Source organism: Lemur catta, chromosome 1 (assembly GCF_020740605.2).
Source record: "Lemur catta isolate mLemCat1 chromosome 1, mLemCat1.pri, whole genome shotgun sequence".
Taxonomy (NCBI): domain Eukaryota; kingdom Metazoa; phylum Chordata; class Mammalia; order Primates; family Lemuridae; genus Lemur; species Lemur catta.
This window is the reverse complement of record NC_059128.1, coordinates 125,479,773-125,623,091: the sequence shown is the minus strand read 5'-3', so window position 1 is coordinate 125,623,091 and position 143,319 is coordinate 125,479,773. Positions and strand designations below refer to the sequence as shown.

The following is a 143,319-nucleotide window of genomic DNA, read 5'->3' as shown; positions in this document are numbered from 1 at the left end:
GGTATAAATGTTTTTGTTACATGGATAGCTTTTGCAATGCTTCAGTCAGGGCTATAAGTGTGCCAACCACCGGAATAATGTTCATTGTACCCTTTAGATAAGTTTTTGCCTCTCCCTTCTTCCCTCCTTTCCCTGCTTGGTTTCTAATGACTTACTTCTTTCTGTGCACATGTGTGCCCCTCAGTTCCAATTTATTAGAAAGTACATGTGGTGTTTGTTTTGGCATTCTTGACATACTTCACTTAGGATAATGGTCTCCAATTCCATCCAAATTGCTGCCAAAAGCATTAATTCATCCTTTTTTATGGGAGTTAGATATCTTGAAAGCGGATCTTTTTGTAGCCCCAGTCAAGCCTTCAGATATATACCTCTCCAGCTGACAGCTGATGAAATCTCATGAGGAATTCTGAGATAGTACAACCCAGCAAAGCCACTGCCCAATTCCTTAACCACAGAAAGCATGAAAAACAATAAATTTAATTATTGTTTCATGCTACTAAGTTTTGGTGTAATTTGTTAAGGAGCAATAGAGAACTAATGTAAATATTGGTACTGCTGCCATAACAAAATCCAAAAAATGTGGGAGTGGCCTGGAGACTGGTGGTCCTTCAGGAGTCTATCAGTGAGGCCATAGAGTAAGTGAGAAAAAAAATTATTGGAAACTAGGAGAAAGAGAATACTTGTTATGTGGTGGCAAAAAGTTGAGAGGTACTGTCGCATGTGGCATCCTGGAAAGCAGAAAATGTATATCAGCCAAATGATAAACTAAGGAAATTTTCAGACACTACTGAAGGTGCTGTCTGACTTTTTTTTGCAGTTTATTACACAGTGTCAAAGGAGAGGGAGAGAGAGAGAAAGTTTAAAGAAAAAGTTGTTAAACATACAGATCCAAGAACTGCTAGATTTGAAAGTTCCCAACTTTCTAAAATGACAAACAATGCCCAAATTAAATAATATCTTCTGGGAAAAGATCAAACCCAGGGGGGAACTGTTAGGAAAAAATAGTCAAAAAATGAATTCAAGCATGCAACTATAAAATACTTTAAGACCTCAGAAAATAACTAAATTAGTGATTCAGAGGACTATTCAGTCAAAAAATAGGACCATTGTGTTGTCTTAGCTTGGGCTAGTACAACAGATCACCATAGACCAGTGGCTTAAACGACAAACATTTGTTATCACAGTTCTGGAGGCTGGGAAATCCAAGACCAAAGTGCTGGTGTCTGTGGAGGGTCTGCTTCCTGGCCTGTAGAAAGCCACCTTCTTGCTATGTCCTCACATGGGTGAAAGAGAAGAAGTAGACTCTCTGGTATTTCTACTTATAAGGACACTAGTCCCATCGTGAGGGCTCCACTCTCATGACTTAATTACCTCCCAAAAGCCATCCCTCCAAATGCCACCTCATGGGGATTAGAGTTTCAACATAGGAATTTTGAGGGGGCACAAATATGCAATTCATGACAGGTATTGTCAATTAGTAACATGAGTAGAATTCAAAGGTAGAGAAGGGATTATCTTAAAAATATTTGTGAGTGTGTCCTTTGTCTATTGGAGTAAACCATAATAAGATCCATGGGAGACCAATGAAATTTTTAAGATAGTTACTCTAGCAGAAGCACCTCCATGTTGGACTGAAAGGTACAGAGGCAGTATTAAAAAGAAGAGGCCCTTGGATCCCCAAACTACAGTCATGCAATAGTCTGGAAACACTAGCTAGTTCAAATATAGACTACCATTCATAGAAAAGAAAGGATGAATTAGAGGGCAAAACCAAGAACCATAGGGTGGATTCAAAAGCCAGAGAATCACTTCCAGGTATTGTATACTGTATTGGTTTGCCAGGACTGCTGTAACAAAGCACCACAAACCGAGTGGCCTTAAACAATGGAAATTTATTGTCTTACATTTCTTTAGAAGTTCAAAATCAAAGTGTTGGCAGGGCTGATCCCTTCTGAGGGCTGTGAGGGAAGAATCTACTCCAGGCTTCTATCCTAGGCTTATAGATGTCTGTCTCTTTTTTGTGTCTCTTCACATTGACTTCTTTCTATGTGTGTCTGTCTCTTTGTGCAAATTCTAAAGATAACAGTCATATTAGATTAAGATCTGTCCCCATGGCCTCATTTTAATCTAAGTAATTATAGTTGCAATGACCCTATTTCCAAATAAGGTCATATATGAGATACTGGGGATGAGGAATTCAAAATATGAGTTTTGGGAGGGCACAATTTAACCCATAACAAACACTAACCAAGCAACTGGAAAGTTCTTCCTTTTTAGGTTTTGGAATTATTACGGACCAGTGTCTCCTGTGGGCACTTAATTGTATCATTTTTTGAGTAGAAGGGTCTTTCTGTTATCCTATACAGTAAGTTGGGATTATAAATTAGAATAAAAATACCCAATTTTAAAAAAAGTAAAGGGAGAAAAAGAAACCAAAAGCAAATTAAACAAATGGGAACAGCAAAAATTCACAAAGCAAATATTGACAGAACTGAAAAGAGAAATAAACAACCTACAATTATAGTTGGAGCCTTTATCAGTAACTGATAGGAAAAGTAGACAGAAAATCAGTAAGGATATGGAAGACATGAACATTATTATCCAAATTGACTGAATAGGTATGTATAGGGTATTTCTCCTAACAGTAGAATACATATTTTTTTCAAGTGCACATGAAACATTCACCAAGATAGACCATCCATATTCTGGGTCATAAAACAAACCTTAACACATTTAAAATAAAGATCATACAAAATGTATTCTCAGATCATAATAGAGTTAATCTACTAATTAATAATAGAAAGCTATCTGGACAATCACTAGATATTTGGAAAATAAAAACACACTTCTAGGCTGGGCGCGGTGGCTCACGCCTGTAATCCTAGCACTCTGGGAGGCCCGAGGCAGGCAGATCGTTTGAGCTCAGGAGTTTGAGACCAGCCTGAGCAAGAGCGAGACCCTGTCTCTACTAAAAATAGAAAGAAATTATCTGGCCAACTAAAAATATATAGAAAAAATTAGCCAGGCATGGTGGTGCATGCCTGTGGTCCCAGCTACTTGGGAGGCTGAGGCAGTAGGATTGCTTGGCAGTAGGAGCCCAGGAGTTTGAGGTTGCTGTGAGCTAGGCTGATGCCATGGCACTGTAGCCTGGGCAACAGAGCGAGACTCTGTCTCAAAAACAAACAAAGAAACAAACAAAAAAAACACACTTCTAAATAATGCAAGTCAAAAAAGAAATCAGACAGCCAGGTGCAGTGGTGCATGCCTGTAATTCTAGCTACTCAGCATGCTGAGATGGGAGGATTGCTTGAGCCCAGGAGTTTGAGACAAGCCTGGGTAACATAGTGAGACCCCATATTTAAAAAAATAAAAAATAAAGGAAGTCAGAAAAGACAGTTGAAAGTATTTCCAACTGCATGAAAATGAAAACACAGTATTTCAAAATCTATAGCAGTAAATGCTTTATCAGCAAAGAAAGAAAAGGCCTCAAAGTGATGATCTAAGCTTCTACATTAAGAAAGCAGAAAAAGATGAACAAATTAAACTTGAAGTAAATAGAAGTAAGAAAAGTAAAGATCACAGCAGAAATGAAGAAAATAAAGAACCAAAAAATACAGAAAATAAATAAGACCAAAAACTAATTATTTGAAAAGATCAATAAAATTGATAAATATATAGCAAGGGTGACAAAGAAATATAGCAGACACAAATTATAAATAAGAGAAATGAAAAAGGGGACATTACTACAGACTCTATAGCTATTAAATGATAATAAGAGGATATTATACCAATAATATCAACAATTTAGATGAAATTGACAAATTTCTTAAAAGATACAAATGGCCAAAGTTCACCCAAGAAGAAATAGATAACTAGATGATAATAGATAATAGTAGATAATAGAATAGTTCTATATTTATGAAAGAAATAGAAACATTACCACAAAAAACACTATGCCCAGAGATGGCTTAAATGGTGAATTATACCATACATTTAAGAAATATTAGCAATTTTACACAGTCTCTTTTATAATATAAGGGGACAAGAACACTTCCCAGCTCATTGTACTAGGCCAGCATCACCCTTATAGCAAAATCATACATTACAAGAAAACTACAGACCAATATCCCTCAAGAACACAGACACAAGAATCTTTAACAAAATAATAGCAGATTGAATCCAGCAAAATACAAAATTGCCGATACATCATAACCACCTGGGTTCTTTCCACTGGGAATGCTGGTTCAATGTTCAAACATAAATCAATGTAATTTACCGTATCAGCAGACTAAAGAAAAAAAAACCTATGATCATCTCAATAGATGCAGAAAAAAACTTTGACCAAATTCAACATTCACTTAAGATAAAAATTCTCAGTAATTAAGACTAGAAGGGAACTTCTCCAATTAATAAGTAGCATCTACACAAAACCTACTGTGAACATTATACTTAATGGTGTATGACTGAATGCTTTCTACTTAAGATTAGGAACAAAATGTTCTTCTAGTCAAGATTGTATTAGAAGTCCTAGCCAGTGCAATAAAAAGAAAAAAAAAAGAAGCATACACATTGGAAAAGAAGAAATAAACAAGGTTGTCTACATAGAAAATCTAAAAGAATCTCCAAAAATCTAGTAGAATTAATAGATGAATTTAGCCACATTACAGGATACAAAGTTAAAATACAAAAAATCAATTATAGGCCGGGCGCGGTGGCTCACGCCTGTAATCCTAGCTCTGGGAGGCCGAGGCGGGTGGATCGCTCGAGGTCAGGAGTTCGAGACCAGCCTGAGCAAGAGTGAGACCCCGTCTCTACTAAAAATAGAAAGAAATTATCTGGCCAACTAAAAATATATATACAAAAAAATTAGCCGGGCATGGTGGCTCATGCCTGTAGTCCCAGCTACTCGGGAGGCTGAGGCAGTAGGATCGCTTAAGCCCAGGAGTCTGAGGTTGCTGTAAGCTAGGCTGACGCCACGGCACTCACTCTAGCCCGGGCAACAAAGTGAGACTCTGTCTCAAGAAAAAAAAAAAAAAAATCAATTATATATTTCTACATACTAGCAAGTAAAAATTAGACATAGAGATAAAAAAGAGTATCATTTACAACAGCCCCGCAAAAACATGAAATACTTAAGAATAACTCTAAAGAAAAGATGTGCAAGATCTGTGTGCTTTAAACTACAAAGTATCAGTGAAAGGAATGAAAGAAAACCAACTGACTGGAGAGAGATGCTGTTGTGTCTGTGGATTGGAAGACTCAATAATGTTAAGATGTCAATTCTTACCAATCTAGTTTAATTCTAGTAAAAAGCCCATCAAGATTGTCAAAATTGACAAGCTGGATGTAAAATGTGTATGAAAAGAAAAAGAATGTGCCAGACTAGCCAAACTAGCTACACTGTTGTCTAACTGTCTGAAACCATTAAAAGTGGTCCCCCCGCAAGGCCACTTCTGCCCAACAAGCGGGGAACTTTTTGCTCTCTCCGGAGCATGCAGAGTGGCAGTTAACAAGATTGCAACTGTCTATACTGATAGCCGCTATGCCTTTGGGGTGGCACGTGATTTTGTTATGCTCTGGAAACAAAGAGGTTTTCTGGCCTCTACTGGCCAAAAGACAAAAAAAAAAAAAAAAAAAAACAGCAGCAAACGACGTCCTGGAATTACTTGAAGTTATCAAAAAACCCAAGTCTTTACCAATAATTAAAATTCAAGGGGTTGGCCGGGCGCGGTGGCTCACGCCTGTAATCCTAGCACTCTGGGAGGCCGAGGCGGGTGGATCGCTCAAGGTCAGGAGTTCGAGACCAGCCTGAGCGAGACCCCGTCTCTACTAAAAATAGAAAAAAATTATCTGGCCAACTAAAAATATATATAGAAAAAAAATTAGCTGGGCATGGTGGCACATGCCTGTAGTCCCAGCTACTGGGGAGGCTGAGGCAGTAGGATCGCTTAAGCCCAGGAGTTTGAGGTTGCTGTGAGCTAGGCAGACGCCACGGCACTCTAGCCCGGGCAACAAAGTGAGACTCTGACTCAAAAAAAAAAAATAAATAAATAAATAAAATAAAATAAAATAAAATAAAATTCAACCAAAGGAAAGGATGGAGAAAGCCTGCGCCCGGAAGTCTCGGGGGCGGAGTCATGACGTACTTCCGGCCTGTAGCTGGCGGTCCCGGTTGCCGGTCTGTGTGTGGTGAGGGAGCGTGTTAACCGCCAACCTGAGCCTGGGAGACCCCCGGGGCCGTAGTAAGCATTGACAATGTCTTTCATCTTTGAGTGGATCTACAGTGGCTTCAGCAGTGTGCTCCAGTTCCTAGGACTCTACAAGAAATCTGGAAAACTTGTATTCTTGGGTTTGGACAATGCGGGCAAAACCACTCTTCTTCACATGCTCAAAGATGGCCGACTGGGCCAGCACGTTCCAACGCTGCGTCCGACGTCAGAAGAGCTGACAGTTGCCGGAATGACTTTTACAACTTCTGATCTTGGTGGGCATGAGCAAGCACGTCGGGTTTGGAAAAATTATCTCCCAGCAGTTAATGGGATTGTCTTTCTGGTGGACTGTGCAGATCGTTCCCGCCTCGTAGAATCCAAAGTTGAGCTTGATGCGTTAATGACTGATGAAACAATATCCAATGTGCCAATCCTTATCTTGGGGAACAAAATTGACAGAACAGATGCAGTCAGTGAAGAAAACCTCCGCGAGGTATTTGGGCTTTACGGACAGACGACAGGAAAGGGGAACCTGCCCCTGAAGGAGCTGAATGCCCGCCCCAGGGAAGTGTTCATGTGCAGTGTGCTCAACAGGCAAGGCTACGGCGCGGGTGTCCGCTGGCTCTCCCAGTACACTGACTGATGTTTGGACAGTGAAAATAAAAGAGCTTTGCTTCTCTGGTCTGATCCTATTCACAGCTTTCTCGTGAACTTTTCTAATAGAACAAGGAAAGCTCTCCGACCAAGTCTGGCTTAGAGAAGCCAAGAGTCTTAGTCAACTCTCTGATCACCCAGTGGTGACATGTGCTCTTCTCCACACTGTTGGGAGGCAGTGCTGCCCCCTGTGCAGGTGCAGGTCAGGATCCCCGGACTTGGAAGCTGGCAGAATTTGCCGGGTAAAACTGTGGGCCATTATGGGACACCTGAAAAGAAAAACACATCTCACCACTGTGGTTGATTTCAAAGAAAGTGATTCTGTTTTTTAAAGCAAGTGTTATTAAGGTAAGTGGTATCCCTTTTAACTTTTTGAGTTCACAATTTACTTGTCCAGAGTTTTCTATGCTTTTTTTTTTTTAAACTGATGAATGGCATTTAGATACTTCATAAAATTATGAGCAGATACACATTGGAGGCCATGGCTCAGGTGGGTGAACTGAACTGCTGAGTTAGCAGGTGGGGGAGAGAAGCTCCCCTGAGCTCACCTATCTCTGTGACTGCCTTGTCAGTGGCATCACCCTGTGCACAGAGAACTAAAAAGGGGCAGAACTCTGGCCTTGCAGTCGCGGCAGGTTTTCACTGTGGGGAGGTCATCTCAGAATGTGTAGTAGATTGTTCACTGTGGAGGAGTTCATTATAGAGTGGGTTATTGTTATTATTTTTACTTATAAAGATTAAATTTCAGCCAGAAAAAAAAATAAAATTCAAGGACACCGAAAAACTGATATTCGTGAGGGTAAAGGAGATTACTTGGCTGACACAGCCACAAAAGCTGCAGCTTCTGTGGATGAACCTCTAACAAGCTAAATACCCTCTTAAGCCCTCTGATGGCCAATTTGATACAATCAAAAACTGCATCCTTGATGCACACCACGTAGCCCCCCAAACTGAAAAAAGCAAATGGAAAACTCAAGGATGTTTTCATGACCCTAAAACCAACCCATGGTATGGGCCCTGTAAGAAACCAGTCTTTCCAGATGGCCTCCAAAATCAAATTTTAGATTATATTTGTCCCACTGGGGACTGATCAAATGATTTTTTTGGGGAAAACACTATTACTGGAAACATTCCCCAAAAAGGAGGGAGAATGTGTAGATTAACAGTCTTAAGACATACAACCATATAGCTTGTTTGGATTCTCATTTGAACAAAGGTATTTTTAAAAATTATGAGTTGAGAAATTTTTAAAATAGACTTTATATTTTGTTTAGAGAAATTTTACATTCACAGAAAAATTGAGCAGAAAAGCACAGAGAATTGCCGTATAGTCCCTGCCCGCCCCCCATGATCTCTCTCATTATTAACATCCCACGCTAAAGTGGTATGTTTGTTACAATTGATGAATTTACAATAACACATCATTATCATCCAAATTCCATAGTTTACATTAGGGTTCACTCCTGATGTTGTATATTCTATGGGTTTCGACATATGTAAAATGACATGTGTCTACCATACAGCATCATACAGAATAGTTTCACTGTCCTAAAAATCCTCTGTGCTCTGCCTATTCATCGCTTCCACTCCTCCAGCTCCCAGCAACAACTGATCTTTTTTACTGTCTCGAAAGTTTTAGAGGTAGAATATCATATAATTTTAATATTATAATAAAGTATGTAGCCTTTTCAGATTGGTTTCTTTAACATAGTGTATGCATTTAAATTTTCTTCATGTCTTTAGCATTTGTTTCTTTTTGCACTGAGTAATATTCCATTGATGTACCACAGTTTATTTATCCATTCACCTGTTGAAGGATGTCTTAGTGGCTTCCAAGCTTTAGAAATTATGAATGAAGCTGCTATAAACACCTGTGTTTAGGTTTTTGTGTGGACGTAAATTTTCAACTCATTTGGGTAAATACCAAGAAATGCAACTGCACAGAGATCATATGGTGAGACAATATGTACCCTTATGTATTCCCACCAGGAATGAATGAGAGTTCCTATTGCTCTATATCCTCTTTGGATTTTTGTCATTCTAATGGTTATGTAGAGGTGTTTCTTTTTTTTTTTTTTTTTTATTTCAGCTCATCATGGGGGTACATAAGTTCAGGTCATATACATTGTCTATGTCCCGCCCACCCCCCCGAGTCAGAGTCCCAGGCGTGTCCGTTCTCATTCTCCAGACAGTGCACCTGGCACTCATCATATAGTCATACCCCCATCCCCTCCCCCCCCACCTCCCTGGGTCTGCACCTTCAAGCATGACCATTCCCCAGAGGGTGCGCAACGCACTCGTCATGTAGGCATACACCCATCCCCTCTCCCCACCCCCCATCCCAGTCTGATATCCAATTGGTATCCTTCCCTGATGTACATTTAGGTGATGATCAGGGAAACCAGTTTTCTGATGAGTACATGTGATGCTTGTTTTTCCATTCTTTGGATACTTCACTTAATATAATGGGTTCCAGCTCTCTCCAGGAGAACCAAAGAGATGTCGTATCATCGTTATTTCTTATAGCTGAGTAGTACTCCATGGTATACATATACCACAGTTTACTAATCCATTCGTGGATTGATGGGCACTTGGGTTGTTTCCACATCTTTGCGATTGTGAATTGTGCTGCTATAAACGTTCGGGTACAGGTGTCTTTGTTAAAGAATGACTTTGGTTCTTCTGGGTGTATGCCCAATAATGGGATTGCTGGATCCAATGGTAGGTCTACTTGAATCTGTTTAAGGTATCTCCATATTGCTTTCTATAGGGCTTGCACTAGTTTGCATTCCCACCAGCAGTGTATGAGTGTTCCTGTCTCTCCGCATCCACGCCAACATGTGTTGTTTTGGGATTTTTTGATAAAGGCCATTCTCACCGGAGTTAAGTGGTATCTCATTGTGGTTTTGATTTGCATTTCCCTGATGATTAGGGATGTTGAGCATTTTTTGATACGTTTTTTTGGCCATTCTTATGTCTTCTTTTGAAAAATTTCTATTCATGTCCTTTGCCCATTTTTTGAGAGGATTGTTTGATTTTTTTCTTGCTGATTTTCCTGAGTTCTAAATAGATTCTAGTTATCAGTCTTTTATCTGATGTGTAGTATGCGAAAATTTTTTCCCATTCTGTAGGCTGTCTGTTTATTTTCGTGACTGTTTCTTTGGCTGTGCAGAAGCTTTTTAATTTAATCAGGTCCCATTCATCTATTTTTGTTGTTGCTGCGATTGCCTTAGGGGTTTTCTTCATAAATTCTTTGCCTAGACCAATGTCTGTAAGAGTCTTTCCTACATTTTCTTCTAGAGTTCTAATCGTTTCCCATTTAAGGTTTAAATCTGTTATCCACCGTGATTTGATTTTTGTGAGAGGTGAAATCTGTGGGTCCTGTTTCAGTCTTCTACATGTCGCTATCCAGTTTTCGCAGCACCATTTATTGAATAGGGACTCTTGTCCCGAGAGTATGTTTTTGTCTATTTTGTAAAAGATTAGATGGTTATATGAGGATGGTTTTATATTTGGGTTTTCTGTTCCGTTCCACTGGTCTGTGTCCCTGCCCTTGTGCCAATACCAGGCAGTTTTAAGAACCACAGCTTTGTAGTATAGTTTGAAGTCTGGCAAATCAATACCTCCCATTTTGTTTTTATTGCTTAAGATTGCTTTTGCTATACAGGGTCTTCTCTGATTCCATACAAAGTGTATAATTATTTTTTCTAAATCTGTGAAAAATGATGTTGGTAATTTAATAGGAATTGCATTGAATCTATAGATTACTTTGGGTAGTATAGACATTTTAACAATGTTAATTCTTCCAATCCATGATCATGGTATGGATTTCCACTTATTTACGTGTTTTGCAATTTCCTTCCTTAGTGTTTCATAGTTCTCTTTATAGAGGTCCTTTACCTCTTTAGTTAAATATATTCCTAGATATTTTATTTTCTTTGTTGCTATTTTGAAAGGTATTGAGTCCTTAATTTGGTTCTCCGACTGAATGGTATTGGCATATATGAATGCCTCTGATTTGTGTGTATTGACTTTGTAACCTGAGACATTACTGAATTCGTTAATTAATTCCAGGAGTCTCTTGGTTGAGTCCTTGGGGTTTTCCAGACACAACATCATGTCATCAGTGAAGAGTGAGAGTTTGATCTCTTCTGTCCCTATTTGGACACCTTTGATTCTGCTCTCTTGTCTGATAGCTCTCGCAAGGACTTCCAATACTATGTTGAAAAGTAATGGGGACAGTGGGCAGCCTTGTCTGGTTCCAGTTCTGAGTGGGAATGCTTTCAATTTTTCCCCGTTCAGTATGATGTTGGCTGTGGGTTTGTCATATATGGCTTGTATCATTTTTAGGTAGGTCCCATTTATGCCTATGTTGTTAAGTGTTTTTATCATAAACGGGTGTTGAATTTTGTCAAATGCTTTTTCTGCATCTATTGAGAGGATCATATGGTCTTTATTTTTGCTTCTATTTATGTGGTTAATTACATTTATAGATTTTTGTATGTTGAACCACCCCTGCATCTTTGCGATGAAGCCTACTTGGTCATGATGAATTATTTTTTTAATAAGCACTTGGATACGTTTTGCTAGGATTTTATTGAGAATTTTTGCATCTACGTTCATGAGAGAAATTGGTCTGTAGTTTTCTTTTTTTGTTGCATCCTTTCCTGGTTTTGGTATCAATGTTATATTGGCTTGGTAGAATGTGTTGGGGAGAATTCCATCCTTCTCAATATTGAAGAATAGTTTATGTAGGATGGGCACCAGTTCATCTTTGTATGTGTGGTAAAATTCAGGTGTGAACCTATCTGGACCAGGGCTTTTCTTTTTGGGAAGGTTTTTTATTGCTGTTTCAATTTCAGTTCTTGATATTGGTCTATTCAGGAATTCTAATTCTTCCTGATTGAGCTTGGGAAGGCTGTGTCTTTCAAAAAATTTGTCCATTTCCTCCTGATTTTCCAATTTGTGTGCATAAAGATTTTTGTAATATTCATAGATAATGTCATGTATCTCTGTGGCTTCGGTTGTGATTTCTCCTTTCATGTTCCTGATGGAAGTTATTAAAGATTTTTCTTTTCTGCTCTTGGTTAGTCTAGCCAGTGGTGTGTCTATTTTATTTATCTTTTCAAAGAACCAACTTTTTGTTTTATTAATTTCCCTTATAGTATTTTTGTTGTCCTTTTCATTTAATTCTGATTTGATCTTAATAATTTCTCACCTTCTGCTGGGTTTGGGGTCAGTCTGTTCTTCTTTCTCCAGCTCTTTGAGTCTATTCATTAAGTTGTCTATTTGTAAGTTGTCTGTCTTTTTGAAATAGGCATTTATGGAAATGAATTTGCCTCTCAGGACTGCTTTAGCTGCATCCCATAGATTTTGATAAGTTGTGTCACCTTTGTCATTTAATTCAAAGAATGTTTTGATTTCTGACTTAATTTCTTCCTTTACAAAATTGTTATTCAGGAGAAGGTTGTTTAGCTTCCATGACTTTGAGTAGGAATGAGAGTTCCTGTTAGGGTTCATTATTACTTTTATTCCATTGTGATCTGAGAAGATGCATGGTATGATTTCTATTTTTTTAATTTTTTTTAAGACTTGCTTTATGTCCTAGGATATGGTCAATCTTAGACAATGTCCCATGAGCTGATGAGAAGAATGTATATTCAGTGGATTTCGGGTAGAATGTCCTGTAGATGTCAGTCAGGTCCATTTGTTCTAGCATTCTGTTTAAGTCTACTATGTCTTTGCTTATTTTCTGCTTGGAGGATCTGTCCTGTGCTGTCAGTGGGGTGTTAAAGTCTCCAACTATTAAAGTGTTGTTATCTATCATTTGGTTTAGATCGAGTAGGATTTGCTTTATGAATCTGGGTGCGCCTAGATTGGGTGCATATATATTAAGTATGGTTATGTCTTCTTGTTGAATTGTGCCTTTCACCAGTATGTAGTAACCGTCTTTGTCTTTTATTACTTTTGTTGGTTTAAAGACTAAGTTATTGGAAATTAAAACTGCCACACCAGCTTTCTTTGGCTACCATTTGCTTCAAATATCAGTTTCCATCCTTTTATTTTCAGTCTAAATGCATCTTTGCCGGTTAAGTGAGTTTCCTGAAGGCAGCAGATACTTGGTTTGTGTTTTTTTATCCATTGGCCCAGTCTATGTCTCTTGAGTGGGGAATTCAGGCCATTGACATTTGGTGAGAGAATTGATAATTGGGACAGATTTCTGTTTATCTTATTGGGTAGAACTTCATTGCTATGTTTTCTCTCTTGAGCCATTGTGGTGGCAAGAATTTGATCTTTAGCTCTTGGGTGGTTTTACATTCGTGGGTCTTTGTTGTGATGATCCGTGTGTAACTCTCTTTTGAGTACTTCTTGGAGGGGTGGTCTTGTCTTGGTGAATTCCCTCAGTCCTTGTTTATCTGAGAATGTCTTAACTTCTCCTTCATATAGAAAGCTTAGCTTAGCTGGGTACAAGATTCTAGGCTGGGCATTATTCTGTTTCAGAAGAGTGAGAATGGGGCCCCAACTTCTTCTTGCTTGTAAAGTTTCAGTTGAGAAATCTGGCGTAATTCTAATGGGTCTCCCTTTGTATGTTACTTGTTTGTTTCTCCTTACAGCTCGAAGAAGGGTCTCTTTAGTGGATATTTTGGTCAGTCTGACGACTACGTGGCATGGTGTTTTCTTATTTGCTATGAATCTACCAGGGGTTCTTTGAGCTTCTTCAACCTGTATATCTACAGTTTTAGCAAGGCCTGGGAAATTTTCTTCTATTATGTCTTCAAATAGTTTATCCAGCCCTTGCTTATTATCTTCTTCACCTTCAGGGATGCCTATAACTCTCACATTAGGTTTCTTCACATAATCCCACATTTCTTGAAGACTCTGATCTTTTTTCTTATTTCTTTGCTCTATCTCTGTGACTGACTTATTTAATTGGAAAGAGTTATCTTCGATCTCTGAGATTCTGTCTTCTATTTGATCTACCCTGTTCTTGAGACTTTCCACTGTGTTTTGTAGCTCCCTGAATAAATCCCTCATTTCTAGGAGTTCAGTTTTGTTTTTCTTTAATATTTCTATTTCTTTAGTGAATTTTTCTTCCAAATCCTGGAATTTTTTTGTGGTTTCTTTGTGTTGGTTATCTATTTTTTCTTGTATATTATTCAGCTTATTTATAACCCAAGACTTAAATTCTTCTGGTAACATGTTGGTATTCTGAAACTGGCTTGTGCCAATTGGAGGAGAGCTGGTATTTCTCTTTGGGGGCGAGGTTTCTGTTTGGTTTTTTGTGCTCCCCATATTTTTCCGCTGAGCCCTTCCCATCTGGCTCTATCATTAGATCTTTTCTCACATCTTTAGTCTAGTTAACAGCACGTCTTATACTCTGTTCTTAGGCTGTGAAACAGTCTAGGTATGTTGCTTCCTTTGTCTAGAGGGGGAGACTGTTGTGTGTTGATTAGAGTTTTTTTCTATCTCAGTTGGGGGACTGCTTCTGATGGGTCCACCCCCAGAGGGTTGGCTTGACCTAAGACCAGTTTGGCAAGTTAAATCACTGTGTTGTGGACTTTCAGTTAGCAGGCAGGATTCACACTATTTGCAAGCAGAAAGCCTCTTCTCCCTCTCTTTTTCTTTTTTTTTTTTTTTTCTCCCTGTCTTTTGGTTCTTCCTCTGGATGTGTGGTTTCTGTCTCTTTCCGCAGGAAAGACACTGGCTAGGCGGAGGAGGCGGTGTCCTCACTCCCTCAGTGTCCCAGCTGCTGCAGCTCCCACGGGCAAAGGTCTACGGTGTCCCAGTGTTCCCAAGGTCCGGGCTCCACACTCTTGCGTCTGGGGAAGCACTCAGTGTTCACACCTGGGAAGGGGACCTGGAGAGGGTCTATGGATCAGGGGATGGAGCCTCCTGGGGAGCCGCCTGGCACCCTATGGCTCTGCAGCAGTTAGACCTTGGCCCGCACAATTGTTCCTGCCCACCCGCAGTTCACTGGCACTGGGGGGTAATTTTCAGGGTCCGATAGGAATCACAGCTGGGGGTCTGGAGCACTCAGGAGTATACAGTAGCTCCTGGGCTAGAGGGCCACCGAAAAGGAGAAAAGAAAAAGAAAGGGGAAAAAAAAAAAGAGAGAGAAACAATATGAATCACAAGAAGAAGAAAGAGAAAACAAGAAAGAAAAGAGAAAGAAACAAAGAAAGAAAGAGAGATAAAAAAAAAATCCCGCTTTAATATTTCACGCTCGCGGCCCCTCACCTCGGTGCAGGTCCATGTCTGTCCCTTTAAGAGATCGGGAACCGCGGAGACCCGCCAGAGTCCAAGCGCCTTTCCACTTAGCTGTGGGAACCGAGATGGCGACCGCGCGTCCGCTGGTCGCAGGCGCCGGGGGAGAGTGTTCAGAGCTCGGCAGGCGCCAGGGCCCACAGCGGCTCCCCGGCCGGAAAGCCGCCGTAGGGGAAGAAAAGAGCAAAAAAGTCCTGCTTTAATATTTTACGCTCCCGGCTCCTCGCCTCGGCGCAGGCCCGCGTCTGTCCCTTTAAGAGATAGGGCACCAAGGAGACCCGCCAGAGTCCAAGCTCTCGCCCGCCTATGTCACCTGTCCTCGGAGCTCCACGTCTCCCGCGGTGATTCTGCACCGATTTCAGTCAGATCCCTGACCGAGTGGATGTGGGGGTCAGTGGGGAGATCAAGCCGCTTTGCTGTGGGGCTGAACCCGCCCCACTGTCCGGTGAGGCAGGTACGGCCGTCCCGCACTCCGCTGTCTGTTTTCCGTCCCGCACTCTCCAAGTTATCTCGGTCTGATTTCCCACTCGCCTCTGTTTTTTCCTGTTCCCTGTGTCCGACGGTGATTCTCCGTGGGTTCACCCCACCGTTCCTGTGGAGGAGCAATCCTCTAGCATTGTGGCAGGTGGAGATCCACGCCTTCCTCTCCGGGAGCACAAATCCAGGAGGTCACCTCCACTCCGCCATCTTGCCCCTCCTGTAGAGATGTTTCATTGTTTTAGTTTACAACTCCTTTATGACATACGATGAGCATCTTTTCATATGCTTATTTGCCATCTGTGTATTTTCTTTGGTGAGGTGTCTGTTCAGATCTTTTGCCCATTATTCAGTTGGGTTGTTCATTTTCTTATTGTTTAGTTTTAATAGTTCTTTGTATATTTTGGATAACAGTCCTTTATCAGATATGTCTTTTGAAAATATTTTCTCTCAGTCTGTATCTTGTCTTCTCATTCTCTTGGTAGTGTCTTTCACAGAGTAGAACTTTCTAAGTTTAATGAAATTCAACTTAACAGTGATTTCTTTCATGGATGGTGCCTTTGATGTATCTAAAAAGTCATTGTCATATGTTTTGTATTCTTTCATTAGATGATTAGTCAAGTGCATCCACAGATGGGACATAGGAGAGGTGTAGAAAAATGAGGGGAGAGCCAAAAGCTCAGTCAAGCAGGTGGGAAGCCAGGAGAGAGAAAGCACAAGGACCCATGGGCCAAGTGCCCTTATTGGGGGACAGGGTGGAGAACACAAACAAATGACTTGAAGGGATTTCATTGGTGCATTTGAATGTCATTAAGTCACAGTCAGGGGAGAGCAAGAAGGGGAACTTATACAGGGGCCAACCTTATCACATTGATACACTTGCTCACCTAGATGGAGTAATTACAGCCGATTTGTGGGGATGTTGATGCAGCAGGAAAATATGAAGTTTTAAAACTTATACTACACCATATTCCAGGTCATTGATATGTCCTCCTAGTTATTTTCTAAGAGTTTTATAGTTTTATGTTTTACATTTAGGTCTATGATACATTTTTTTGTGAAGGGTATAAGGACTGTGTCTAGATTCATTTAAAAATTTTTTCATTTTACCTATGTTGCCCAGGCTGGCCTCAAACTCCTGGGCACAAGTGATGCTCCCACCTCAGCTTCCTGAATAGCTGGGACCACAGGCATGCTCCACGGTGTCTGGCTCTAGATTCACTTTGTGTGTGTGTGTGGATGTCCAGTTGTTCCAGCATCATTTCTTGAAAAGACTATCCTTTTTTCCATCATATTGTCTTTACTCCTTTGTCAAAGATCAGTTGATTACATTTATTTGGGTCTATTTCTGGGCTCTCTTTTCTGTTCCACTGATCAATTCGTCACTACATGGCTATCGTCATCACTACATCAACTACATGGAGTCTGGCCTGTCAAGGGGAACATGCGTGTCCAGTCTCAGACAAAGGATGGCCTGGTGGTGGACACAGCCCAATGGTCCCTGCCTGCTTTGAGTTTCCCAGAGTGTCAGTAAGTCCTGCCATACTGGCGGTAGGCATGTCTGTGAATCTTGGGCTCCAGGTAGCCACAGAGAAGCTGAAGCAGCCTCCAGGGGTTGCTTGGTCCCTTCTGGTAAGCTAGACATTTGTTCATGGATCCTACTGATCCCTTGGCAGCCCAGCTGGGCCCAATCTTGAACGTACCATTTCCATTTGATAATTGAGCTCTATTGGGCCTGTCCAATTTTATTGATGGGGTTTGTAAACACCCAGTAGAAATGGGCAGTTCATGTCATGGCGTCACATGTGGTGCTCTGGATGTAAGATGCTCAGTCTTCACCAGTGCCCAACAGCAAGCAAGGAGCTGCCATTCAAAAGGGGCATATCTGGTGGCTACCTGAGGCAACTTGCGTGTCCAAAATCTGAGAAGCTGGTGTACCCCAGTGGCAGTTTTCTGTTTCCACAGGCTGCAATCAGCATGCATGGAGGGTGCAACGCCTGTGATTCCATCAGTCTAGTAGGCTCTAAAGGCTTTGACAGCAGCGCCAAGGTCATGGCTTGTTGAATGGCCTCCAAGGCCTGCTGCTGCAAAGGGCCCTGTTCAAAGTTGGCCTTGATGATCATCTTCAGTAATGGGGCCAAAAGTACACCCCGGTAGGGCACGTTGTTTTCTCCAGTACCCAAAGAGGCCTGTCAGCTGTTGGGCCTCCTTTTCATTAGTGGGTACCTCCAGGGTTGCAATTTTTTGTTTGGCTACATCTGGATATTTCTTTGGCTTCCTGCCCAAGTGGCCATGGCATTCAGCCTGTGACAATCCATCGTTAGTTTCCATGCCCCAAAGGCCTTTTCGACCAGCCAGAGTGGGCTGTTAAATTGTGACAGGGTGGTCTGGAACATTTTCATCTGTAGCAAGTTCTGAATTCACACAGTAATGTCCCGTTCCCCACTTAGTACGTGGCACTGCTTTTGTTGAGTCTTCCACTGGGGCTTGGGTAGCACAGGTGGCAGGTGGTAGAGGGTTTGCCCCAGTGTTGGGGCTGGAATTCTTAGCTGTGAGGGGCCACACTCCCACAGGTGGTGATGGTTGTTCTGTGTCACAAGCAGCCAAAACATCAATGTGTATAATGCACCCAGTGGCGGGAACCATGGTCCCAGCACTCAAATGTCCCCAAAGGCCCCGCCTACAACCAGATAAGCTCCACAAGCAAACAAGCACCAGGGGTCACTGCATTCTCCCCCAAACCTCCCGATGTCATCCGTTCAATTTTTTCCCCTGAGGGAACATGGAAATATTGTCATGTGGGCTCTAATATCCAAGGACCCCAGAAATGTCTGAATTCCCCTTCTTTCCCCTTGTACCTTGACAGGACTGTAGGGCCCTTGGCCTCTGGTGGGAACCAGAGACCAGCCCGATTCCTAACTGCACCATTCAGACCAAGGCTTTTGAATCTGCGATGCCCCGTTATCAAACACACGCACCATCCGGGCTGCATAAGAATTCCCTGGTCTTTCTTTATGTCGTGTCCTTTATTTAGAGCAGCAGTCCCCAACCTTTTTGGCATCAGGGACCATTTTCATGGAAGACAATTTTTCCATGGACTGGGGTGGGGGCGGGGGGAGGATGGTTTTGGGATGATTCAAGCACATTACACTTACTGTGCGCTTTATTTCTGTTATTATTCCGTTGTAACATATAATGAAATAATATACAACTCACCATAGGTTGGGACCCCTGCTTTAGACTGAATCTCCCTGTCTGTGGAGGCCACGTCACCTGTGTTGGTGCCTGCTCAGATTCCTCGGGGACTGTCTGAGTGCCACTTCCTCGCTCTCAGATGTCTCAGGCTCCATGTGACCACCCACTTCCTGAGCTCTTCAGTCTTATAAATGAGTGGTCCCATCAGGGCCCAACAACCAGGGCTCGTGCTCCTCAGTCCCCTGTTTCTACATTCTTCTCTCTCTGCCTCTGTCCGTGCAGCCAGCTCCTTCCCATCTGGTGGGGAGGGGTGTCTTCTGTTCCACTTACCTTTCCTTCCCCTTAAAACCCCCAGCAGCGTGTCCATGCCCACTGCGCCAGTTTTGGGACACAGGTTCACTGTGTACTGGTCACCGACTTGTTTGAGTCCAGTGAGACAGAATGTGCTCACATGCAACAAGTTACGTTAAGTGGATTTATTCCTTAGACACAGGCAGCAGGGACAGCACAAGCCTAGGGTCCTCCAGGGCTCAGAAAGCTGCTGGGGAGTGATGGGGCCCTGACTGTGAGTCCTCCTGCATTTGCATTGCAGCTGAGGTGCTCCAGAAAGCAGCCCGCCCAGCGGGGCCGCATGGCAGAGCAGGCTAAAGCATTGAAGGCCTGGTTCTGGGGTAGGGGCCTGGAGCAGAGGCTGGGCTGCCCTGGCCACCTCCCGCTCACCTCAAGGTGTTGCATTCCGGCCGGGCGCGGTGGCTCACGCCTGTAATCCTAGCACTCTGGGAGGCCAAGGTGGGAGGATCACTCGAGGTCAGGAGTTTGAGACCAGCCTGAGCAAGAGCGAGACCCCATCTCTACTAAAAATAGAAAGAAAGGATTTGGACAGCTTAAAAAAAAATATGTATATATATATATAAAATTAGCCGGGCATGGTGGCACATGCCTGTGGTCCCAGCTACTTGGGAGGCTGAGGCAGGAGGATAGCTTGAGCCCAGGAGTTTGAGGTTGCTGTGAGCTAGGCTGATGCCACGGCACTCACTCTAGCCCAGGCAACAGAGTGAGACTCTGCCTCAAAAAAAAAAAAAAAAAGTGTTGCATTCCGAGCACATTCCACAGTTATTCTTGAGAACTACAAACGAGAAACGGGGGAGGACCGGGTTGGTTCCAGGCCACTTAAAGAACTATCCTCTATCCTGCAGTTGTCTACTTTTTCCAATAGAGCTTTTAGCATATTAGTCAGTTATTTTAAATTCCTGGTCTGATAATTCCAACCTCTCTGCCATACCTGGGTCTGGCTGTGATAACTCTGGCTTTTCAGACTGTGTTGTCTATTATTAATGAAGTGTATTATTTTGATTGATTTTCTAATGTTGATCCATCCTTGCATAGCTGGGATAAACTGACTTAGTTATAATTATTTAATGTGCTGTTGGATTTGGTTTGCTAGTATTTTTTGAGGAATTTTGAATTTATATTTGTAAATGATATAGTCTGAAGTTTTCCTTTTTTGTGGTATTAATATCTTTGTCTAGCTTTTCTATCAGGGTAATACTGGCTTTGTGGAGTAAGTTAGGAAGTGTGCCCTCCTATTTTTTGGAAGATTTCGTGGAGGTTTGGTGTTAATTCTCACTTAAGTGTTTGTTATAATTCTCCCACAAGGCCATCTGATCCTGGACTTCTCTTTGTTGAGAAGTTTTTGATTACTGATTCATCCTCTTTATTTGTGAAATGACTCTTCAGATTTTCTTTTTTGGTAGTTTGTGTGTTTCTAGAAATTTTGCATTTCATCAAGCTTATCTACTTTGTTGGTGTACAATTGTTCATAGTGCTCACTTATGATACTTTAAGGTCTGTAGTAATCACCCCATTTTCATTTCTGATTTTAGTGATTTGCATTTCTTTTTTTTTCAGGTTTGTTGATCAAAGAAACAACTTTTGGTTTTGTTGATTTCCTATTGTTTGTCTATTCTCTGTTTTGTTTATCTCTGCTCTGATTTTTACTATTTCATTTCTTCTAGTTATGGATTTACTTTCCTTTTCTATTTTTAGTTCTGAAAGGTATTCTGTTAGGTTATTGATTTGAGGTCTTTTATGTTCTTTTTTTAAAAATGTAAGCATTACTATTAATAATTTGCCTCTAAGAACTGATTTTGTTCTCATGGCTTATACTATGTTGTATTTTCATTTATCTTTAAGTATTTTCTAATTTCTCTTGTCATTTTTATTTTGCCCCATTGGTTATTTAAGAGTGTGTGCTCTTAAATTTCCACACATATGTGAATTTTCAAGTTTTCCTTCTATTAGTAAATTCTAGCTCATTGCATTGTGGCCATGGAAACTACATTGTATAATTACAAAGTTATTGAGACTTGTTTTGTGCCCTTACATATGGCCTATCCTGGAGAATGTTCCATGTACACTTAAGAAGAATGTGTAAGCTACTGTTGTGTTGATGGTTCTGTATGTGTCTGTTAGATCTCACGGATTTATTGTGTAGTTCACGCTCTCTACTTCTTTATTGGTTTTCTGTCTATGTGCTCTATCCACTATATCGATATTGAAGTCTCCGATTATTATTACAGAACAATTTTTTCCTTCAATGCTGTCAATGTTTGCTTCATGTATTTGTTGATTGGTGGGTATATGTTTATAATTACTATATTTTCTTGATGAATTGACCCTTTTATCATTATACAACGCTCTTCTTTATCTATTGTAATAGTTTTTGACTTAAAGTCTATTTGGTCTGTTCTTAATAAAGTCATTCCAGTTGTCGTTTGGTTACAATTTGTATTAAATATGGTTTTCAGTCTTCTCGCCTTTGAACTACAATCATGCATCACTTAATGACAGGGATATGTTCTGAGAAATGTGTCACTAGGACGTTTCTTTGCTTTACAAGTATCATAGAATGTACTTACACAAACCTAGATGGTATAGTCTACCACACATTTATGCTGTATGGTATAGCCTATTGCTCCTAGGCTATCATCCAGTATAACATGTTCCCATACTGAATACTGTAGGCTGTTATAACACAGTGGTATTTGTGCATATAAACATATATAAACATAGAAAAGTATGGTAAAAATATGCTATAAAAAATTTTAAAATGGTTCGCCTGTATAGAGCATTTACCATGAATGGAACTTCAAGGACTGGAAGTTGCTCTGGGTGAGTGAGTCAGTGAGTGGTGAGTGAGTCAGTGAGTGGTGAGTGACTGTGAAGGCCTAGAACAGTACTGTACACTATTGTAGACTTTATAAACACTGTACTCTTAGGCTACATGGAATTTAGTAAAGTTTTTTTCTTCAGTAATAAATACTGGATGACTATTGTCATGTGTGTGGTTCATGGTTCACCAAAACATTGTTATGCACCACATGACTGTATTTGTGTCTTTGGATCTAAAGTGACTACACCAGCATATTTAAAATAGGCAATTTACTAGGTCTAGTAATTCCAATGTGTGTGCTTCCTCAGGGCCAATAGCTGTTAATTTTCAGTGAATGGGCCATACTCAGTTTGTTTTGTTTTTGCATGCTTTATAATTTTTCATAGAGAACTGGACATCTTAAATATTATAATGTGATAAATCTGTAAATCAGATTCTCCTCCCTCATGAGGGTTCTTTTTCCTTATAGTTTATATCTGTTTTTTCAGTGACCCATCTATTTTATAAGTCTGTATTCTTCATCATGTGTGATCTCTGAAGGTGGTGTTAAGCTAGTTTTTGATGTCGATTTCCCTGAACAGTGGAAGCCAAAATAATAAACACAGCAACAAGTGGGGCAAGGGAAGAAAACTCAAGCTATTCAGGTCTTTGCAGACTGGCTCTGTCCCAGAGCACTCCTTCAGTGCCTAGCCCAGCCATTACAACTCTCCCTTAGTGTTCACTTCCTTAGGATTTTCTCAGTTCTTTTCTGAGTATGTGTCCTACCCTGAACATGTACATGGCTTCTAAATTACCAGGATAGAACGGTGCTTTTGAATGCCTTAATTTGACAAAGAAACTCTTTCCCTAACTTTTCCTCCCAGGCTTGTAGTGTACTATTGTATACCTCAGCAGTAATGTTTTGCCCCTGGTAGCTGTGGGTTGGACATTTACCTTACAATGTTTTTAAGGAATTCTTTCTGATTTTCCACCATGAGTGAGTTCTCATTTAGGTGAAGTAAGAACAAGGTCCTTGTGTCAGTCTTTTGATAGCTTTCAGACATGTTTGAACAGACAGACAAACAATTTGTGAATAAGGTCTGTTCTCCTTCTGGAACCAGGGACCAGGGTCCCACACCTGGTAGGAATGTAGGCTACCTTCTTTAGGACCACGGCCACCATCAAGACAGGGAGGGGGTGAAACAACAGCAAATTAAAATGCCACAGAGCTTTTCTACATTTTTAAGTTGACTTTTTCCTGACTCAGTGTCCACTTGGTTGATGTAAACCTGGTACTATTTTTCAGAGTTCTTTTAGAGTTTATTCTGAAAGTTTTTGCTTATTTTTTTGGTATTTATGTGGTGAAATAATGGGCTCTTGGAGCTACATTCTCCCCCATTTGTACTGACTTTACCCCAAATATTTTTCGTAAGGAAAACAAGCTAAGTTTGGAATTGAAGTCTAGGAGAGACAACTGAGGAACTGGAGCCACTGATTCCAAATAGAGGAACATGACTAAAGCGCTTTAGCAAAATCAAAATTTTTTTCCCTCCCCTCCCCCTCTCAAAATCAAATTTAAATAGATAAACTTTCTGATTATTAATAAAATTTCTATACTGTTGTATTTCACTTTTTCTTAATCTGCTAGTGTGATGACTTAAATTCAAGGCCTAAACCCAATAAATTGCAAAAGTAAATTGCTTTGTTACATTAAAATTTTATTCAATGAAGTCCTTCTTGAAACAACAATATTAGTTTACAGAGTTTAAGGAAGAAACAAAGATAAACTTTGAAATCGGAAAGATTAATGAGGATAAAAGTTACATGTGACATATTAATTCCCATTTCCTTTTTCAAGTTTCTAGATTTTTTGGTGAATTTTCATAGGTGGAAAGAATAAGATTATTATTGGCTATAATGGCTTTATTGTGAATAGTTGCTGTGTTGACTTTCTCTAAATGGTCTTTCCTTTAAAATTTAGTGATCAATGGAAGGAAAGATTTGAAAGTAGAACACTGTAGGAGTCTGACAAAAACACTTGCAGATATTCCAGTCCCCAAGAAGGACTTTGGTTTAAGCAGTTCATTAGAACCACCTAGGGAGAGTCTCAGACCTTTAGGTTTCCTGGGACTCAGCCCTGCAGATTCTGATTTAGTAAGTTGGTAGCAAAACTTCAGCACTGATACATTTAAGATTTTCCTCAGATTATTCCAAAAATATGGCAGATTTAAGAATCACTGGCAGCACAATTGTTATTCATAATTTTCTGAGTTTTCTTATCACTTAGCAAGGACTGGCTAAATTAAACACTGTTACTGTTATGGACTGAATGTTTGTGTACCCTCAAAATTCATATATTGGCCAGGTGTGGTGGCTCACGCCTGTAATCCTAGCACTCTGGGAGGCCGAGGCAGGTGGATCACTCGAGGTCAGGAGTTCAAGACTAGCCTGAGCAAGAGCGAGACCCCGTCTCTACTAAAAATAGAAAGAAATTAGCTGGCCAACTAAAACATATATAGAAAAAAAATTAGCCGGGCATGGTGGCGCATGCCTGTAGTCCCAGCTACTGGGGAGGCTGAGGCAGTAGGATCGCTTAAGCCCAGGAGTTTGAGGTGGCTGTGAGCTAGGCTGACGCCATGGCACTCACTCTAGCCAGGGCAACAAAGTGACACTCTGTTTCAAAAAAAAAAAAAAAAAACATATATTGAAATCATAACCCCCAATGTGATGGGATTAGGAAGTGGGACTTTTGGGGAGGTAATAATATCATAAGGGTGGAGCCCTGATGATTGAGATTAGTACTTTTATGAAAAAAGATTCCATCACGCTGTCTCACTCTTCCCTTCATATGAGACTACAACCAAAAGTTAATAGTCTGTAACCTGGAAGAGGATCCTCACCAGTACCTGACCTTACTGGCACCCTAACCTCAGACTTCTAGCCTCCAGCACTGTCAGAAATAAATGTCTGTTGTTTATAAGCTACTCAGTGTATGGTACTCTCTTACAGTAGCCTGGCTAAGATGCTTAGAAAACAGTGTATTAAATATATGCTTGGTGAGGGATCCATATTTTACTTGAAAGGCAATGGTTTCTATCATGAGTAAAGTTTACAGTGTTTTTGAGAAAGGAAAGCTGTCCAGATTTAATCGGAAACTGATCTAGTATTTGGTATAAGTTTTGTCATGTCTAGAAAATCAGATAATGTTGAAATACTAAAGATCAATATACCACTACTCGCTATAGAATGAAGTTCAATTTGGAGCATAAACTTCTGAGAGGACTTTACTGTTATTAAAATAAATTCTTCTCAAGACAATAAACATAAAACCTTAAAATGTGTTTGAATAAAGTTTCTGTAGAAGGTCAGTGCTTATATGCAGGACTTAACACATTCAGGTAAGTGTGAGTGAGAGGGGCAAAATGGGGAAGTCTTAGGGACTAAGCAGCTCTGGCCAGAATAAAGATAAGAGACCCTCAGTGATAACAGAAGGACGGAGGAGTTCCCAAGGTCCTACAAAAGCATCCACGAGAGAGAATCAGTTTTATATTCAAGCTCAGAGAAGGCATGTATTAGACCATCACTCTGCTTCTGTGACTTCAGAATTTTCCTGCTCCTTTTCCTCTTCTCCTTGATTATGTTCCAAACGCAGGAAACACCTTAGCAAGGTGGAGGAGGAGAAGTGATAGCAGAAGCCCAACAAGAACCGTTTTCTCCTGTAAGGGTTATACCCTGCAGCATGCTCCAGCTAAGAGACTAACTCTAAGTAGAGGACCCACTGGGGTCAAGTGCATTCACCTAAGGGAGCCTCATCTTTTCCTTCTCAGATCTATGACCAGACCCCACCAGTCGCAAGGAACTGGGTCTGACTCCGCGCTCGGCTCAGCTTGTGGCCTTGGTTCTGACGCCCAGAACACCTCAGGCTCCCACCCCAATGCAGGGCTTAAGTTATGACCTCTGCTCTGGGCCCAACGCACGGGTTGGCTCCAGCCCGCTTCCACCTTTTCTAGAGCGGTTCCAACCCTCGCCTTCGCAGTCCCAGCAGCTCTGACCTCCGCGCAGACACCCAATGGCAAGTCTTCTCTGGGCCCCGCCCCACCGCCCACTTCCGGCCTCTGGCCGCTGGCTTCCGGCTCCAGGCCCGGGGCTGGGTGAGGCGCTACCTGCAGCTGCGGGTCCGCCTGGGAAGTTGCTACAGGTTCGCGCTCAGCCTGCGGCGCCACCTGGGAATGACCGAGGCTCATTTCTGGGAAGAACAGGCGACGTTCTCACTCGGGCGCGTGGGAGGAAAAGTAACTGCTGGCCGGAGCTGCCATCGCTATGCGCCCCACAATTTCCTGGAGAAATTCTAAGGAAGTCTGTTTGAGCCGGGGCTGCTCGCGCCCGAGGCCCGAGGCATCGTTGGGGAGCACGTGGTTTGACCTGTCGCCTAACAGGTTAGCTAGCCTGAAATTTGTGGCCTGTCTCACCTCTCAGCAGTTCAATAAATACAAGAAACGCTTCTTTAGGCCATCAAATGTGAGAGCCTGGCCTACAGTACTCAAAATTTATTGAGAGAATTTGGCCTGGTCCCAGGCACACTCACAAATGGCGCCAGTCACATGTGACCTGAGTGACAGTCTTTACCTTTCCTGGGTTTGCCCAGTAGCAGTTTGAGGTAAGGCTTTTGTGAACCTGACACACTTGACTTGGTTATTATATTTTCATTTTCTGGCTACAGACGTAACATGGACATACGTTCTCCTTGTAAAAAGAAGTAAATATAATGGAGTGGGAAAAAACCTCTAACCTTTTTATCTCATTTCTCTCAACGGAAGTGTGCGAAAGTGGATCTTTATCCTTGCAAACCCTTTTCTATGCATTTACATGCATATCAAAGATACATGCAAATGTATCTTATAAATATTGCACTGTTTGTGTTACGCAGATTACGTTTTTCATCTCCTGTGGCAGAGGAATCTCACCATGTCAGTGCGTATAGATTCATCTTACGCTTTTAACTGCCCTCTACTTTCCCAATATATGGATGAAATATAAATTTAACCAGAGTCCTATTGAGGAACCCATGGGTTGTTTAGAGTCGTTTGTTCTTGTAAACAGTGCTCAGTGAATGAATGTCTTTTGTTTAATCCATATACCGGAACCATGTCTGAGATATTTGTTTTAGACTGGATGTAACAGACCAAAGGATAGGTCCTTTAAAATTTTTAGTTACACTTTCATGAGCAGTACGTGAATTGGCCACAGCTTATCCCACAATGTCAGCAAAATATTTGTTTTGTGTCATTGGTATCTTACTTTGGTTTAATTTTGACTTCACTGCTTCTTTTTGTTAATTTTCCTTTTGGGTGAATTATCATCTTGTATCTTTTTTCAATTTTCCTATTGGACTGTTGATGTTTTCTTCTTGATTTATAGGAACTATTAATAAAGAAATGAGCACTTTTCCTGTGACTGGAGTTAACAAAATTTTCCTCCCATTTTGCTGGTTGCCATGGCTTATTCTTGTAGTTGAATAAACTGATGCTTTTATTAGGTTTGAGTTTTTTGTCATAATAGACATTTTCCCTTTTTTGTGAATATAATTATATACTCTTTTTTTCATTAAAAATTGATCCATCTGGAATTTATTTTAGTGTAATGTAAGAGGTTAAGGATCAGTGACATCGAGTGCTTGCTCTCAAACCAAAAATTATGCAACCCTTTCCATCATAATATGGAATTGCAACTGAAATATGGCTGCTCCATCAAGGATTACCTTTCCTAGTTCCCTCTGTTTCCTTGTCTGGTCATGTAACCAGTAATCAGCTACAGATTATAAGTGGAAGTGATGTGTGTCACTTCCAGGCTAAGACCTTTGAGAAATTCTCTGTCCCATCCCATTACCTAGACATAGGAAAGAGAGGAGCCCCTTGGCATTGTGGTACATAAATTGGCAGAAACCAGGGTTCCTGAGTCATCATGGTCAAGATAGCTAGCTATTCACTGACCAGGAACATCTGTAGTGACTGTTACATGAGTGAGAAGTACATTCATATTGTTCTAAGCCACTAAAATGTTGAGGATTATTTATTGAAATGGCCAGTATGCCTTTACTAATAAAGAATCAAGGAAGGCATAGGTGTCCCCAACCACTGTGTCTGAGCACACTTCATTTTATTCAGTAAGTACTATGCCCACTGACATTGAAAGAGAGGTGTTAGTTATAATACATAGCACTTGTAAAGAATCTGGAAGAAAGGTGGTTTATCAGTGGGTGATTTCTAGAGTTAACCATTGTTAAAGTGAGAAATCTATTCTGTGTACTTGTGTCATCCATGTTACTAGACTAGACCATGGCAGAATCTGAAAGTAAAAAGCAGAGGTATAGCAAACCAATCTAGGCTTATTTTAATTCAACTATCAATAATAATACTTAATATAAAATAAGACATCCAGGAAAAATTAAAAATGGGTGGTTTGCCAGGACAACAGGATAAAAGTTTTGGCTGTAGGAAACAAGAGTTAACAATTACACAGGAAACTTATCAGTGACCTATATTAAGCAGAATAGCCCTTCATTTGTAAATATGAGTGGATAATGAAAGATTACATTGGAGGAATACATAAAGAAAGAGGAATATAAGTTTATAAAATAGCTGAAGAACAGAACTACAAATATTTGGTAATTAAGCTGATGTTGAATTAAAAAACATTCAAACATGGCAATATGCACTTTTTCTCTTTGCTGCCCAGCAATAATCAGATATTAGAAATGCTTGAGCCTTTAAAAAACTGTTTTGCAAATCAGTCGTATCTTAAAATGAATTTGAACTTTTTTGTTAATGAGTCTTCTATTGCTTTTTGTTGCAATTTGTTCAAAACCACTTTTGAATCTTTAATCAAAGTATTCAATGAAGGGAACACGAAAGAAACTAAAGTTTTGAAGCCTTTAGCCAATTGGAATTACTGAAAACAAAGTTGTTAAAAGAAAGCCATTGAAATTATCACTACAAAAACGAGGGAGAATGAACAAATTAAACAGAGCTCAAACAGTGTACATGATTTAGTTTTGAAATTTTATAATTGTGTTTTGTACATTCTCAATTTGTGAGAAAAATTTTTTGATGAGCTTCCATTTTTTGGCATAAATTTATATTCTGCACTGGAAGAAATGAAATAGAAAACCTATTATTTTGCAGTATCTCCATTTAGTTTGGCAAAATACTGAATATAATCAGAAAGAGACCACTTAGTTGATTATAAAATATTTGTCTAAAATGATAATCTCAATGAAATAAAAAAGACAGCAACGCTGAAAATATTTGGACTGAAACATTTAAACATTTCAATATAAAAAAAGCATAATTGATAAACCTTCACATAATAAAATTTTCCTAAGCTTATCTGGAATCTTACTATATGTAGAAAGTATTTTTTCAGTGAAATATGGGCTACACAAAGAGTCTATTTCAATAGAAGGTGTCAACTATTCAAATTCATTATAATGCAAACTTGTAGAATATTACAATTTTATTAACCAACTAAAACAACAAGAACATATTTGTAATTGAGTCCCAGAAGGAGAGGACAGAGAGAATGTGGCAGAAAAATATTGGAAGAAATAAAGGCTGAAATATTCCCAAATTTGATGGAAATTATCAAGCCACAGATCCTACAGCTCAAATATATTGAAGGTTACATAGAAAAAACATAATAGTCAAATTGCTGAAAACCAATAACAAAGTGGAAACATTAAAAGCAGCTAAAGAAAAAAAGGCATATTATATAGAGAGGAACAATGCAAGAATTAGCCTGAATTCTAATGAAAGCACTGCATCAGGAAGCCAGTGCAATGACATCTTTAAAGTGCTGAAAGAACAAAACCTTCTCCACCTAGAATTCTATATCCAGTTAAAGTATTCTTTAAAAACGAGAAAATAAAGGCATTGTTTGATCCATGGGTCAAAGAAGAAATGACAAGAGAAAGAGAAATTTGTTTTGAAATCAATGATAATGAGCACCCATACAGATGCTCCTTGACTTAACAATGGGGTTACGTCCCCAACGATAACCCCATTCAAAACTGAAAATATTCTAACTCGAAATGCATCTAATACACCTAACCTACTAAACATCAGAGGTTAGGTCAGCCTACTTTAAATGTGCTCAGGACACTTACATCAGCCTATAGTTGGGGAAAATCATCTAACACAAAGCCTATTTTAAAATAAAGTGTCAAATATCTCATGTAACTTGTGGAATACAATACACTGTAGAGTCTATTGTGTATGGTTCTTTACTCTTGTGATCCCATGGCTGACTAGAATCTGTGGCTTGCTGCCACTACCAGGTGTGGCGAGAGAATATCATACCACATGTCACTAGCCTGGAAAAGATCAAAATTCAACATTCGAAGTATGGTTTCTGCTGAATGAGTATCACTTTCATTCACACCATCATAAAGTCAAAAAACTGTAAGTTGAATCAACATGAGGCAGGGACCATCTGTATGTAAACATTTGTGGATGTGGGCCCAGTACAGAGGAAATTTATAGCATTAAATGCGTCCTTAGAAGAGAATCAAGGTTTAAAATCAATGACTTAAGCTACTACTTTTAAAAGCTAAAGTATGAGAAAACTAAACCCAAAGTTGGCAGCAAACAGGAAGGAATAAATAGCAAATATCAATGAATTAGTGAAGAGAAATAATACAGAAAACCAAAAAAGCCAAAAATTGTTTCTTTTAAAAATTTAATAAAATTTATGTTTTTGTTTTATAGATCAAGAAATAAAAGAGATATAAATTACCAGTATCAAAAATTCTACAGGGGCCAGGTGCAGTGGCTCATGCTTGTAATTCTAGCACTGTGGGAGGCCGATGTGGGAGGATCGCTTGAGGTCAGGAGTTCAAGACGAGCCTGAGCCTGAGCAAGAGCAAGAGCGAGACCCCATCTCTAAAAAAAATAGAAAAATTAGCTGGGTGTGGTGGTGCGTGCCCCTGTAGTCCCAGCTACTCAGGAGGCTGAGGCAGGAGGATCACTTGAGCCCAGGAGTTTGAGGTTGCAGTGAGCTATGATGTTGCCACTGCACTCTAGCCTGGGCAACAGAGCAAGACCCTGTCTCAAAAAAAAAAAAGAAAAAGAAAAAAACAAGAAAATTCTACAGGCACATCACTAGAGATATTAAAATGAGAGTGTGGAAATAATCAATTGACCACTTAGATCATATGGATAATTCCTTACAAGACAAAACATACCAAAACTGACCAAAGGAGAAATAGAACATCTGAATGATCTTGTATTTGTTAAAGAAAGTGAATTTGAAGTTTAAAAATATATATATAACCTTTTCAGAAAAACTGCAGGCCCAGATGACTTCACTGGAGAATTCTGCTAAACATTTAGGGGAAAAATGATGAAGAAGTAATATCAATCCTACATCACCTATTTCAGAAAATAGACAAGAACACTTACCGGCTCATTTCCTGAGGGCAGAATAACCCTGATATCAAAACTTGAGAAAGGCATTACAAGAAAAGGGAATTACAGACCAATAATCCCCATGATCATAGGAGCAGGTATCATTGACAAAATATTAACAAGTCAAAGACAGCAATATATGAAAAGAATAATATACCGTGACCAAATATGGGTCATCCTAGAAATGCAATGTTGGTGTAATAGTAAAAGAAATCATTCAACATAAATCATCACATTAACAGATTAAAAGAAAAAATGATGTAGTAGTTTTGATAGATGGACGAAAAGTATTTGACATAATTCAATACCCATTCATGGTATAAAATGTGAGCAAACTGGGGGCAGAAAGGAGCTTCCTTAATCTGATAGAAGACCTCTATGAAAAACTTCCTGATCATCATCATACGTAATGATGAAATAGTGGATATGTTCCCTGTAAAGTTGGGAACAGGCAATGATGTATGCTCTCACCTTTTTTTAAAACAGTATTTTATTGAATGTTTTAGCCGGTGTATTAACGCAAGTGTGAGAAAATTAAGAAATAAGATTGTAAAGAAAAATAAAATGTTCTTTATAAGCCATTACATAATTGTGTAGATAAAAAATACTAAAGAAACTATACAGAAATCTACAGGAACCAATAAATGAACATAATAGGGTTACACAATGTAATGTATACCAAAATTAATTGTATTTTTATGTACTAGTAAAAAAATTGAAAAGAAATTTAAAATTAATATTATTTACAATGTCATAAAAATTAAAATACTTAGTAAATAAATCTACTGAAAACCACAAGATATCCCTGAGAAAAATTACAGGAGACCTCCATAAATGGAGAAATAAATCATGGTCATGGACTGAAAGACCTAATATTGCTAAGATTTGTATGTTCCTCAAATTGATCTATAGATTCATCATAACCCAGTGAAGACCACTGAAGGCATTTCTGAGAAATTGACAAGTGACTCTAAAATTAACATGTAAATGCAAAGAACCTAGAATAGCCAGAACAATTTGGAAAAGAAGAAAAATATTGGACAACTCACACAACCTAATTTCAAGAATTAATATAAAGCTTCGGTAATCAAGGCAGTATGGTATTGGCCTTAACGTAGACAGAGACAGATCAATGGCACAGAGATAGAGCCAAACATAAATTGCCAATTGATTTTTTGACATAGGTAACAAGTTAATCCTATGCTGAAGTATAGTCTTTTCACAAATGATGCTGGGACAACTGGGTAGCTATTATGGGAAGGAAATCTTTATTCATACCTCCCAACAAATACAGGTCTATGGATCATAGACCTAAATGTAAAAAACTAAAACTACTACTTTTGAGAAGAAAACATAGATGGTTTCTTTGTAACCTTGGAGTAGTAAAAATATTCCATAGAACGTAGCACAAACCATAAAAAATGATAAATTGGATTTATAACTTTAAAACTATCTGTTCATCAAAATATACCATTAAGGAAATGCATAGAAAGCCTCTGGGAGAATATATAATAAGTTGCATTTTCACGTAATAATGCATGTAGGAAGTACAAGGAAAATAATATTCCATTTATAGTATGAATAATATATAAAATAGTTGAATCCTAGGCATAAACTTCTAATGATGAAATAAAAGGAAAAAAAAACTGGAAAGGTTTACTGTATACTTGATTGTAGAGACTATAATAAAAATGACAACACTTCCCAATTTTGTAAAGATGTTTTAATATAAGACTAATTTTTCTCAGGATACTTTAAATAACATTTTAAAATGAGATTTCCAAGTCAAGGAAACATGCCTTTGTTTTAAGTTTGTTGACTATTCTTAATAGTGCATTTTTTTTTATCAGATTGGATTGGGGCAATCAGGAATTCTATAATTAATCTTTGATTTGTTAGTGGATAGTCAAACAAACCTTCAAAGAAGGGTTAAGAATACTGGAATAAAAATTAGGCCATGAGCAGCCCCAAATAGCATAACAAGAAACATAATCTTAAAAAATGTCCTGAAGATGTATGCTTTGGCTGCAGATAAAACACACACCCCTATTATTGTTGAAACTGCACTCTGTAACATAGGGTAGCCCAGCTCATATAATGCCTCAATTGATTTTCCGTTTACTGAGGGCTGAGAACTGGAAACAAATGCATAGGAAATGTGTGCAGAAAAATCAAAAGAAAACCCTATACAAATGACGAGATTAATCATGGATATGGAATCAAGATTGACATTCCAGAATGCCATGAAACCCGTTACTCCCACAATCACAGAAGCAATAGCAAGAGTTACCCACAAGGAACACAATGGATGAGGAATTAACAATAAGGCAACAATGAACATAACTGCTGATGCAACAATGACATTTCGAACAGTATTTTCTAATACTGCGGCAAACTGATCAAAATATATGAATGCCGGGTTATACACTAGTAGGGGAATTTCACACTTTTTGGCTATGCTTCGTAATTGGAATAACATTGTCTTCTTAATGATTGAGGAAGAAACATGCACAGTCTGAATGAAGCCCCGGGAAGAAATGATTTCATTTGATGATGAAATATTAATATTATGAATAAAAGCTGGAAAATAGTTTTCAAAACCAGAAATACTGTTCATAAAAGCATTCTTATCATTAGGATCTTGTCCGCTACGTTTCATATATTGCACATACGCTTGTAACCAAAACTCCGTAAGATGTGCATCTACATAGTCATTTTTTTCAAAATCTTTTATACATTTTTCCAATTTTTGCCTAACTTCTTCATCCCAGTAGTCAATACTTTTAGTATTGACAACCATAACCCTGGGACCATAGTCTGAAAAATACTTTTCCTTTGTATTAAAATATGGTGTAATGTAGGAATCGTCACTTGCCAGATTTCGAAGGTCTATGCCTTCCTGCACTCGGAAACACCCGTATATACTACTGACAAGGTACAAAATGTATATCATCACCACAAAAAACTTGGACCGAGTATTTGTGAGAAAAGGACCAAAATAGTCTCTAAAGAATATATTCATTGGATGGACATCAGTTCCCTGTTCATCTACAACAGAACCAAATGGGAAACAGAACTTTTTTAATAAGGAACCTCTTTGGTCAGGAGTCTCTGGCTTTTTCAACCAGCGTAGGCAGACTACTTCTCTTTTACCATCCAGGGCCATAAATGCTCCAAAACAAGTGATGTTATAAATATAACAAAAGAACAGGGTTGTTCCTGTATAGATGCAAAAGTATTGTATGGACCTGAAAGAGCTCATAACCCCTGTATAGAAGGCCAGGATGTTGGTGACGGAGGTGATTGTAATGGACACTGCCACCTTTGAATAGACGTTGGACATCCGCCGTCCTATGCTTTCCACGAGGCTGGTCTTCTGCCAGGCAGAAATCATGATAAACATGTCATCGACTCCAACACCTGTGAAAAAGAAACAGAATCTTCATACATATTAATATCCATTAACAATTAAACAGATTGATTCAAACCATTTTCCTTTTCTATCTCTTAACGTCTTATTTATTTTGTCCAATCTCTGCTTAGATACTACCTTCTCTGTGATGCTTTCTCTGGTTGCCTCTGAATTCACAACAGAATTCATCACTCCTTCCTCTGCAGTAAGTCTTTGCTTTGTACATACTCCTGTTAATTCGCACATAGCACAGTGTACTCCTAGTCTTCACTTAGGGTGCCTTTAATGATGAAATCAGGAAACCTGGCTGACTGGGTGTTAGCTGAAGCAGCATTAACAATGTATCATTTGTTCCACTAGATTGGTGAGAGATCATTTTCTCTCATAAGACATTTCATGCTAATGTACAGACACATCCAGCCAACATTCTCTCACTTAAAATATAAGCTGGATTTCTGTGTTCCACAGTTAGCATCTGGCTATCTATGCGGTACACATAGTTTATGGACACACACATAGGCACATGCACAAATGTAGTTTTTCTGCTAGTCTGTTTTTGATACCTAGGATGCTATTATTCAAACTTCACTTGCCCAGGTTAAGGCGCTATCTCATTACAATTCAACCACTCCTAAGATCAGAAGTATGTACCAAAGTAAATCTTAAGAATTCTTTACATATCAGTGCCTACTAGGTAATTAATTCCTTTGCTCAATGACATTTCAGATTGCTGTGGAATAGAGAGAACGAGAAAAGATTTGAGGACTTTCAAGTCATCACTGAAGACTAGGAAAGGAGTATTACAAAGAAAGGGGACTAAAAAGAACAATATGAGCATGTTGCAGATAAATTTCACCTCCCTCATACTTTCTACTAGAGTTGACACTATTTCCATTCATATATGCCTTTGTTTCCATGTGTACTGATATGAAATTGGTACTTGGAACTGAAATGTTGATCTTAATTTCAATTTTTCCCCCACAGATTACATGCTTAAGTTAGGAGAATACTGGGAATTGCAACCTTGCCTCTAGTTCAGGTGTTCTATGGATATGATCAAGGGAGAAGGATCCAAATTGGTACAAGTCCACGTAGCCTGTCATAGACTACATAGACTGTGTATTGTGGCACCCGTCTGCTGCCAACTGTGAGGATTCCAGTTGTGTTCAGCACGACAAAAGGGAAGAATCAGAAGCGCTAAGAGACCAAGAATAAACTCATTGATACTTTTTTGGTATTTAAAAATTAATGTTAATATTTATAGAACTTTGTTCAGAAATTATCCTTACACATTCCTTGCTTAAAGTTGCTGAAATCACATACACACATACATACACACGTGTGTACATATGTGCACGTGCACATACTCCTGTGTATACATGAGCTATACAAAAATGACTTATATTAAATCAGTTATATATACCTTAACTCCATTTATGGCTGTGGGTCACTAATGATTAAGTGTGAATGTGTATGAGGAAAATGTGCCCTGAAAAGCTAGAATAAATAAGCTGATGTCCAGTACACAGCTCACCTACTGTTGCCTCCAGAAAACCAAATACTATTTCTTCCAAGGTGTTTACTTTCTAAAATAGAAACACCTTTATTTCCTGAGGCTTACTGTAAAATAAAAAGAAAAATTAAAAACAACTCTAATTCTACCCTTCAGGGATAATCCTTGCTAACATTTTAATACATATCCGTCCAGAATTTGTTCTGTGCAAATATACACATATAACTGTCTATTTCAAACATCTTATAACCAGAAATTTAATATTAAATATCTCCCTCTTTTAAAAGATTGAATATAATTCTCATGTTTTAATATGCTGTGTTTGATTTGACCAATCCCATATAGATATGGAATTAGGTTGTTTTTAATATTTTCCTATTCTAAATCACACCGAAATGAACATACTTATGCTACTTTTGAGCACTTGTCCAATTATTAGGACAAATTCCTGAAAATGGAATTGGTGGGTTAAAGGTATTCCCTTTTTAAGTCTTGATTTGTTCCAAACTTGGATGAAAAAAAGTGTGTACCAATTCCCATGTTCCCCCAGCAGACCATGAGCGTTCACGTGCACACAACCTTCCCAAAATCTTCAATCTTGCTAGTATTGATTAATCAAAAAAGATATCTCACTTTTGATTTAATTTACATCCCTTGATTAATTGAAAGGTCAATTTTTTTTCTTATACTGCCGTGTACCACATAACAATGTTTCGGTCAATAACAGACCACATATATGTTGGTAGTCCCATATAATGCAGCTGAAAAATTCCTATCGCCTATTGATGTCATAGCCTTCATAACATCATAGCACAACTGATTACTCATGTGTTTGTGGTGATGCTGGCCTAAACAGACATGTTTCTCTGCCAGTCATATAAAAGTATAGCACATACAATTATGTACAGTATACAATACTTGGTAATAAACAACTGTTACTGGTTTATGTATTTACTATACTATACTTTTGATCATTGAGTATATTCCTTCTACTTACGGAAAAAAAGGTTAGCCATAAAACAGCCTCAGGCGGTTCCTTCAGGAAGCATTCCAGAAGAGGCAATGGTTATCACAGGAGATGACAGCTCCACGTGTCACTGCCCCTGAAGCCGTACCAGTTGGACAAGATATGGATGATACTGATGATTCTGACCCTGGGGAGGCCTAGGCTCATGTGTGTGTTTGGGTCTTAGTTTTTCACAAAAAAGTTTTAAAAGTTTAAAAAAAACCATTAAAAATAGAGAAAAGCTTATAGATTAAGAATATAAAGAAAATATTTTTGTACAGCTATTCAGTGTGTGTTTTAAGCTAAGTGTTATTATAAAAGAGTCAAAAAGTTTAAAAAAATTTAAAAATTTAAAAAGTTATAGTAAGCTAAGGCTAATTTCTTAAGAAAGAAAAATATATTTTTTAAAAATAAATTTAATGTCACCTAAGTATAGAGAGTTTATAAAGTCTACAGTAGTGTACAGTATGGTCCTAGGCCTTCACATTCACTCACCACTCACTCACTGACTCACCCAGAGCAACTTCCAGTCCTGCACACTTCATTCATGTTGTACAGCATACAAGTGTGCTATGTTTTTTATTCTTTATACTGTTATTTTACTGCGCCTTTTCTGTGTTTAGATACAAAAATACTTACCATTGTGTTACGGTTGCCTACAGCATTCAGTATAGTAACATGCTGCACAGGTTTGTAGCCTGGGAGCAATAGGCTGTACCATATAGCCTAGGTGTGTAGTAGGTTATATTATACTGTCCAGGTTTGTGTAAGGACACTCTATGATGTTTGCACAAAGACGAAGTTGCCTAATTATGCGTTTCTCAGAACCCCTGACATTAAGTGATGCATGACTATATTTTCAGTGACTTGTATTTTGTTTTTCACATGAACTGCTATTTACATCCACTGTTTTTCCATTTGGGCTACTAGATCTTTCCACCTCTAAAGATACACAGTTAAATTTGATTTTCCAGTTTCCAGACAGCTCATTTTGGATCTGTAGAGCTACAATTCTTTCCCTCATCTTCCCCACACCCCCACATGCACAATGTTTTACTCACCTAGAATAAGAAATGGCGAATTTGCAACTGTGATCACAAATGGCACCCCGATGTGCAACAGCAGGTCAAAGCCACTCACCACTGCCAAGAAAGCAGAAATCACTCCAAAGACTGCAACCCACATTTTGTTTCGTACACAGTCCAACCTGTAAATTTGGAGGAAAAAATCATGGAATTTTTGGTGGTAGCATCTCCACTGAAATTCCATCCATTGATAGCATTCTTGCCTTGGACACCTATTCAAAAACCTCTGGGGCAATAATTTCCACACTTGTCTGCTAGAGACCTTTAATTCCCAGGTACTATCCCAGACCAACTGGGGAAAAAAAAAAAAAAAAGGGACAGAAAAGTTGAGAATCTTCCAAACTCTCCTAGGTAATTATTACGCAACTAGCCAAGCACTAATTCACCGACTACCATTTCAGAACCACAAAGAATTACTAAAACACTGCAGATGGTTAGTCGCACTCTGATCTTCAGAAGAGTGTGAATGGAATATAACAGGTAATGGAGGGCAGACTCTACCAGAGAAAGAGAACAGATCCAGATATCTTTTTACTCCCCCTGAACTGCAACTAGCCGTAAACATAATACTAAACAGTTCCCGTATCTCAAAACTAGTTCAATGCATGTTGTGGTTCACAAAGAGTGTGAAAGTCTTCTTTTAAATAATTTTCAGGATTCTTTTTTACTGGTGAAGTGGGCTCTGTGGAAAAACTGCTACTCATTTGGAAAAGGGAAAAAGGAAATGTGCTACAGTTTGAATGACCCAATGACCTATGACTGTTTCCTTGTCAGACCAACAGAAATGAGAATATGTACAAAACATTTTAAAGTATGATTCAGTGTTTTGCCTCTCCAACAACCGTGACATTACATTTTAAAATATTGGCAACAACCTCTAGTTTTAGATTTCACTTATTAGAAATTGCTTCGAACAAATGACTGGACACCTTAGTAGAGAAGAGAAACCAACTTTGGAATTGAAGTCTAGGAAAGACAACTGAAGAACTGGAGCCACTGATTTCAAAACAGCAGAAACACGACTAAGGACCTGCAGGCAACATATTTGAATAGATAAAATTTCTTATTATTAATAAAATTGTGGCTGAATTTCACTTTTTTTGAACCCACTAGTCCTATTTATTAAATCCAGGGCCCCAAATCAACACACAAACACATATTAATTCCAGGGAAAAAGTAAATTGCTTTGTTATAATATAATTTTATTGTAACACTTTCTTAAAACAACAGTACTGGTTCATAGGAGTTCAACCCAAGAAAGTAACAAAGATGAAATTTGAAGCCAGAATGATTAGTGAAGATAAAAATATGACATGTTCATTCCAATTCTTTCTTTGCAGTTTTTGGATTTTTTAGGTGTGAATTTTTCAGGGGATGGGGGAGTGAGGTATAGTATCGACTGTAGTAACTTTACTTTGACTAGCTGCTGTGTTGACTTTCTTTAAATGACCTTTCTTTTAATGCTCAATGGACAATGGAAGGAAAGACTTGAAAGTAGAGCACTGTAGGAGTTTGATGAACACGCTTGCAGATACCCAGTCCTCAGAAAGGATCTTGGTTTAAACGGTTCAGCAGAACCACTAGGGGGAGTCTTAGAACTTTAGCTTTCCTGGGACATTTTAATCCTGACTGGAGGACTGGTCTTACCTAAGAATAAGCACAAAAGTCACAGGGCCTGCCTGAGTTTTCATGGAGCAGAGGAAGAATTTGCTCTGCCTACAAAACTTAAAGGGAACAAAGGGAGACAAAAATAAAGTTGCTTTATGTTTAAACCTTATGCGTCCTGGTGTTCAATATGTTGGTTACATAAGCATAAAACAGTCTTCAAAGACAAATATAAATAATTTTCTACTTGCCTTTAATATAAGATTTTTCTGCATTATTGTCTGCAATCATTTGCAAAGATAAGCAAGAACTGACTATAAATTTGTATCTTCCAAATCAACTAGTAGAAAAGTTTTGTCAAACCAATTGTTGGTACCTTGTAGATTCCATACTAATTTTAAAAATGCTTTATCCTATTAACTTTAATAAGACTGCATTTTGTTTTATTTTTTCTGCTTCCTTTTTTTGTTTGTTTATTTTCTAAGGGATGTGGTCTTCCTATCCAGACTAACAAAAGTATGAGGTAGTTTATTGACTCTAAAGAGATTCCCATTGTGCTCAAGTCCCTTTACCTCTTCTTTTTCTTCCTTAAATCTAGATAGGTTAAATTATATCATTTGTTACTAAATCTACCTACACATGAGAATTAGCTAGAGAAATTTTTGAAATATAGATTCCTAGATTTAACCCCAGGGTATTCTGATTCAGTAGGGCAGGGCCTGAGAATATAAGGTTTAGGGCTCTCTGGGTGACTCTAATGTAGAATAATAATCTGTGGGATTCCTTCTACATCCAAGTTCTATTGTTTGTTGATATCTTTCGTATTTTCGTTTTCTGATCTCAAGAACTCAAACTATCCCTAATACCTAGATAACAATTGTTAAATGCTTAGCAAAGTAAACCTCACATCAGAATAATGGAGACATCCAATTAAATTAGAGCTTAATTTTTTATATATTAAAAGTACTATTTCAAATTCATAGTAGAAATAGGACTGCTTCTTAGTTCTAACAACTTATATGCCTTCAAAATAGAACAACTAATCATAACTGATGCAATACGTAAGGTTAAAAAAGATATGCAAAATCAAACAAAACTGGCCACAGTTTATTTTTACTATTCCATTTGATTATACACTATTACTGATGGGTAAAATTTTTTCAGTCACCAGGTTTATAAAATAACGGTTTAGCACTGGACGTCAGCAAAATGGCAGAGTTTTGCAAGCTCTTGTCCTCTTACAGAAACATCAAAAAACAAGTAGAAAACATAAGAACCAATTTTATGAACTCTGGAAAACAATGAAAAGTTACAGCAACCAAGTGAGTAATGAATCCAAAAAAAGGCACTCCAAGACAGGTTTTGTAGTAATTTTACGTGCCCTTCCTCCCTCCCTCCCTCCCTGGTGCAGTGGCAGTCTTGTTACAGATCTGTTGAGATTTTCTATCTCATCTTAAGCCAGTTTAAGTCATTGGTGTGTTTGTAGGAATTTGTGCGTTTCATCTAGGTTATCCAATTTGTTGGCATATAGTTATTCATAGTATTTTCTTATAATCTTTTCTATTTCTAGTAGTAGAATAGTCAGTAGTAATATCTCCACTTTCATATCTGATTAGTCATTTGTATCTTCTATCTTTTTTTCCTTTGTCTTCATAGATAAAATTTTCTCAATTTTGTTGATTGTTTTAAAGAACCAACTTTTGGTATTATTGTCTATGTAATTTTTATGTTTTATATTTTGTTTATCTCTGTTCTAATCTTTAATATTTCCTTCCTTCTTGCAATGGTCTGAACGTTGGTGTCCTCCCAAGATTCCTATGTTGAAACGTAACCCCCAGTGTGACAGTATTAAGAGCTGGCAAACATCATAACCAACCAGAATTAACCACCTTCAGATGCCTGGGGCAAAAGATTACAACCCAAATGTACAAAAGACTAAGGCAAAAGACAGGGAGCACTTCTCTGGCAATTTAAGACACTGAAAAGCAACCATGTATGCTGGGGAATTTGGAAAGTCACAGTAAACAGTAACTAACACTAATCCTTCTCAAACTCTTCCAAAAAATTGAAGGGGAGGGAACACTTCCTAACTAATTTTATGAGAACATCGTTACACCAATACCAATATCAAAGACATCACAAGAAAACTATAAACTAATATCTCTTATGAATATAGATGCAAAAGTCCTCAACAAATACCAGCAAACCCAATCCAATAGCATATTAAAAGGATTGTATACCATAGCCAAGTGGCATTTATCCCCGAAACACAACAAGGAAAATTCTGTGTTTCAACAGGGGAAAATCAATCAATACCACACTAACAGAACAAAGGACAATGAATAACCACATGACCATTTCAATAGATGCTGAAAAGACACTTGACAAAATCCAATGCTCTTTCATGATAAAAAACACTCAAAAACTAGAGATACAAGGGAAATTCCTCAAAATGATAAGGGCATTTATGAAAATCATGAAATCATCATCATACTCGAGTAAAAAAACAGAAAGCTTTTCCCTTAAGATCAGAAACAAGACAAAGATGCCTACTTTAACCAGTGATATTCAACATTATACTGAAAGTTCCAGCCAGAGCAATTAGATAAGAAACAGAAACAAAAGGCATTTAAATTTGAAAGGAAGAAATATATCACTATCCCTTTTCACAGATTACATGATCCTATATATGAAAATTCCAAAAAATCCACAAGAAAACTACCAGATTTAATAAACAAATTCAGCAAAGCTACAGGATACAAGACCAACACACAAAAATCAGTTGTGTTTCTATAGGAGTGCAGTGAACAACCCAAAAAGGAAATTAAGAAAGCAATTCCATTTAAATAGCTCTAAAAGAATAAAATATCTAGTAATAAATTTAACCAACCTGGTGAAAGACTGGCACACTGAAAATTACCAAACATTGGTAAAAGAAACTAAAGAAGACCTAAATAAATGGAAAGATGCTTAGTTCATGGGTAGAAAGACTCAATATTGCTAAAATGCCCAGTCCTACTCAAAACACTCCACAGATTTGACACAATCCCTGTCAAAATTCCAACAACCATTTCCTCCCCCCCAGAAATAGAGAAGCCAACCCTTAAATTCACATGGAATTGCAAGGAGTCCTGGATGACCAAAACAACTTTGAGAAAGAAAAACAAAGTTGGAAGACTCACTATTATGCAGCCATAAAAAGGAATGAAGTTCTGATACATGCTACAAGGCCTTGAAAACTTTACGCTAAGTGAAATAAGCCAGTCACAAAAAGACAAATGTATTACTCTACTTACATGAAATCTTTAGACTAGGCAGATTCATAGAGAAGTAGATTAAAGGTTAACTGGGACTGGAGGGGAGAGGGCCTTGGGGAGTTATTGTGACATGGTTACAGAGTTTCTGTTTGGGGTGATGGAAAATATTCAGAAACTCTTGTGATGGCTGTACAGCAGCGTGGATGTAATTAATGCCACCGAACTGTATACTTCAGAATGGCTATAATGGCATATTTTATGTTATATATTATATATATTTTACCACAATATTTCTTACAAAGTATGAGATTAAAAAACTAATCAAATCATTTTACCTGTAGCATGATGCGATTGAAAACAGTACGATTAGAATGTATGCCGAGTGAAACAAAGGGATCACTGTCTTAGAAGTTGCCGCAAATTCCAGCTGTCTAGAAAGTGATGTAAAGTGGACCACCTGCCACAAAAATATACTCAGGTAAATAACTTATAATTCCAGTAGTCATGTGTGAATTACAAAACACATTGAAACACTTTATCTTATTGAAACATGTTAAAATTCAGTAGGAGATCAAAATACATGGATTATGATTTTAGAATAGATAATGTAAATATGCTTCTTCCCACAAACGTATGGTGTACTTTCCAAAGTTTCTTTCAATATCCAAAGTTTAAAACTCCTGAATACATAGAATCTGAATTTTATACAAAACTATGAAATCTTGTCCTCATTAATAACTGTAGAAAGTGTAGCTTTCTCTAAATTTTTATTAGATTGGTATCTTTTACTGTTTTAATTGCATAAATATCATTTCAAGACGGCATGGTCTTCAAAGGCTCTTAACAGAAGCCATCTCACCTCTGCCAGGCATGTTTATAAGTATTAGTTGAGTCGTAGACCCAACAATTACTCAACATCTAGTATGTTCCTCACACTAAGCTAGGTGCGCTCTCTACAGCTCACTGGAAAAATGCTGAGCTAGTTACCTTCCTAACCATGGCACTTTTACTTAAAAGTTGTTTTTTATCCCAATGAACTCCAAACAAGTTTGAGGGGACTCTCCCAAACCAGTGAAGACTAACTAAAAGTAAGAATTTCAAAGTACTGGAATTTGATTAGAAAACCAAACCCCCAAATTAAATGTGAAGCTCAATGTCCGTACCGCACAGATCTACCTGGTGGATATAGGATGTGTGTTATGGGCTAGAATGTTACCAGGGATTTATGATTTGTGGCATCCTTTGGTGCTAATTTAAGAAAGTTGGCTTAAGTACCAAATACAGTAGAGAACACCCAGCTTTGAGGCAAGGACCCTATCACATAGGGAGTGCCATTGTTAGTGTTCTCGGAGCAAGTCTTCCTCATCCCTCCCATCTCCGGGCCTCCCTGTAAACTCTAACCGCCAGGTACCTTGATTTTCTTTAAGTTCAGACGGTTCTTAGTGTTGTTGAATTGGTTCAGGAAATGAGTCAGCCATTGCTTGCTCTGCAGCTTGTCCTGCAGTCGCTCGGTCTTCAGGTAGTACAGCAGCCGCAGGGCTTTGGTCCCCAGGAGCAACCGGTTCCTTCCCATCCTCTTCCCCAGGGTGTTTCCTCCGAAGAAGCCGGTCAGGTAGATGGGGTGGCCTTCGTGGTGGAAGATGGGGAAGGTTACGTTTCTCAGGTCGAGCCTCCTGTTCTTCTGCCAGGTGTACAGGAGCAGGTTGGGGGGCACGCAGAGGTCCTTGTACTTGGCGCACACCTGCGTGTACGGGATCTGGGTGCCGTTAACCTGTCCCACAGACAGAGACTGCACCGCGTCGTCCAGTCTACCCACTTCCGTAAAGGTGTCTTCCTCCAGCAGCGAGTGGGCCATGCCGACCACCAGGATGGAGGCGAAACTGGCCTCGGCGCTCCTCCTGGCGGCGGAGAAGTGGTAGGAGTCGTTGGTGGTGAAGTGAGCCTGCACGGAGCGCCGCTCGGCCTTGGCGGGGCCCCTGATCGGGGTGTACTGCTCCTCCAGGTCTTCCTTTTCGTCCCGGGCAGGTAGAGCAGGCCGCTGCCGAGCGCCACCGTCAGCAGCACGGGCACCAGCAGGAAGAGCCAGGGGTGCTCGCCCACCGCCCAGCCCAGCCGCCAGAAGGTGCGGGACAGTGGCGCCTCCAGGCAGGCGGTGCAGTAGCACCGGCCCGCGGCCCAGGGCGTCTGGATTTCCGGCTCCCCCAGGGACAGGTCTCTCGTCCCCGACTCCCGCGACGGCTCATCCTGCAGCGTCGGCTGGTTGTCCAGCTCGATCGATGGTCGTTGCTCCGAGGCCTGCCCCGAAGGCGAGCTCTCTGGCCATTCCTGTCCCTGAGCCGATGGCTCCCGGGACGCGGGGCTTGCGGTGTCCAGCGCCTCCGACTCGGCTCGGGGTCCGGCCCCACTTGGGAGCCACTGAGCCTCATTTCCGGGAAGCACAGGCGACCTTCTCACTGGGGCCAGTGGGAGGAAAAGTAACTGCTGGCCGGAGCTGCCAATCGCCACGCACCCAACGGTTTCCTGGAGATTCCAAGGAAGTCTGTTTTAGCCGGGGCTGCTCGCGCCAAGGCCCGAGGCATCGTTGGGGAGCACGTGGTTTGACCTGTCGCCTGACAGGTTAGTTAGCCTGAAAGTTGTGGCGCCTCTGACCTCTCAGGAGTTCAGGAAATAGCAGAACCGCTTCTTGGAGGCCATCAATTGCGAGCTTGGCCTACAGGAATCAAAATTTATTGAGAGAATTTGGCCGGGTCCCAGGCACACACACAGATGGCGCCAGTCACGTGTGACCTGAGTGGCAGCCTTTACCTTTCCTGGGTTCACCCAGTAGCAGTTTCAGGTAAGGCTTTTGTGAACCTGACACACTTGACTTGGTTATTATTTTCATTCTTTGGCTACACACACGGCATGGACATACATTCTCCTTGCAAAAAGAAGTAAATATGTTAGAATGGAAAAAAACCTCTCACCTTTTTATCTCATTCCTCTTCTCAAAGGAAGTGTGAAAAAGTGGGTCTTTATCCTTACAAACCCTTTTCTATGCATTTACATGCATATCAAAGATACATGCAAATGTATCTTTCATAAATCTTGTTGCACCGTTATGCAGATTACGTTTTTCATCTCCTGTGGCAGAGGAATCTCACCATGTCAGTGTGTATAAATTTATCTTATGCTTTTAACTGCCCTCTACTTTCCCAAAATTTAGCCAGAGTCCTATTGAGGAACCCTTGGGTTGTTTAGAGTCGTTTGTTCTTATAAACAGTGCTCAGTGAATGAATGTCTTTTGTTAATCCATATACAGGAACCATGTCTGAGATATTTGTTTTAGACTGGATGTACTAGGCCAAAGGATAGGTCCTTTAACATTTTTAGAGCTAGTAAGAAATTAATATCCATAGAAGTGGTATCAGTTACACTTTCATGAGCACTATGTGAATTGGCCACAGCCTATCCCACAACGTCAGCAAAATATTTGTTTTGTGTCATAGGTATCTTTGGTTTAATTTTGACTTTGTTACTTCTTATTGTTAACTTTCCTTTTTGGGTGAATTATCATCTTGTATCTTTTTGCAATTTTCCTATTGGACTGCTGATGTTTTCTTCTTGATTTATAGGAACCATGAATATATTAATGACCACTTTTCCTGTGATTTAAGTTACTAAATTTTCCCCCATTTTGCTGGTTGCCTTGGCTTATTTTTGTAGTTGAGTTAATTATTGCTTTTCTTTCATGAGTTCTAAGGCTTTTTTTTTAAATAATAAACAGACTTTTCCCCTTTTGTGATTATAATTGCTATATGATTTGAATGTATGTGTCCCTCCAAAGTTCATATGTTGGAACTTGAACTCCAATGTGACAGCATTTAGGTACGATTAAATCATGAGGGCAGAGCCCTCATGAAAGGGATTAGTGACTTTATAAGATGGCTGGAGGAAACCAGTTAGGCTCTTTTGCCTTTCCACTAGACTGCCATGTTCACAGTCTTCATTCTCTCCAGAGGATGCAGCAGCAAGGTGTCATCTTGGAAGCAGAAACCAGACCCGCACCAGACATTGAACCTGCTAATCCCCTGATCTTGGACTTCCAGCCTCTGGAACTGAGAGAAGTAAATTCCTGTTCTTTGTAAATTGCCTAGTCTCAAGTATTTTGATATAGCAACACTAACAGACTAAGACAATAATTATCCCCTTTTTTATTTAAATATTGATCCATCTGGAATTTATTTTAATGTAATGTAGACGGTTAAGAATCAATGACATGGATTGTTGTCAGCCAAAGATTGTGCAACCCTTTCTGTCGCAATATGGAATTGCACTTGAAACATGGCTGCCCAGTCAAGGATTATATTTTTTAGTCCCTTTTGTTTCCTCGTGTGGCCATTTAAACAGTAATCAGCTACAGATTATAAGTGGAAGTGCTGTGTGCCACTTCCAGGCCAAGACCTTTAAGAAATTTTCTGTCCTGGCCAGACGCTCACGCCTGTAATCCTAGCACTCTGGGAGGCCAAGGCGGGTGGATCGTTTGAGCTCAGGAGTTCAAGACCAGCCTGAGCAAGAGCAAGACCCTGTCTCTACTAAAAATAGAAAGAAACTATATGGACAACTAAAAATATATATATAAAAAATTAGCCGGGCATGGTGGCGCATGCCTGTAGTCCTAGCTACTTGGGAGGCTGAGACAGCAGGATGGCTTGAGCCCAGGAGTTTGAGGTTGCTCTGAGCTAGGCTGATGCCACGGCACTCTAGCCTGGGCAACAGAGTGAGATTCTGTCTCAAAAAAAAAAAAAAAAAATTGTTTCCCCAAAAATGTTTTAAGTCATCTTTATTACTTGGTCATAAAAATGAGCATATGATATTTTGTTTTTAGTACACTGATTCAGGGGTATTTAGTGATCAATGTTCCATTACTCTGAGGAGAAATACAACCCAACAATTTGTCTAAAAAAAAGGATGCACTGATTTTTTTTCATCAACTGAAATTAAATGGGGATGGCTCCATTCAAAACTGTGAAGAACTTTAATGGCCCTAAATTCTGCATCACACTTTTCCAAAGACATGCTTGAGTCTTCCTTCCACTCTAACATTGTTCCCTTTTATTTAGAGAATAAATGTATATATGCTAGATGCCAAGAATATAGCGATGGCCATAACAGACCCCTTATGGAAGGCAGATATTGAATAACTGGACAAATAACTATATAAGTCAAGTAATAAATACTATGAAGGGAAAGTATAGGATGCTACAAAAATAGTTAACAGAGACTCCTAATAATATGTGTGCAGGCAGGAGGCAATTCAGAAAAAAAAACTCAGGGAAAAACCACCCTTAAATAAAAGTTGGGTTAAGAACTAAAATATGCGTGGGAGTTACCTAGGTGAACCATGTGTCTTACAATATATGCCAAGACACTGACATGAGAGAAAGCATTTATCATCCCTGGAAGGTAAAAGTCCAAAAAGGGTTATGATGAGGCTGAATATAAAGCCAGGTGCCAGACTTCTAAATCAAAAATGACAAGAGGAAGGAGAGATTACAAACTTGGAAGAGAAAATCACAGAGAAGGTCACCTTGAGGGGAGTAGTGACCTGTCTGGGGACACAGCCAGCCCAAAATAATCTCACAGGAAAGAAACCAGGGAAATAAATAGTCTGAGCTTACTTTCCTCAATGCTTCTGATTGGCCTGTGTTGTACACTGGCTGAACGCGAAGCCCAACTCACAGAAGCTTGTTGACATAACCCATACAAGTAAGCCTGAGGGCGAAGACCAGGCGAGGCAGTAGAAAGTAGATCAGGAAGATCAAACAGAAGTTATCTGTCATGTAGAGGTACGGACAGAAGTACTAGGAAAGATCAAACTTAGCCTTCTGGGACCAAGGAAAAGGTTTCCATGAGGCAGAGACAATCAAGCTGAAGCATTAAGAATAAGCAGGACTTAGAAGAAACAGAGGAGACAGACACTCCAAACAAAGGGACAAGCCACTACAAAGGTAGACTGCTGGAACAGTAAATAAATCAGGATGTTTGAAACACAGAGTATAAGGCAAAAAAGGGAAAGGAATGAAGCTACAGAGGCCAGGGGAAATAAAATCAATCTCGCATCAATACTCTGCTTACTTTTACCTTTACTCTGAAGGCAAAGTTTAAGAATTGACATGACCTCCTCTGATAGGAGCGGGTGTGGGTTTTTAATAAAGATAAAAGGCACAGAGTTTTTTTTTTTAAATAAATGAAGTCAATTCAATCTACTATGTCTTGGTTGAACAGCTCCTGCCTGACCGTTCCACAAGAACTGCAGAGTGGGGATTAGGAGAACAACGCAAACACTGGTGATACTAAATTACAAATTCTAATCTACATCCTTTTTTTTTTTGATTTCCCATACTTTAGCTTTTCAGGGAACAGATAGGCAAAAGTACTTTTAGTGATCACATTAGTAATCTATTTAAGATTCTGAACCTAATAATTGATAATTCAAATTTTGCACTAGGCTGCATCCATTTTGCTTTGAAATGGAAAACCTTCTAAAAACAAAATTGACACCTATGCCCTATTCGTAAAGGAATATAGATTTTCTAAAATGCCATATTGATAATTCAAAGGCTTGAGGATTTCTAACAATGAAAGACTTAAAAGCAGGGGGAGGGGCTTGAGGGTCTACTCTTTGCTAGGCCCTATGGAAGACACTAGGGATATAGTGACACACAAAATAGATAATGCTCCTATCATTAAACTTACCTCTAAAGAAAGAACAGCCAATAAATAGCATAAAAATAAACGTAATTACAAATTTGTTATGTACTAGAAATAAAAAGATGAGGTTAAAAAATATGCTATTAAATCTAGAACAAAGATATCATTGATGACTCTGCAAAAGCAATGTCCAGGGAGCAAAAGGAACAAAGTCTAATCAATGGAGTGAGGCATACGTAGGTCTGGAGGAAGATGTTATGAGATAGTAAGTAGATTTAAGAACTTGAGGTGTGAACTGTCAAGAGAGAAATAGTATCACAAACAGCAGGGTTAGGAAAGCTTATTTTAAGATAGGAAAATATAAATATACTAAAATGTTGATTGGAAGTGGGAACACAAGAGAGGTTGAATGTAAGAAAAAAAAGGGATGACAGATATGACTAATAACGCCAACACTGTACATCCAGGTGCTATTCCTTCCTTAACCTCTAAGGTCAGCACTGTTGTCTTAATTTTGCATAAAGAAAACTAAACTCAAAGAGTAAGGTGATTTGGACAAATCACATAGTGACAGTCTTTATGACTCCAAAGCACTGCTTACTACATTGCCTTATTCATTCAACAAATACTTACCTAACTACTTAAGTGTCAGTTACTATGTACTGAGGATACAGAAGTGAATAAAACATGGTCCTTACCTTTTTTGAGAGAGGTAGGGGAGACAGTCTTGTATACAAAATCAATGACAGAAGTTAAGAATCAGAGGTGATTATAGCACAAAGAAAGAGCCAGTAACTCTATCCTGAGCTGATGAGTGAAGACTTCAGATGGTACTTGTGTTAAGCAGAACGGAAGGAGGACAAACTGAATTCCACGTAAGACAAATAGATTATGGAAAACAAACAGGCACAAATTTACATGCTATATTTGGAAAAATTCAAGAAGTTAAGCATGACAGAAGTAGGATGAGAACTGACCAGATCAAAGAACCTTTTATGCCATGCTAAGGAATCTGAACTTTAAACTATAGGAAGTAAAAAACTATTTCCAGACTTTAAAACAAGATTAGGTGATTGTGAGGACTCAGAGGGTTTGATCTACAGCCTGATGAATAGCTTACAGACAACCAAAAGAACATGAGATTTGGAAGAAGACGCTCAAACTAGCTGATTATAATCAGGCTGTAAGGAGAATGGTTCCAAAGTCCCTTTTTGAAAAAGGGTAGTGTTTACTCTGAGTGAGATGAGTGCAGTCCCGTTATAGTAATACCATTAAGTAAGACAACAAAGAATGGTTTGGTCCAAACTTCATAATCAACAGGGAGGGGACTGAAGGTTTGCTTCCTCAACCCCACAGATTATTTGAGGCAGACTGTGGGCTTCAGTGATTCATTTCTCCAAAAAGCATACTGAACAGAAGCAGGAGAGCCTGCTGTTTGTCTTGAAAGGCAAGAACAGAGCCTCCAATTTCCAAAAGATACTGTCTTTCCTTTGATTCAGGGTTTAATCACATCAGTTGCCATCTGATGGTTCAGGAAGACTGACATTTGCTTCCTAAGCATGTTGGTCTGACTCAAGAGCTATACAATTCCAGCACCAAGCAGACCTGAGAAGCAGAGGAACAGCAAAGGGATACCATCTACACCCCTGATACAACACAAGCTATCATTCAGCCTCATCAGTGAAACCATGCCCAGGGGAAATAAATTATAATTCAGATTTATTTTTCCAAACTAACCTCCAGGTATATTCCTCATTCCAAACATTACACCCCACATCCTAGTCACCCTGTAAAGCTATCCATGTCTTTGTCAAACGCTATTACTTCAGACTGAAATGCATTTGTACTTCATGTCAACAGGATAAATGCATAGGCTTCCTTAAAGACCCAACTGAAATGTCAGTCACTTCTATGTATGCTGTAAGACCAGCTAAATCAATCTTCATTCCACCCTCCCCAACCCACCCCAAGCGTACATTCTGGGGCTGCAGAAGCTAAAAAGCTAAAATCAACACTGTCCAACTGTTCTTACCACCATGCTTCTGGATACAATTTCTGGTCTATCAATGAAATACCTTCATAGGATTTCCCTTTACATTTTCTATTATCAAACAATTCAAGAAATAAGATAACTTCCCAAAGTGGTGCTCCAGTATACATTCTCAAATTCTTTGGATGTTGAAAGCTGTACTGGAGGCAACAGCTAGACTCTGTTTCAATGCCCAGTCACCAGCTTTGTGCGTGTCAAGAGGCAGTTCAGGCAGCAACAGTGGGAGAAGCTTTCTAAACCTTGGCCTGAAATCCCTGCCTCAGTTCTTTAACAATTCCAGTGGCACCATCAGTGGTTACAGCTTCCCCAGTGGATCAGTTCCTGAGGTCTGGGGCTTATTTGTGGGGACCTAATTTATATTTAAAATAGCTAGCACGGTTTCTGTTTCCTGGACCTTGGCTCATATATTATTATAACTAAACAAGTTAACACCTCACAGGGGAAGATGTACACCAAGGAGGAGAGAAAGTGAGTAAGATCTGCGTTAAGAGACTAACAAACTGTTATGTGTAGCTTAGACTTTAGATACATGAGAAAAACACTGAAGAATGAGACTAGAATCAGTATCTTGAAATTCCCTTTGACCATAAAAAGTTTTAAGTCCCTGAATCCAGGAATGGACAAAGAAATAGTTATCTGTCCAACAGGTATATTCTGTCAAGCTTGATCTCCATTGATTACCTTTTTTCTTGAGTTTTGGTCACGTTTTCCTGTTTTTTCGAAGGTCTGGTAATTTTAGATTACATCCTGTACATGGTAAATGATACCTTATAGAAATTCTAGATCCTGTTATAGTCCTTTGAAAAGTGTGTATTGTGAACTTAGCTTGACTTAAACTCCAAACTTTCTCCCCTAAGATAGGCAGCAGCTGAAATCTTTGTTTAGTTCTTGGCTGGGATGCAGGCAGTATGTTCCAAACATGGCTCAGCTTGTGATATAGTAAATTTGTAATGCAAAATTTGGGGCTCTTTCCCTTCAGGTCTCTTTTTTCCCCTCAGTTTCTAACTGTTGTAGTCACCATGAACCATGGACTCTGCTCTATGGGTCATCTACCTCTATGAAGTTTTCTATCAGAGTTTTAGCAGTCTCGCATGGTGCCAACTGGCTATCTATGTAGCAAACCCACCAGGGCTGTTTCATTTTTACAAGTGTAGACTAACACCCCCTTCTCCCCAGTTTCTGACTGCTATTAGTTGCTTTTCAGGTAGTCTTTGTCTCTTATAGTTTGTTCAGAGTTAGGGTTATCCGTGGGCAAACTATTCTGTCATTACCACAGGAAGATCATTTGGTTGGTTTACTGTGGAACAGAAAGTATTAATAAATTCATAGCTTTGCCCCTATTCTCTTTATCCTAAAAATAAATAATTTTCTGCTCCTCTAAGGTTGATGGTTCAAGTCTCTTTCATTCTTTGTTCATTATGAGGTGGATGGTGGGTTGCTGTGTATGCGTGTTAGCAGGTAACTGGGAGAGAGAACAGTTTGGGTTATTATAACTGTGGATTTCACAGATCAATAAATTATTTTAAAAGGACTTAAGAGAGAAGGAGGAGGAGGGAAGGGAAGAGGGAAGGGAAGAGGGAAGGGGAGGGGAGGAGGGGAAGGAGAGAGGAAAGAGAGAAGAGGAAGGAGGGAAGGAAAAGAGAAGGAGATGGAGAGAGTAGTGGGAGGGGGGAAGAGAGAGAAGGAAGCAGAAAGTATTGCTGCCAATTTTATTGACCAATAATATTTTATTTATTTATTTTTTTTTTTGAGACAAAGTCTCGCTTTGTTGCCCAGGCTAGAGTGAGTACCGTGGCATCAGCCTAGCTCACAGCAACCTCAAACTCCTGGGCTTAAGCGATCCTACTGCCTCAGCCTCCCGAGTAGCTGGGACTACAGGCATGCGCCACCATGCCCGGCTAATTTTTTCTATATATATTTTAGCTGGCCAGATAATTTCTTTCTATTTTTAGTAGAGACGAGGTCTCGCTCGTGCTCAGGCTGGTCTCGAACTCCTGACCTTGAGCGATCCGCCCGCCTCGGCCTCCCAGAGTGCTAGGATTACAGGCGTGAGCCACCGCGCCCGGCCTAATAATATTTTAAAAACAAACAAAAATACTACCAGCAACCATCACTCTTCTTTTTTTTTTTCTTTTTTTGAGACAGAGTCTCCCTCTGTTGCCCAGGCTAGAGTGCCATGGAGTCAGCCTAGCTCACAGCAACCTCCAACTCCTGGGTTCAAGCGATCTTCCTGCCTCAGCCTCCTGAGTAGCTGGGACTACAGGCACACGCCACCATGCCTGGCTAATTTTTTCCATTTTTAGTTGTCCAGCTAATTTCTTTCTATTTTTAGGAGAGACAGGGTCTCGCTCTTGCTCAGGCTGGTCTCAAACTCCTGAGCCCAAGCAATCGTCCCGCCTTGGCCTCCCAGAGTGCTAAGATTATAGGCATGAGCCACCGCACCCGGCCCATCGTTCTAACACCAAAAGGGGGAAATCTTAGAATCAATGTAAGCCTTACCTGACATTTCATCAACTTATGATATATATAAACACTACATTTACCTTACTTACTTTCTGCATAAACCAGAAACAACTGAGAGTGAACAGCACTAGCCCTGGAACTACATAATAAAACCAATAAAAACTCTAGACAGTGAAGCTTGGTGGAGCTTCTTGGATGGTGAACACACAAACGTGCCAGAAGGGTGATATGCCATGATTCCACGTGGAGAGGGCATGGAAGCTGTGTGTGTGGAACCCTCAGGCCCTGCTCTATGTCTTTTAATTTGGTCCTGATATGTACCCTTTAAATAAAACTATAATCATAAAGATAGTGCTTTCCTGGATTCTGAGTCATTTTAGTAAATTATTAATGCTGGGAACCTCTCCCACCCTCAGCCCAGACTTGTAGCCAGTTGGTTAGAAGTGTGGGCTTGCTGTGGGTGCCTGAACTGTGAGCCCTTACCTTGTGGGGTCCACACCAACTCTGGGTGGTCAGTATCAGATTAGTAATGCAGTACTCAAGCAGGTGTCAGAATAATACCATGGCCAGGCACAGTGGCTCACGCCTATAATCCTAGAGCTTTGGGAGGCCAGGGTGGGAGGAGGATCACCTGGGGCCAGGAGTTCCAGACCAGCCTGAACAATATAGCAAGACCCTGTCTCCACAAAAAAATAGCTGAGGCAGGAAGGTTGCTTGAGCTCCGGAGTTTGAGGTTACAGTGAGCCATGCTACCCCATGCAACAAAGTGAGACCCTGGCTCTAAAACAAACAAACAAAAAGTAATAGCAAACCCCTAACAGAATGTATTCCATCATATCTTACACACACTAACCCAATGCCTATATTCTAAGGATGTAGGAGGAATAAAGCCATAAATATGCACAATTTGTATCATCACACAATATGTACTAGTCCCATTCCTCACAATTTCCGGCTCCTTCAGAAATTTCACCAAATCAACCTCCAGAAAAATTACTTTTAAAAAAAAGTTACTTACTATAAGTAGTTGGAGAAACTGGTTTTAAATCCCAAGAACATTTTCTAAATTTTCTGAAGTAAATGTTCGTATAACACCACATCAGGGGTCAGCAAACATTGTCTGGGCACAGCCAGAGAGTAAATCTTTTAGGCTTCGCAAGCCATACGGTTTCTGCCATAAATACTCAACTTTGCCACTGCAGCAGCAAAAGCAGCCATGGCAATATGTAAACAAAGAAATACAAGTATGTTCCAATAAAACTTTATTTACAAAAATGGGGTCTGGACAAGATTTAGCCCATGGATCACAGTTTTCTGACCCCTACACATTAGATTACTTATTCGAATAAATATGATGTAACTCTTCTTAGGGCACGAAGGTCTGGTTACCATACTAATATTAATAACTGATAGCTCAACAAATAAGTTTAGTATACCTGTTCTTTAAAAAAAAGAAAAACCCTGAACTTAAAGTAAATATATATATATCAATACTTATCAACACTATAATTAAGTGAATTTTATATTAGATAATGCTGAAATAAAGTTTGATGCCAAGAAAAGGTTTAGTCCCTCTATCCGCCAAATAAACATTTATATGCTCTGTAGCATGTATTCACATTCCGAGAAGAATCTATAATCTATATTAGTGTACCTCCATTAAAGCTTGTTCCTCTACAAACTTACTTTGTTGATGACTACAATTAAAGCAAGAATGCTTAATTAATCTGAATTATAAAAGGCGTCCTCCCTCCCAAGAAGAAGGTGAAGAAATTTGCTCTAAATCATTTTACTGCTGGTCCTCAATATTTACAAGAAAAACAGGAAAGGAAAGTTAGTAATTGTTTAGGTTAGATATTAGTCTTAAACTTAAAGATAAAAAATACTATTTCATAATAGGAATTTATCAGGAAACTTCAGGAATTTTTCATGTTTTCCTTATGATTTTAAGACTTATATAATTTTATAATATCCTTCTAAAATTATAATTTTAATCCATTTCATGAAGATGATAAGAACCAATCTCTATGAAAGATTTGTACAAACATAAAGTCATACCACATTTAGAACTTATTTATTATAGCATGTATTAACATAGCATAGTTCATCTCAGAAATATTAGATGTATATACAAACCCATTGGAGTACTGAATATTGCAGCTAATACATTTTTTTCACAGTAAGTCAGCCAATCAAGTGAGTGCTACTGAATGATCCTATCCATTAGGCACTGACTCATGCTTTTCTCATTTAAATGACACTCATCAATCTAATTATATCTTTCTGCCATTAGTGAAAGTTCTGGTGAAAAGTTTATATCCATAATAGCTGACAAAAAGTATAAAAGTGATAGTGCTAAAGATGACATAAGAGTGTTGTATTCATGTGCTAGGGCTGCCATAACGAAGTACCACAAATGCAGTGGCTTAAACAACAGAAATTTATTTTCTCACAACTCTGGAGGCCAGAAGTCCAGGATTAACATGTTACCAGTACTGAATTCTTCTAACGGCCTCTCTCCTCGGCTTTAAATGGCCATCCTCTCTTTGTGTCTTCACAAGGTCTTCTCTCTGTATGTATCTGTGTCCTTATCTCCTCTTCTTATAAGGACACCACTCTTATTGGATTAGGGTCCGCCCTAGTGGCCTCATTTTAACTTAATTACCTCTTTAAAGACCCTATCTCCAAATTTAGTCATATTCTGGGGTACTGGGAGTTGGGACCTCAACATATAAATGGGGGCGGGGAAGCCACTGGTAACAAGTGCCAAAGAAGAGTATCATGCTCAATGTTAAAATTCATGAAACATCTTTAAGAAACTGACTGAGAAAGCCCAAGAAAAATATCGACAAGCCATTAGGGATTAGCATAAATCCCTTGATATTATGCATAAGGGCACCAAAAATATCCTTAAAGTCAGTAATGAACGAAGACTTGTATGACAAAGAAGAATTGTATAACAAAGAGTCAAAAGAAACAGTAGGTGGGGACATATTATCAATTTGGGAGAGGTTTAAAAATGGAAGCATGATGGCAAATATATAATATTGGGAATACATATTCATAGGGACTAAACAGTAATATAACCACATAAAGCAATGGTTCTCCAACTGATGTTCCCAGGATCCTGGTTTTTCTAACTATGTATTGTATGAAGCCAGACTTTCCTCATATACTTCAATCAAAACAACAAATCACAACAGATTGAATGCAGGAGACATGAGAATCCATTACCTCCTATTAAACATTAAAGAGATTTGCTGAAATGTAAAACATTGTCACTCTTCTCACAAACTTATTTGTTTTGGATAAGTTTTTTTCATCAAAATGTTATTTGTATTAACTTACAGTGGGTTTATTTTACTGTTCAATGAGTTAACAAATATTTTCAAATTTCTGTTTTAATTTCTGATATGACAAATACTAGAAGATCTACCCATATAATCCATAGCCCTTTGGATCCTCAAGAATTTAAGATGTAAAACCATCCTAAGAACAAAACATCTGAGAATCCAGAACATTGATTCAGTTAGCACTTCCATTCCAGGAACCCCTCCCCAGTTCCTGTACTAACTAGGTTCACCTATAAAACTAAATGTTCCACTGAGAGATGCAGTTACTTTGAGGGTTTGTTATATAAAGTTTAGCTAGCCCACTAGAGAAATAGACAGGGGATGGAATGATTCATCTAATTACTAAATTTTAGAGACCCTAATTTATAAACAGGAGTCATCGTGGTACAGAAGAGAAAACCAATGGATCATCTATGAGCCAAGATGCTCAGCTTTTGATTTGTAATGATATCCTAGCTATCTACAACTTCAGGCAAATCATTTATTTCTCTGGGTTGATTAGTGTCATGAACTATAAAATCACAGGATAAACAAAATAACCTCATGTCCCTTACAGTTCAAAATTCCATAATTTCAGGAAAATCCAAAATTAACAATGGAAGAGGAAATCATAATGGGCATTGTTAAGCACTCTACAAAGCAAAGATTTTAATCATGAAAAAGTTAAGTCAGTGATTTGGAAGATTATTAACAGCTGGAGACTTTTTCCTAATATAACTTTCTATATTTTCCAGAAAAAGTGATTGGCACCTTTAGATGACTACTGTGTCACAAGAAATATCAAGTAAGAATCTACCTTTTTTTTAAAAAACCTATAAAATAAGAAGTAAATATTGGTTACAGAAATGACTTGTTGGTGAGTACTTTACCAAAGAAAGCTATTAGTATTTGCTAACTATTAATCCAAGACAGGAAAAAAAAAAAAAAAGGTAAGGTTGTTAAAGTAGAAAACTTCATAAATATAAAACATCCCAACATATAAACAAAAAGTTAAAAACTCCACACTGAAAGGAAAGGAATTCTTCCTGGCAATAATTAAAGATTTATTTTATCCAAGTACTGACAGATTTGGAAAAGATTTTTTTCTAGTTTAAAAATGTTTTGAAACTGAAAACTCAGAACAGCTCTGAATTCTAAATTATGAGATTATGTCCTAATTGGCACATAATCTATGCTACATTAAGAGATTACAGAGCAGAATTGTAACTAAAAACATACCACCCAGTTGGCAAGATAAGACAGAAATACATCCCTCATAAAGCTCGGAGAGTTTCAAAAGAAATTTCTTTTACTACCTTAAGTTTACTCAAGTAATGTCTGAAGAACAATTTGAAATAGCAAGGAAATATTCTTTTTACTTCTCTAATTAAGAATACATGCCCCTCCCAAAAGTTTATTTCTAAGTGAATTTAGCAAAATAGATTTCTAAAGTTAGGTTTAAGAATTCTAAATAATTCAGTATAATTTGCTGATGAAAAGCTTCATTCTATTTGTCACCTTAAACTCTTTTTTCCACGATAAGAGCTTTATTTTTAAATCTATTAAAATAACTCTATATCTGTATGAATTAAAATATCTTCCACAGAACAAGAACTGAATTCAGTGAGCTTTAATAGACTCAGCAGAACACAAGGAATCTTCATAAAGAGGAAAAAATAATTTTGAAATATTATTGGAGAAATAAATAAATAAGGCAGTTTTGCTTTGCATAGTTTTGATATGCACGAATTTCAGTTACCACATTTTAGTTAAATAACACCAGTCCCCCCCAACATGATTTAACTTTCAGTTACCACAAGAACTATTAGTAATTACATAAAGTACAAACTCTGCTGCTAGCCCTTCAGTCCACAAATCACCACATAAATAACAGATGAACATTGTAACTGGTGACCAATCATATCAACGTTTCAAAGTTTATTGGTGAATGGTCACTGTACATATCTTATTCAGCTCATCCACAGAATGCAAAGTGTACAGTTGGCCTGCCTCCTTGTCCCCCAATGATAAATCATTTACAAACCATTTACAAAAATGGATTAAAAAAGAACTGGCCAATAAAGATGAAAGTTCAGTAAAGACGTGAAAAGTGACAACACTAGATGTGAAATTCAAATCGAACATAAATGGGTTTATTGAAGAAATAACTGAATGTAGGAATGGTGACATTGCCACCATTCATGAGATAAAACAGGAAGACAATATTACGGATAAAGTGATGTCCACAAGAGTCTCACATTAAAGAAGCTCTGGGAGACATTTCACAACATTGAAAACAGAAAGGATAAAATGTTGAGAGCTGATCCACACTTAGAAAGGAGTACGGCAATTCACCAAGGCATAGAAAAGATATTTGCTTTTTAACAACTTATCCAATGAGAAGGCAACAAGCAAACTATTTTAACAAAAAAAATGTTAAACCCTTTAATTCTCAATGCTTCTAACGTTTTATATTATGGTGTCTAAATATTAGCTTTAGTATTTTTCCATTTCTCTATTTATTTATAACAAAAAGTAAATTTTTAATGTTTTTGACAAAAAATATTAAAGAGCACAGAATAATTATAATTTTACCAATTAATTAGAAAGATTGCTTTGTATATTTTCAGCTTGCACAGTTATTTTTTACAATCTCCAACCACCACACAAAGTTAGCAACTACCTATACATTAAATTTACAGTGATCCTCTGGTTATAATCCATGTATAAGAATCAACTAAAACTAGGTTTTATTATACTTTTCCTAAAGTAACTTTTGCAGAAGAGATTTATTTTAATTCAGTAAACATTTGTTGCAGAAGAATCACTTGACAGGCATTATACAAGTCCTCAAGATTCAGGATAGATCACTTTTATACTAGATTCTGTTCTATAAGGAAAATTATTTTAGCAAAGTTCCAGTCTACATCAGTTTTGCTCTAAAATCTAAAATGGCAATAGAAAACCACAAAACATGAAAACAGTATGGTGATCACTCAAAGAATTAAACATAGAATTACCATATGATCCAGCAATTCCACTTCTGGGTATACACCCAAAGAATTAAAAGTTGGGTTTCCAAGAGATATTTGTATACCCCAGGGTCATAACAGCATTTTTCACAACAGCAAAAAAAGGTGGAAGCAACACAAGTGTCCATCAACACATGAATGGATAAACAAAATGTGGTATGTACATGCAATGGAATATTATTCATCCTTTAAAAGGAAGGAAATTCTGTCACATGCTACATGGATGAACCTTAAGTACATTATGCTAAGTGAAATAAGCCAGTCACAAAAGAACAAATACCGCATGATCCCTCTTATGTGAAGTACCTAGAATAGTCAAATTCATACAGACGGAAAGCAGAATTGTGGTTACCCAGGGTAGGTGGGGAGCAGTGGTGGACAGAGAGTCAACACTTAACAGATACAGAGTTATAATCTGGCCAGATGAAAAAGTTCTGAAGATGGATGGTGATGATGGTTGCACAACAGCATGAATGTACTTAATGCCACTGAACCATACACTTAAAATTAGTTAAAATGGTAAATTTTATGTGATGTCTATTTTACCACAAATAATAAAAGAGGAAAAAAAGCCAAAAGTCTCTTTCAGACATACAAAAGCTAAAAGAACTCATCACCAGCAGACTAGCACAACACTTCATGTCTAAGGGGACCAGAAGAATAAAGACCACCAGAACTCTAGGCTGTAAAACAATGCCCAATAAATGCGAAAGGGCTCAAATCATATAATGGATATTTTCTGATCAGAAATGGTAACTATGGATAAATATAAAGGAATTATGTTCCTCATATTAAATCTCATTAAAAGCTCGTTCTTTTAAAAACAAAAATAAAAACAAAGCATTGTGGGGTTTAAAACATACACAGAAAGAAAACATATGACACCAACAGCACATAAGCAAGAGATAAGTGGAATAAACTGTTGTAAGGTCTCAATACACTCATGAAGTAATATCATAGTCTACCTTGAAGTGATAAGTTGTTTACCAGAAGCCCTAAGGAAAACACAAAGGAACAAAAGAAAGAAAAAGAGAGAAAGAAAGAAAAACAGAACAGAGTTTTAGCTAATCAGCCAAAAAAAAGGTAAGAAGGAATCACAAAAAACCACTCAATCCATGAGGCAGAAAAAGAGAATAAACGTTAAGTTAGAATGGCTATATTCCTATTAGACAAAATAGATTTTTGAAGAAAGAATATTACGCAAGATAAAAGGAGTCTTTTTACAAAGATGAAGAGGTCAACTCATCAAGAGGACATAACAAGCCTAAGGATTTATGTATCTAATACTACCACTTCAAAATACAAAGACAAAAAAATGATAAAAATGCAAAGAAAAACAGACTAATCCAAAATTATATTTGGAAATTTCAATATACCTTCCTCAATAATTGATAAAACAAGTAGACAGAATCAGTAAAGACACGGATGAATTTAACAATATTATCAACCAACTTGACCTAATGAGATTTACAGACATTCCACCCAACCACAGCAAAATACACATTTTTTTCTCAAATGCACACAAAACATTTTCCAAGATAAAAAATATTCTGGGCTATACCATAATTCTTTATAAATATGAAAGGATTCAAATCATATAAAGTATTATCGACAATCGCCAAGACATGGACTCAACCTAGGTGTCCATCAACAGATAAAGAAAATACTGGGGGATGTACACATGCACCCACACATATATATTTTTTAATGGACTATTATTGAGCCTTAAAAAGGAGAGAACTTCTGTTATGCAACATAACACAATAGATGACCTGGAGGACATATGATAAGTGAAATAAGCCAGGCACAAAAACACTGAATGATCTCACTTTTTTAAATGTGGAAACTAAAAAAGTTAAGCTTATAGAAGCAGAAAATAGAATGGTGGTTGTCAGGAACTAGGGGTGGGGTGTAGGGGAATATGGGGCTGTTGGTCAAAGGGTACAAAGTGTCAATTATGCAGAATGAATAAGTTCTGGAGGTCTAATGTACTACAGTATGGTGACTACAGTTAATAATATAGTGCTGTATACTTCAAATTTGCTGAAAGAGTAGATCTTAAATGTTCTCGACACACAAAAAAGGTAGCTATGTGACGTGACAGATATGTTAGCTTGATAGTGGTAATCATTTCCAATGTACATGTATATCAAAACGTCACACTGTACATCTTAAATATATATATATGATTTTTGTCAATTATACCTCAACATATCTGGAAAAAAATAAAGCTATTATTCCATGTAAAAAATCATATAAAGTATATGTTTCTGACCACTATGAAATTAGGAATTAGTAGCAGAAATATCCTTGCAAAACTCCAAAATATTTGGAAACTAAATAACACATTTCCAAATAAACTCTGGGTTAGAAAGAAATCAAAAAGCAGAATTAGAGATTATTTTGAGCTGAATGAAAATGAAAGCACAACATATCTAAATTTATGAGATACAGCTAACACACTATTTAGAGGGAAATTTATAGACCTAAACACTTATGTTAGAAAAGATGAAGGGTCTCAAGTCAATGACCTTGGCTTTCACCATAATAAAGTATAAAATAAGAGCAAATTAATCCCCAAGTAAGCAAAAGAAAAAGAAATAATGATCAAAATGGAAATCAATGCAACAGATAACAGAAAAATACAGAAAATAAATAAAACCAAAAGCTGCTTTTAGAAAATCAGTAAAATTGATAAACTAGCCATAATAAGAAAAGATACCAATAATCAATATCAAGAATGAGTAATGTGAAATTACCACAAATTCTACAAATATTTTAGAAATTTGGGGTTATGAATACGTTTATGCAAATAAACCTGACAACTTAGGTGAAACAGCTAAATTCCTGGGAAGACAAAAAGCTCGTTCAAGGCTGAGAACAGTGGCTCATGTCTGTAATTCCAGAACTTTGGGAGGCCAAGGCAGGAGGACTGTTTGAGCCCAGGAGTTCAAGAATAACCTGGGCAGTATAGTAAGACCTCATCTCTACCAAAACCAAAAAAAAATTTTTTTTAATTAGCCGGGCATGATAGCACGTGCCTGTGTGCCTGTACGTACTAGCTACTCAGGAGGCTAAGGCAAGAGAAGGATTGCTTGGGCCTAAGAGTTCAAGGTTACAATGAGCTATGATCACGTCACTGTACTCCAGCCTGGGTGACAGAGCAAAACTCCATCTAGACCTGTATCTACTAAAGAAATTAAACATACGTAGCTAAATGCCTTTCCATCAATAAAAATGGAAAACTGTCCAATATATTCTATAAAACCACCGTTACACTGACACCAAAACCAGACAAAGACATTACAAGAAAAGAAAACTACAGACCAATAACGCTCAAGAGCACAGAAGCAAAAATTCTTAAAGTTCTAGCAAAGTAAGTCTAACAATCTAGGAAACTGATAATAAAACACGGTTAAGTGGGGTTTATGCCAGGAAAGCAAGGTCAGTTTAACACTCAAAAAAAAAAAAAAAAAAAAAAAAAAAGTAATTCATCATATTCACAGACTAAAAACAAACTATGATCATTTCAACAGATGCAGAAAAAGCATTTGACAAAATCCATCATCCATTCCCAATAAGAACTCTCAGAAAACTAAAACTAGATGATATAACCACTTTGGAAAACAATTTGGCAATTTTTTATAAAGTTAAACAGACACCTACCATGTTACCTATCCATTCCACTCAGAGGTATGTACCCAAATGAATGAGAAGTATATGACCATACAAAGATTTGTACACAAATGTTTGTATAAGCTTTATTTATTTATTTATTTATTTATTTTTAAGAATTTATTTTTTTAGAGATGGGATCTCACTGTGTTGCCCAGGCTGGTCTTGAACTCCTGGGCTCAAGAGATCCTCTCACCTCAGGCTCCCAAGTAGCCAGTACTGCACCCAGTCATAGAAGTTTTATTTGTAATAGCCAAAACTTGAAAACAATCCAGATTTCCATCAACATGTGAATGGATAAACAAAATGTTTAACAATGGAAACTACTCAGAATTAAAAAGGAGTGAACTATTTTTACATGCAACAACATGGATGAATCTCAAAATAATTATGCTGAGTGAATGAAGCCACACCAAAAAAATATATACTGTGTTATTCCATTTGTGTAAAATTCTAGAAAATGTAAACTAATCTATAGGGACAGAAAGCCTGAGGGCAGGGGATAGGAGGGAGGGATTATAAAGGAACGTGAAGACTTTGAAGGACAGCTTCACTGAAGATAAATAAGTTTTAAAAAGGAATTATGAAGAAATTTGGGGGGATGTTCATTATCTTGAATGGGTTGATGGTCTTATAGGTATACGAGTGTGTCAAAATTTATAAAAACTGTACGCTTTAATTATGTGCAATTAACTTTACCTCAAAAAAGCTCTTAGAAGAGTAGGGTAGTGGTGACAGTTGCAAAACAATAAGAATGTACTTAATGCCACTGAAATGTACACTTAAAAATGGTTAAAATGGTCAATTTTATGTTATGTTTATTTTATCACAATAAAAAATAGACTAAAAAACAGTAGGTCTACTGAACTCCAAACTGCAGCTAAAAGTGATTATGACCACAGTCAGTCAGTAAGGAGTAAGAAATCCATATACCCAGTCTATTAATACCTCTTTGACATATGCTGTCATTTGATTAAATTGAATTTAAAGCTGTTTACAAGCTGTTACCTGTGAGATATGATTGATGGAAGACTCCATTCTCCGAAGTTGAGAGGCTTGGATGTCCAGCAATTGGAGTACATTGTTGGCCAATGCATTTATTTGATAAGCAACACTAGCTAGAGATTGGTTTGTGTAGGCTTTGGTCTCTTCTAAAGCTTTTCTCTTGTCTGTAGCCTGAAATAAGAACAAACCCGTAGTTATTTAGGTTAACGTTCATTAAAAATATATTCTACAGAAAGGCAAAGTTATAATTATATTTTTTAATAGAAAAGCTCGATTCAATGAAAAAGTTTATTGCACCCATGTGACAATAGTCCCAGGACACTGGATTAAGCCATGGCAGAAATCGCTACCTGCCAGCTGGGAAGCACACCCTCCTGAGTAGCCCATCCACCGAGATCCACTAAAGTAGCCATCAGGCAACTGTAATCGCAGCATCAGAGACACACTGTACCAGCTGGTTCTCCTCACCCAAACCCTCTCCACCACCAATTCACTGCATTACATCTTTAGGACCTTACTGTCAGCTCAAAGCTCCCAACCCATCAACAACTAAATCCATTCCACCTTATACTCCTGTTGCCACTAATCACCATCAGAAATCCAACAGACCATTACCTATTATGATCAAGCCTATCATCCCCACAAAAACTACCATGAATCTTACTTCCCAGTCAGTCCCCACCCATCGCTCCTTCCCAAACTCCTGTACATAACTCAGTCAAGTGGTAAGAACTCCTCAAAGAGCACAGGTAAAAGAGAAATGATAAACTGATGTGGGTAAGAGGGGGAATCAGCAACTTGTATCACAAAGAGTAAATATCACTAATATATTACCTAAAAATGAAGAAAAAGGCCAAGAATACATGGAAAAAATGGAATAGAGATCTAATAGACAGTTCACAAAAAAGTAATGCAACCACTCTTAACCACATGAAGAGATGTTCAACCTCACTGATCAGAAAAAGATGCAAATGCAAACCAATATGAGATAACTATTTCTCACCTACCCAGCTACCAAATATAGAAAACAAAGTTGTAGGAAGACTCTCTGACACACTGCTAGTGACAGCCAGCAAAATTACATACAGATTTACTTTCTGACCCACTAAGCTCACTTTTAGGAATATATCTCAAAAAGAAAAAATCACTGGCAAAAATACAAAAAGATATGTACAAAATTACTCATTGCAGCACTATCTATAATAGCAGAAGACTAGAAACAACCAATACAACCATCAATAGGAGAATGGTTGAATAAATTGTGGTATCTCCACAAATGGACTACTACATTGTCATAATAAGGAATATTCAAGAAATATTTCTATTAGCACCATTCCATGATCTCCAGAATATTGCTAAGGTAAAAAAACAATGTGGGGGAAAATGTGTATAATATGCTATTTGACTAACAAAGGGAGTAATATGGAAATACATGCCTATACTTTTTTAAAAAGGAAGGAAACCACGAAATTAAAAAAAAAATAATTACATACAACGGGAGAGGGTAAATAGGTTCCAGGAAGCATGGATAGAAAATGGAATTCTTGGCCAGGCGCGGTGGCTCACACCTGTAATCCTAGCACTCTGGGAGGCCGAGGTGGGTGGATTGTTTGAGTTCAGGGGTTTGAGACCAGCCTGAGCACGAGCGAGACCCCGTCTCTACTAAAAATAGAAAGAAATTATCTGGACAGCTAAAATATATATAGAAAAAAAATTAGCTGGGCATGGTGGCACATGCCTGTAGTCCCAGCCACTCAGGAAGCTGAGGCAGAGGGATTGCTTAAGCCCAGGCGTTTGAGGTTGCTGTGTGCTAGGCTGACGCTACGGCACTCACTCTAGCCCGGGCAACAAAGCGAGACTTTGTCTCAAAAAAAAAAAAGAAAAAAGAAAATGGAATTCTTTAAACATATCTTGTTTCACAGATTTGCCTTTGGAACTAGGTACAGGCATTCCTCAGAAATATTACAGTTTTGATTTGAGACTACCATCATAAAGTGAACACTGCAATAAAGCAAATCACATGAATTTTTTGGTTCCCCAATGCATATAAAAGTTGTTTATACTATACTGTATTCTACTGGGCATGTAATAGCATTACATTTTTGAAAACTATGTACATGTCTTAATTTTAATACTATATTGTTTCCAATCCACTGAGCAGCTAATCTAAAAGATAATAAAGAAATGAAAGAAGGTTTTTTTACTTTTTAAAAAAAACAAAGAAACAAAATTTAATAAAAAAAACACTATATTGTTAAAAAATGCTATCAATCATCTGAGTCTTCAGTGAGTTGTAATCTTTTTGCTGTTAGTGGTCTTGCCTTCATGTTGATGACTGCTGAAGGTGGAAGTGGCTGAATAAGACAACCAAGTTGGCTGGGTGTGGTGGCTCACACCTGTAACCCTAGCACTCTGGGAGGCTGAGGCAGGAGGATCGCTTGAGGTCAGGAGTTCAAGACCAGCCTGAGCAAGAGTGAGACCCCATCTCTACAAAAAATAGAAAATTTAGCTGGGCATGGTAGCACACGCCTGTAGTCCCAGCTACCTGGGAAACTGAGGCATGAGGATCACTGGAGCCCAGGAGTTTTGAGATTGCAGTGAGCTATGATGACGCCACTGCACTCTAGCCAGGGTGACAGAGTGAGACTGTCTCAAAAAAAAAAAAAAGACAACAACAAAGTTTGCCGCATCAACTGACTCTTACTTTCAGAAAAGTTCTTTTGTAGAATGCAACCAGTTTTTTGTTCACCCATGAGAAGTAACACTTCATCCGTCCAAGTTTTCTCATGAAATTACAGCAATCCAGCCATATCTTCAGGCTCCACTTCTAATTCTATTAATAGTTCTCTTGCTATTTCTATCACATCTGCAGTTACTTTCTCTAATGAAGTCTTAAGTAGCCCTCAAAGTTATCCATGAGGGTTGGAATCAAGTTCTTCCAAAATCCAGTTAATGTTAATATTTTTACCTCCTCCCATGAATTGTGAATGTTCTTAATGGCATCTGGAATGGTGAATCCTTTCCAGGTTTTCAATTTATTTTTTCCAGCTCCATCAGAGGAATCATTATCTATGGCAGCTCTAGCCTTATGAAATGTGTTTCTTAAATAATAAGACTGGAAAGTTGAAATTAATTCATGATCCATGGGATATGTTATATTAGCAGGCATGAAAACAACATTAATCTCCTTGTACAATCTCTACCAGAGCTCTTGGGTGACTAGGAGCATTGTCAATGAATAGTAATCTTCTGAAAGGAATCTTTTTTTTCTGAGCAACAGGTCTCAATAGTGGGCTTACAATATTCAGTAAGTCATGCTGTAAATAGAAGTGATGTCATTCAGGCTTTGTTTTTCTATTTTTATAGCACAGGCATCATTGACTTGGCATAATTCTTAAGTGCCTTTGGATTTTTAGAATGGTGAATGAGCACTGGCTTCAACCTCAAGTCACCAGTTGCATTAGCCCCTAAGGAGACAGTCAGCCTGTCCTTTGAAGCTTTGAAGCCAGGCATTGACTTCTCCTCTGGAGCTATGAAAGTACTAGATGGCATCTTCTCCCAATATACAGGAGATGTCTCCAGTGAAAATCTGTTGTTTAGTGTTGCTTCCTTCATCAGTTATCTCAGCTAGACAACTTGCTGCAGCTTCCACATCAACCCTTACTGCTTTACCTTGCAATTTTAGGTTATGGAGACAGCTTCTTTCCTTAAGCCTCATGAACCAACTTTTGCTAGCTTCCAACTTTTCTTCTGCAGCTTCCTCACCTCTCTCAGAATGCACAGAATTGAGAAGAGTTAGACCCTTGTTCTGGATTAGGCTTCAGTTCAAGGGAATGTTGTGGCTGATCTGATCTTCTACTCAGACCACTCAAACTTTCTCCACATCAACAAATAAGGCTCTTTTGCTTTCTTATCATTTGTATGTTCAGTGGAGTAGCACTTATAATTTCCTTCAAGAATTTTTCCTTTGGGCTGCGCATAGTGGATCATGCCTATAATCCTAGCACGTTGGGAGGTGGAGGCAGGAGGATTGCTTGAGCCCAGGAGTTCGAGACCAGCCTGAGCAACAGTGAGACCATGTCTCTACTAGAAATACAGAAAAAAAAAATAGTCAGCAGCATGTGCACACCTGTTGTCCCAGCTACTCAGGAGGCTTTGACAAGAGCATCACGTGAGCCCAGGAGTTTGAGGTTGCAGTTACACTCCATGATAACACTCCATAATTATTTCCAGGGTTTTCTTCTCAGGATCGTCTTCCAAGTGGCCGATATCAATTCTGCAAATTTTGATGGTAGTAATTTCTTCATTTTACCAGAAGCCGTTAAAAAAAAAAAACCTTTTTTATGCCAAAAACCAGGTTTCTATTCTTTCCTTAATGGTCCTTAAATAGTTTGTTGACCAAAGGTCCAGGGTAAAATAATCCAGTTAAGCCACCAAGAAAAACAACCAAATTTGCACAAGCACAAACAATGACAACTATTCCATGACTGCTGCCTGGCTGACAGCTTTTTAAGGACACCATTAACTGTAAAATGCATTCCAATTTCAGTTATGAGAATTGATGAAATATATAAGAAACACTTCTTGGTTTAAGCGTCTTTTTAAAAAAGAAGTATGTTAATGCAAATTAAAAGGATTAAAAATCTCAAGTTTTAATACACCTGGTACAGGAAGACTTGTATACACCATGAAGTACACAAAAATAAACATCTATTTTGCTGAAGGCCAATGTACATGTTGATCGGTTTGAGAACTGAGAAACTTTCCAGAAAGAATCCATAATCACTTTGTGGAAAAGGATTAGAGAATTAAGGGAAAAAAGAGCACACAGGCCAAATGCTGGTTCACCACTGACAAATAAACCTATTAAGCACAGAGTCGTAGGGATTAGGGCAAACATACACCCAATGCCTAGCTACCACTGAAAGGATCTAATTTTCTCCAACAGAATTCCCATTCCAATAAAAGTAAAAACTAAAACGAAATCCTACCAGGTAATGGCAAGTATCCAGCAAAAAGAATACATTTTTTGCATAACAATGCAGGTTGAGACCTTTCACAGAAGCTTCAACACAATTCTCCCTACCACCTCCCACTCAGCACCTGCCAACAGGCCCAGGAGCCCTTTTCTTCCCAGCAACGTCTGGGGAGAAGCTTCTGCTGCCTGCTGCGTCCCATAGTTCTGGTGGACAGAAATGCAAGTTGTGGCACACTCTCTTCTTTAATTGGAGAGCTAACACAAAACGACCAACTGCTAGTACACATACTTATTGTACAAAATTCCACGTTCAATCATAACGTAGAATGTTTTAGAGCATTTACAAGTCAATTTATATCCCCAAGGCATTTCCAATAACCAGATAATTAGACTCAAATTTTAAGTTTTACTACAATTATAACCTAAGTCAATGACACTTTCCCAATTTCTTAATTTTTTTAACATCCTGTACCATACTATAGGACTTATATTTTAAAAATAGGCTAATGCAAAACTTGGAAAAACCCAGTTCTACAAAGAACAACTACATTTAAACACATAATTAGTTACATGATTAAGTATTATTAGAGAATATCTCATATTTATTCCAAGACATTTGCTTCCTTCCATTAACTCCTTCCATGTTAACAAATTATCTTCTCATACAATTTAATTTCTTCTTAAAAGGAATTATATAGCAAAAGCCATGATAATCAAGAATGTAGCCCGGAGCACAGAGCACACCTGTAGTCCCAGCTACTCAGGAGGCTGAGGTGGGAGGATTGCTTGAGCTCAGGAGTTTGAATCCAGCCTGGGCAACAGAGCAAAACCCTGTCTCTAGAAATAAAAAGAGTGTAGCTTGAGTTAACACTCTCACATACTACTGAAAAGTACAAACAGATAATATGCATCACAATGCTTTTAAATGTATATATTCTTCACTTCTAGGAATTTACCAAAAAGAAACAAAAAGCCAAGTGCAAAAAATCTGTATGCTCAAGGATGTTCATGCCACCTTTGTTTATAACAGCAAAACAACTAGAAACAATCTACATGGCCAATTTTTAAAAATTCCTATATTGGAATACCATGTAGTCAATAAAATGATATAGATATTTATCAAGAAGGAAGGTATATTAAGTCAGGATTCAAACTGAGAAGCTAGAACCACTACAAGTTATGGAATAAAGAATGTATTACAGAATTTTACCTTACAATTATAGGAATAGTTGGGGAAGTAATGAAGGTCAGAGAAAGACACTGAAAGGTCTGAGAAACAATCATCAACCAGCCAATTTGAGAACCTAAACATCTGGCTGCAGAAACGGGACTACAAAGGAAAGGCTCATGGGAGATCTCGGAAGCTGTGCCTCTGTAGGTCTGCCACCAGACCTGGAAGTATGCCAGGTGAATGAGCCTGATGCCACTGTTGGCCAAATTCTCAGCAATCAGGAGAAAGAGCCGGACACAGAGCAAACGAGAGCAAGGTCAAGCAGGAACCCACCAGCACCTCTCTGCCTCTCCCCTACATCTAACTACAAAAACCTTCAGGGGGTAAAGGGTGTTGCTTACACAAATTCCTCTTTGGCCAATTTTAACCCGTAACCATACAGGGAGGAAGATTATGAGACATATAGTTTCAGCATAAGTAAAATGGTATAGTACAAACCACCACAGCATACTCTGTCAATACGGTATATATATTCACTTCTTTTAATCATATTCAACTCCTGAATAAAGACAACAGCAAAATCGTGCTTCAGTCTAACATGATTAGAACTATCCTTCATATGACCAAAAGTATACAATCTCCCAAAACAGAATACAAAGTCTACTTTCTCTCTCTCTGGGTTATGTTCATTCCTTTTCTAGTTAGCTGAGTCACATCTCCCCTCTGATATCCTGTAACTTAAATACTAAAATACAAGTAACCACTACTAACGCATCCTAAGTTAACCGACCTCGTCTGGTCAAATGTTCTTTCCTAGCAGGGTAACCCAAACCTTCTCTGCCATTAGGAACCCTGATTGTATTGGGTTGTCCTAGTTTTCCATTAACTTTTATCACAGAACACAACGGTGATAAGAGATACTCCAGAAGATGTCCTGTATTCCAGACATACCCCTCATTATCCCACTGTGTAGTAGCAACCGAATTTCCACCTGAGAGTCAGGATCAGTCACCCTAACCAGCACAGTAATCCCCTGCTTTGCCCGTTAGTTCACTGGCATGAGGAAGCCAAAGTGGCCAAGTGCCCAACTTCCAGTTTAATAGAACCAATGCTGTGTTTCCCAGTAAAAAAATTCCTCTATATGGAACTAAGAATAAGAACTCTAACCTAGGATAGCCCAGAGTTGTTTTGAAAAGAGGCAGAAATTTTGCTCATGGATTATTAGGGGTAATAGTGAGAGAAAATCACTCCATTTCTACCCCTTGATTGCCTGACTTGAGAATGCTGGCTACGAGAGAAAGGCCACCACATACTGGTTGCTGATTCGGAGAATAGACTACATTCTAGAGAACACAACTCCAGCACTGCAAAGAGTTGCCACGTAGCTAGTTCAGTAAGTCAATCTTCGAAAGGACATTCCACTGTCAAGTCAATTCAGCTGCTTCAGGGTAACAGGGATTACGGGAAGACCAGGAATTCCATGAACATGAGCTCAATGTCACATTTCATTTACTATACAATGAATTCCCCAGTCAGAATCAAAGTGGTATGAAATACCATGACATAAATAAGGCATTTTCTAAGTCACAAATAGTTTTGGCAGAAGCAATGGAGACAGGGAAGGCAAATCCATACCCAGAGTAGGCAGTTACTCCACTGAGAAGAAAGTACTCTCCTTTCCATTACAGGAGTTCAATGCAAGCAGCCTGCCACCAGATGTCTGGCTGGTCCCTCCAGAGGAATGGCACTATCTCTGGGAGTCAGTGTTGTCTCTCTGTTATTGGCGAGCTGGTCATTCAGCAGCCGCAGTAGCCAGGTCAGTCTTGGTAAGTGGAAACCCATGCTGCTAAGCACATACACAACCTCCATGCCTGTCATCATCACATCTTTTTCATAAACCCATGGAGCAAGGATGGGGTGGCTGGGGGAAAAGGCTGAAATCCACAGGTGACATTTTGTCCACCTGATTATTAAGATCCTCCTCTGCTGAGGAGACATTCACAAATAACACAAATATTACTCTGTGCCCATTCAGAAGTATATTCACATATCTATTCCCCACACTTTTAATCATATTCCTTCAAAGTCCGTAATGAATCAGCCAAACTATTAGCTACTGCCATGAATCAGAGTACATCCACATCTCTAACCATCTCTCCTTCTAAACAAAAGGAGCAACTAGGTAAACTGCTCAAAACTTTACCCACTGGGAGAATTTCCCTTCACCATTACCCTTCAGGTTCACCCCTGAGTGTGCTATGATGTTATTCCAGTTGTCTACTTTCAGGTGGTACCAAGTGATGCAGAACCATCAATAAATTAGGCCTAAGTTTTTCCTTCCTTGGTCAACTAGAACTCCTCATGAGGACACAGATGTGGGTTGAATGCAAAGATGCAAAGTAGCAGGACTATGAACCAAAAGAGGTGACAAATATTCAAACAAGTTACAGAAGTATTCAATACCTGATTTTTTTTTTTTTTTTTTTTTTTTTTTTTTTTGAGACAGAGTCTCACTTTGTTGCCCGGGCTAGAGTGAGTGCCGTGGCATCAGCCTAGCTCACAGCAACCTCAGACTCCTGGGCTTAAGCGATCCTACTGCCTCAGCCTCCCGAGTAGCTGGGACTACAGGCATGAGCCACCATGCCCGGCTAATTTTTTTGTATATATATTTTTAGTTGGCCAGATAATTTCTTTCTATTTTTAGTAGAGACGGGGTCTCACTCTTGCTCAGGCTGGTCTCGAACTCTTGACCTCGAGCGATCCACCCGCCTCGGCCTCCCAGAGCTAGGATTACAGGCGTGAGCCACCGCACCCGGCCAATACCTGATTTTTTTTAAAAAGTATGCATATACACAAACAAAAAGGTCTAAAAAGAAATATATCAATATATTGGTGGTTATCTCTGGGTGGTAAGATGTGGGTGACTTTTATTCATAATATTCTTTTTTTTTTTTTTTTTGAGATAAGGTCTTGCTCTGTGGCCCGAGGCCAGAGTGCAGTGGTGTCATCATTACTCACAGCAACTTCAAACTCTTGGGCTCAAGGTATCCTCCTGCCTCAGCCTTCCAAGTAACTGGGACTATAGGTGCACAACACCACCTCTGCTAATTTTTCTACTTTTCAGTGGAGACGGGGTCTCGCTCTTGTTCAGGCTGTTCTTGAACTTCTGGCCTCAAGGAATCCTCCCGCCTCAGCCTCCCAGAGTGCTAAGATTACAGGCGTGAGCCTCCACGCCTGGCCAGTTTTTACTATTCTTTTTATTTTTCTGTATCCAACTTTTTCAATGACCATTACATCAATAATCAGAAAAAAAATTGTTTTTACTAGGAATTTTTAAGGACATGGAAAATTATCTTGATATCACCTTAATGGGAAAAAAACAAAATATATGTGTGACCTGATTTTTCTGGCATAATACCTATATAAACTAATACACCAGATAATGGGGAGATATATCAGCATGCTAATAGCTGGATTATGAGTGATTTGTGCTTTCATCCTCTTCCTTTTGTGACATTTCCAAATGTTCCACAATAACCATGTATCATTTTTACTGCAACTATCCTGCAGACATCAGGAGGCTATGAATAAGGCTAATACTACCTCTCACTACCTACCACCCCACCAAAAATGAGGGGGAAAATGTAAAGAACTTGAATCCTTGATAACTGAGCTGAAGAATTAACCCATCTAGGGACGATCCCACCTTGGAATTTGTCATATGAAATAATAAATGTTCCTTACTGCTTAAGCTAATTGAGTTTTATTACCTATAGCCAAATGCATCCTAAATGATTTAACTCTTACATGGGGAGACGGAGAGAATTAAGTTTCTCGAAAAGGGTCTTGGCTGAACTTAAAAGTAACAATTTATAGTACCCTTACTCACATAGACAAAACATCTATCAGAGTAATTCCCAAATTACTGAGGCTATTTTCTAGTCCACTAATTTACAGCTGATTGTGTTACCATTAAAATGTTATCTGAGAAATCACTCCAGTTTGCCCTTCACACAAGGCAATTATATTTTAATCTGTTATTAGTCCGCTCAGGCTGCCATTAAGAAAACACCATATACTGGGTGGCTTAAACAAAAATTTATTTTCTCACAGTTCTAGAGGCTGCAAAGCCCACAATCAAGGTCCCAACAGGGTTCTGTTTCCAGTAAGGGATCTCTTCCTGGTTTGTAGACAGCCACCTTCTTGCTGTGTCCTCACGTGGCAGAAAGAGATCAATCTCTGGTGTCTCTTCCTCTATTATAAGGACATTAGTTCTGGCAGATCAGTGCTCCACCCTTATAACCTCATTTAATCTTAATCACCTCCTTAAGGGCCCCCATCTCCAATACATGGGAGGTTAGTGTTTCAACATATGAATGGGGAAGGGGAGGACATAGTTCAGTCCACAGCACAATCTTTCTTTTTAAATATTAGGAAACGCTGCCTTCTTACAAATACCCAAAAAACTACTCGATAGTAATATTTTCACAGTTACATGTAATTAGTATTTAATTTTCAAAGCATTTTCACACAGCAAATTAAGCAGATATCCTGGTTTCACTGATGCAGACACTAAATAAAGCCAAGAAACTATCATAATTTGTCCAAGAATTCCATAACTAGTAAATCAAGGAGTTAGAGCTAGGGCCCAGGTCTGAATCCTAGTCCAGTGGTCTTTACACGCTCTTATTGTTGTCATACACACTTGAGGTATGGGAACTGTGTTTCTCCTAATGTTCTAAACATCAGAAACAGCTTTGGGATGGTGAAGGGCTAGGAGTAGAAGATAGGGTTCCCAACAGAATGAAATGAACAACAACAACATTAGTTTGGAGGTGAGCGAGCCTACAATAGCAGGCCAGTGAGGGAATACACCACAAGGCTGGAGAAATCCGACAGGGCCTTGAGAGCATGCTAGGGAATTTGGACTTTATCCTGAGGCTAATGGGGAAACACTGAAGGATTTTCAGGAAGATATGACTAGTTTTGGTTTTAGAACGATAACTTCAGCAACTTGCCCAACGCAGCACTGCTGGGAAGGAACAGAGCCATTATGTCTCCCAAAGCCATGGTTGTCCACTATGCCACGCTGCCTCCATTTACAATTCTAAGAATGAACAAAGTATAAGACTTCTAATGTGGCAGAGTGAAACTACTGAAGTACTGCCTCTAAGATGAACCACTCCAAGTCATCATTAATTAATTTATACACCACATGAATTTTAATTCAGTGGAAGAGTAAAGAGAGGAGAGTGCAAAGGTTGACTTTCTCAGGATACTTGAGAATATTTTTGATCTATGAAACAACTGATACTCTATAGAGGTCCTATAAATGGAGGAAACAAAAATTAAACATTTAATACTTTTTGGGTTATTCTTCACTGAAGTGATAAATTCACATCTTTAAATCATAAACGAGTAAGTGTAACTTGGCTAGGAAATTTACTTAAGCAACATATTGCATCTTTTTACAAACTACTGGGTAGGATGGTAGTTACAATAATAATGTCACAGTCAGCACCACCCTTAGTTAATTGACTTGAGAAAAACAAAGTACTTTTGCTTTAAAAAAAAAAAAATTCAAGTTTCTATAAATATTAGTAAAAGTACCTTGTCCTACCACTAATTCTGCCTATTTCTTCACTGCTATAGTTTGGATGTTTGTCCTCACTCAAACCTCATGTTGAAATTTAATTCCCACTGTTGGAAGTGGGGCCTAATGTGAGGTGTTTGTGTTATGGGGGTGGGTATCTCATGAAAAGCTTGGTGTTGCCCTCAGGGTAGAGATCTCCCTCTTAGTTCTCATGAGAGTTAATTATTAAAGAAAGTCTGGCACCTTACCCCTCTCCCTTCCTCTCTTGCCCTGTGACCTCTGCAAACATTGGCTCACCTGCCCCTTCTCCATGAGTGGAAGCAGCTTGAGGCCCTCACCAGAAGATGTTGGCACCACGCCTCTCGTGCAAACTGCAGAACCATGAGCCAAATAAACCTCTTTTCTTTATAAATTACTCAGCCTCAGGTATTCCTTTATAGCAACCCAAACGGACTAAGACACTTAAACCAGCTTACAATACAGTTTCATAGAGTTAGTCTCAGCTATCTTCAGCCTAGTTATCTATTAATCACATTTTCCAAACCAAAAATCAGGATCAGTATGACACTATCTCACAAATTACTTTTATCCTAATTTCTTAATCTGTTCTATAAAAGTATAATTACAAAACTATAACAATCAATTAACAAATCTTTATTGTAACCAACTGAATTTTCCATTATATATTACAACTATTCCAAAAAACCTGAAATGTAAACAGAGAGATATTCTGTTCGCACAGGTACATTATAAAACAGAAACAAGAGACAAAGAGAAAAATATTTACCAATGAATTATCACACATTAAATCCCAAGCAAGTAGATAATTTAATCACTTAGAAATGTAAATACCGATTAAGGGGATACAATAGTATTTTTTTAAAAGCCATTCGTTTCTGTATGTTAGTTGCAGTACCGTTTTGGTCCATCACCAACCACTACTCATTATATTATAGCATAGTAATTAAAGTTTAGGCTGTATAACAAAGATCAACAGTATTTGACCCTCAGGCCAAATACTCTTCCTCCCCTACCCCCATTTTTTTTTTTTGCAAATAAAGTTTTACCAGAACTCAGCCACAAGCATTTCATTTACATATCACCTGTGGCTTTCTTACTACAATGGCAGAGTTGAGTAAATGTGACAGACCATATGTCATACAAAGCCTAAAATATTTACTATCTGACCCTTTACAGAAAACATCTGCCCACTCCTGCTCTAGAACAGTGATTCTTAACTCTAGATGGACGTGAGCACCAGCCGGTGAGCTTTTATTTTTTATATATCAACTATATGTTTTTTAAATAAATTGTACTGTATATATTTAAGGTATACAACATGCTGTTATAGGATACATATAGATTGTAAAATGGTTACTATAGTGAAGCAAATTAACGTATCTATCATCCCACACAGTTAAGCATTTTTTTTTGGGGGGGGGATGTTTTTGTGGCAAGAGAAGTTAAAAATCTACTCATTAAGCAAAAATCCCCAATACAATCCAATTTTATAAACCATAGCCCTCTTGTGGTACATTAGATCCCTAGACTTTTTCATCCTACATACCTGCTACTTTGTAACCCCTGACCTACATCTCCCCATTTCCTCCCTATTCCCACCCACTCACCCCTGGTAACTACTGTTTTATTTTCTACCTCTGTACATTTGACTCTTTTTTAAAAAACTTTTTTTTCAGATTTCACATATAAGTGAGATCATGCAATATTTTTCTTTCTGTGTCTGGCTTATTTCATTTAGCATAATGTCCTCCAGGTTTATCCATGTTGTGGCAAATGACAGGATCTCCTTTTTTAAGTGTGTGTGAGTGAGTGTGTGTGTGTGTGTGTGTGTGTGTGTGTAAAACACGGTTTCTTTATCTGTTCATCCATCAACAGGTTGTTTCCATATCACGGCTATTGTGAATAATGATGCAATGAACAAGAGAGTGCAAAGGCAAATATCTTTACAAGGTGGTGATTTCACTTCTTTTGGGTACGTGCCCAGAAGAAAAATTCTGGGTCATACAGTAGGTCTATTTTTAATTTCTTTAGGAATCTCCATAGTGTCTTCCATAATGGCTATACCAATCTACATTCCCACCAACAGCCTACAAGGGTTCCCTTTTCTTCACACCTTTACCAACATTTGTTATCTCTTCACTTTTTGATAACAGCTATCCCAGTGGGTGTCCACTGATATCTCATCCTGGTTTTGATTTGGATTTCTCTGATGATTAACATTGTTGGGCACCTTTTCATATACCTGTTGGTCATTCTTATATCTTCTTTGAAGAAATGTCCGTTTAAGTCCTTAGCCCATTTTTAATTGGGTTATTTGTTTTTCTACTATTGAGTTGTATGAGTTCTTTATAAATTTTGGATATTAACCCCTCATCAAATATGAGGTTTGCAAATATCTTTTCCCAATCTCTAGGTGGTTGTTTCATTTTCTTGACTGCTTCCTTTGCTGTGCAGAAGCTTTTTAATCTGACCTTGCTCCGTTTAATTTTGTTTTTGTAGCCTGAGCCTTTGGTTTGGCATCCAAAAAACAAATTTTAGGTGGACATCAGGACCACTGATGAGCTTTAAAAAAATTCCCGATCCTGGGACCCAATCTAACTTTCTCTCACTAAAAAGATGGCAATTTCATTGGTCTAAGGTAGGGCCATTAGCTATTACTATGCAAGCACAAAAATGTGTACATTAAAACAGGAAAACACAAAAGATAAAAATCAGGATCTCCAATAGCATAAAAAATGAAGGCAAGAGGTTAATACACAGACCACAGAGTACTACATAATAAATAAGAGCCACAAGTTTGGCTCTGGTTTCTATGAATCCAAAAAGATAAAGAAACAAGATCACTATATGATTTATAGTATCCATGTGGTCAAACATCTTGGTGGAAGCAAACCTTTTCCTAAAACTTGCAAACCTTTTCCTAAAACTTCCATCTGACTATAAAAGGAATGTTTTATTGCAATTCTCCTCAGTGACAATACATCATATATTCCTCCCACCTTACTCTGCACTGTACCTCTTTACCCAAAACCAAAAAACAAAAACTCAAAAGTGGCAGGACTTTAATACAGATAGTACCATGCTGCCTTTCTTCTGCTTTTGTGGGGGATGGGGACGGTTTAGGAAAGTCAGAATGGGTGGAAGAAATATACAACTGAATTGGAAATAAGTGGTTTATATATACCATGAGACATTAATAAACACCAACAATAAATCCACTAATGTAAACAGTCCTCAACTTATGACAATTAGCTCATATAAGAGTGATTTATTCACGCTTATAACTCACTTCTCTTGTATTTATACACCCATCTAATGGTTTCTGTGGATTATGCCCAAATGTGTCCAGACAAAGGAACAGAATATGTCAGGACATAACAAAAGCATAATTTCATCTTACCACTGTTAAATTTAAAACATGGTTTCTCTCTATTTTTAAACGTGGGGAACACTGATCTGGTTTTCTACAGTTACTGACAGGAGTTCAGGTGTATTTCTGACTGAGACCTCATCTCCTCCTCTACCCTTTCTTGCATCTGACACTACTCACAGTTCTCTCAAAAAGCCTTGTTGTCTTGCTGTTCCTACTACCTATATATCCCTGCCCCCCAACCTTCCCTTCCCCTCAACTCTTTAAAATATATGACTAGGCTAAATTCATTCTTTATGAGAAGCTTTCCATGAGACCCACTCCCCGCCAAGACTGCACTGTTCCTTAGAATTCTAAAACTTCCTTTCAAAGAGGGATAGTTTTCAATCCACATATAAGTCATATATATTTTGAAATCTATAAAAAGATTCTAAGTGTATAAAAATGCCAACCATCTATAACACAGAAAGTTATGACAGAACATCAAAATTAACATTAGAAGAAACTTGTACCTCATGCCACAATAGCATATAGCCAGAGACCTTGGAGTCCCTTTCTTCTCCTTCCTCTTTCTCCCCCTCTTCTGCCCACACAGCCAGCTAGCAGTCAAGCCTTATTCCTATTCTCCAACCCACTGCTCTGCCAATCAATTCAACTGTGGAGGAGTAAAAGCTGGTAAGTGTCAGGAACCAACTGTGTACTAATGGCTGAAAAACAGAGGGTATATAGATTCACTTCTGTGACTGCAAATTACCTTCCGTAGGCGTATTACCTTTATGATGGAGGAGAATGGATACAGGTAAAATAAGTCACCTTTGAGTTCTCCATTTCCCCTCAACACCTTGATATATCCTTCACCAAGGCTTCCTGATTCTTATCTTCCTTTTCTATATTACTACAGCTACCTCAATTCAAGAAATACTCTTTACATCTGGACAAATATAACAGTCCTCTAACTGGTCACTGCATCCAGTTTCTCCCTTCTCCCATCCATCTTGTACCAACGCAAGATGAAATCTTCCCAAACCACTTTCTTTGTGCAAAAACTGGAAGGATATAAAATAAACTTACAGTCTGGAGAGAGGGGATGAATAGCAGTGCGGGGAGAAGAAGAGGCATTTTGGGTTTGGCTTTTAATATAACTGTATTATTTTTTGAATCTTTTAGAGGAACATATTAATTACTGAAATGCTCTTAAAAAAAAGCTGCTTGACATTTTCTCTTTCCATAAGCAAAATTCTGGCTGCCAAAACTAAAATTAAAAACCTTTCAAACATAACAATTGTATTTCTTCTATACAGAACATTTCCTGAATTAAATATAAATACTATACAGCAATTTTCTTTTTCTGAGATTTAGGGCTTTATACTCTATCATTCAATGATTTCTACATAGCTTTATTATATATAATACAGACATCACAACACATCGCACTACCTAGCAGAGTCTTCCATAGCATAGATAATTAATAACTATTTGTTGAACAAATCTCCCTCTATTTCAGTTTAACTCATCCTGATAGCCTCAAACACTCCTCTTTCTAGGAAAAAAAAATAGTCACAGTCTACCATGATGATTCCACGCATTAGAGATTTGAGATAATCCGCCACCACTTGCTACCATTGCCTCTAGACTAGCCTCCCTCCAATCTCTTCTTGACCTCCTTCCAATCTGTACTCAATCCTCCTTTCAATCTTTTGTCCACTCTAAACAAAAGTAACCTTCATAAAAGGTAAAAATGATGTATTGCCTAAAACTTTAAATGCCTTCTCATCAGTGTCAGGAAAAAAACCCCAAAATGCTTAACACAGCCTATCAAGCCTTGCTTCATCTGGTCCCTACCTACCTTCTCACAGATCACTCTACTCTGAAGTACACAGGTCTATAACTTGTTCAAAATCACTGCTTTCACTCACTTGTGAGCCCGCATACGTGCTGTTCCCCTAGGAGAGATATTGTTTTCCCTTCCCTCAAATTTTTTTGGTTAACCCTTCAGATCTCAACTCCAACTTCATGTCTTTGACACATCAAGCTAGATGGGGGTACCTGATACATACTCTCATGTCAACATGTACCTTCCCTAGATAAAATTTATTATAGTTTGTGATTTATTTGATTAATGGGAAAGGCAGGCTCTAAATTCCTTTGAGGACAGAGATTACATGTGATTGACAAAACACAGTCTGGCATATAATGGGCAGAAAAAGCTGCCAAATAACTGAATAGGTGACATACTGATATATTCTGTAATACTGTGAAGCACAGTACGTGCAAAAAATATATATGTTTATATTTCATTTTACTGAGCATTTCTTTTGGAACTCCTGTGGTTCCAACTCGGGAATCCTTTAAAATTTTGCCAGTTTTCTTTGGGATCTTTATGGCATTCTCTGATTATTCTAAAAGAATGAGAGTATCACCTGTTTGTCTTCCTACTATTCAAAGCAAAATTCTAATATTATTAGTTCAGGGGAACATGGAACTGAAAAAGAAAAAACAGGTTTCTCAGACCTTTTAAAAGAAATATGGTTTGAAAGAGAAATGGATAAATCCAAAGTCTTTTTTCATGGAAAACATTAAATATGTATAATAAAGCGGGGAAAATGCCAGAGAAACAGCTAAAACAAAAGCGTGTCCCCCCTCATTTTTTGTCCTTTTCTCCCACTTTAGTTGGGTCATTTTTATTTTTTTAGATGTAAATACATTAACACTGAAAAGGAAGCTATGTTCCATGCATAATATCAACAACAGATTTCTTCAAATCTAATTTGGAACACACTCAAATTAGAAATGAATGATTACTGTATAATTTTAAAATTAAAATTAGTTATTTCTCACTGCTTTCTAAAAATCATATAATGTGAACATCTGCCTATGAATCAAATACAGTAATACAATTTACTAAATTTTGGGTATCGGTGAAATTTGTAAATAACAGATATATGAAACTTTTTAAGCATATCATTTTCAAAATTAGTACTACTGAGAAGCAAATTATACAGAATAAGACCCAAAATATAAAAAAAACTACCCAAAATAATTAGTATAGCATATATACTATGCTAAGAGACTTCTTACATATGGAACTTTAAACTTTTTATTTTAATAGTGACTACATTAGGGATGCTCAATACTCACAGTGATATACAATAATATTTAAAATTCAGACTCCCATTACCACAAAAGGAAGGTATTAAAGTCTACTGAACCAATCATCTATACCAAAAATTCTTTAGTGTGGTCTGCAGACTCCTGAGTATCCCTAAGACCCTTTCAGGGGGTTCACAAAGTCAGAACTAATTTCATAATAACACTAACGTTATTTGCCTTCTTTTTCTGTGTTGACATTTGCACTGATGACGCAAAAATAAAGGTGAGTGGCCGGGTGCAGTGGCTCACGCCTGTAATCCTAGCACTCTGGGAGGCCAAGGCAGGCAGATCGCTCAAGGTCAGGAGTTCAAGACCAGCCTGAACAAGAGTGAGACCCCGTCTCTACTAAAAATAGAAAGAAATTATCTAGCCAACTAAAATATACATATATACAAAAAATTAGCCGGGCATGGTGGTGCATGCCTGTAGTCCCAGCTACTAGGGAGGCTGAGGCAGTAGGATCGCTTAAGCCCAGGAGTTTGAGGTTGCTGTGAGCTAGGCTGACGCCAAGGCACTCACTCTAGCCCGGACAACATAGCGAGACTCTGTCTCAAAAAAAAAAAAGAAAAGAAAACAAGAAAAATAAAGGTGAGTAAAAACTATTGTATCAGCCCTTTAGCATCAACCAAAACAATGTCATCAACTGTACTAGCAGTCATTGTGTTCTTCACTGGAAAAAAAGGAAAAATGTAAAAAAATTAAAAAGCCAGTTTTTCACTTTAAAATGTTCTTCAGGAAGCAGGAAAAAATCATTAATTTTATTAAATCTTGACCCTTTAAGAAATGCCTTTTAGGCCGGGCACGGTGGCTCATGCCTGTAATCCTAGCACTTGGGAGGCCTAGGCGGGTGGCTCGCTGGAGGTCAGGAGTTCGAGACCAGCCTGAGCAAGAGCAAGACCTCGTCTCTACTAAAAATAGAAAGAAATGATTTGGACAGCTAAAAATATATATAGAAAAAAACTAGCCAGGCATGGTGGTGCATGCCTGTGGTCCCAGCTACTCGGGAGGCTGAGGCAGTAGGATCGCTTAAGCCCAGGAGTTTGAGGTTGCTGTGAGCTAGGCTGACGCCACGGTACTCATTCTAGCCTGGGCAACAAAGCGAGACTCTGTCTCAAAAAACAAAACAAAACAAAACAAAACATTAATTTCAACCTGTTTTTTCTCCACTTTTTTCTTTTTTGTTTTTTGGGACAGAGTCTCGCTGTGTTGCCCGGGCTAGAGTGAGTGCCGTGGTGTCAGCCCAGCTCACAGCAACCTCAAACTCCTGGGCTTAAGCGATCCTACTGCCTCAGCCTCCCGAGTAGCTGGGACTACACACATGCACCACCATGCCCGGCTAATTTTTTCTATATATATTTTTTTAGTTGGCCAGATAATTTCTTTCTATTTTTGGTAGAGACGGGGTCTCGCTCTTGCTCAGGCTGGTCTCAAACTCCTGACCTCCAGCGATCTACCCACCTCAGCCTCTCAGAGTGCTAGGATTACAGGTGTGAGCCACCGTGCCTGGCCTCCCACTTTTTTCTTAATGTGGCTAAGAGAAAAATTTTTCATTATATTAATATGTGGCTCATATTATATTTCTATTGAACAGTACTGACCTATTCTGTGATGACTCCTAAATGTTGATCTTTAACTCTTGACTCTTCCCTGAGCTTCAGGATAACTATCTGGACTATCTGTCCATCCAGTTGTCTAATTGGTATCTCATACTTAACATGTACAAAACATAACTTTTGCTATCCTCCCCCCACCCCACCCCTGCCTGACCATCTGCCACCATCTCCCCAAATGTTTAGGAAAAAAATTTAAACTAGGAGTCATCCTTAGATTCCTCTATCTCATACCCAACACCCAAGCCACTAACATAGCTCATTCAGCTCTGCCTTAAAAATATCCCACTGATTTAATTCTTCACTATGATACCCTCTACTTATTGCACATACCCTCCCTGCTGGTTGATTCTGCTCTTGCTTCCCCTTCATTTATTCTATTTCATCTATTTCCACTCAGTAGCCTGAGTGATTCTTTAAAAAGTAAATCAAGTACTCCAATGATAACTCCATTACACTTAGAATAAAATCTAACATATTTCCCTGGCCTACAATGCTTTAGGTAATCTGACCCCAGTAATCTCTCCAACTTCTCTCCTGGCAGTCTCCCTCTCACTAACTACCTACCCTCCAGCCACTTTACCCTTAGAAAAATTTTTCCCATCTCAGAGCCTCTGTACTTCCTTTTCCTTAGACATCTACATGGAAGACACGGCTCTAACCTCCCAATATCAACTCAAAAGTCACCTCCACAGAGTATCATTTCCTAACCTCTCTAGCTTAAGAAGTCCTCCTTCCCAATCCCACTTCTCTGTATCCCATCTCACTCCATTTATTTTTCTAAATGGAACTTCTCCGTATCTAAATACAGTCTTATTTTTTGGTGTTTACTGTCTGCCCCCACCTCTTTATAATGAAAACTCCCTATGGGTAGGGACCGTGCTTTGTTCACTATTATCTCTCTGGGACCTAGAATAGTACCTGACACATAATAAAGGAATCAAAGGATTTTTATCAAATGAAGAACGAATGTACAAATAAGTACAGTAACCTTTCACGTGAATTACAAGGATCTAACAAATACGTAATATTCAGACCGAGAGGAATGAGTATTCTAATCAAGGAGAACAACATTTGCAAATGCAGGTAAGAATGAGATTTCAAAAACCGAAAGAAGGCCAACATAACCAGCAAGATGAAGCCAATGGCACGAATATGGCAAGACTCGAAAGACAGAAGCTATACTATATAGAGCTTCTTAGGCCTCACTGAAAGATTGTGTTATGTCTCAGTCCATTTATGCTACTATAGAGTGGGTAATTTACAAATGATAGAAATTTATTTGAGACCCTGTCTCAAAAGAACAAAAAAAAAAGAGACACAGAGTCTCACTCTGTCACCCAGGCTGGAACACAGTGACTCCATCACAGCTAACTGCAGCCTCGAACTCTTGGGCTTAGGTGATCCTCCCACCTCAGCCTCCTGAGCAGCTGGGACTACAGGCATGCGCCACCATGTCTGGCTAATTTTTTAGAGAAGGGGCCTTGCTATGTTGCCCATGCTATTCTCTGGCCTCAAGCAATCATCCCACCTCAGCCTCCAGAATAGCTGGGACTACAGATACAAGCCACTATGCCTGGCTACTGAAGGATTTTTAAGCAGGGAGTGACATGAAGTACACAGGAGCTACAGTGTGGATAATGGATCAGAGTGGGATATGTGGTGATGAAAAGAGGGCAGTTAGGAAGCTACAGCACTTGTCTAAGCAACTGAAAATGCTCTGCAATGGGGAAGTATAATGGAGACAGACAAATTTAAGAGTCATTTAAGATGAATAGTCAACAGGACCTGTTACAGATAAATTAGTAGTTTTGGGATGGGGGCACGGGCACAGATGCACGGAATAATGGAGTAATCAGGATGGATGCCCAAGTTTCTAGTGAATGAATAGTAGTAAAGTTTTGGTGGGAGGCAATGAGTTCAGTTTCTAGCATCCTAAGTCTGACATGTCTGTATTCCAAACAAGCAGAGGTGTCAAGCAGGTTATTAGATGTATGGATCTAAACCTCAGTGGAAGAAAGATCTAATCTGAGACTCAGATGGGAATAAATCAAACAGCCTGAGGTGACATATGTAGAAAGGAGCCTAGACAAAGTCACTTTAACACTTAATGGCAAAGGAAAATAAGGAGCAGAGAGTAATAGGAAAAGCAGGAAAGAAAGGAATGATAGAAGCCATAGGATTAACTTCTCAAAAAAAAAGAGAGAATGATAAACTGTGAGAAATGATGCTGAGAAGACAAGCTAGATGAGAACTAAAAAGTGTTCAATGAATTTTGCAACATGGAGGTTATTTGCATAACTTCATGGAGTAGTGGAGATGACACACTAGATAGAACAGGTTAAAGAGTGAATGCAAAGTGAGAGATGGAGGAAGATGTTAACAATAGTTTTAATAAAACTAGTTAAGTCATAAAGGAAAGATCAGTTACTAGATAGGTATATGAAATTAAAGGGGAGTTTTCTAATACAGGAGACATTTGAAATGTTCCAGTTCTGACTATACAAATTCAGTAAAGGGAGAAGGAATAAAGACATAAAAAGTATAAGGTTTCTGAAAAAGCGAGCGAGGATGGAAGCCAGAGCAAAGAAGAAAGGACTGACTTTAGCTAGGAGGAAGGATACTTCTCCATCATAAAAAAAGGAGAATATGATGAGCAAGGATACCAGTAGGTTTGGAGATGTAGTGGTAAGAAATTATAGGTCTTACATGATGAAGTCTATTTTCTCTGTGAATTAAAAGACAAGAAAGTAAAGAGTCAGATTTCAAAAAGGAAGAGAAAATTTAAAATAGTTTATGGTGAGTAGAAGAATAAACTGACAAGGAAAATACAGTGGGACTGCCAAGCTATGTTGAGGGCCACTTTTGAGTGATAACCACGATTTTAAAATGGCACCCATGTACTCCCTGCCCTACACTGCCTTCTTAGAATAAGTATTTGTTATTATAAGTCTTAGGTTGCTAATATCTGAACTAAGAAGCACCTTTTTCTACATAATGCAGAATGAGTTCTGAAAAAGTTCCACACTTGCCCTTCCACAGAAGGAAAAATAAAATTTACCAAACACGATTTTATCGCAGCATGTAGAAATTATTAACAGGAATTAATTACAAAGCATTCAGGAAATGAACGATTTAAATCTAAGTTAAAGTTTTTTGATAAAATATTTCTTCATTGACATAGTATTTTTGTTCCCTTTAAGTTTCAAGCAGATAAATAAAAATTGGCCCCAACTGAAAGCCCCTGAGAACATCCAACTATAAATCTTGCATACTGTTTCATCTAAATTCTGAGTAAGAATATAATGTCATACTTGATTTCATAATTAGATAATTTCACAGTACTAAAATTGTTTTTGGTTTTCAAAATATACTATGGCTGAAATACTTTCTGCCATAGTGTAAATAATATGACTTTATTAATTATTAAGCATATTTTTCATGTATTTATTGTACAGCATGAAAAATAAATATATTCACTAAAGGCTGTTCACAGGAGTGATATTACAAAGGACTTGTAGTATCTAAGCCATATAGTTCTAAAAAGTTTAAAATTTGTACATTTAACATATCTAATATTACTTTGGTAATCAAGGGAAAAACTACACTTTTATATAAAGTGAAAAATTAGATTCCAAGGCTTAATTTCTATCAATGCATAGTGAAATTCTAAGTATATGTTCATGCCCGGGATTCCTTCATACAATGCAGTACAGTGGTAGAAATTCAAAATTATCTAAGTACAAACTTAGACAATTATGTATTTCACAACAAAATATCATCATGAACCACTCCTAGGTATATACTCAAAAGATTTGAAAAGCCCTCAGACAAATATTTATAGATGAATGATGTTCACAGCAATACTAGTCACAACAGCCAAAAGGTAGAAACAATAGATGAATGGATAAACAAGATGTGTCATATACATACGATGGAATATTTTTTATCTGTAAAAAGGAATGAAGTACTGATACACGCTATGAAGATAATGACCCCTGAAAACATCATGCTTAATGTAAGTGAAAAGAAACCAGCCACAAAGGCCACATATACGCTTATTAAAATGTATAGAATAGGTAAATCCAAAGACACAGAAAGCAAATTGGTGGATACCAAGTGCCAGGGAGCAAGAGGAGAGGAAAATGGGAACTAACTGCGTTAACAGATACAAGGTTTTCTTCAGAGGTGATGAAAATGTTTGGAACCAGATGGAGGTGGTAGTTGCACAACACTGTGAAGGCACTAAATACCACTGAATTGTAAACTTTAAAATGATTTACTTTATATCATATCAAAAATTACACCTCAATTTTTTTAATTCCATTATGAAGCAAATAATATAGCTATATTTTAATCAATCTATGTCAGGAATCACTAACAAAATTAGCTGTAAATTAAAAATATATTATCTACTTTAAAGCTCTCTATTCCTTTTTCTCACAAATACATTGGATTAATAGTCACTTTTTTCCCCACATATAAAAGTTATAGAAGATAACTTACATCTTTTATCTGTTTTTAGAGATACATACTGAACTATCTATGAATGAAATGATCTGTCAAAGATGTGTTTCACACTAATGGTGAGGAGATATGAGAGGAATACAGATAAAAGACTAGCCATGAGTTGACAATTGTTAAAGCTAGGTAATGAACATACAGGGTTCATTATAAATACTATTATTTCCATTTCTGAATATGCTTGAAATTTTCCAAAATGAGTTTTTCAATTACTATGCTAATAATTAGTATAATAAGATTTAAATTAGTTTCCTTATACCGTAAGCTTTACTTGAGATTTTCCTACCAATATTCCTTAGTCAACATAAAACTCAATTACACAAACATTTGCTGAACATCTACACGTAAGGAACTTGTCTGGTACAGAAGCATATCAAAATTAGAATCCATTTGATCACAAATACAGGTTGAGTGCTTGCTTCAGCAGCACATATACTAAAATTGGAATGATACAGAGAAGATTAGCATGGCCCCTGCACAAGGATGACACGCAAATTCGTGAAGCGTTCCATTAAAAAAAAAAAAATACAGGTTGAGTATTTCTTATCCGAAATCCTTGGGACCAAAAGTGTTTCTGATGCAGATTTTTTCAGAGTTTGGATTATTTACATATACATAATGAGATATCTTGGGGATGGGACCCAAGTCTAAACACAGAATGCAGTTATGTTTCACATATACCTTATAAACATAGCCTGAAGGAAAATTTTTGCAATATTTTTAATAATTTTGCGTATGAAACAAAGTTTCACTGCAATCTATCATGTGAGGTCAGGTGTGGAATTTTCCACTTGTGGCATCATGTTGGCACTCAAAAAATTTCAGATTTTGGAGATTTCAGATATCAGATTTGGGATGCTCAACCTATACCCATAATCTTCCTTAGGATGTTTTGTTTGTTTGGCTTTCAGATTTTTTTTCACAAACACTGGTTCGCTACCAACTATTTCTGAGAAAGTTTTATTTTGTAAATGGAGAAAATTAGTAGATCCAAGGTTAAGAATACTTAACTTGGGTTGACACAGAGTGGTCAACATCAAGCACTAAAAAACAAATACTGAGTCTCTAAGGAATGGATGTTTACTGTTGAGATGATCAAGTCAGCTATTTCCTTTAAAAACAAAATCCAATAATTGCTCTTTTCCCAGTGTCTTATCTTCTCAATGATGCACTGTTTTTAAAAATCTCTTATTTTGTAGTATAGTGTCTTGTTAAATATTAAGATCTAAAAAGTATATAGTCCTGGAGTTTGACTATTATTTCTTCTAAAATCAAGCCATAACTTCAATAAATATTACAACATAAGACATTAGAAAAAATATAACCCCCAATCAAAACTTTTTAAAAGCTTCAAAATTGTCATTTAACTATTATTTTTTCCTTATTTCTTTTTACCCTTACCAACATTATTTTCATGGATTTTATAGAATTACATCTCCATTATCTCCTAATGTTTGATTCAACCTCTTGTCCCTATATTAGCAGTCTTCCTTTCTGGCCAATATAATCTTGACTGTTAACTCACAAATGTTGAATTCTTTTTTTTTTTTTAATTATTTTTATTTCAGCATACTATTGGGGGGTACAAATGTTTAGGTTACGTATAGTATCCTTGCCCCACCCGAGTCAGAGCTTCAAGCGTGTCCATCCCCTAGACGGTGCTCACCGCACTCATTAGGTGTGAATATACCCATCTCCTCCTGCCCCCCCTCCCATCTGCCTGACACCAGATGAATGCTGTTAATATAGATGCACTCAAGTGTTGATCAGTTAATACCAATTTGATGGTGAGTACATGTGGTGCTTGTTTTTCCATTCTTGTGATACTTCACTTAATAGGATGGGCTCCAGCTCTATCCAGGATAATACAAGAGGGGCTAGATCACCATTGCTTTTTGTGGCTGAGTAGAACTCCATGGTATACATATACCACATTTTATTAATCCGTTCATAAATGTTGAAGTCTTAAGACGTAATTTGACTAAAGATAAATACAGTTACTGTAAATAACCACACAGCAGACCCACAATTGCCCAAATATCTCTTTTCCACAGGACTATTAGCATTCCTCAGCTATCAGAATCAACTGGAGAAAGCAGAAGCCTAAAAGAGGAATTAGAAAGTATCCTAAGGGATTATTACAACAATTTTCTAAAAAAACTCTCCAAAAGACAGAAGCATGCTAAAACTGAGGATCTAAACACACCAGGACCAGATGGAAAGACGATATGTAAGGCTCTTTTTTTTTCAGCTTATTATGGGGGTACAAAAGTTCAGGTTATATATATTGCCCATGCCCCCCCATCCCACCAAGTCTGAGCTTCAAGCGTGTCCATTCCCCAGATAGTGCACATCGCACTCATCATGTAGGTATATACCCATAAAGTTATAAAAGAAAAAAAAGAGAGGATAGTTTTAATACAAACGTTCAAATAATATATAGTCCTAAAAATATTCAGCATTTTCTTTTAAAGTACTAGCAAAAACTGATATGACATTCTGTAATATGGACTTTCAGAAGAACTGATACGCTAGGTGAGATCCTGCTCTACCCAGCCCAGTATCATTCTTGACGTCATTAATAAACACGTTGCAACATGGTATGGGTCTATTTATCAATTAACTGAGGATCTTTCATAAAATTATCTAAACTTGTTTAATTATTTACATTTCCAACCTATATCTCTAACTTTGCTAGCCACTGCTTTACTCAAACTTCAAAGTGCAATTCTAAGAATTCTAACTATTCCAGTCTACCTTAAATATCCTCAATCATTTTTGACTCTTTCCTCAAATCTGGTTTGAACTGAAATCAGATCTACCAAAAATATTTCAAGACATTTTTTGTTAACCTCTACTAATTCTTCTACAGAATTACTTACCACAACTGCAACAATGAATCACAATTTAAAAAAAAAAAAAAACAGGCAAGGATGCACAGAAAAGGATCCAGGGAGGTCAGTGAAAAACTTGCCTATGATTTCCTATACACACGCTCAGTATCCCTAATCCGAAATTCAAATTGTTCCAGAACTCAAAACTTTCTGAGTGCCAATAAGACACTCAAAGGAAATGTTCACTGGAACATCTCCAATTTCAGTTTTCAGACTAGGTATGCTCAACTGGTAAGTATATAATGCAAATATTCCAGAATCCAAAACAAATCTGAAATCCAAAACACTTCCGGTCCCTAGCATTTTGGATAAAGATACTCAAGTGCCAAAACTACTACTATAATCTGGGGTGATACAGTAAAGTCCCTAAATTATAAACACACCTCTGCTTATATTCACAACTTGAAACTCAGAATGCTTTTCAAAAGAAACAATGGTAAAAGAGTTATTAGGTTCCCAGACTTGCCCAACAAAAGCCTATTCTATTTAGTCCGTGACATTCCTAAACAAGTCTTGAGTTCCAGATTCATTCGTGTGGAAACAACATAATATGGAAAGAGCGTAGCCTGTGGAGTCTGCCAGAGTAAGACAGAAATCCTCACTGCCTTACTAGCTATAAGACAAAACAAAATTTATTTAACTTTTCTGAGTCCAAATTTCCTCATATATACAAGACAGCACTGCCTATCATGGGGAGTTTGTAAGTGTCAAAGATAATATAAATCAACCAGCAGAGATTGTGACAGCGAAGGTATTCAATAAAGTCAATTATATTAATATTACCCTCTACCCTTCTCTATTACCCTCTTCACACATTCTTTTTATCCCCTGTGCTGCAGTTAAGCACCCTGCTCGGGATTTATTAAAAGGAATTTAGGATTTGGAATCAGAAAACCTCAGTTTGATTCCAGGCACTGTCTCATACAAGGTATTGAACTTTACAGTAGACATTTAACATCTCTGAACCTCAGACTGTTCATCTGTTACTCAAAAAAAAAAAAAAAAAAGGAAAAATCAGAGAATTATTATAATTGTGACACAGTTTATAAACTGGCATAAACTGTACAGTACCAGAAATGTTAGCTTTTACCTACTCCAACATACTCCTACTCAAAAATTACCTGCCTTCCAAGATCAAATGTGTATAACTGAGCAAATATCACCGGAGGAGTAAAGCAAGTTAAACTACGTAGCTCACGGTAACAAACTGTGATGATGTCCTCTTTATACTCCCAGAGTGTAGAACATGCTTGATAACACAAATGAAGCTCTTGTTCATGGAATTCGAGGAAGAAAAAGAAAAATTAAATTTAAAAGTTAATCTGTATGGAAGACTTTGGTGTCCTAGCAATCTGCATCCTGAGGAACCTTCCTTAAGCAGTTTCTACTCCTTTTCATTTAGCTTTCCTTCCTGTTCCCCCAAACAGTTCCCATAACAAAGCCAGTGTGGACCCCTAAGGTAGAGCAGAGAGAACTGACTAGATGATGAATAAGTGTGTTCAAATTAAGGGGTGACTGTCCTTGCCATAATCCACCAAAAAATTCAATCTGGTCATATCAAACAAAAGACGGAAAAAGCAAAAAGACCTTTTTTCCAAATGTCTACATAGATGTCTATATAAAAACACTTTCTATTTTTAATATTATTTACCTCACAACAACTTTTAAAACCCGTCCTTCTTAAGATAGTGGAATCTTCTGAGAAGTTTTCTTGTGAATAACATAATTTAATAAAGTCAACAGGACCCAAAGAGCTAATAAACTGCTCCGAGGACTCAAATGCAGTACAGCCAAAAGAACTCAATTAAACACCTTAGCTAAACTGGACTGCGCTTTCAAACTGTAGGAAAACAACAAAATGAAAATTGAATTCTCAGGATAAAAATCACCTAAGCAGTAACATAACTCACCTTCGGTATAAAGAAATTCTCAAAAGACAACTGACTGCATACTTCCCCTGAGAGGAGGTGCATTTATGAAGTTATAACCCAATAAAGTTCACCAAAAGGATATGGAAAGACCTCAGTAGACACTCAAGTGGCTATTTCTAGCACTATTCATTACCCATTCATAACAAAGTTAGCGGCACCACCTGCCACATCAACCTCCACATCATTTTCTGAGCTTGTCTGAGCCTGACTCTGAGCTCCTTGGGAAGGCAACTCGTGGCCTGGATCATGCAGCCCAAAGCTTAAACATTGAGATAATCATGGCTATGTGTGAATCTCATCTTTTTTTTTCAGTAAGATCAGAATACCTCACTGGTGTCAGCTTTAGGACCACCAAAAAAAAAACTTGGGGCTGGGCACGGTGCCTCATGGCTATAATGAAGGCACTCTGGGAGGTCAAGGTGGAAGGACAGAGGCCAGGCATTCAAAACCAGCCTGAGCAACATGGCGAGACACCATCTCTACAAAAAATTTAAAAATAAGCCAGGGATGGTGGTGAACACCTGTAGTCCCACCTACTTGGGAGGCTGAAGCAGGATGATCACTTGAACCCAGGAGTTTGAGGCTGCAGTGAGCTATGGTCATGCCACTGCACTCTAGCCTGGGCAACAGAGCGAGGCCCTGTCTCAAAAAAAAAAAAAAAAAGAAAAAACTTGGGACCAGTAACAATGGCTCTTGGCACTATGGTGTTAATATTTTTTAAAATGAGAGACTACATGAGAAATAAGACTTATCTTAATACCCATATTAAGCAATGAATTTTTAAAGTGCTTCAAAATTATATGACGGTGACAGGAGGGGGAAAGGATGGGGTCAGGGAGGGGGGAAAAAAGCATTACAGCATATAACTATCTGAAAAAGAAATAGTAAATACACAGGTTAAAACATGTTTACAGTTGCTAACTGTTGCCAACACATAGCAGTTACCACACCATATACTTGTCAGATTTCTCAACATGCAAAACAAAAAGGAGCCACCCCCTTATGAAGTACTTATCTGCTGACTTCTAAAGAGAAGAAATGACTTTTCTGGAATGGGGGCAATTTAACTTCCTATGCTCTCCCTTTGACTTTTAAAATCTTGGTAAAACTTTCAACAAATTAAGGTTCTCCTCAATTCCAAGGCTTTTCATGTTAAGTTGAATAAAAGTTGCATATTTTTAATACTGATAAACTACAAGATCAATTTTCTATTTGCAAACTATGTCCACATTTCTACTAGATTTTAAAATGCTTTTTAAAAGGCTAAATATAAAGTTTGCAAAAACAAGTAATACAGTAGACATGGCAGACATTCAACAAGTTTACTTATCAGAATTCCTAAAGAAAAAGCTTGAAAAAAATTATGAAGATAAATTCCTAGTAGTGCTACTGAAGATACAATGTTACTAATATGGAAATTGAGAAATATTCAAAATACTCTGAAAACAGTATCTCCCTCTAAAAATAAAGACGAGAAGCATTTACCAACACACACATTACTGGTTCTTAAAAATGATAATCACATGGGAGGCATTTCTATAAATAATTTTGTTCTGAATTGCAATAACCCTAACCTTTCAAAGCGAGTTTTGGTCTTGCCTTACCAATAACAAGCCCATTTTTGGTGTCATTATATTGATACAAAAGGCTCTGCTATTTTATTTGCTTCTACTGCAAACTGTTGGTTTACACAGTTAAAGATCTACAAAACTACCACACACACTTCACTTCCAATCATTAAAACAAAAATGAACAAAAAAGCATCTGTTAAGGTCCCAAGAATTTTCTGATTTACGACAACAGATATCTTACGTTGTAGTTCAAAGGCTACATACATATGTTCATTAATCTATTTGGATTCATATTCTACACGTTTACTTCGGTTGGATAGACAGAAACCTCAGAAAATAAGCAACGGCGATGACACCATTCTATTTTAAGTTACTTATAAAGGCTACAGTTCAAGAACTTTTGGGGGAAGAGAGAGCGTTTAAGACAATTCTCCAAGTAGTTAATAATTCGTGTTTTATCATTAACCATAGCCCTAACAACCCCTAGAATACATCATGGTGGGGGAGGAAGTGAAAATGATGGGGGGGGGGGAAACCCGACTTGAAAACGGACAGGCAGGCAAATTTACAAACCTTCAATTAAAGGAATTTTAAGATTAACTTCTCACAAACGCCCTCCCTCACTCCCCACACCCGCTTCCTCCTCTCCTCCGGGAGGTCTCTGTAATGTGACTCACGACAAATTTTTAAAAAAAAATAAATAAATAAAAGACACACCCTCTGGGTTGAACTGACATAATCGCCCCCACCCCACCCTCCGCCGACACACACCCCGGTTTTCCTCTCCCTTCTGCGGCTTCTCCCTGCGCCTCGTCCCTGCCCTTTCCTCTCCTCTCACTCTCCGGGTCCCAGACCCCTCTCGGGGCGCGGCGGCGGCGCGGCGGCAGCTGGGGGCTCCGGGACACAAGCCCGGCGAACGGGAGCTGCCGGCGGGCAGCGCGACTCCGGGGGCCGAGCCCGCAGGGAGGCGGACGGCAGGGGGGCGCCGGCGGCGGCAGCGGCGGGCTCCCGGCTCCCTCGCCCATTTTCTCTCTCCTCTTCCATGGGTTTCAACCACCACCGCCACTTCCTGTATCGCAGCCCGACTCCCTCAGCCGGGCCACTTGCTCCCTCCTCGGCCGGGCCGTGGCAGCCGCTGAGGTTAGGGCAGTTCCCCACCCCGCCCAGCGGGCTGGTCACTCGGGCGGCCGCGGCGGCTCCTCCACCCGGCCAGCAGCGCCCGCCGGCCGCCCGCGCTGCTCACCTGTATGTAGTTGTTTTCACAGTAGTCCGCCACCCGGGTCAGGTTCTGGTAACTCTCTATCAGCGCCCTCTTGCCAGACGGGATCTCCTCCTCTAGTAACATCTGCAGCTCTGCCATTTTCCACCCCCTGGATCGCTTCCTCTCACGTTAAAGAGACAGAGGCAGCAAGGTCCGCCGAGGCTCCGAGCACCTCACAGCCCGGATACAAACCGCCTACCGCCCTCCCGCCTGGTATTGTGGGAGTGCACCTCCTCCTCTTCGTCCTCACTCTCTCCAGCCTCCCTCCACCCGCTGCGCGCAGCCGCCTGAACCTCGTTCTCTCGCGAGCCTTCGTGTCTCCCCTCGATCACGGGATTTTTTTTTTTCCTTTGGCACGGTCTTCTGGGAATTGTAGTCTCACATAGGCTAGCGTCGCGTCTAGGGCGCATGCGTCCAGAGAGCCTCCGAAAAGCGACGAGGAAGAGCGCCATAAAGAATGACGACGGATGGTGGCAGTGTTAGGACCGCGGTTTCCTCACAGCTCCGGAAGATGGCGCCACCGGGTGACTGTGGGGAGTGAAACCGTTTCCGAGAAAGCTGTGTAAATTGGCAGAACTCGGTTAATTAGGAAGTAATGAATATGCGACATCCATTCAGATACGCACTAAAAAGGAGTAGAATACAGAAAACTCCAAATCTTTACTTCCTCTGTCTTCTTAGACACAACGCGACACAGGCTCTACTTTGTAAACTTCCGCCCCCATGAATGAATTTTAATTCATTTAAAATGTAGCGAACATTTGTTGATTGCCAGCTGTGTACCAAGCCTTGTACTACACACTGGGGTACAAGTTGAGTAAGGATACTCTGTACCCTTAAAGACTCACAGTTTTAACATAAATACTCAAAATTTTTAGTTCTTTCCTGTGCTAATCTTTTTCTCTGACTCTCCTTTGGATACATCTTACACTTTTTAAGTCATGCGTACATTATTTTTCTTGTTTGTGCATGATCATTTTTGTTTTCGTTCTTTTTTTATCATCACCTGCCTCGAAGAGTCTCAAAAGGCCTTGTATTTCAAGCTTTTCACTTCAACAGGAAGATAAAACACTTTTCATAGTGAAAAGTGGCGTCCAAAGTCTGAAAAGGAAACTAAAGATCACTTTAAAGTCCATATTTTTATTTCTTTCCATGAAATCACTTGAAATCATAATAACTATAGGAATAATAACATTGCTCAACCAAATTAAAAAATTGCCACAAACAGGTATATATTGCATATTGCCTTTACTAGGGGCCATAAAATGTTCAACCTCTAAAAGGAAAAACTTAACTCTCTTAAATAAAAGAGGTAACTTCCCCTTGCCACCAGCTTCTCCATCGAGGACTCTAGTGCCTATAAATCAATAAATGGACTACTTTCCATAATATCTAGAATAGCTATAATAGTCATCCTTTAATATTTATCATTAATCCAAACATGATTTAATACAAGTTAGTAAAATATAATATATTCTTGATCTTGGTCTCTACACGAGCCAGGTTTAACTATGGAAATCGCTCAGCTTGCATATATCCATATATTGACGCATTTCAACAACATTGGGAGAGTGATTAGGGAGGTGATACTGCTTTACTATTTGCAAAGTATTGTCCATTTCTTTAATGCTCATAACTCTGAGAGATAAATAATGTAAATATTATTTTCTTTCTTTACCAAATAAGGAAATTTAACCTTGGACAGGTTAAGGGATTTACTTAAGGGCACTGAAAATAGGGGTCAAGTTTCCTAGGTCAGTGATCTTGCCATTAACCAGAGAATAGTGCAACTGTATACAAATATGTGTGGTACATATAAAGTCCACTTAAAGAAGTTATCCTTCGTACCTTTAAGGTGACTGAATTAAGTATGCTACCCTTTGTATTTTTATCTTAAAAGAAACCTAGGTCCCAGTTTGAGGGCTGTAATCCCAGCTAATTCAGGAGGCTGAGGTAGGAGGACTCCTTGAGGCCAGGAGTTCCAGGCCGGCCTGGGCAGCATAAGGAAACCCTACCTCTATTTAAGAAAACACAGAAAAACAGGAAAAAAAAAAAAAAACTAGTGTCCCTGATAATTGTGGTCTGTAATCAAGCAATACTTCTTTATTTAAAATCAAATAGGTTGTGTGAGGATAAAACCATAAAACACAACACCATACTCTGAACAATGGCTTTCAAATATTTTTTTGACACAATTCAAAATAAGAAATAAGATTACACAATGACTTGGGACATATATATGATATAAAAGTTTCACAAAACTAAACATGATACACTCTGATATTTCCTATTCTATTTCATTTTATTTAATGCTAGTAAGGATCATCAAATTGATTTCATGGACTACAAAAGATAAAAGAGTCATATCATCATAGCACTAAAAGTAACTCTCAACCTAGAATTTAAATGCAACTAAATGTTGTTTGAAGGATGATCATGTTTCAGACATACAAGAGAGTTTACCACCCTATATGTCTGAACCATTATCATCCTGCTTAAAAAAAAAAAGCAGAAAGAAAGTGTGCAATATAAGAAATAATGAAAACGGTGAATCAAATTGGTGAATTTGATTACCTATGGCTTAACAAAATAATTTTCTCAAGTTAAAAAAATAAAATATCTGAGATTTTTTATATGGTATGTTAAAAAAATAATCCAACTATATTTTGCTTATAAGAGACACCTGTAAGACAAAACCATCCTTGAAATAAAAGGATGGAAAAATGTTTACCAGGAAAATATAATCCTGAAGAAAACTGTCATAGCAATAATAATACCAAGTTAATTAGAATCAAGGCCAAAAAAAAAAGAAAGAATAGAAGGAAATCCAATAATAATAAAAGGAACAATTCGTCAAAAAATATAGTTATCATAACTTCTTAGCAGTAAATATCACAGCCTCTCAATTTATAAAGCAAAAACTTTACAAAGAAAAATTAACATGTCAACAGGTATAAATGGAAGATTTTAACACATCCCTATCAGAGACCAAAGAAGCAAGCAGAAAAGTTAAGCTATAAATGTTTGAAGGGTAAGATTTAACAAAGGTACAAATAATCATTATTAGGAATGAAAAAGAGGGCATAACATAAGTTACAATGAGGACAAGTAAGAAATTTTCAGGCTTCCAGTAGTAATTAGGCTAAGTAACACATATCAATTCTATCTGTACTTCTTTGGTGAAGTCTGTTCAAATCTTTTTGCTTGTTTTAAAAAACTGGTTTTGCATCTTATTATTGAGTTTAAGAGTTCTTTATACAATTCCTTTATCAAGATACTTGTTTTGCAGATTTCTGTACTTCTTTCAGTTTAACTGGTTAAGAGGGAAGGGGTAGAGACAAATTATGTGTCTACACAAATCTGTGCAATGATGTGGGTTTCTTTTTTTGTTTCTTTTTTTTTTTTCAACTTCTATATCCAATGGCAGCAAGCGGGTTTCAAATTATCTTCTAAAAAGAAATCTTAATTTGAGAGTCAAAATCCCTTACCACACCACATTGAAATGGGTCATAAACCTAAATGAAAGAGATAAAACTATAAAATTTCTGAAATAAAACAGGAGAAAATCTTAGTGCAGTTTGGTTAAGCAAAGATTAAATAGGACATAAAAACATGAAATGAGAAATAAAAAATGATGAATTGGGTCTCAGTAAAATTTGAAACATTTGTTTTTCAAAAAACACTGGTAAGAAAATGAAAGGGCACCATCAGCAGCAAAGTCTCCAGCAACACTTGCACGAGGTCCAGAGTTTTTGCACATGGTGGAGCTTCAGATCTCATTGAAGAACCATGACCCTAAGTAAGACAGTCGGTTCTTGGGTACCATCAGGTGTAAGTCCACTCTCTGCCCCAACTTCTCCGTGTGTGTCCTGGGGTACCAACAGCACTGTGACAAGGCCACGGCTATGGATATCCCCCATGTGGACATTCAGGCACTGAAGAAACTCAACAAAATAAGAAGCTAGTCGAGAAGCTGAATGAGAAGTATGATGATTTTTTGGCCTCAGAGTCTCTGATCAAGCAGAGGTAAAGTCCACAATCAAGTTCCAGATGAAGATGCTGTGTCTGACAGTGGCTGTTGGCCATGTGACAATGACAGATGATGAGCTTGTGTACAACATCCACTTGGCCATCAACTTCCTGGTGTCATTACTCAAGCTTTACACATCAACAGCACAATGGACAAGCCCCAGCGCCTACACTAAGCCACATCCTAATCCTAGTGACAGAAGAAAAAAGAGAGAGAGAGAGAGAGAGAGAGGAGGAAGAGATGGAGGAGAAGTAGTAGTAGTGGCAGCAAAACACAACCTGGGAGAAAATATCTGCAAAGCAAATATTTTGATAAAGGAATTGTATAAAGAACTCTTAAATTCAATAATAAGATGCCAAACCAGTTTTTTAAAACAAGAAAAAACAGTTGAACAGATACTTCACCAAAGAAGACAGGCATTGGCAAATAAACACAAAAAAGATGCTTAACACCATTAGTCCTTAAGTAAATACAAATTAAAACCACAAGAAGATACCACAGCACACCCTGTAGAATGGCTAAAATTTAAAAGATTAATAATACCAGTTTTGCAAAAGATGGAGAGTAACTGCAGCTCTCACACACTACTAAGGAGAGCTCAAAATGTTCAGGCCACTTTGGTTATATTGTATCTTACAAAGGTAAACACACACTTATGATCCTGCAGTTTCACTCCTAGGTATTTACCCAAGAAAAATGAAAACATAAGTCTACATGGAGACTTACAAACAAATGTTCATAGCAGCATTACTGAAAATAGACAAAACCTGAAAAGAATCTTATGTCCATTTACATATACTAATTGTCATACATTTATACAGTGGAATATCACTGAGCACTAAAAAGCAAGAAACTGATACACCAAACAATATGGATGGATCTGAAGAGCATTATTCTAAGTGAAAGAACCTAGAGATGTAAAAGATTACATACTGTATGATTCCACTTACATGAAATTTTAGAAAAATCAAAATTACAGTAATAAAAATCAGATCAGACTTTGCCAGAGGCCAGAATGGTGGTGGTGGGGTAACTCCAAAGGGACACAAGTGAACGCTTAGAAGTGATGGAAATGTTCTAGATTGTGACTATACATAACTGTATACATTTGTCAAACTGAATTGCACACTTAAAATCTGTGAGTTTTATTAAAAGTAAATAATACCACAATGAAGCTGACCAAACAAAGTGCAGGCAGAAGAAAAATCCTTTGCTTCAAATAAATATTAAAGAAAAGGAAAAAAATTACATGTTTGTGTGTGCATACGTTCAACAGACAGCCATGTGATTGAAACCTTACTTTTTCTTTAAATTTCCACTGTATGGAATTTGCATGTTCAAGAATAATTGGAACAAGCCAGGGTTTGTGAACGTTAATAGAACGAAAAGAATCTCAAGCCGGAAAGTCTGCTAGTTCCATCCCTGATAATGTAGCCTACGATGGGAACACAGGAGGTTTGTTTGTGTCATTTGTACCAGCACATCTAGCCCTTCACATTGGGCCATTCAGAAGCAGCGCTGTGCGCTGTTAGAGGCACAGGCTGTCTAATGAGGCGCCTGTGTTGACGTTCCAGACCGACAATGCTGTAGGTGTGTGACCATGGGCAGGTTAAATGGGAATAATTAGAGTCCCCGCCTCCAAGGAGCTTAGGATAGTGCTGGTACATTGTAAGAAAATAAATGCTAGTTATTGCTTTCTAAACAACAAAATCATTATGTCAATATTTATCATATTTAGAGCAAAATTGTTTTAGTTATGGGAAGGCTTTCTTATCTTTACATTTGTGCCAGACTAGTGCAGCAGACTCATCTGGAAAGGATTTCTGAGGCTTTTTTGCTTTGCCCTGACTGAGCTCTCTTCCTGCAGCACAATCCCTGGGAGGATTTGGGGGGGCAGTGGGGACAGACGGGCCCCAACATGAGACCATGCTAATGGTGGCTTCCTAGAACGTGGGCAACCTGCAATGCTTCCTAAGTCTGCAGATTGAAATTGTGAAGCATTCTGCTCCCCCTTTCTGCAATTTGTAGTCTGAATTTGCGGTCATTAGACATATTTCTCAGGTTTGATTCTTTATTTTATTTTATTTTTTGAGACAGAGTCTCACTTTGTTGCCCAGGCTAGAGTGAGTGCCCTGGCGTCAGCCTAGCTCACAGCAACCTCAACCTCAAACTCCTGGGCTTAAGTGATCCTACTGCCTCAGCCTCCCGAGTAGCTGGGACTACAGGCATGTGCCACCATGCCCGGCTAATTTTTTTTCTATATATATTTTTAGTTGTCCAGATAATTTTTATTTCTATTTTTAGTAGAGACGAGGTCTCACTCAGGCTGGTCTCGAACTCCTGACCTTGAGCGATCCACCCGCCTCAGCCTCCCAGAGGGCTAGGATTACAGGCGTGAGCCACCGCGCCCGGCCTGATTCTTTAAATACCATGTTTACCAAACAAACAAAATACTTTGCAGCAGCACCGCTAATGGTAAGAAAAGGAAGAGACTTCAAAACTCTAAATTCAATTTTAAAAATTAAGTATTTAGATATATTCTGTTAGGGAAGGCAGTAGTTTCATTCTTTTTCCCCAATGACAGTACATTTTGCACAAATATATTAAAATAGAGTTTTTTAAACTTTCCAGAGTGCAGCTCCGGAGATGACAACGTTCAGGCAATATTTTTGATAACAGGCAATTTAAACAACCAACGTATGGTAGCATTTATAGAAATGTGTAAATAGATGATCAAAATTAATTCATTAGACATTTATATTTCTGTCATGTACTTGCATAGGTGTTGCCTTCATCTGTGGGGCCAATGGTTCTGTTGGTGACATACCATATAGCAGATGGAAAACATTAGCTACTATTTTCTATACTTGTCAAAAATGTTTTGTAATCATTACCTTAATTGCATATATATTATGGATACACACACACACGTACACAGGTACTGAGTCACAGTAAGGAAAATATTCATTATGAAGTGAACTACTGGTAGATTTTGAAATGAAAATAATTAACTGGATCTTTAGCTGAGTAGCAATTTTAAGTTAAAAGCCACACAGAAATAAATGACAGGGATTTGATTTTGCTTTCTTAGATCCTTACACAACAGTTTTATATATTTTTAGCATCTAAAAAGCATAGGCTATATTTTATACCTTGCAGGTCACTTCTGAGGGCTGGTGACAACTTATCATCAGCACAGACTTGTTCACTAACCAGCAAAGAATAGTCTGAAGTGTTCAGTCTGATTATGTCATTGGAGCTCAGTCAGCTGTACGACTTCCATTTTTGACAGTTACGTTCAATATGAAAATAATCTTTCTCATAGTTTCAGGACTTTAAAAAATTTCTGAATTGCTGTTGGCATCTTTTCACATCAGAGCTAAAGAATTTGAGAGATAACAGGGTGCTGGGCAGTTATCTGGTTCATGTCCTTTATTTTATACAAAACTGATGAAGTTACAGAAAACAGAGGAGTTTAAATGGTTTATTCCTGTTGATTGGGATCCATTATTCCTGTTTACTTCTCTATTTTTTTCCCCCTTTTTATTTTTAGCAAAGAAAATTCTGGAACTCTGGCAGCTTTTTTTTTTTTTTTGGTCTATTTTTGTACCATGGCTAATAGAGTATACTACTTGGTTTGCTAGATGTGTTTTCTTTTGGCTGTTTATAGAAATACTTGTCCTCAGTCTATAAGTCATTGAACTTCCAGTGGCCATCGGAGAAACAGTCCTCACTGTCCTTAGGGCTGTCTTCTTGTAACATTTACAATACCACCTGCTGATGAATCTCCTTAAAGAAATAGACACTCCCCAGTTAAAGTGAAAGAAAATCTTTCCATAAAATGCTTTACAAAGCAATTTATTAAATGTATGCTGTGGACACTTATAAAAACAATTTAGCTTCTAGAAGGTCTGAGGTATAGCTGGGCCTCGGGAACTCCTGAAACCAAGTTTGAATGCCCTTGGGACTCTCATGGTTTGTCTGTTTTTCTGTCTGCCTTAGCTTCCTTCTCTTTGAAAGCAAATGAATTTTTCTCCAAAAGTCCACTAGCAGACTTGAGTTCAAATTATCATAGTTTCCTGATTGCAGTTCTAAAATGGCTTGGCATGGGCCGCACGCCTGCTGTAGGCCGGTCCACTGAAGCGAGGAAATGAATTTCTGCAGTAACAATGTCTTGGCTCGGGTGGGCGCTCTAGGTCCAGTCAGCTGTATCTAGGAAGTGGAGTCACAGTAACTTGCATTATGACCAAGTGTAAGATTGGGAAAATTACTTCATTTTTCTGTGCCTCTCTCCATTTCTTCATCTGTAAATAGGATTAAATTGTTGTCCCCTTTATAGAGGTGTTTGAGGATTACATGAGACACCTGGAACCTGGAAACCATATAATATAAATATCTGTTACCAAGGGACAAGTTAAAGAAGTTGATGGGCCGGGTGTGGTGGCTCACGCCTGTAATCCTAGCACTCTGGGAGGCCAAGGTGGGAGGATCGCTTGAGGTCAGGAGTTCGAGACCAGCCTGAGCAAGAGCGAGACCCCCGTCTCTACTAAAAATACAAAGAAATTATCTGGACAGCTAAAATTATATAGAATATATTAGCCGGGCATGGTGGTGCATGCCTGTAGTCCCCGCTACTTGGGAGGCTGAGGCAGGAGGATCACTTGAGCCCGGGAGTTTGAGGTTGCTGTGAGCTAGGCTGACGCCACGGCACTCACTCTAGCCTGGGCAACAAAGCGAGACTCTGTCTCAAAAAAAAAAAATAGAAGTTGGTGGACTCAAGCAATTGACTACTACACAGCCATTAAAACACACATTCCCAGCAGAAGGCAGGCTTCCTCCTACAGCACATGGGGCTGTTTTTCTGGGTCCCTCCAGTTTGCAAAGGTGAGACCAGAGCTCAAACAGAAGCATAAAGGCTGAGACAAACACAGTCCGTGCTTACCTGTGTCGTAATGGGAAAGGGTTCTTCTTGAGTGGAAAGTTGGTTTCTGAGTTTTGGCTTTCTCCTGTGGAAGAAAAAATGAGCACAAACCCCAGGGAGACAGGGACCTGGAAAGGAGAGGATGCAGAAAAGAAGCTTTGATATGAATAGTCAGTGGCGTGGCAGGGTCCAGACACCAAACAGCCAGCCTGGCACAACATGGTGGTGGTGTGATTTGTTGGCAAACTCCAGGCTGTAGGCCAAATCCAGCCCACCCCCTGATTTTGGATAGCCCCAGAGTTAAGAATGGTTTTTCACATTAAAATGATTGAGAAATAAATTTTAGAAAAAGAATAACATCTCATGACTTGTGAAAATCATATGAAATTGAAATCTCAGTGTCCATAAATAAAGTTTTATTGGAACATACCAGACTCAGTCAATTATGTATTGTCTGTGGCTGCTTCACCCCCTGCAGAGTTGAGTAGTTTGACAGAAACCATCTGGCTCCCAGAGCCTAAAATATTTACTGCATGACTCTGTACTGAAAAAGTTTGCTGACCCCGGCCTTATACTGTAACGCAGGGATTTTTGGAAGAGTAAAACTGAAATTGAACATTTGCTAAGCTCTCACTTTTGCCCAGCATGGCTCTAAGTTCTTCACATGAATTTAATATAATTCTGTGAACAACCCTACGAGGTAGGCACTATTATTGTCCTTGTTTCACAAATGAGAAAATTGAGACACCTAAGTAATTTGATCAAGGCCAGACCATTAGTGAGTAGACAAGCTGGTATATGAACCTAGGCTGTCTAATTCCAGAGCAATAATGTGTAATATCTAGTCTCAGTTTCTTGCCTGTTATGTGATGTAATTCCTGCCAGTTATCCCTGAAAATGTCAGTATTGCCATGTAAACCGTTGCTTCCTAGTCTGGGACTTACTGTGGAGAAAATGATTGGCACAGCCGGCACTCAGGGTGAATGGTCAGTGACGGAGGATATTAGACCGGAAGAATGGTACTAATTTAATCCAGAGTTTCACATTTGATGGCTTCGTAGAATGGAGGAAATCACTGTGTGTGTGCACCTAAGGGCTGCTCCCAGCCCTCAGCTGTGGAGGGGGTGGTGGGGGTTGGTCTTCCAGGGCTCTGCTGGGCATCTGCTTGGTATCTTGGGGGACTGTCGCAAGTGAAGACACGTGGTGGTGAGTGTTGCTTCCATTTTTGGGACAGCATTAAAAGTGAAGTACCCGAACAAGCTGAACATTTGAGTTCCACTTCTCTCGCAATATTGAGACTCCTAACTTAGTAAAAGAAACCTATATCTAGGAGACAAATGACCACACAACCCACAGTGTGATAGCATACACTATATACATATATTATATTTAGCAATCACAGTTTTTAAAAAATAAATTATTACAAACTTGCCAATTTTTCTTTCTTAGAAAGGACTGTTTTATTTTCTGAGATCATATTCTTTCTCTTTTGGGGAGAAGAATGCCCTTTCTCATATGAAGTTAACGAAGAACCCCTACACTTTACAAGGAACTGTTCTAGGTCCTAAGGAGTTAGGAAGGAACAAAGTACAGAAAAATCTCTAAACGCGTAGAGCAAATTCTAGAAGATAAATAAACAAATACCTACCTCCATGCCAACAGGAATCAGTGCGCTGAGGAGAAATGAAGTAGGATCAGTGGGGCTCAGCCTTGGATCAATGCTGTAAACACTTGGGGCTTTAAAAAAGGCTGAGCCCTCAGTGTCACCTGGAGGGTTCTGTTTCAGTCCGTCTGGAGGACAGCGGGGGCTCTGGATTCTTAAGCACCTCAGGCAGGTGATTGTGCAGCCAGGGTTGAGACCACTAGGGAGAGAGTGACAAAAGCTGCTATTTAGGTGGGTACTAAGAGAATGCTTCTCTGACCAGGTAACGTGAGAGGCCTGAATGAAGAGAGAAAGTGCATTCCAGAAAGACACAGGCGAGTCCCAGGGCGGTGGAGGGTTGGCCTGCCCTGGGAACAGGAGGGAGGTGGGTTTGGGAGGCACAGAGGGGTGAGGGGAAGAGCCACATGGCACTGGAGAGGTAGCCATCTAGAGCCCAGGAAGGTACGGAAAGAACTGAATTTATTCTAATGTAATGAGAAGCTGTAAGAGGATTTTGAGCAGGGGGTGTGACATCATCTAATCTGTATGTTAAAGGATTCTCAGGCAGATGTGTGGCATCTAGACCAATATCAGGTGCAAGAGCAGAAGTAGGGGCCACGTAGGAACCTGCCGCTGTAACCCAGGCTAGAAAGGATGGTGGTGTAGACTACGGTGTCTGATGGTGGGAAGTGGTTGGATTGGAAATAACCAGAGAAGGTAGAGCCAAAGGAATTTGCTCTTAAATTGGATGTTGGATTTAGGGGAAATACAAAAAGGAGTCAGGGATGACTTCCGAGGCTTTGGGTTGAGCAGACATTTTTAGGCAAATAGTACTGCCATTTAGTAAGTTGAATGACATCAGGGAGCTAGGTTTGTGACTGCAGGAGGGGATCAAGGATTTTATTTGGGGCATGTTAATGTCTGAGGTGATGTGATGTTGGGATAATAAATGGCAGTTTAAAAAAATATATCCTTAATTGACAAATAGTTGGTGATGTTGGTTCCTTAATTTTTTTTTTTTTTTTGAGACAGAGTCTTGCTCTGTTGCCTGGCTAGAGTGAGTGCCGTGGCGTCAGCCTAGCTCACAGCAACCTCAAACTCCTGGGCTTAAGTGATCCTACTGCCTCAGCCTCCCGAGTAGCTGGGACTACAGGCATGTGCCACCATGCCCAGCTAATTTTTTCTATATATATTTTTAGTTGGCCAGATAATTTCTTTCTATTTTTAGTAGAGACGGGGGTCTCGCTCTCGCTCAGGCTGGTCTCGAACTCCTGACCTCAAGCAATCCACCCGCCTCGGCCTCCCAGAGTGCTAGGATTACAGGCGTGAGCCACCGTGCCCGGCCTGGTTCCTTAATTTTAAAAGTTTTCGTATCCCATAAATATTTTAAGGCAACAACTTTGTGCTATAGGGCATAATTAGGAAATCTATTAGTGTTTATGAATATCTCCTGGTAAAACATGTCTAAAGTAAATTGGAACATTTCCAGTTTTAAGAAATTAATGACCTTTCTCCAACTAGACTGTTGAAATCAAGTCTTAACGGAATTAAAATATTAGTCTAAAATTAGATTTGGGGGATTTACATAGAAATAAATTCGTAACAGTGGCTGAACAAAATCCTTTCACTTTCCTACCATTGTCTGTGTGTAAAATTAATATACCTGTGATATTATGAGATGTCCATGTGCACTGCAACATCTCGGAAGATTAAAATCAAGAATTTATATAAACTAGAATAAACCCTTTTCTTTCCGCACCATGGGTGATACCAGAATATAATGTGTTACTAATACTCAGAGATGTTGTTAATATTTAGTAGAGTCATATTGAATGTCTGAGTTTTTTCCTATTATATTTGGCCAGTGGAATAATAAAATAATTCCCTATGGTGTCAGCAGCCACGTAGTGAATTTGAATGCCTGTGAGCAGAGTTCCCTTGGGGCCCAGAATGTCTGCACAGGCATCAGAGGCCAGAGTGTGCATTACTTCATCTTACAAATGGGCGTGGGAGGAAGACTCCTTCCACATTTCTCTGGCAATAGAAGCAGAAACCTAATTACATGATTCTTACACAAAAAAGAGAATATGAAAGTGTTAGAGCCAGATTCCCTCGGCCCCGGGAACAGAATGACAGAGTCACTGAGGCTGTAAAAGGCAAAGGAGTTTATTGACTAGTTCGAACTAGGGTCCAAGCCCCGAGCACCAACGCAGTGGTCTCTTTCTATGGGCAGGGACCCCGCGCAGCGGGAGTACAGGTCTTTTATATTTTTTTTTTTTTAGCTCTTTATCGCAACCAAGCGTTAAGCAAGCAAGCCTTGTATACAAAAGCGGACTTTGGCTGTTAGCTATAAGTTAAGCAAGCAGGCCTTGTATACAAAAGCGGACTTTGGCTATTAGCTATAAATTAAGCAAGCAAGCCTTGTATACAAAAGCGGACTTTGGGTATTAGCTATAAATTAAGCAAGCAAGCCTTGTATACAAAAGCGGACTTTGGCTATTAGCTATAAATTAAGCAAGCAAGCCTTGTATACAAAAGCGGACTTTGGCTATTAGCTATAAATTAAGCAAGCAAGCCTTGTATACAAAAGCGGACTTTGGCTGTTAGCTATAAGTTAAGCAAGCCATCACAGAATTAACTAAAATATTGTTTCAGTCCTGTTCTACATTTTCCCCCCTTTTCTTTGTTTATACGAGCACTCCTGCTCGTATTTGGTTTATGGGCCTCTTATGTCTTTCATTTCTAAGCTCTGGTACTGCTGTCGCAAAACCATTAATTGTACAGTGTTAACCCGTTCTTTTACAAAGGCAACCAGCCTATTTAGGATACATGGCCCGAGAGTGAGAATGAGCAGGATTACAATTAGGGGTCCTAGTATAGTGGAAAGCAAAGTAGTTAGCCAAGGGGAGCTATTGAACCATGACTCAAACCATCCTTCTCTTTGTTCACGCTCACGCTTTCGCTTTGCTAGTCCCTCTCTGACTTTAGCCATAGTATCTCTAACTACTCCAGTGTGGTCAGCGTAAAAGCAGCACTCTTCTCCAAGGGCCGCACATAGCCCTCCTTGTTGGAGGAATACAAGGTCCAGTCCCCTCCGGTTTTGCAGCACCACCTCAGACAGTGAGCTTAGAGACTTTTCTAAAAGGGAGATGGATTTTTCAATTCTGGTTATGTCTTCATCTACGGCAGCCCTTAGATGGTCAAATCCTCTATGTTGCATGGCTAAGGCTGAGATGCCTGTCCCTGCTCCTATTACACCCAGGCCAAAAAGGGTAGCCACGGTTATTGCTGTAAGGGGCTCTCTCCTTTTTCTAGCTAACCTGGCTCTGCCTGTGCCCTTTGTCCATGCATCGTATACTGTATCTTCTTGATGGTAAATAACCTTAGGGAATACTAACACCTGGACACAGAATTCCTTAGACTCATTAAACACAGACAGGCTAAGACATGGAGTCAGGCCTACTTCAGAACAGAGCCACCACCCATTGAGTGCTGGAACGATCCATTTTGTCTTTACAGTCCGGTTTACCAAAGGGTGGATTTTGGCACAGAACTGTGTATGAGTGGGGGTTACCTTTCCTATACAGATTCCACTCTTGGCAACTACCTGAAGTGTTAGCCCGGGGCCCTTGTGGTCCCATGTGCAAGATCCAGGGGCTTCTTCCTCTGAGTAGTTGAAGGGAGCAGTTAATCCAACTGCTTCATAGAAAGGGGGTCTAATATCATAGCATAACCAGCAAGCTGCCGTAGCATTGGGGTCGGAGCGATTTAAAGCCCCATATGCCGCGATCAGCATTTTCCATAAAGGGTCCTGTGGCTCTTGCACTTTCCATAGAAGGTTCTTTACTACCGGAGCCTGTGTTCTGGGGGCCACCTGAGTTGCCTCTGAAGGTATAAGTGGGGTGCTGGTGGGTTTCTGGGTTGTCGGGCACTGGGTATACTGTTTTTCTGTCAGCACCCTATTGGGCCCTACAGCGCCTTGGATGGGAGAAACCTGCAGCTTAATTTGTATTATAGTGCCTCGCCCCCCTTTGCTGTGATCATAGAGGGTGAATTCCCAATATAATCCCGTGACCCACCGTCTGTCCTTCTTTCCTTCCTCCGTAAACCTCACACGTACTAAGTTACAGTCAGAGGCATACCTGGTTCGTGAGCACGGCCGGACAAAAGACATTTCGATGAGAAGAGATTGGACCTGCCATTTCCACTCTCCATCATTGGTGGTCACACATCTCCAGGATGCACAGTAGAGGGACTCAATTCCCCCGCATGTGCGTCTCATTTCCCCTGTTCTAAATCCTGGACATACAAAAAAACCCATTTCTACTTAACTCTATCCGGGCCTGGCGTTGAGTAAATTCGCCATCTTGGCGCCACACCATCCCCCCACCCCGCGGTTCCTCCTATCCACCTGTTGTGCTTTGCAGGGTTATAGTCCACGTCAATGCCCGGTAATTGTTCTAAGTTGAAATATAGGTCCGGCCACCAGTGTTTAGTGGGGTCGTCCCTGAAGTCCTATTATAAACTTCATGGGTTTCCAAGTTAGTGATTTCCCAGGTGAGGTTATAAGGCACGTGGGGATTTGGATCAGTCACTAGCGTTCCCACAAGAGTCACAATTATAACAGTCACCACAAGCATCTTTGTTCCAGGCACTTCTATCACTGGGCCACACGAGTCAGTCTGGTCTTCAGGGGATTCTTTGGATCTGCTGAGGCCCTCCACTGATCTTGCTGCTGCTCTTGTTCACCCTCGCTGGCAGGTCTCACGTGAGAGTGGTGTATCCAGGTTGCCACACCATCAACCTTTAGGGCAGTGGGGGTGACAAGAATAATCTGAAAAGGTCCCTTCCACCTGGGCTCTAGGGTTTTATTATTATGCCTTTTCACCCATATCCAGTCTCCCGGCTGGTAAAGGTGCCCAGTATCCTCTCTCTTCCCCTCTTGGGTTGTCTGGTAAAAAGCTCGGAGCGCAGGCCAAATCTGGCCCTGGACTCGCTGTAGAGCCTGTACAGCCTGTAGCACCTCTTTTGGGGCTTCAGGCGCAGCCCCAAAAGTTATTTTTGGCACTACTGGTGGAGGAGCACCATACACAATCTCAAAGGGGGTTAGGCCTAAATGATAGGGGGTGTTCCGTGCTCGGAACAGGGCGAAGGGAAGGAGGGTCACCCAGTCTCCGCCAGTCTCTAGGACCAATTTAGTCAAAGTCTCCTTCAGGGTTCTGTTCATTCTTTCTACCTGCCCTGAGCTCTGGGGATTATATGCACAATGTAATTTCCAGTCTGTCCCCAGTGCCCGGGCTAGTCCCTGACTAACTTGACTTGTGAAGGCTGGTCCATTGTCAGACCCTATGCTCTCTGGCAGCCCATACCTGGGAACTATTTCCTCTAATATTTTCTTTGCCACTATTAAAGCAGTTTTTCCTTTAGTAGGAAAAGCCTCTACCCACCCTAAGAAGGTGTCTACCATGACCAGTAAGTATTTGTACCCATATTTCCCTGGTCTTACCTCTGTAAAATCTATTTCCCAAAACAACCCAGGTTGCCTCCCCCGTTCCCTGGTACCTATATGGGTCCCTCTGACCTTCCCCGGCTGCATAACCTGGCAGACACGGCAGTTTTTTACAATGTCCTCTGCCGTCTTCTCTTGTGATTTGAATCTGAGTCGTGCCATGGCCAGCAGCTGTAACATCTTCTTTTTGCCAAGATGCGTTGTCTGGTGCAAGTGCCCTAGTAGGTGATTCCCTAAGGCCTCAGGGACTATCAGGCGATGTTCTCCGTCTTGGAACCAGCCGTCCTTGTTCGGCGTCGCCTGCAGCTTTTCTGTGGCCCACCTTATGTCCGTGCTGGAATAGTCCGGTTGAGGGGGCATCTTTCCCATCCCAGGGGGCGGCAAGCTTAGATGCAGAACATCGGTTAGTACCGGCCCTTCCGCAGCCCTTTTTGCCTCAATGTCCGCGGCCCGGTTGCCCCTGGTCTCAAGGGAGTCCCCCCTCTGGTGCCCTGGGGTATGGACTACAGCCACTGCCTTGGGTAGCAGGATGGCTTCCAGTAATTGGAGTATCTCCGATTTGTGCTTAATTTCCTTGCCTTCAGCTGTAATGAAGCCCCTTTCCCTATAGAGGGCTCCGTGTATATGTACTGTCCCGAAGGCACAGCGGCTGTCAGTATACACCGTCAGCCTCTTCCCCTGGGCCCGACGAAGGGCTTCTGTCAATGCAACCAGTTCAGCCTTCTCGGCCGAGGTCCCCTGTGGAAGGCGTGTGGCCCAGATAAGCCTGCCTTGCTCATCTACTATGGCCGCCCCTGCATACCTGTGTCCGTCCCGGACGAAGCTGCTCCCATCCGTGAACCAGATCAGGTCGCTGTTTGTGAGGGGGCGATCTCGCAGGTCACTCCGGGCCATCTGGGTCTCAGCCAGGATCTCAAGGCAGCTGTGTTCAGGCATTGTTGGCACCGGATCTGGCAGAAGCGTGGCTGGGTTCAGGATGGCAGGAGTCCGGAATCCGATGCGAGGGGCGTCTAACAGAAGCCCTGGTAGTGAGTCAGCCTCGCGTTTGTGATCCATCGTCCCGGCGGCTGCTTCAAGATCCCCTCTATGGCATGAGGGGTGGTGATGTGCAGACGCTGGCCCAGGGTGAGCTTGTCGGCGTCTTTGACCAGCAAAGCAGTAGCTGCAATGATTCGCAGGCACGCAGGCCACCCTGCTGCCACCGGGTCTAGCTTTTTGGACAGGTACGCTACTGGCTGTTTCCAAGGTCCTAATGTCTGTGTAAGCACTCCCTTGGCTATTCCCTTTCTCTCATCTATAAACAGGTGGAACTCCTTTGTGAGGTCAGGGAGCGCCAAGGCCGGGGCCTCTAACATAGCTTTTTTTAGGGCCCGGAAGGCGTCTTCCATTTGCATAGTCCATTCCCATTTCTGGCCCACTTTACAGCCTTCATATAAGGGCCGAGCTTTTTCTGCAAAACCTGGGATCCAGAGACGGCAGTACCCTACTGACCCCAGGAATTCTCGCACTTCTTGACATGAAGTTGGGGTGGGAATCCCTAACACAGTCTGTTTCGTTGCCTCAGTCAGCCATCGCTGACCTCCTTTTATTTTATATCCTAGATAAGTGACTTCTTCTTTGCAGATCTGGGCCTTTTTAGCACTGGCCCGATATCCCCGTTCACTTAGCACCCTAAGCAGGTCCTTAGTGCCTTTCAAGCAGGTCTGTGGGGTTGGGGCAGCTAGTAGCAGATCATCTACATACTGCAGCAAAGTCACTTTTGGGTGGTTGGCACGGTATTCACCCAAATCATCATGAAGGGCCTCATTGAACAAGGTGGGTGAGTTTTTAAACCCTTGAGGCAGCCTTGTCCAGGTCAGTTGCCCCTGAATTCCCCTCTCCTCATCTTGCCATTCAAAGGCAAATATTTCCTGGCTGCGCGGGGCTACTGCCAAACTGAAGAAAGCGTCCTTTAAATCCAGGACAGTGTACCAGGTTTGTGTCGGGGGAAGGGTGCTTAGCAGGGTATAAGGGTTGGGAACCGTAGGGTGGATGTCTAGGACCCGCGCGTTGACCTCCCTGAGGTCTTGCACAGGCCGATAATCTTTCCCACCCGGTTTCCTCACTGGCAACAACGGAGTGTTCCAAGCTGACTGGCACTTTCGGAGGATTCCAGCATCTAGAAGCCTTCGAATGTGGGGCATTATGCCCATCTTGGCCTCCTGGGGCATAGGATATTGCCTGACCCGGGCTGGTTCAGCTCCTGGTTTCAGTTCAATATAGAGAGGCGGCCGATGCTTTGCCCATCCTGCTCCCCCTGTCTCAGCCCAGGCTTCAGGAAACTCATGAAGCCAGTAGCTCATTTCCCCTTCCTGATTGATCTTCATGGGCTGATACAGTCAGTACTCGTCTGCCTGAGCCAAGGTCAAGATTTGAGTAACCCGGGGGCTACTGATAAGATTGCCTTTATTATCAGTTATTATTATTCCTTCTTCTTCAAAGTAGATACGGGCCTTTAATTTTGTGAGTATGTCCCTTCCTAATAATGGGGTGGGGCATTCTGGAATGACCATAAAAGCATGACTCACTTGCCCCGAGCTCAAATCTAACTTTCGTTGAGTGGTCCATTGGTAGGGCTTAGTTCCAGTCGCCCCCTGTACCCAGCTAGTCTTATTGGATAGTTTTCCAGTAGTTTTGGTAATCACCGAGTATTCTGCCCCTGTGTCCACCAGGAAGCTAACTGGGTTCCCCTCCACTTGCAAAGTTACCCTGGGCTCGGGGAGGGGCACCGAACCCCGTCTTCCCTATTCACTATCTTCTCCTTGCCCTGCTAGTAAGACTCTCTTAGGCGATGCTCTCCTCCCTGGGCCCCCCTTTTTCTTGGGACATTCTCTAGCCCAATGTCCATGCTCCTTGCAGTGGGTGCACTGATCCTTGCCTAGTCTTTCCCTCCAGGGTCGTTCTTTGCCATCTGCCCCTGACTGTCCCCTTCCCATGGCTGCAAGTAGGATCTTAGCCATCTCCTTATTTGCCTTACGTGCCTCACCCGCCTGGAACTTCCTATCTTCCTGTCTCATTCTTTCTAACTTTTCTTCCGGTGTCTCCCTATAGTTATAGACTTTTTCCGCCACTTCCAGCAGGTCTTTCAAAGTTTTCTCACTCAGCCTTTCTATTTTTTGCACTTTACGCCTAATGTCTGGGGCTGCCTGGTTAACAAAAGCCATCATTACTGCCGCCTTGCTCTCTTCTGCAGTGGGATCTATGGGAGTGTACTGTCTGAAAGCCTCCATAATCCTTTCTAGATAAGCCGCTGGACTCTCCTCGGGCCCCTGCCGAACATCCCCTACCTTAGCCAAATTGGTCGGCTTCTGTGCCGCCGCCCGGAGACCGGCCATCAGAGTCTGGCGGTAGACCCGGAGACGCTCCCTACCTTCAGCCTCATTGTAGTCCCATGGCGGCCGTTCAAGGGGAAAGGTCTGGTCGATGACCCGAGGGTTGACAGTAGGCCTGCCGTCCTCTCCAGGAACTAACTTTCGAGCCTCCCCCTGGATTCGCTCCCTCTCCTCCGTGGTAAAGAGAACCTTAAGTAACTGTTGGTAGTCGTCCCATGTGGGCTGATGAGTGAAAAGGACAGAATCTAAAAGGTTAATTAGATCTCTCGGATTATCAGAGAAATTTGCATTTTGAGATTTCCAATTATAAAGATCACTGGTGGAGAAGGGCCAGTACTGATGTGCCTGCTCCCCATCCACTCCCGGGGGCCCCACGGCCCTCAAGGGAAGCGCCCTCACTGGTTCAAGATCTGGAGTTTGTCCAGTCCGTTGTCTAGTGCCGTACGCCGGCCCCCCCGTCGGAGGCCCCGTCTTCCCCTGGGCCGCGGGAGCCGCAGGAGCCGCCTGGGCCCCCTGGGCCACCCTGGGATCATAAGGTGGGGGTGTATGCCACTCTAGGTCTATTAAATCTGGATATAGATTAGAGTCTGGCAGCACAGGTGACCCTGTGGGCTGAGGGTCCTGCACCCCACTCTTCTTTATCTCTTTGGTAACTAGGGCTTGTGTCTTCTTCCTTGATGCTGGCAGGAGGGCCCTTAGCCAAGGTGGCGGATCCTGGACCAAGTCTTGCCAGACTATAATATAGGGGGCTTGGTCCAGATGACCGTGATGACCAAAGACTATCCCTTTTATTTTTTCAATAAGCTCAGCATCAAATGTTCCTTCCTGTGGCCATCCTACCCCGAAGGCTGGCCACTCTGCCTCACACAAAGTGATAAATTTATTTTTCTTTATATCCAAGGAAAGACTGTGTGCCCTTTCCTTAACATTTTTGAAATGATCAATGAGGATAGATAGAGGCGTTGTCTGAGTCTGACCCATGCTCACAAGGGTATTGGGGAAGGGAGTCCACTCAGGTGTCCGCCTGGCTGCGTCCCTCGCGGGAACTTAGGCGCGTCTTGGCTAAGGTGTACCCGTATAAAGCCCGGGCCCGGTCACTCCTTTTTAGGGGAGTGAATCACCGTTATGCCGTACGACGTCACCACAGAAATGCAGGTTAGGACCCACTCAGATTCCGTAGCCGTAGCCGTGGAACCTCATACAGTCACACTTCATTCACTCAGTCAGACAGACAGACTTTACCTCTTAGAAGGGAGGGTCGATCTGGAGCCACGCTAGGACTCCCACTACGACCCAGTAGAAGAATGTAAATGCACACTTCTGTGGAGTACTCCAAGCCTGGGGTGCTACAGTGTATAGACCGACACCAAACACCAGGGCTAGTGAACAGAGGAGGAAGAGCTGCACCCAGAATACTGCACCTTCCAAGACCAGGCGCGTCATAGAAGCGAAAAACACAGACGAGACGACAAAGTAACGACAACGGGGGAACAAACAAAGACAGAATGACAAACAGCGGCCCCGGACTTATCCCCGCTCGGGGGTGCCTCCCGCAACACACAACTTAGCCGGCTACCGTTTGGATTCCTCGTCAAACGGATCCACCTGGTTTCGCCTTTCTAAACACCGTTTCCATCAAGTGGCCCCGGACTTATCTCCCCTCTCAGGAGTGCCTCCCACTGACTGCCGAGTGGCCCCGGACTTATCTCCCCTCTCGGGAGTGCCTCCCACTGACTGGAAACCTAAAAAAAAGCAAAACCAACCGTGGGGGTGACGGACGTCTCCTGTCACTCCCGACCAGCGACCCACCAGCGCGTCCGCCTAAGTCTTCTGCCGGTCTCTTTCCAGGGCCCAATCACCTACACCATACGGATTTCAAGAGTTCCAACTCCTCCTCGGATCCGGATTCTGTTCCGGGGGATTTGGGATCCCGGACGAGCCCCCAAAATGTTAGAGCCAGATTCCCTCGGCCCCGGGAACAGAATGACAGAGTCACTGAGGCTGTAAAAGGCAAAGGAGTTTATTGACTAGTTCGAACTAGGGTCCAAGCCCCGAGCACCAACACAGTGGTCTCTTTCCATGGGCAGGGACCCCGCGCAGCGGGAGTACAGGTCTTTTATATATATATATATATATATTTTTTTTTTTTTTTAAGCTCTTTATCGCAACCAAGCGTTAAGCAAGCAAGCCTTGTATACAAAAGCGGACTTTGGCTGTTAGCTATAAGTTAAGCAAGCAGGCCTTGTATACAAAAGCGGACTTTGGCTATTAGCTATAAATTAAGCAAGCAAGCCTTGTATACAAAAGCGGACTTTGGCTATTAGCTATAAATTAAGCAAGCAAGCCTTGTATACAAAAGCGGACTTTGGCTGTTAGCTATAAGTTAAGCAAGCCATCACAGAATTAACTAAAATATTGTTTCAGTCCTGTTCTACAAAAGAAAAAAACTAAAATTCAAATTTCCAAGAATCTGGATATCTTTCAAGGAAGCTCACTTCCTAATATCCAAGGATTTGGTTTACTGTCACTAGGTATACAAGTCTCTATCTTGAAAATGTACGTAGCAAAATTTATGTAAAAGCAATAAAACTGCCCTTTGGGGACAGAAGCCACATTTTGTATTAATAATTTCATTTATTGCTAATTTATTGGAAACTAAATTGTAGGTAGGTGCCATGCGGACACCAGTGAGACTGAAAGCATGTTCAGGCTGTGCCTATTTGAGTCACCTTTCTGGGTAATTTCAAGTGTCCCTTCATAAATACAAACACTGTGTAAGTAGCCATGCATTAGTTAGCCTACAGTGTTTTTTAGGTCCACAATGTTTCTTTTGACTGATTTTTTTTTTTTTTTTGGTGGCTCTATTACATGTATTCCCAAAGCAGAGCTTAGTGTATTTGTTGAGGAACTTTAGAAAAACACACAAAAATTGCTCCGAGAGAGCTTTCTCTTGGTCCAATACAGTTGCTTTCCATGGCCATGGGTGTGAAAAAGGACGTTGGGGACAGCAGTTCCCTGGGATTCCTGTTCTCCCTCTGTCTTAGCTATCAGCTCGCTGCTTCATTTGTGTGATCTTTTCACAATCATGAAAGAAGTTTAAAAACATGATATTTCTGACTCAAGCTGTCAATGAAATCCTGTTGGCACAAATGAAAATTAGTCTTAGTGGAGTTACATGAATCGCACATGGACACACACACAGACATCTGCTAATAATGGCTAACACATGTTTAGCATTTACTTGGTTCTCTCTCTATATATTATTTAATCCTAAAAACGGCTCTATGATGTAGGCATTACTATTAGCCCCATTTTACAGATGAGAAAATGGGCCTTAGAGATTAAGTAACTTGTCCCAATCTATCCAGCTACTAAGTGGAGCAGCTGGAAGTGTTATCATGGTTCCCCAAACAGGCAAATCTATAAAACCTCCCAAGAGCAGGCAACACACTCTCCCAGGCCTCTGGGTTCATGATTAAACCCAGATAAGGTTTACAACACCTCCTCTTCAGCAACTTCGCAGGAGACCCACCACACTGCTAGGCCCTTGGGTAGAGAGTCATTAAATCCCTGCCATTAATTAACAATACTCTAGAGGCCTGAGAGTTAAAGATATTTAAATCTAGAAAGACTTTGCCAACTAACACCATTTACTCATCTTGCAAAATCTGGTCGATGGGAAAAAAGAAAGAACAATAACTGTCTAATAAACTACTCTTCCTTTTCCCAAAAGTTAATTTGAAAAAGGATTGAACTTTTAGGATGTAAAAACCTAGATTTGAAAGAGATCTCTAGAAGCAAACAACCAAATCAATTCTGGTTTCTTTTTGTTTTAAGTAAATTCTTGAACATGAGTCTTGGTTTTAACATTTTACATATTGTGAAGTTTCATAATAGCAAAAAATGGCTGGCGTCCAGGTCTGAAGCTTCTCCAGTAGGAAAAGAAGCCTTGAAAGCATTTCTAGCTAAAAAGCTTCAGCAAGCTCTGGCAGCAGTTTGCAATCCTGAACAACCTTGTTCTTTCTCAAACTTTTCCACTCAAAAGTCATTTCTACTTACTCCTTGCCACATGGTCGGGCTACTCTCAGCCCTGCTGCCTCCCAGAATTCATCTCCGGTCAAATTTGCCTTGTCACCTCTCCTGATTAATCTCACTTCTCTGCACCTGAGCAGAGGACAGACCCAGAGCTTGGTAATGCACTTAGGCAGTATTTTCCCTTTGGACTGCCAGCCCCAGGCAGGCCCAGGTGGGTGGTGATTCAAGTTGAAACTCACTTTGGCCCTGTCCAAGCTTTTTGGTTTTGATCTGTAGGAAAACTTCTTTGTAATGTGTGCCAGGGAAATGCAATTTAAAAAAACAGTAATCATATGTGGAGAATTGTTATATAAGAGTAAGACTGCTTTGTGGTCCTTTGGCTGGGGTGTCTCAAATGCTGTATTACAAGGGGAAAAATGTAAAGTGGAGGAACATTACAACCAAGATTTTGGTATAAAACATACCCTTATTAAGAAGGTTGTGATTTAAGTGCTCCTTTCAAAGGAATTTGAGGCCATCCTTAGGCTTCTCAAGAAGTAAATCCACTTGCTGCTGCTGCTGCTGCTGTTGTTTTCTCTCAAGTCAGGAAAGTTCTGGAAAGTGATAAATCGCAAAACCAAGAAGAATCTTCTCATTGTTGTCTTCATCTGCATGAGACTATATGACTATATAATATCCTTAAAAAATTATCTACAAAAAGAGATCTTTTAAATTCCAAGACTGATTTATATTTTAGGTAAATTTTTACCTGGGACAATATAGGCCCAAATTGACATCAAGATCACTTTATTTCTCTTCTCAACTCATATGACCCATATGACCAATTCTTTTCTTTTCTTTTCTTTTCTTTTTTGAGACAGGGTGTTGCTCTATCTCTTGGGCTAGAGTGCAGTGACATCATCATAGCTCACTGCAGCCTCAAACTCCTGAGCTCAAGTGATCCTCCTGCCTCAGCCTCCTGAGTAGCTGGGACTACAGGCAGATGCCACCACACTTGGCTAATTTTTCTATCTTTCGTAGAGACAGGGTCTTGCTCTTACTCAGGCTTCATATGACCAATTTTTATCTATGGAATGAGGTGGATAGTTGTAAAAAATTATTACACTAATTGTCGCAAAAAATTTTTTAAATGTGAGTTATTAAAATGACAGCTTCAATTAATTCCCCATTTATTAATATAATGCAGACATATCATTTAATGCTCTTTTTATTTCTCTGGTTGATTATTTTTTATTATTAATATTTTAAAGCATATCTAGTGCTCATAGGTCATGAGAAAGTGAATAACAACAATCTGCTTGAATTAAACTAAAATCTATTGTAATGAGTGTATAAAAATTAAAATTTACTATGAATACGTAAAAATAGTACTTTAGGTAGAATCTAACTGGTGGGTATATGAATGTTCCCTATAAAATTCTTTCAACTTTCCTGTCTATATAAAAAATTAAATAATAAAATGTTGGAACAAAAACCTCAGACTAGACTTGCCTGATAGGATCTCTCCAACTTTCCCATTAAATTACCCAAAAAGACACACCAAGGGACAAACACTGGAAAGAATACTGGAAACTAAGGGGGTGGGGGGAAGACTGCAAAATTGAACACAATTCCCACAATTTCCACTATCCTGTCACTGGAATGGGCTAAGAGTCATGTTCTGGGACTATATGTGCTTTGAATTCTAAACTACAGCAGCAGGAATAACAGCAATAAAGACAGAAAGAGGCTTTGAGTCACTCAGCTGCCTGCTCAGAACAAGGAGCTCTCTCGGCCTAATGCCTCCTCTCCACCTCTAACCCATCCATAACTGCTTTTTATTTTTCCTACGTTTATTCAGACTCTAAAACTCCTGCTGCACTGTAGCAGGTAGTGATGTGTTTCAATATAAGACGATTTGTGCAAAAGAACTAAAGTCAGGAGGAAGAGCCCTGAGAGCAGTGTCTACAGGCTCGTACAAATGTGAAAAGGGAGCTTATCAACCCCTCCCCGCCCCTCACCTTTATAAAGAATATAAAGATGATCTTCTAGTGTTTTCTGGCCTTCATTGTTTTTGGGAGAATTCAGCCGTAATTCTTATGATTATTTCCCTAAATGCAATGTGTTTTCCCTCCTCTAGAGGCTTTTAAGATCTGCTTTTTATCTTTGGTTTTTAGCAGTTTGATATGTCCAGGAGCAGTTTTCTTTGTATTTATTCTGCTTGGAGTCCACTGGGATTCTTGACTCTTTGGGTTGACATCATTAGCCAATTTAAGAAATTTCTCAACCATTATTTCTTCCAATTTTTCCCATGTGCATTCTTTTTTCCTTCTGGAATTCTAATTACATGTATAATAATAATAATAATTAGGCCAATATTGTTATTGTCCTATAGAATTCAAATTTTATCTTTTTTTAACCTTCCCTCCCCCCAGCCCCTGTTTAGTTTAATTTGGGTGATTTGGAGAAAACATGAGCTAAGTATAGAAGACATTTTCGACTATATAGCTGACAGAAGAGTAGTATTCAGAACATTGATATAACATCTGCAATGAGAAAAAGAGAATGCTAAAAATGGGCAAAAGACTCAGAACAGACACTTCACAAAAGAGAAAATCCAAATGGTCAGTAGACATGAAAGGTGCCCAGTCTCATTAGTGATCAGAAAAATGCAAATAAAAATCACACTGAGATGTTACCACAATGTCATCATGGTGACTTTTAGATTTCACTGTTTTTTTTTCAGTTTGACGTACCTCTTAAATGTCTACACATTTGGTATGTGGAGCTCCACTTGTTCAAAATGTTAGCCATCAAGGACTTTTTGGTAAATAATTTTGAACTTACAGGAAAGTGGAAGAATGGTACCTTTCTTTGAATCATTTGATTGCAAGAATTTTAAGGTCTCACCATACCAAGAGTTGGCATGTATGTGGAACTGCAAGAACTCACATGCACGACGGATGAGAGTTTAAACTGGTCTGACGACTTGGGGAGATGGTTTGGCACTAGATGGTAACGTCCAAGACACGCCTACCTTATGACTCAGAAACTTCACTCCTAGGCACGCCTTACATACATGTATAAGAATGTCCACAGCAGTGTTGATAAAATTGCCCCGAGCTGGAAACAACTCACATGATTATTATCAGCAGAAAGGACAAATAAACTGTGGTATTATATTCTTATAAAGTAGAATCTCATACAGCAATGAAATTGAATGAATTAAAGTTATACACAGTATAGCTGCATCATATAAACAAATTAAGAAAACACAATATATATGGTAAAACTATTTTTTAAAAAGCAGGAAATGACTAGCACAAAAATCAGGATAGCAGCGCCCTCCAACGCAGAGGCAGGACTCCAGTAGGAAGAACGGCACAGGTAGGTTGCTGCACTGCTAGAAAATTTGTTTTGTGACCAAGTGATGGTTGCACTGGTGTATGTTTTTAAAAAACTGTTTCTTAAACTATACACATACATTTATATGTGGGTAGTGTTTCACAATAGAAGATACGTGTTTGTGTTTGAGAGAGAGAGAGACTGATTTTTGGTTTGATCTGTGTGGTCCCAATAAATTTGTTCACTGAAGCAGGAATTTGCTAGCAACAATGAAGTTTTTACCATTTTGAAAAGACGGATGGAAGACAGGAAACCAAGCAATCAGTGACAAGGAGAAAAGTCATTATGGCATAGTTCAAAGGTAGGGATCAGTGTGGCAAAAGGCTGGTGAGCTCAAGCACATCAGTCTCGTCCAGTGACATCCTGGCCCATCTTTACCTGTGCTGAATTTTGTGTAAGTTCATAGTGACTTTGAAATACTGGCCTCCCTGTATTCTCCCAGAAGTGGAAGACACCAGAACAGACAATGTCTGTGTTTTCCAGCCACAGCCTACCCTTGTTATGGAGCAGCGAATGAATCACAGCTGCTCACTCCGAGTTTTGCTAGGTCTTTAAAGGTATGAATTCTCAAAGTACAGTAGCAAAAGGGAATAACAGTATAACTTTGGGTCATGTTTGTAGAAGTTAGAAGGTATATATTCTGAATTTAGTTCCCATATGCTGCTATAGGAATACTACATTCTTGGTTTTTGTCCTTCATAGTTATAAAGACAGGCTATAATTTTATAGCTGCATATTAAAAACTTCCTAAGTTTTAGTAGTATTAAGAGTTAGTTGTGAAACTCTTAACTCCTCCAAAAAATAAAATAAAATAAAATGAAAGGAATATTACCTCCCTACACATACATACACCAAATGCTCGTCAAAACTACTTCCTATAACTGGAACAAGGGTAACTCTACATTCTCAGAAAGCAAGAAAGATCTTTACGTTCTATGTGAACACAATCACAGTGAGTATTCAAATAAGAGGAAGTGAAGGGAACTGAAAGAGCCTTTTAGGGAAGAATGAATAACCAAGAGCGTGAACAAAGGGGGTAAGTATGTGCATTCAGGTCATGACGTTGCTAATTTGGAACAAGCTCTCTTCACATGTTTAAAATAATCATCCTGAAGAAAAGCACATTAAATCACAGTAATATGGTATAAATTAGAGTGATAGGTGAAATTGAGCAAGGAAAAAATAAAGGCTTATTTTGAAAAATCCATCCTGGATGATTAATTATCTTTTAAAATGACTTTTTAGGAAATGAATGATTTCCCAAAGGCATTTGTGCAGGGCAGAGACTTTTTTATTTGGAGAATCCCAGCAGGCTAAGGTGTATTTGTTTGGGCGAAGGGTTTCTGCAACTCTCTGCAGTCCGCAGGCCCAGCTACACCAGGTCAGACTCTCCAGTATTGCTTCGCACTCCTGCAACTGAGGCAAGTGTATCAAATTCAAGAAATGGAAGGAGAGGAGCATAAGATAAGCTTTATATTTTTGTGTACTATAGTGTAAAAAACTTTAAAGAGTTGGAAGCCCTGGATCCCAAATACTTAATAGTTGCATGATTTAGAGCAAGACACCTAAACTTTATAGGTTTGTTTTTTTTAATCTGTAAACTAGGGATACAGATATTTATCTTGTCTGCATCATTGGGTTGTTGGAAATATCAAATAAGTAATGAGTTGTGAAAACACAAACTAAATTATGGAATAATTAGTATTGCATTCTACCACAGTTCTCTGCTGTCCATTGCCCCTTGTTGTCGCTGGGATCCTTTACCCTTGACTCACCTCTGAACTTGCTGTTGCACCTCTGGGCCTTACCATGAAGCCAGTTATAAGATGGCAGGTTTAGGAGCATGGATGGTGGGAGACGAAAAAGCTGAACAGAACAGTACCTCTAGCTCCATTGCCCAGGTTACTAGCTATACCTGTTAGATTCATAGCCAGGAAGAACATTTCTGAAGATCACTTTGCAATAACGGAAACATTTCTGAACAATCTTTTCACTAGCTCTGAGTTCTCTCGTTCTGATCTCTAAAATTAAGATATAGGATTGGTAGCAGGGCGAGCTCTTACTCGGAAACAATCACCTTCTCTACCAGAAAGATCTCCATACGCATTGTTGAATCATGAGATGAGTTGAGCACAGTGGAATTTGGTTTACTCAGTGTTGCTTAGACAGTCAGGACTGTACAGGTCTTCAAAATGGTGACACTTTAGTGGGGTGTGGAGAAGAATGCCTAGTGAGAGAGCTCTCTAGACTTGTCCAGGGCAGAACACAAGCTTTGCGCTGATATTACAGGCTCGTTGTTTATGTGCCTGGACATGTGAGCACAGGGTCACCTTAGAAGTGACTTTTCTCATTCTTTTTGAGAGTTTACAAGCTAAGGGGAGAATAATTTCAGGTTAAAGGTGTTAATATGTGTGTAGGTACTCAACAAAATTGAAAACAAGACTAACCAGACTCACTTGCCTTACCACCAAAACAGGGTTTCTCAACAGCAGTGCTGTTGACATTTTGAGCTGGATATTTCCTTATCATGGGAGGCTATCCTGTGCATTGTAGGATATTTAGCAGCATCTCTGGCCCCTCCTCACTAGATGCCACTAGCATTCCCCAAGCTGTGACAACCAAAAATGTCTCCAGACATTGCCAGTTGACCCTGGGGAGGTAAAATTGCTCCCCTGTTGAAAATCACTGCATTAAAACCATTGGTTTAATTTATGGTACAAAAATACTCTTTCTGCTTCTTGAAATATGTTGCTAGGAAGGAATATGGTTTGCAAATAATCACTCAACAAATTTTAGTTTTCACTAATTTTTCCAACAATTATTTTTATGACACTCTACAGTTTATGAAATACTTCTGTGTACAATATTATGGGAGAGAGAGAGAGAAAGTTCATATTTATTGAGTATTTACTATATGCTCTCTGCTGAAGAACTCGCTTTGTATACATTCCTTATTTAGATCTTGGAGAATCTCTACATGAGGGTTATTTTCCCCTATTTTATAGAAGAGGAAACAAGCTAGAGATGTAAGTAGCTTTCCCAAGGGATACAGCTGATCTTCCAACTTCAAGTTTTACTCCTCCTTATCCCACATCACAGGTGCCAGTGAGACACTGATCTTTACACTTGAAGGGAAAAGTAGCAGTTATGATCTATGTGTCAGAATGAGCTGTATCGTAAGGGCCCAGGCCATGTTTTTTATGGGAGTGTCAAACTTCCATTTTACAATGTAAGGGTCTGGCCCCATTCATCAAGTTGCAGGCATATATCATCATTAAAAGAAAATTCAGGCCGGGTGCGGTGGCTCACGCCTGTAATCCTAGCCCTCTGGGAGGCTGAGGTGGGAGGATCGCTCGAGGTCAGGAGTTCGAGACCAGCCTGAGCAAGAGCGAGACCCTGACTATACTAAAAATAGAAAGAAATGATTTGGACAGATAAAAATATATTTAGAAAAAAAGATTAGCCGGGCATGGTGGCACATGCCTGTAATCCCAGCTACTCGGGAGATTGAGGCAGGAGGATTGCTTGAGCCCAGGAGTTTGAGGTTGCTGTGAGCTAGGCTGACGCCATGGCACTTTAGCACGGGCAACAGAGCGAGACTCTGTCTCAAAAAAAAAAAAAAAAAAAGGAAAGAAAAGAAAATTCAATGTTCTGCAACAGGCAAGCTAAAATAACCAAATCAAGGGAATCTCTCTGGATCAGTGAGTTACAGTATCCCTCCGTCTGTCTGGTTTGTACTTAGGAATATTATAAAGCAGGTAGGCAGCAGGATAACTAGTGTTACTGGGGATTTGGAGCAATGGAGGGGGTTTTCATTGCAGCCACATAAACAAATTTGAAATTAAATGTTAGATATCTCTTTTCTTAAAAGTCCTTTGGTCACCGCATCTTCAGAATGCATTCCCAGTCTGTCTGGACATCTTTTCCCAGTCTCTGATCTGCCATCACACAGCTTAATCAGTGCTCTCCCTCAGGTGTCCCCTCTGTTCCCTGAGTCCCCAGGTCCCTTCACTTTTAGCTCTCTCCTAAATTAGATTCTCTTTATTTACAGGGCAGAGCAAGAGATTCTGCAGTCCCTCCTCATGCTGAGGTCTACCTTTGTATATTTGAAGACACATTTATCACTTTGCTAAATAAAAGGCCACCTGCTCAACCCTGTGTAGCACCAAAGAGCTGGCAGAGACTTTGCAATTTCTTTCTTCTGTAACTCCTACCCCCACTGCCCCCCCCTCCCCCCACTTAACCCCTCCCAAGCTCTGTAAGTGGAAGAATGCAATATGGACATTTATTTTCCCACTGATAAGAATTATCTAGCCACCCCCCATAAACAACTTGAAAGGAAGCAGTGGTTAGTGAGTTTTTAATATTTTTCATACTTGGTATTGAAGTGTAAAATACGTACTGAAAAACTACACAATTCACAAGTGTACATCTCTATTAATTTTTATAAATTGAACATACTTGTATAACCGGCATCCAGAACAAGAAGCAGAACATTACAAGCGTTCCAGAAGCCTTTGTTCCCTCTACCAGTCAGTTTAATATTTCCTAATGACAAAGACTGTGTATGCCAGCACATGCTAAGAGCTTTGCAATGAGTAACTTGGTTTTATGACTGTGTTGCATCCAATCAGAAGTTCTTAAATGAGGCATAATCGCTTATATTGGTTTGCATACAAGTCATTGAAAATGTAGTGATTGTGTTAATATTGTGGTTTACAGGTTCAAGAGGGAAAGAGAGAAACCTCATAGGTCCTAGTCCTGGGATCTCTGGGAGTGAATCAGTCTTAGGTGGGGTTCTCTGCTAGTCACCCCTGACTTTCCTTAGGTTCCGTGGATATGGTCTATTCTACTAAGGGATTACAACTCTACTAGCAGAGCTAACACTAACTGCACATGAAACGTACTGTTCCCAGAATCACCAACACCAGCACTTTACATTGCAACTGTCTCTGTTCATACAGGACCCGAAGTCATGGAATTCTCTACCCCAGTGGATCTCATCTCTGGCAGCACATTAAGAATCATCTGAAGAATCAAAAAAAAAAAAAAAGCTCCTGCCCCACCCTAACCCAATGACATCAGAATTTCTTGGGGAAACACCGGTAATTTTAAAGTTCCAGGTGTTTCTAAAGTGTAAGCAGGGTTGAAAAGCTTTGCAACTTCTTGACCTTCTCAAGCTCCCTTCCGTCTCAGCTTTAGAGACATCAGCAACTCCGAGAGAAATACGTTCCCAAGATGATTGAAATTTAGCTCAAACTTGATTCTCTACCTCTCAAACATTGGATAGGACATCTCTTTCTCTCTGTGTGTGTCTCTCTCTCTTTTTTCAAATTAAGGGACTGCCTTTAAGTTGGCAAAACACGCATCTCCATTATACCCCAATTTACTTCCACTGAGCACTGGGTGGGAATGATCACATCACCTGGGATCCAGGTGGTGAAGCTCTGATCATTAGAATCTACTCCTAGGAGAAGCCAGGTTTTTCCAGCACTAAATTGTGCCTTCATCCGGTTGCCTTTGCTAGAAGAAACAATGTGCTTCCTGATAAACCTCTTGCCTTTAAGCCCCAGCTTCGAAATTGTGTTTTTAAGTCAGCCTCCACAGCACAACCCTGGGAATCACAGTTGTTGATGGCAGTCATGACTGATGGGACCAGCTAAATTAATGATAGTAATAATAGCCATTATCTATTAAGGATTTGCTACTTGCCAGACATCATATTATATAATACAATCAACCCTTAAAGGTAGGTATAATTCATTTCATTTAACAAATGAAGAAATCAAGGCTCAGAAGCTTGACTGCCTTGCCTCAGATTACATAGACAGTAAATGACTGAATGAAGCTTTGAAATTGGGTCTGTCGGATTAGGCCCTGCTGCCTTTAAGGCACAAAGTTGGTATTTCATGTTCCCCTCTAAGGCAAAGCCTTTAACTCTTCTCGGGTGCCTGATGCTCTTATGCCAAGCTTGGATTCCCACAGTCTCCCCCAGTTACAATCCTGCTCAGGCCTGTTTTCACCCTTCAAAGTCTCACGTGAAGAGGGTTGCCTATTGCTCTCCACCCAGGGCCCTGTCTGTTTTAGGGGAGAGCTACCCAAAGTAGTGACAGTTCTATCCTCCTGGGTAATACCTTCGCCTTATGAGGGCTTTCCAAAAGCAATGCCTTCACCAGAACCAACTCTGATGCTGGGGATTTTAGGCTCCTTGAGATATATGGGGAGATTTTAGAAATTTTCTGAATGGGTCAATTAGAACGTTTTGGTTGGCACGTAAAGGGAACCCAAATTTAACTCAGCTTAAAGGAAAAGAAGGTATACCAGCAAAACACTGGAAATGCAGGCAGAGGGAAAAAAACCTTTTCTCTACTTTCCTAGGTTCTCTAGCGGGGGATCTACGGATTAGACTGATAAAAGGAGGAAAACAGAATTTATTAACAAGTGCAGCACACATACACTTAAGAGAAACTCAGTGGCAAGTAACTCAAAGGGGTGGTTAGGACCTGGGCTTATATAGCATCCTAACAAAGAACAATACATTTGTAGAAAAGATAAAGGAAAAAGTTTTGGGCTTCAAGGGCTGAAAACTATTGAAGTTAAATATGTATGGGAAGAACAAATGGAATTGGGTTTGTTTGTGCAGATCCATCTTGGCACCAACTTAACATCTTCATGGCCATGAAATTTCTCCAAGAAAGGGGATTTATGGCAATTCTCATTTCTCAGAAGTTTCTCCTTGTATTCAGATAAGGGGAGCTCTGGGGAAGGATTCTTTCTGCATCTGTTGAATCTCAAATGCCTTCAGCTCAAAATAAACCTTATACCAAAGTGGCATAATTTGGGGTGGCATATTTTGATTCTCTACAGAAACATTAGAAAGCGAGAGAACAGATGAATACATATTATGGAACATAGAATACAGCACTTTAGGCCGGGCGCGGTGGCTCACGCCTGTAATCCTAGCCCTCTGGGAGGCCGAGGCGGGCGGATCGTTTGAGCTCAGGAGTTCGAGACCAGCCTGAGCAAGAGTGAGACCCCGTCTCTACTAAAAATAGAAAGAAATTATATGGACAGCTAAAAATATATATAGAAAAATTAGCTGGGCATGGTGGCGCATGCCTGTAGTCCCAGCTACTTGGGAGGCTGAGGCAGGAGGATCGCTTGAGCCCAGGAGTCCAAGGTTGCTGTGAGCAAGGCTGACGCCACGGCACTCTAGCCCGGGCAACAGAGTGAGACTCTGTCTCAAAAAAAAAAAAAAAAAAAAAAAAAAAAAATACAGCACTTTAAATTAACTGTAGCTACATCTCTCAACATAGCTAAATCTCCAAAACATAACACTGGATAAAAATGGCAAGTTGCCAAAGTATCTATGTAAGTTGATAAAATCATAAAGTTTAAACTTCTGTTAAAAAGGTTTAAGGATACATATTAATACATCGGTAGTAAAAATATAAAATCATATGTAAACACTGAATTTATGTCAGTTATGTCTGGGTGAGAGGAAAAGAATCAGATCAGGAGGAGCACACAGGAGGTCTCCAACCTGCCTTTAACGTTTAATGCTTCATATTAAAAACAACTAATGTGTGATGCTTAACACATTTGATAAAAATGGGTATTCATATTATTCTCTACTTAGAGGTATATTTTTAAAATATTTTATAATTTTCTTGAAAAGGGGAATCCACTGGCTCATGTCCCTGAAAGATCTACAAGCATCCGGCTGCAAGTCTGGCTCAACCCAGAGGATCCAGTGGTGTGGTCAGGGGCTGTCTCCATCTCCTGGCTCTTTCTTCTCTCTCGTTCCCTTCATACTGAAGTTCTTTCTTCTCGGTAGCTAGAGGGTTCCTAGTACCTCCAGCACCCTGTCTTCCTCTTCTGGCATCCCTTGCAAAATGGACTTTCAGTTTCAGTATGAGTCGTAGAATTTCATCCCATTGAATCATGTGCCCATCCAAGAATGACACATTTTGACTGGGGGGGTGAGCTGATTAGCTGGACCTCGGCTATGGGCACCCCTGGAACTGGTGAGATAGGAGATCAATGTCTCTCAAAGGATATTAAGGGAGAGGTTTCCCAGGGAAAATAGGAGAGTGTTAACTGAAGGAGGGAGATAGATTCGGGGTAACAAGAAATAACAGATATGTACCCTTCCACAAAGAATTGCGTGTATATTATATCAATGATTATCTTAGAACAATGTCTCCTGTGCTTCCATCTCTAAGTGACAGTGACTTAAAGGAAAATATAAATGGGTCTCACTCGGGAATATATCTATATATGCAAACTCATAAATAAAATGCCAGAAAAGATAATGGAACAGTATGTAAAGGAATAATTTACCAAGATGTATTAAGGTTAATCTCTGGATAGTATAACATAATAAAAGCCATTATAAAACCCAATATGATACATTGCATTAATAAGTTAGGAGAAATTAAAAACCATAGGTGAAACTACAGATATTCTCATTAAAATTAGGAACAAGAAAAAAATGATGCTCATTAATGTCACCATTTTTTAATATATTTTTTCCAAAATGCTAGTCACTGCAATTAAGGAAAAAGGCAGATACAGAAAGTATCATAAATAGAAGACAGGAGAATTGTTCTACCGACAGAAGACCAAAACTATCAAAGGCGGACAGATTCAGTCCAGTTTATCAACAAGGAGAACCTGATCTAAAAGACAAGGACACAGGCTTGCTTTGGAACAGGGACAGTGGGAGTGATACAGTGCAGGGAGTTAGCTATGCTCCCTCCCCGCAAAGAGGGTTTTCTCCCAGCAAAGAGGTTTTTTCTTCCGATCAGGTCTCTCAGGCAGGGGTCATCGCAAAGGATGAAAAAATAGTAGGAAACAGAAATAATAATACACAGAGCCAAAGATATAGTTTATAAAGTAAAGGTTTATGAAAATAGATAAAAGAGGGTATCCGGATGGGGATATTTCCTCCCACCAGAAATATCTCCAAAACTGAAACTCCACACAGGTATTATATAGGGTAGGTACAGGCTCCCGTTGCCAAGGGCAATGGGATTTACATACTAACAGGCAGTTTGCTTTAGGGTCAAAGTCTTCTAAAAGGCTACTACAGATCCTTTAACTAACTCTAACTAGGGGAACAATGAGTTGTAAAATCTTCTTGGGGCAAACTTCTAAGTTTTCTGATAAGGCTATTACTTTAGCAAAAAACAGAGACATCTTGGCTCCGGTGATTCTGTTCTTGGAGACAGATGATTTCAGAAGTCAACAAGAGCTGTTCTTTGTGTTAATTACTTTAACCACATGGCTCCTTCTGGGCCCGGCTTGGGCATTAGCATATCTCTCTGATCAGCTCTCATCTCCGGGGGTCCTTGTCAGCTCTGGCAACCCATGGCTCTAGGAAGAGGCCTGTCTTGTCTTTCAAAACAGGTGAGAACCATAGGGCCAGTTTACAGCTGTCTCTTTGAAGTGCAGCTATTACTGACCAAGGAGACGCCCTCCTGAGACGAGGCAGCTTTTGAACTAACACATTTCTTTTTTCTTTAAGGCAAAGCCTTATGTGACTTCTGAAATCAAATCTTGTCTCCAGAAATACAGGGGGCATTTCTATGGCTCAGTATTCTTAGGCTCAACAATACAGACCCTGGTCGTTCTAAGAATTATCTCAACACTGGAGAGAAAGAACAGGACACAGCCCCCGAGAAGTGGGGCTGGCAGGAATGAAGCTGGAAGGAGGTTCCAGGCAGCTGCCTTGAACCATACACAGGGCGCTGAAACCCTAGCATGGCGAGTAGGGAAGGCTCCAGGTGCTCTGGGCAGGAGAGTTAGGTAGGGCCCAGACTTCCCCAGGTGTGTATCTGCTAACGCCTCTTGGTGCGCTGGAGCTGTAGGTGTGCTTGCCATTAGCAAGAGCGGCGGGGCAAGAGATTTTGATATGGTGCTGGGCTGGCTCATCCTTGGTTTGGGGCAAGGGGGGCAGGCAGCCTGTTCCTACATGGACACCCCTTTGACAGTAGAACTGGGTTAAGAATAGCATGGGACAGGCCCTGACTATGTCCTGTGTGTGTATCAAGGATTGTGAATGACATATGAAATAAATTATCATGTTTTAGATACATCAAGAAAGACATTCTGCTCAAGTTTGAGCTTTTGACATAGTAGATTATTCTTTGTTATTCAAAAGATCTAGCCCTTTAAGTGAACTACAGGGGCAGAAATCCCAAAACCTAAAAACCACTGGTAAAAGGGTCTAGTTTTAGGTAAGATGGAATAAACACACTCCACCCTGTCTCTCCCACTGAATGAAGCTATAAAATCTGGAAAAAATGTAAGCAGTCCTATTTAAGGACGATGAAAAGTAAACAGTAGCCTATAGCTTGGGGAAGAGGACTAGAGTTTGAAATACCACTAAACCAGGAGTGAGTTCGTCTTGTTTTCCTCCCTCTGGTAGGTCCTGGCTCAAGCTCAATGCCCTGGAAGCAGACGATGGGGCACAGAAGGAGAGAGCTCCAGAAGGTAACTTGTAAGCTCAGGGGGTGGAAGTCTAGCCCTCTTTTGTTTCTTTTCCTTGTTTGCCTGTGCCCGGGCAATAAAGAAATCCTGTGGCAGCAAAAGCAGCTGGTGGTAACAGGAGCCTGCAGGAGGCAAAATTCTTAAGGAGAAAAATGTATTTGTTCAGTGGGGCTGTGGTTTCAGGATGCTGTGGCCAACACCCATTGCTTTTTTATCTCTTGGTCCTCCCACCACCTGGCCGCAGACATGGGCTCAGTTATGAATTTTCATGGAAACAAGCACTAGCTTTCTGGCTGGAGGACTGAGACCAGGATCTACAGGGAACCAGAAGATACGAGGCAGATTAGGAAGAGGGAGGGGCTCAGGAAAGTGACTCTGTCCAGTCGTTTATGAACCCCTGTGCTAACCCCTAAGTCCACGTGATTGGGTCTGATCCCATATGGCATACCAAAGTCTGCTGCCCGTGTGCCAAATTGGCCACTGGGTGGTGCACACCCTGGATAGCTCCAATAGCCCTGCAAAGCTTTGCACCGAAAACTGAGTTGACATTGGAAACACAGCTGACAGGAGATAAGTAGGAACTTGTTTCCTGAACCCAATCAGGTAGACTCCTTGCTGAAACAAAATATCAACATTCTTCATAGGATCTGAATAAAGTTCAAAGTCTAGTAACATAATATGTAAACTTTCCAGAATTTAATCCAAATTTACTCAGCTTACAAGGAATCAGGAAGATTTCAACTTGAAAAGGCCATAAGCAGATTTCCAATGCTGAGATGACACAGATTTTGAAATGTCAAAGAACAAAATTACAACAAATTTAATTGGCTTTATTGCAATTCTAGAATTGGGCAAAACTTCATTCCATAAAATAGAATGAGTGCTCTGATGAGCTGAGGAGAAGAGCTTGGTTTTATAGACAGACAAGAGCAAGAGAAAACAGGAGCAAAGAACAAAGCGCATTACTGGTCATTTCAAAGCTGCTTTTCTTGTAAGGCTGAGACACGAAGACAGAACAATAGAAAAATAACTGCTTAGTTAACATCAAGTCACTTCAGGCTACTTTTTGGGTATTTTTTTGTGTGTGTATGTTTAAAAAATTTTTTATTGATACATGATATTTTTACATATTTATGGGGTATGTGTGATATGTTGTTACATGCACAGAATATGTAATGATCAAGTCAGGATATTAGTGTTGTCCATCACCTTGAGTACTTACCATTTCTGTGTTGGAAACATTTCAATTCCTCTCTTATGGTTATTTGGAAATATGCAATACATTGTTGTTAATTATGGTCACCCTACTCTGCTGTTGAACATTAGGCCTTATTCTATCTAACTGTGTTTGTACCCATTAACCAACTCCTGTTCATCATTGCTGCACACACAGACACCCTTCCCTACCTCTGATATCTATCATTCTACTCTCAACCTGTCTGGGATCAACTTTTTTAGTTCCCATATATGAGTTAGAACATGCAATATTTGTCTTTCTGTGCCTTAATTATTTCATGTAACATAATGATCCATACACATTGCTACAAATGACATGATTTTATTCTCTTTTTATGGCTGAATAGAATTCCACTGTGTATACATAACATATTTTCTTTATCCATTCATCCACTGATAGAAACTTAGGTTGATTCTGTATTTTTGCTATTGTGAATATTGTTGCAATAAACATCGAGTGCAGGTATCCCTTTGATTTTTAATTTCTTTTCCTTTGGATAAATACCAGCAGTGGTATTGCTGGATTTTATGATACTTCTAATTTTAGTTTTTTCCACCAAAAACTCTTAGATCTGATAAATATAGTCAGTAAAGTTGCAGGATACAAAATCAACATTCAAAAAACAGTAGCATTTCTGAGAAAGAAATCAATAAGGCAATCCCATTTACAATAGCTACAAATAAAAATATCTAGGAATAAATTTAAACAAGTAGATGAAAGACTTCTACAAGGAGAACTACCAAAGGGTGATAAAAGAAATCATAGATGACACAAACAAATGGAAAGACATCCTATACTCATGGAAGAATTAATATCATTAAAATAACCATATTGCCCAAAGCAATCTACAGATGCAGTGTACTCCCTATCAAAATACCAATGTCATTTTTTACAGAAATAGAAGAAACAATCCTTAAATTCACATGGAACCCCCAAAAAGAGTCCAAATAGCCAAAGCAATCCTGAGCAAAAAGAACAAAGCTGGAAGCATCACACTATCTAAGTTTAAAATATACTACAGAGCTATAGTAACTAAAATGCATGGCATTGGTATAAAAATAGACACATAGCCAATGAAACAGAATTGAGAATATAGAAATAAATCGACGTATTTACAGCCAACTTATTTTTGACAAAGGTGCCAAGGACATACATTGGGGAAAGACCATCCTCTTCAATAAATGGTGCTGAACAAATTGGATACCCATATACAGAAGAATGAAACTGGACCCCTATCTCTAACCATATACAAAAATCAACTCAAGATGGATTAAAGACTGAAATGTAAGACCCAAAACTATAAAAACTACTAGAAGAAAACATAGGGGAAATACTTCAGGATATTTTTCTAGGCAAAGATGTTATGGTTAAGACCTCAAAAGTACAGGCAACAAAACCAAAAATAGACAAAGGGACAGTATTAAACTAAAAAGTTTCTGCACAGCAAAGGAAACCATTAACAGAGTGAGGAGACAATATTGAATGACAGAAAATTTTGCAAACTATTCATCTGACAAGAGACTAATAGCCAGAATATACAAGGAACTCAATAGTAAAAACAAAAATATTAATTCCATTAAAAAGTGGACAAAGGACATGAATAGACATTTCTTAAAAGAAGACATGCAAATGGCCAACAGATATATGAAAAAATATTCAACATTACTAATCATCAGGGAAATGCAAGTCAAAACCACAATGAGATATCATTCTTCACCAGTTAGAATGGCTATAATTAAAAAGACAAAAGTAATAGATGCTGGCAAGGATGCAGAGAACATGGAACTCTGACACACTGTTGGTGGGAATGTAAATTAGTATCCTCACTATGGACAACAGTGTGGAGATTTCTCTCAGGCTACTTCTTTTGTGTAAGGATTAAAGCAGAGAGAACTTCATTATCATGCGATTGAAGATAGCTGTTTACTCTTTCCTGATTTCTTCAAAGGTCAAATAACAACTTAGTTTGGGTTTAGTTACATGGGACTTTAGCATGGGTGACTCCATTTTGATTTTTAGTTTGGTCTGTCGGAGACTGGGGCAGGAGCTTAGTCCCAAACAATGACCTCCTATATTTTTTATTTAACAAAAATTATCGTCAGGCACAGCGGCATGTGTCTGTAGTCCCCGCTACTCAGGAGGTTGAGGGAAGAAGATTGCCTGAGCCCAGGAGTGCTATAATTACACCTGTGAATAGCCACTGCACTCTAGCCTGGGGAACATAGTAGGGCCGTGTCAGGAAAGAAAGAAGGGAAGAAGGGAGGAAGGAAGAAAGGAAGGAAGGAAGGAAGGGAGGGAGGGAGAGAGGGAGGGATGAATGAATTACTTGATAAAGACTTTAAAACAGCTATTTAAAAATGTTCCAGCAAGCAATTACAAATGCTCTTAAAACAATGGAAACACAGTCTCAGAAAACAAAGACAAAAAAAGAACCAGATAGAAATTTTAGAACTGAAAAACACAATCAATGAAATAAAAACTCAATGGATGGGCCTAATAGCAGAATAGAGATGTCAGAAGAAAGACCCAGTAATAAGCAGTTCAATAGAAATTATCCAGGCTGAGCAACAGAGAAAAAAAGATTATAGACCCAGGAACCTATGGACCTATGGGACAATAACAAAAGGCCTAACATTCATGTCATCGGAGTCCCAAAGGAAGAGTAAAAAAAGTGGCACAAAAACTATATAAAGAAAAAATGTCCAGGTGCAGTGGCTCATGCCTATAATCCTAGCACTTTGGGAGGCCGAGGCAGGAGGATCACTTGAGGCCAGGAGTTCGAGACCAGCCTGAGCAACATAGCAAGACCTTATCTCTACAAAAAGTTAAAGAAGTAGCCAGGCATGGTGGCACGTGCCTATAGGCCTAGCTACTTGGGAGGCTGAGGCAGGAGGATTGCTGAACCCAGGAGTTGGAGGCAGTAGTGAGCTATGATCACACCACTATATTCCAGCTTGGCTGTCTTCTCAGCCTGGGTTACACTGTCTCATGCGCCCTCAGACAGCACCGCCTATGTCAAGCTGCAAAACCTAAAAAGGCGACTCCAACTTTTGGCCCTGACTCCTCTCATCCTAGGACTGACACCCACCCACAGGGCCAAAAGGACCCTTCAACTACCTCTTCTGTAGACTTTCCTTCTCACCCTTCTCTCTCAAATCACCAGGCCTTGACCAAAACAATTAAACAATGAAATAAACTCCTACTTAAGCCAGGCACAGTGGCTCATGCCTGTAGTCCCAGCTACTCAGGAAACTGAAGCAGGAGGATCCCTTGAGCCCTGGAGTTTGAGACCAGCCCGGGCAACATAGCCAGATCCTGTCTCTAAAAGAAAAAAAATAAAATAAACTTTTCCTTGACTGCATTCTGAAACTGCATATCAGTGGGGGAAAGGGGACATAGTACTTGAAGGGAATGGGTGTTGTTTCAGAACCTTAGTTCAAGGGGCAAAAATAGCTGGGGCGTGTGTGTGTGTGTGTGTGTGTGTGTGTGTGCGTGTGCGCGTGCGCGTGTGTGTGTGTGTGTGTGTGTGTGTGTGTGTGTGTGTGTGTGTGTGTGTGTAGCAATGCTCTGTGATGTCTCTCACTACTGGCACCTGAACTCCATAAACGCCTGTAATAAATACTTGAACCCAAGCATCCTACTGAAGCTGTGAGTCACAGTGCTTGCGCTGGTACCTGATCAGAGGATGTGAGTTCTGCAAGCAGCTTTTCTATTCCTTTCTTCACTGCTTTTGCTGAAAGGCACAGCATAGGGATGGAGAAAAGTCAGTGGCCCGACTTGATCTCTCCCCTGCTGTCCTTTTCTAGGGCTGCCCACCGTGGGTGTGTTGTGACAGCAGACACTAAGGACACCTTCCTCATTACCCCACCAAGTGGCTTGTTCATGTCAATCTCTTCCTGCATACTGGGCTCACTCATAGCTCACCTTAAACTTCAGGTCTTAAGAATATTGTCTTAGATATTCCTTTACGAGCTGATCATGTCATTGGAATATGGTGGAAATAACTAATGCCAGAAGGTGGAGCCACAGGGAAAAGGACAATCAGGCATGTCTAAACCCTAAGAAAGAATTTGACTCTTTTTTTCCAGGGATGTAAGGACAATAGTATCTAGAACAGAGCACCTAGGCCAGATTGTCGGTTAGGAATGTCATCTCTCTGATACTTCTTTTTTGGTGTCTCCCTATCTGTCCTGAATTTGAGAACCACAGCTCTAAAAGAGTTCTGAAAGATTTGCCCCGAAGGCCCAACTTCACATAAAATTCAATATGGCTGAAACCAAATTCCCTGTTTCTGTCTTGAGTTTATTTTTATTTTTTTTGATTGGTGGCACTAAGGCTTGAAACATTGAAGAAATGCTTGCTATTTTTTCCCTCCCTTTTCTTCTCCCTTTCCTTCACTGAGTGTGGGACAATTATTCTGTGTGTTTTGTATACATCCCTTCATTGTCAGCTCCCTGCTCCCACACATGGAAGACTTCCACGGTTTCCTATGAATTCTCTATGTCTTTTTTTCCTGCCCTTTCCCTAATACTTCCAATATATAGCCAGATTTATCCATCTAAAAGATTATAGTTTATGTGTCACCTGGTGCCTGAAAACCTTTGGTGCTCCTTTATCCTTAAAATCCAGCCTAAACTCCTTAGATTAGCAGTCAGAGTTGTCCCCCGGTCCCCTTCCACTGTCTGTTTCCTATCCGTTGCCAGCACAAATCTCCCATGGCTGCTAGGTGGGTTCTCTCATGCCATGTTCATTTCCACGTCTGGCAGTGCAAGCCCTTCCCACCGTGCTTATCTGACTTGTACCCGTCTTTCAAGTCCTCGTTCCTTGTGAAGTCTTTTCTGGCTGCCATAAGCTTTAGTGACCAATTACTCTTATCTGCACTTCTGGAGCTTTTATTGTCCGTATCACTCGTTTGACATGTAAAATACTACTTCCTTTGTCTGTGCATGAATGTCTACTTTCTTTCTAGCGATATTTGATAATTAGTGGGTGTGCACTAGAAGTTATCGGGGTTTTTTAATTTTTATTTTTTTTAGCCCTAACGTTCAAGATAGAGATTCAAGAGGCATCACAACCTATATAAACAGCAAATAAAATAAGCAGACTACATTGGTCCAAATTCCTGAGGTTGACTTGGAGTTTTCATATCAACAATTATTTCTTGAGCATCTGCTCTAGGTTAGGCATTATATTAGATGCTGGAACACAAAACAATGAGCAGGATATTACTCAATTCTGCTTTCAAGAAGCACACATTCTGGCAGGGGAACAGACAATTAAACATACTTTGGGATACACACCACATTAGAAACATAGGACACTTGCAGAACACTTAAGAGGAGCATGTATTGCCGACATGGGAGGTCAGGGAAATTTTCCCGGAGACAGGGATCCAAAATCTGGAATATGGAGGATGAATAGGAGATGTCCAAGCAAAAGTGTGTGTGTATGTATATGTGCAGGGGATGGGAAACAGGAGAGTACTCCAGGCAGAAGGAACAACATGTGCAAGGTCCTGGCGACAAGCAAAACATGGCTCATTGAAAATACGGAGGGAATTTAGTGAGGCTGGAACACAAAGACATAGAATAGCAAGAGGTTGGAGAGATAATCAGGCCTTATGATAAGATAACAAACACTTGTAAAGGCAGTGAGGAGCTTATGGATGGCTTTGAGGAGGCAGGATGACTCAATTCTATTTGCGTGTTAGGAATATGACTTTGGCTGCAGTATAGAAAATAGTATGAGGGCAGAGGAGAGTGGAGGCAGAGAGGCCAGTTGGGCACCTGATGTGGTCATCCCGCAAACAGATGATGCTGGTGACCTAGCCATAGTTGTGGTGGCAGAGATGAGAAAAGTTGATGAATTTCAGGCATGCTTAAGGAGAGAACTGTGAGAATTAAATGGAGGTGGGAAGTGAGGAAGAGGAAGTTAAGAGGGTGTTAATGTCAGTTGTTAAGAAGGAAGTCAGAAGAAAAAGCTCATATACAGGGGAAGATAATGAGGTCAGTGTCAGTCATGTTTAGCTTGGCATCCTCCACCTGGCTATACCCACGTGGGGACGTCTTGGTAGTCGTGTGTGTACTGGCCTGAACCTCATGAGAGAGATCTCAGCCAGAGATACAACTTTGGGACTCATCAAAGTAAATGGGGATGCAGAAGCCACATAAGTCCAAGAAGACAACCAGGGGACAGAGTCTCCAGGGCAAGAAGACAAAATCAGGCTAAAACTCAAAGGACAAAAATGTTTAAAAGATGAGGAAGAGGATCACATAAAAAACTGAAAAATGGCCAAGAGGTAGGAGGAAATCCAAGAGAATATGGTGTTGCCAAAGTGTTACATGTTGCAAACAATAGGCCTGGCTTTATTGATCAGGAGGTTTTTGTTTTTGTATTTACCCTGGTGTGACTAGTACAGTGCCGTAGTTCTCAAACTTTTTGCTTGTATAAGTTATTGTATACTCTTATAAATTATTGAGGACTCAAAAGAGCTTTTGATTCTGTGGTTGTATCTATTAATATTTACCTTACTAGAAATTAAAACTGAGAAAAATTTAAACATATATATGAATTCACTTAAAATAAACCTATTACTAGTTAATAGAAATGTTTATGAAAATAACTATTTTAAAACAAAATAATAAGTGGCAATGTTTTTCATTTTAGAAAATCTCTTTAATATCTGGTTTAATAGAAAATAGCTGAATTCTCATATCAGTCTGTTTTGCTTCAGTCAGTTTTGCTATCACATATTATGCAGCCTCTGGAAAACTCCACTGTACTGTCATTAGAGAATAAGTGTGAAAAAAGTAAATAACATCTTAACTATGAAAATAGTTTGATCTTGCAAAATTTCTGAAAGGTTTTCTCTAGGGATCTGGGGACCACACTTCTAGAATTACTGCCCCAAAGCAGGAGAGCCTGACAATTCTGTGAACCTCACAAATAAGGTCTTGATGTCTTATCCAAAAATAAGCTGAAAAGACTTGACCGAAATTTCAAGGGCTACTTTATGAGATTAAAGTTGTCTCATTGATATCATTCTCCAAGGTTAGGAATGGACTAGACCATTCATTCAATTA

The 143,319-nt window shown here is 39.6% G+C and overlaps 3 protein-coding genes and 1 non-coding gene across 4 annotated transcripts; 2 read left to right on the top strand and 2 right to left on the bottom strand.

Annotated features, from left to right (window-relative positions):
- Positions 1-6,107: 6,107 nt before the first annotated feature.
- On the top strand, positions 6,108-6,852 carry LOC123625035 (GTP-binding protein SAR1a-like). Its single transcript, XM_045533235.1, has one exon. It carries the CDS (start codon positions 6,256-6,258, stop codon positions 6,850-6,852), a length of 597 nt encoding a protein of 198 aa, XP_045389191.1. The 5' UTR covers positions 6,108-6,255.
- Positions 6,853-33,116: 26,264 nt separating this feature from the next.
- Positions 33,117-45,834, bottom strand: PTCHD3 (patched domain containing 3; the record flags this gene model as incomplete). Its single annotated transcript, XM_045533213.1, is given in 5 exon segments — positions 33,117-34,832; positions 38,405-38,550; positions 43,626-43,747; positions 44,702-45,307; positions 45,310-45,834. Coding segments are annotated over 5 exon segments (2,901 nt in total), but the record flags the coding sequence as incomplete, so codon positions are not given.
- LOC123625026 (abl interactor 1-like) lies at positions 45,832-97,921 on the bottom strand. The gene is made up of 3 exons (XM_045533224.1): positions 97,597-97,921; positions 65,544-65,711; positions 45,832-46,000 (listed from the first exon to the last, which is right to left on the bottom strand). The coding sequence occupies exons 1-3, from the start codon at positions 97,711-97,713 to the stop codon at positions 45,908-45,910; spliced, it is 378 nt and encodes a 125-aa protein (XP_045389180.1). The 5' UTR covers positions 97,714-97,921; the 3' UTR covers positions 45,832-45,907.
- On the top strand, positions 90,369-90,475 carry LOC123631091. The gene has a single exon (XR_006732967.1). It is a non-coding gene; the product is annotated as a U6 spliceosomal RNA (small nuclear RNA).
- Positions 97,922-143,319: the final 45,398 nt, after the last annotated feature.

Excerpts from the sequence above, each read along its gene's own strand:
- LOC123625035 (XM_045533235.1), top strand. The coding sequence starts at position 6,256 with ATGTCTTTCATCTTTGAGTGGATCTACAGTGGCTTCAGCAGTGTGCTC.
- LOC123625026 (XM_045533224.1), bottom strand. The coding sequence starts at position 97,713 with ATGGCAGAGCTGCAGATGTTACTAGAGGAGGAGATCCCGTCTGGCAAG. Across the intron at positions 65,712-97,596 it reads GTGAAAACAACTACATACAG|GCTACAGACAAGAGAAAAGC; the intron begins GTGAGCAGCGCG and ends TTCTTATTTCAG. Across the intron at positions 46,001-65,543 it reads CCATCAATCATATCTCACAG|GCCAAGCTCGCAATTGATGG; the intron begins GTAACAGCTTGT and ends TGATTCCTGTAG.